General features: G+C 39.1%; 3 protein-coding genes and 1 long non-coding RNA gene across 5 annotated transcripts; 2 read left to right on the top strand and 2 right to left on the bottom strand.

Moving 5' to 3' along the window:
- Positions 1 to 10,388: 10,388 nt before the first annotated feature.
- On the bottom strand, positions 10,389 to 13,185 carry LOC117296138. Its single transcript, XR_004519717.1, has 3 exons — positions 13,147 to 13,185; positions 12,233 to 12,340; positions 10,389 to 10,425 (listed from the first exon to the last, which is right to left on the bottom strand). It is a non-coding gene; the product is annotated as an uncharacterized LOC117296138 (long non-coding RNA).
- Positions 13,186 to 30,861: 17,676 nt separating this feature from the next.
- Positions 30,862 to 43,210, top strand: LOC117301238. Its single transcript, XM_033785112.1, has 8 exons — positions 30,862 to 31,066; positions 34,100 to 34,199; positions 34,587 to 34,662; positions 37,188 to 37,248; positions 37,803 to 37,846; positions 39,333 to 39,391; positions 40,833 to 40,907; positions 42,377 to 43,210. The coding sequence occupies exons 1-8, from the start codon at positions 30,981 to 30,983 to the stop codon at positions 42,425 to 42,427; spliced, it is 552 nt and encodes a 183-aa protein (XP_033641003.1). The 5' UTR covers positions 30,862 to 30,980; the 3' UTR covers positions 42,428 to 43,210.
- A 1,836-nt stretch (positions 43,211 to 45,046) lies between these two features.
- Positions 45,047 to 53,527, bottom strand: LOC117293937 (probable inactive tRNA-specific adenosine deaminase-like protein 3). Its single transcript, XM_033776436.1, has 9 exons — positions 53,369 to 53,527; positions 52,680 to 52,775; positions 50,112 to 50,166; positions 49,917 to 50,005; positions 48,666 to 48,885; positions 48,054 to 48,165; positions 47,123 to 47,282; positions 46,197 to 46,653; positions 45,047 to 45,508 (listed from the first exon to the last, which is right to left on the bottom strand). Exons 1-9 carry the CDS (start codon positions 53,409 to 53,411, stop codon positions 45,325 to 45,327), a joined length of 1,416 nt encoding a protein of 471 aa, XP_033632327.1. The 5' UTR covers positions 53,412 to 53,527; the 3' UTR covers positions 45,047 to 45,324.
- Positions 53,528 to 53,727: 200 nt separating this feature from the next.
- LOC117288359 (lysosomal-trafficking regulator-like) lies at positions 53,728 to 122,957 on the top strand. Of its 2 annotated transcripts, none has more exons than XM_033769203.1 (52): positions 53,728 to 53,790; positions 58,316 to 58,501; positions 62,029 to 62,120; positions 65,528 to 65,717; positions 66,236 to 66,323; positions 66,921 to 69,829; positions 70,579 to 70,743; positions 71,465 to 71,615; positions 72,449 to 72,709; positions 73,606 to 73,715; positions 74,559 to 74,985; positions 75,425 to 75,572; positions 76,268 to 76,406; positions 77,606 to 77,801; positions 78,653 to 78,846; positions 79,877 to 80,131; positions 80,622 to 80,795; positions 81,707 to 81,988; positions 82,807 to 83,005; positions 83,449 to 83,583; positions 85,217 to 85,488; positions 86,731 to 86,900; positions 87,861 to 87,990; positions 88,621 to 89,267; positions 90,727 to 90,806; positions 92,043 to 92,198; positions 93,003 to 93,062; positions 93,909 to 94,040; positions 94,824 to 94,982; positions 95,611 to 95,750; positions 96,730 to 96,930; positions 97,743 to 97,925; positions 98,301 to 98,441; positions 99,758 to 99,882; positions 101,097 to 101,345; positions 102,419 to 102,480; positions 103,427 to 103,482; positions 104,946 to 105,098; positions 105,544 to 105,788; positions 106,414 to 106,480; positions 107,091 to 107,253; positions 107,705 to 107,845; positions 109,061 to 109,278; positions 109,875 to 110,114; positions 110,717 to 110,906; positions 111,488 to 111,771; positions 112,642 to 112,740; positions 114,738 to 114,880; positions 116,181 to 116,293; positions 116,818 to 116,974; positions 119,042 to 119,110; positions 122,192 to 122,957. In XM_033769203.1, the coding sequence occupies exons 2-52, from the start codon at positions 58,376 to 58,378 to the stop codon at positions 122,358 to 122,360; spliced, it is 11,655 nt and encodes a 3,884-aa protein (XP_033625094.1). In that variant the 5' UTR covers positions 53,728 to 53,790; positions 58,316 to 58,375; the 3' UTR covers positions 122,361 to 122,957. The 2 variants fall into 2 exon arrangements, with proteins under 2 accessions (XP_033625094.1, XP_033625085.1); XM_033769194.1 differs by having other exon boundaries at positions 96,730 to 96,942.
- Positions 122,958 to 123,619: the final 662 nt, after the last annotated feature.

Raw genomic sequence — 123,619 nt, 5'->3', positions numbered from 1 at the left:
GAAGAGAAAAGGGTCATGTATGTACATATGAACCTCAACATTTAGTTTGCTATGACCCAATCCCTAGCAGAAAGGGATGAAAGTCACGTGTGGTGGTAGTGGTACAACAGTAAGCCACTAATATAAAACGTTACTAAGTTTGCTGCGACACAATCCCTAGCAGAAAGGGATGCAAGTCACGTGTGATGGTAGTGGTACAACAGTAAGCCACTGATGTAAAACGTTACTAAGTTTGCTGCGACACAATCCCTAGCAGAAAGGGATGAAAGTCATGTGTGGTGGTAGTGGTACAACAGTAATCCACTAAACTAGTACTTTACTAAATTTGCTGTGACCCAATCCCTAGCAGAAAGGGATGAAAGTCATGTGTGATGGTAGTGGTACAACAGTAAGCCACTAATGTAAAACGTTACTAAGTTTGCTGCAACCCAATCCCTAGCAGAAAGGGATGAAAGTCATGTGTGATGGTAGTGGTACAACAGTAAGCCACTAATGTAAAACTTTTTCAAGTTTGCTGTGACCCAATCCCTAGCAGAAAGGGATGAAAGTCATGTGTGATGGTAGTGGTACAACAGTAAGCCACTAATGTAAAACGTTACTAAGTTTGCTGTGACCCAATCCCTAGCAGAAAGGGATGAAAGTCATGTGTGATGGTAGTGGTACAACAGTAAGCCACTAATGTAAAACTTGTTTAAGTTTGCTGTGACCCAATCCCTAGCAGAAAGGGATGAAAGTCATGTGTGATGGTAGTGGTACAACAGTAAGCCACTAATGTAAAACTTTTTTAAGTTTGCTGTGACCCAATCCCTTGCAGAAAGGGATGAAAGTCATGTGTGATGGTAGTGGTACAACAGTAAGCCACTAATGTAAAACGTTACTAAGTTTGCTGTGACCCAATCCCTAGCAGAAAGGGATGAAAGTCATGTGTGATGGTAGTGGTACAACAGTAAGCCACTAATGTAAAACTTGTTTAAGTTTGCTATGACCCAATCCCTAATAGAAAGGGATGAAAGTCATGTATGATGGTAATGGTACAACAGTAAGCCACTAATGTAAAACGTTACTAAGTTTGCTGCGACCCAATCCCTAGCAGAAAGGGATGAAAGTCATGTGTGATGGTAGTGGTACAACAGTAAGCCACTAATGTAAAACGTTACTAAGTTTGCTGTGATCCAATCCCTAGCAGAAAGGGATGAAAGTCATGTTTGATGGTAGTGGTACAACAGTAAGCCAATAATGCAAAACGTTACTAAGTTTGCTGTGACCCAATCCCTAGCAGAAAGGGATGAAAGTCATGTGTGATGGTAGTGGTACAACAGTAAGCCACTAATATAAAACGTTACTAAGTTTGCTGTGACCCAATCCCTAGCAGAAAGGGATGAAAGTCATGTATGATGGTAGTGGTACAACAGTAAGCCACTAATATAAAACGTTACTAAGTTTGCTGTGACCCAATCCCTAGCAGAAAGGGATGAAAGTCATGTGTGATGGTAGTGGTACAACAGTAAGCCACTAATATAAAACGTTACTAAGTTTGCTGTGACCCAATCCCTAGCAGAAAGGGATGAAAGTCATGTGTGATGGTAGTGGTACAACAGTAAGCCACTAATATAAAACGTTACTAAGTTTGCTGTGACCCAATCCCTAGCAGAAAGGGATGAAAGTCATGTGTGATGGTAGTGGTACAACAGTAAGCCACTAATATAAAACGTTACTAAGTTTGCTGTGACCCAATCCCTAGCAGAAAGGGATGAAAGTCATGTGTGATGGTAGTGGTACAACAGTAAGCCACTGATGTAAAACGTTACTAAGTTTGCTGTGACCCAATCCCTTGCAGAAAGGGATGAAAGTCATGTTTGATGGTAGTGGTACAACAGTAAGCCACTAATGTAAAACTTGTTTAAGTTTGCTGTGACCCAATCCCTAGCAGAAAGGGATGAAAGTCATGTTTGATGGTAGTGGTACAACAGTAAGCCAATAATGCAAAACGTTACTAAGTTTGCTGTGACCCAATCCCTTGCAGAAAGGGATGAAAGTCATGTGTGATGGTAGTGGTACAACAGTAAAGCCACTGCTAGAGAACATGTTGATAGGTTCCTAGTTTGCTATGACGCAAACCCCTAGCAGAAAAGGACAGCTCAGTCATTTAAACAGGGCAAGTGCACCAAGGTGGTTTTTCTTGGTAAAGGGCACCTCTAGGGAATAATTGCAAGAACATTTCAAGGGGCACCCAGGCAATGACCAGTGGCAACGTTGCCTCCGTAATGCATCAGGCGTGTCGTAGTAACAGTATCGAGGATGACATTTGTGCAATGACCAACTCTCAGGAGAAAGGGAGTTTTAGTCTTGTCATGACCCATAAGTTACTAAGTATGCCATAATCCTAACCAGAGCTAGAAGGCTTTTATCATAAACGGTGTGCACTCAAGTTTCTTGTTCATTCTTTCAATCGATTAACCCACCCCAGGGGTTAGGGGAGGATCGATCAAAACAACAATTGATGATGGTAAACAATTCAATTTCAGATACTCATTTTTTGAAACAAGCTATAAAGCACGAGTTATCGCAAACTAATGTAAGCAACACTGACAGTTTAAAAACACCTTTACCACAGTTCGGCCATTTTGTCTGGTTCCCGTGTACCGATCAAAACCCGCTCGAAACACTCAAAGTTTAACAAAAAGGAACCAGACTTAATTTTGTTGTCAAGCCTCATTTTGTTTCTTGAGACAATCCTGATGGCACTGTCAGTGATAAAGGATCCTTATCTTATTTAAGTACCCATACTGGGATGGATGCTCGGCCTCCTCATCAGTAACACATCTCTCTGGCATCAGGTGGTGGTCGTCGTTGTCGTCGGTGGTGATTTCATCTCCTTGTTCCCGTGCGCTCTTGCCTCGAGTTCCTCTCAGTGTAGACCGATCCGAAGATGTTGATTCTCTTCAGGAGTACTCAATCTCTTGATGCCTGTAAATAAAAAATTAAAAAATTTAAAAATTACTTTTACATAAAAAATGAACCTTTGACCCTAACCATCTTGGGGTCGATTTCACAAATGGTTAGAAAGATGAAATTAAACAGTGAAAGTTTCAGCAAAGGAGGGTAATTGGTTCTACTTGCTGAGAAAACAGAAAGAAGAAAACCCTGTCACAGTAGCGATGAATTCAGCCGAGGTAAAGAATTCGATACATCAACAAATTATGTTTGCTTATTTTCCCAAACATTTAAAAAAAAAAAATTGCCAAGGGTTTCCATACGGACACGAACCCTTTGTCACTGATTTTTGCTCCTCTGTTTTCACAGGTAAAATATAAAACCTCAAAATATTTGGAGGGGTTTACGTTATTTTTCAAAATTTAAATGTCAACTTTCAATTTGAAGTAGCGCAATTTTCAATCAAACACAGTTAAAAAATCGGCCAGGGGTTTCCTTACGGGTGGCGAACCCTTTGTCACTGAATTTTTGCTCTTCTGTTTTCAGAGTTCAAAATATAAAACCAAATAGTTGGGGGCTTGTTTTTCAAAACTTAAAAATCACCTTATATGAAGTGGCACATTTTTCAATGAATAAACCAGTCAAAAAATCGGCCTCCTCATCAGTAAGACATCTCTGTGGCATCAGGTCGTCATCGTTGTCGTCGTCGCCGGTGGTGATTTCATCTCCTTGTTCCAGTGAGCTCTTGTCTTGAGATCTCTAAGATGAAATCAAACAGTGAAAGTTTCAGCAAAATAGGTTTATTGGTTCTACTTGCTTAGAAAACAGAAAGAAGCAAAACCCTGTCACAGTAGCGATGAATCCATCCAAGGTAAAGACTTCGATACATCAACAAACTATGTTTGCTTTTTCCCCAAACATTTAAAAATAATTGGCCAGGGGTTTCCTTACAGACTGTCACTGATTTTTGCTCTCTGCTTTCACAGGTAAAATATAAAACCTCAGAAATAAAACGAACCTATTTGTATATCGAAATATTTGGAGGGGTTTCCTGTTATTTTTCGAAATTTACCAAATGTCAACTTTCAATTTGAAGTGGTGCAATTTTCAATCAACACAGTTAAAAAATCGGCCAGGGGTTTCCTTACGGGTGGCGAACCCTTTGTCACTGAATTTTTGCTCTTCTGTTTTCAGAGTTCAAAATATAAAACCAAATAGTAGGGGGCTTGTTTTTCAAAACTTATAAATCACCTTATATGAAGTGGCGCATTTTTCAATGAATAAACCAGTCAAAAAATCGGCCTCCTCGTCTGTAAGACATCTTTGTGGCATCAGGTTGTCATCGTTGTCCTCGTCGCCGGTGGTGATTTCATCTCCTTGTTCCAGTGAGCTCTTGTCTTGAGATCTATAAGTGTAGACTGATCCGAAGATGTTGATTATCTTCAGGAGTACTCAATCCCTTGATGCCTGTAAATATACAAAAAATATATAAAAAAAACTACTTTTACATAAAAAAATGAACCTTTGACCCTAACCATCCTGGGGTCGATTTCACAAATGGTTAGAAAGATGAAATCAAACAGTGAAAAGTTCAGCAAAATAGGTTAATTGGTTCTACTTGCTTAGAAAACAAAAAGAAGCAAAACCCTGTCACAGTAGCGATGAATCCATCCAAGGTAAAGATTTCGATACATCAACAAACTATGTTTGCTTTTTCCCCAAACATTTAAAAAATAATTGGCCAGGGGTTTCCTTACAGACTGTCACTGATTTTTGCTCTCTGTTTTCACAGGTAAAATATAAAACCTCTGAAATAAAACGAACCTATTTGTATATCAAAATATTTGGAGGGGTTTCCTGTTATTTTTCAAAATTTACCAAATGTCAACTTTCAATTTGAAGTGTTGCAATTTTCAATCAAACACAGTTAAAAATTCGGCCAGGGGTTTCCTTACGGGTGGCGAACCCTTTGTCACTGAATTTTTGCTCTTCTGTTTTCAGAGTTCAAAATATAAAACCAAATAGTAGGGGGCTTGTTTTTCAAAACTTATAAATCACCTTATATGAAGTGGCGCATTTTTCAATGAATAAACCAGTCAAAAAATCGGCCTCCTCATCAGTAAGACATCTCTGTGGCATCAGGTCGTCATCGTTGTCCTCGTCGCCGGTGGTGATTTCATCTCCTTGTTCCAGTGAGCTCTTGTCTTGAGATCTATAAGTGTAGACTGATCCGAAGATGTTGATTATCTTCAGGAGTACTCAATTTCTTGATGGCTGTAAATATAAAAAAATATATAAAAAAATTACTTTTACATAAAAAAATTAACCTTTGACCCTAACCATCCTGGGGTCGATTTCACAAATGGTTAGAAAGATGAAATAAAACAGTGAAAGTTTCAGCAAAATAGGTTTATTGGTTCTACTTGCTTAGAAAACAGAAAGAAGCAAACCCTGTCACAGTAGCGATGAATCCATCCAAGGTAAAGATTTTGATACATCAACAAACTATGTTTGCTTTTTTCCCAAACATTTAAAAATAATTGGCCAGGGATGTCCTTACAGACTGTCACTGATTTTTGCTCTGTTTTCACAGGTAAAATATAAAACCTCTGAAATAAAACGAACCTATTTGTATATCAAAATATTTGGAGGGATCTCCTGTTATTTTTCAAAATTTACCAAATGTCAACTTTCAATTTGAATTGGCGCAATTTTCAATCAAACACAGTTAAAAAATCGGCCAGGGGTTTCCTTACGGGTGGCGAACCCTTTGTCACTGAATTTTTGCTCTTCTGTTTTCAGAGTTCAAAATATAAAAATATTCAAATATTTGGGGGCTTGTTTTTCAAAACTTTTAAATCACCTTTTATGTAATGGTGCATTTTTCAATGAATAAACACAGCCAAAAAATTGCCTCCTCATCAGTAAGACCTCTCTCTGGCAACGGGTCGTCGTCGTCGCCGGTGGTGATTTCATCTCCTTGTTCCAGTGAGCTCTTGCCTTGAGTTCCTCTCAGTGTAGACTGATCCGAAGATGTTGATTCTCTTCAGGAGTACTCAATCTCTTGATGCCTGTAAATATAAAAAAATATATAAAAAAATTACTTAACCATCCTGGGGTCGATTTCACAAAGAGTTAGGACTGGTCCTAACTTAAGGCTAGTCGTAAGTTAGACGAGTAACTTGTCCTAACAAGATAAGACTACTCTTAACTCTTTGTAAAGTTCACCGCAGATCCTTCGCAAGATCCAATTGCATGTTTTGTTGGTTTCTGTTTTGCTGATGGATGCACTTGTAACCATATTGTGCTTTAATAATAAGAATATTAAAAATTATAATAATAAACGTATTTATAACGCGCCTTTTCCAAAGGATACAAAGCGCAAAATATTTTTACTGCAAGGTGAGTGGGATGAAGATTTTGAAATTATGAGACCTAATCCTTAGAACACCATGTAATGGCATGGTGCTACGGCGCATACAGCAGCCAAAGCCAGGAACACCAGGGCGAACCCCTTCTCTTTTTCGATAAGTAAATGCACTGCGTTCTTTTAAATGGGACCTGCGGCTTTACATCCAATCCGAAGGGCGAAGCAATGGTTAAGTGTCTCGCTTAAGGACAAAAGTGTCATGGCTGGGGATTCGAACCCACACTCTGCTGATTAGAAACACCAGAGTTTGAACTTGATGCTCTTAACCGCTCGGCCATGACACTTCCAACAAGGGTTTACACACATGTCATAATATGAACAGTGAATTTCTGCTTGTACTAATCCGCATGTAGCACTGAAATCCGTCATTCAGTGACGCTCGTGGCTCTTCAACAATGTTACCCCTGATCAATGGACCATTTATTTCATTCATCAAACCAACTCAGAAATTGCCTGTGCAGCCAAATATGTAGTGATAAATAAATCACAAGAACCATCTCTGCCCTCACAGGTACCTACTTACCCCTGTGCAATCTATGGAAACTGTATGATAAACCTAAAAGGATCTACAAGCCTAAAGCCCGGTTCATACTGCCTGCAAATGCGAACAAATTTTGTTGTCACAAACTTGCAATGAATCACTCGCAACAGTTGAACTGTGTTCAACCTCTTTGAAACATTCGTTAACTAAACAGGGCTGGGTCGCCAAAATTCACTTTGCATTTGCAGCAAGTATGAACCAGGTTTAAAGTCACCTGGAAGTGGTATTTTTTCAAAATAAAGCTTTTGTCACTAATATGTGTTTTGATGAGTGGAATGTGAATAAACAGTTAACTAAGGTTTTAAAAAAATCAGTTCTTATGTTATTTACAAATTTAAGAGTAGACCCGACCCGAGAGGGCGCTGTTCGCGACGTCAATCGAGGCAGACTTTGCCTGTAATGCGTAGAGTAAACACAATTGCAAAGTACATGTACGGACCAAGTCGTGAGTTTGTACGTTTCAAAACAAAACAAAATTGGTTTTTTCCGGCAATGCCGACCAGGTGTATTGTAGTCTAGGTTCCTAGACCATTGGTGTTGCGTGGTCACACACAACCAACGTTCCGATTATGCACGGCAAAAACTGTACACGCTTGTAATGAACGAACGCTAGCGGGCGCTCTGTTTCTCTGATTTCCTGTGCTCACCAAGGTCTAGGACATTTGCAACGACGGGTCTTAACTTTTTTATTGTTTTTCGGCAAATCTCCCCCGACTTTCCGGTGGAGCCAATCAGAGGCTGCGTTGCGGTTGGCTCATGAATAATTCATCAGTGTTGTGCATGCAGTGTAAATGCATGCAGTAATGCGTTGCATGACTGTTGCTATACTACTCTGCATGTGTGTGTGGGTATATGTTTTTATCGGAGTATAATAATGTCCAGATCAGTAGGATTTGAAACTTTGCCACATGGTGGAAATACCACAAACCTTTCTATGTATAATATCCAGATCCAGACTACTGCATTGCCATGATGCAGCTTGAAATGCGATCGTGGCAGGGCCCACACTGATGAAGCCTGTATTGGCTAAACAATTTGCTTATAGTTAGCACAAAATAGTATTGCTTAGCAGAAACTGGTTACCAGCCAATTTTTAATTAAATTTGAAATGTTGTAGACTTATGCCTAGTGCCCACCTAAATTTTTGGATAGTAAAGAAATTTTGTACAGTATTTTCTGCCAAACAGATATTAACTGGTGGGCCCTGTAGTGTTATTCACAGTGAAAGTTTTTTAATCTTGTGGGAAGGAAATCTTGAGGGATTCAAAAGCGTCTTTGTGAGAATGTATTTTGAAACGTAACCGTAGCTGCAGATCTTGGAATGTAAGCGTAGCATGACTCGGGATTGAAAGCGTACTTTTTGATATTGTAGCGTAACCTAAACGTATCTTGGAGTGTATAAGCGTAGCTGAGTAGCCGCGTAGCTTAAAACGTAACAGTATGTTTTGGAGCGTAAGCATATCTTGGAACGTAATTCGTAGCTGCGTATCTTGGAACGTAAGCGTAACTTGACATGGGATTGAAAGCGTACCTTTTGATATTATAGCGTAACTTGAAGGAACATAAGCAGATCTGTAAGCGCAGCTGAGTAGCTGTGTAGCTTGGAACGTTGACATCTTTTGGAACGTAAGCATATCTTGGACTGAAACGTAGCATCTTGGAACATAAACATAGCTGCGTATCTTTGAACGTAAGCATAGCTTGACTCGGGCTTGAAAGCGTACCTTTTGATATTATAGTGTAACTTGAAGGAAGCGTATCTTGGAACGTAAACGTAGCTGCGTATCTTTGAACGTAAGCATACACTGTAGCTTGACTTGGGCTTGAAAGCGTACCTTTTGATATTATAGTGTAACTTGAAGGAACGTAGACCTAAGCGTATCTTGGAACGTAAACGTAGCTGCGTATCTTGGAATGTAAGCGTAGCTTGATTCGGGCTTGAAAACATACCTTTTGATATTATAGTGTAACTTGAAGGAATGTAGACCTAAGCGTATCTTTGAACGTAAACATAGCCGAGTAGCTGCGCAGCTTGGAACGTAACCATATAATATTTTTTGGAATGTAGTGTTAACAATATGTTTTGGAACAACTCATGAGAAATTGCAAATTTTGATTGCTTGTCGGGTGGCGACTACTGCTATTCAACTCCCAGTTATTTGAGGCGAATAGTCAGGTCATAAATTCCACTAGTTGCCCAGTTTAATCATTACCTCAAAAATAACTCTTCATTCACAGAATTAAAAAATAATACTTTGTTTGGCAAAATTATGCTTTGAGGGAATTTTGTTTTAGCATTATTTTTATTTCAACCTTTTATAAAACATTCTCATAATATTTTTAAGCTACTCACACAATAACACTGTCAATATAACCATGATATAACCATGGAGGTAGATGCGATATTCCTACGTTTTGACATCATCAAAATTACCTGAAACTCATAACAAAAAGAAATTAGGGGGCCATGAATCAAAATGGAGCATATTGGAACGTTGCGATCATAAGAAACAACGGAGTCGACACCCGCAAGCTGGGAGTTCATAGCGCCCGGGATTTAACACCTCCAACCCCGGCCCACGAGACACGGCATGGGCGGTACGTGATATTCCACAAGGCTTATTTCACGTTCCGATTGCTCCACGCCGTGGGGCCATACAAGCGTCCGTTACACGGACTCTCTGAATGCTAATCTTACGTTCGATTTTTGACCATTATTTACGATTTCAAATCGTCACGTATCCGTAATCTGAATAGGTAGTCTATACTTAAAATTTCACTGTTTTCATTTTAATAGGCCTATAATGACCACGGATTTACTCTTTAAGCAAAGATTATTAAAAATAGCGCGCCGATCACTAGTTTGAATAGTCATCTTCAACCCGTCACGTGATATGAATAATCGAGTCATTTGCATAGTCTGGCCACGCCTTCAATTTGCAAATGTCCTAGACCTTGGTGAGCACAGGACATGGGGAGATCCGGAAATCAGAGAAACAGAGCGCCCGCTAGCGTTCGTTCATTACAAGCGTGTACAGTTTTTGCCGTGCATAATCGGAACGTTGGTTGTGTGTGACCACGCAACACCAATGGTCTAGGAACCTAGACTAGGTGTATTGCTGATGAATGCAGAAAAACACTTTTTGAAATGTACCAACTTTTGACTTGGACGTACATGTACTTTGCACGTGTGTTTACTATACGCATTGCAGGCAAAGTCTGCCTCGATTGACGTCACAAAAGGGGTAGGCGGAGTCAGCCCCCCAAACAACTTTATATATTTTTTAAACATATAAATCGTGATAAACAATTACTAAAAAAAATTGTTTTATTGTTCGTAAGCATATACTCTTATGTTTGAAAGAAAACAAATTCTATTTCCAGGTGACTTTAAGTAGTGATTAACTTACTTGCATGATGGGCAGAAATAGATGACGGTTTGTCCTTCATCAGCTGATCGTGTTTGCCTGGTGTGGCAATGAAGTCCATCGTGACGGCACTTGGCACATGCCCTGTCAATCTGAAACCAGACCAGATACAAAAATGAAATTAAGAAGTGATGAAAAATAACCAAGCATTGATAATACGCCTAAAAGGTAGGGCCATAAGTTTTTTTGTTTTGTTTTTCAATGATTAATGGACAAAACATAGAAAGATGAAGTAAAACTGTGAAAGTTTCAGCAAAACAGATCTACTGGTTCTGCTTGCTGAGAAAACAGAAAGAAGCAAAACCCTGGCACAGTAGCGATCAATCAATAAGAGGTAAAGATTTCGATACATCAACATATAAGGTTTGCTTTTTTTCCAAACTTTTCAAAAAAATTGGCTAGGGGTGTCCTTCCGGGTGGCGAACCCGATTTTCGCTCCTGTTTTCACAGGTAAAATATAAAACCTCTGAAACAAAACAAACCTATTTGTATATCAAAATATTTGCGGCTTCCGTTAGTTTTCAAATTTTACCTAATTTCAATCAAACACCGATAAAAAATTTACCAGAGGTTTCCTTACGGGTGGCGAACCCTTTGTTACTGAATTTCTGCTCTTCTGGTTTCAGAGTTAAAAATATAAAACCAAATATTGTGGGGCTTATTTTTCAAGACTTGCCAAATAAATCACCTAATATGAAGTGGCAAATTTTTCAATTAATAAACAGCAGTTAAAAAATTGGCTAGAGGTTTCCCTATGGGTGGCGAACCCATATCACTTAAGTTTGCTCTTCTAAAGAGTTAAATAAAAAACCTCCGATATAAAACTGCTTCTAACCAAATATTTTTTTTTGGGGGGGGGGTAATTTTCCAAAATTACCATATTATAAAAAAAATTACCGTTTAAAATAGGTGGTACTTTTTTCAATTAAACACAGTTAAAAAAATTACCAGCGGTTTCCCTACGGGTGGCGAACCCATATCACTGATTGTTGCTCTTCTTAAAGGTTAAATATAAACCTTCTGAAATAAAACAAATATTTCTAACCAAATATTTGGGGAGGGGAGAGGGTAATTTTCAAAAATTACCAAATTATAAAAAAAAAAGAAGTGGTACCAAACACAGTTAAACAATTGGCCAGAAGTTTCCCTACGGGTGGCGAACCCATATCACTGAATGTTGCTCTTCTTAAGCATTAAATATAAATAAAAAAAATATTTCTGACCAAATATTTGGGGAGGGGGAGGGTAATTTTCAAAAATTACCAAATTACCAAGCCTTTTAAAACAAAGTGGTACATTTTTCAACTAAAACAGTTAAAACATTGGCCAGAGGTTTCCTTATGGTTGGCGAACCTTTATCACTGAATTTTGCTGTTTTCAGAGGGATAAAACCTCTGAAATAAAATAAACAAGTACCAACAAAGAACTTTGGGGTTGCTTTTTTTTCAAAATTTACAAAATGATAAACCACCTTTTATTCAAAACGAAATTGTGCCTTTTTCTTTCAAACCATTTCATAATTGACCAGAGGTCCCCCTACAGGTGGCAAACCCATTACACTGATTCGTTTTTGTGTCTTTCCTGAAGAAAAACAAAATGGTGTACCTAAATATTTTGGGAGTTATATTCTTCAAAAGAAACCATATGCAATAAATCACCTAATAAATTTCATCTATTGTGCATCTTTTTTTTCATAAACCAATTTTTTAAATTCAGAGTAATATAAATGTTGAAACCTCTGCAAGAAAAAATAAAAACAAAATGCTTTGATGGTTCTAGCAGGGGCAACTAAACAACAATAATGTACAAACATTTCTGTATGTAAACATCAAGATATAAACCTAAACAATTTGGACAATTCCTAAGACAAGTAAGATAAAACTCCAGTGTTTCACTCACCAGTGGTCCTAGGTCTTTCTGGTCGACGACCTACTGATGACCTTCAACATTCTTGTGAGAGTTGAGACGCAGGTCTGAATGATAGACCAAACCATGTATGTAATGCAGCTGTAATGAGAAGGAAGACAATAAGTGACTTTTCATTCATTCAAAAAATGCTGTCTGTGCTATTAATTGGTAGTGATATACAAAGGAAAAAAAAACAACTTTACACATATGTTACATTTTGTTGAAAATCTGTGAAAGGAATGTAATTTTTATATCCTAAAAAAAAAAAAAAGGAAAAGATTTCGTATGGCGCCACCACTTTTTCATTCGAAATAAAATAATATAGTATCTAATTTACCTGATTGATATATCCCTTTTTGTAAAAATGAGTGAAAAAGTGGTGGCGCCATACGGAAAGTTATCAAAAAAAAATAGTCAATATTTTTTGTCAACTACAAATTATCAGTCACAGGTCATTTAGGAAAAGTTTCCGTATGGCGCCACCACTTTTTCACTCGATATGAAATAATGGAAAAGTTTCCGTATGGCGCCACCACTTTTTCATTCGATATAAAATAATATAAAAAATAGGAACTTATTTACCTGATTGATATATCCCTTTTTGTAAAAATGAGTGAAAAAGTGGTGGCGCCATACGGAAAGTTATCCGAAATAATATAGTATCTAATTTACCTCAATGAGATATCCCTTTTTGTAAAAATGAGTGAAAAAGTGGTGGCGCCATACGGAAAGTTATCCGTCATTTACATCAAAGTCTGAGTGTTGCGATCATGCATCAGCCTTCTCCCCACCGCCTCCTTGACCCCGCCTACCCCTTTTATAAATAACGCACAAGTCAAGAGGGTTATCACACACAACTTTACAAGCTCCGGTTTCCACAATAAATATATATATTCCAAACTTACTTTTTGCATTTACTTTGTGAGTACATGTCTTGCACTTCATAACTACCGTTTCTTTTTCAGGAAACGGTAAAATGGAGCCAAATGCGGGCAAAATTCTCTCGAAGAAGCAAGTCACTCCTCTCCGTCCATGTTTTTGAGAAATTTTGATACCGCATGCGTTTCTGAATGGGACACACGTGATTTATCAAGCTCGACTTCATCTATACGTTCAGCGTTGAATTTGGTTTAGGGTATCTGACTAAGGCCGTGTCCGAAACGGCGACTTCGGCTACAGCTACGGCTAGATCGCGCGCGTCTGCTATTCTTCAACACTGGTAGACGCGCTGATCTAGACGTAGCTGTAGCTGAAGTCGTCGTTTCGGACACGGCCTAAGTATTTAAATAGGAATCGCGCCCTCTGTCGGCAGATTGCAGAGTCTCCCGCGTAAAGTTAATGAGCCTGCATTAGATGGTTAATTGATGCACTTGCTAGATGATTTTGATTAAATGATTTTGATTCTGGTTAAAAATACCACTCTATGAAAATACCAAGCGCAACAGGATAAAAAAATGAAATTAAACAAACAATATCCCCAAATACGAACCACACCACGAGAAATCCCTTCCAAATACTACAAATAATCATTATAGAACCGTTACAAAAGTTGTCACTCACAAAGATGCAAAAAAAAAAAATAATAATAATATTATTATATGATTTTGTTTAACCATGATAATGCTGGAAAATTGCCCCTCGCTATGTTTATGTTGAAATATGTTTATGTTGAAGTTGTCTTACCATGTGTGTCCTCAAATGCATTTTGTTATTTTTAACCACTCGGGTAATTTTACATAACAATAAAAAACAGTTATTTTAGTAAGTTGCTGCTGGGGGATTAGCGAATTGTTTTTGGTTTGAAGTTTCTAATTCTAGATTCGCTTGCAATTCTTTTACCTGGCATTCGGCGAGAGCAGACAAGTGAAGGAGACCGTTGCAAATACGCCTAAAATAAAGCAATAACGTTTTGTCACAAACTTCCATCCTGCCTGCGCCTCTTGAATTTCACCGACTCATGATTGTGTGTAGCAAATTTTCCCCAAATTTGAAAGGCAGTCGACACTATTGGTACATACTCAAAATAATTATTAACATAAAACCTTACTTGGTAACGAGTAATGGGGAGCTGTTGATAGTTTAAAACATTGTGAGAAACGGCTCCCCTCTGACGACGTAGTTTTCAAGAAAGAAGTAATTTTCCACGAAGTAGATTTCGAGACCTCGGATTTAAAGAACTTGAGTTCTTGAAATCAAGCATCTGAAAGCACACAACTTCGTGTGACAGGGGTGTTTTTTCTGTCATTATTATCTCGCAACTTCGATGACCGATTGAGTTCAAATTTTCACAGGTTTGTTATTATTATGCATAATGTTGAGATACACCCAAGTGAGCAGACTGGTCTGTGACAATCACCAATAGTGTCCACTGCCTTTAACAGCCAAAGCAACAAACGTATTACCTTTCTCCAGACATAAACATTTTCTCAAGAAAAATCCGCACTTACCATGTGTTTTTTGCAGTTTAACAAGTAGGTTTTATGATTATAATTATTTTGAGTATAATTACCAAACTGCTATAAGAAGAAATACCAGTCACAAATAATTGTAATTTGCCTGATCAAGAAAGGTTTTATGACGAAAATTATTTGGAGTAATTACCAATAGTGTCCACTGCCTTAAAGGCAGTGGACACTATTGGTAATTACTCAAAATAGTTATAAGCATAAAACCTTTCTTGAATACAAGTAATGGGGAGAGGTTGATAGTATAAAACATCGTGACAAACAGCACCCTCTGAAGTGACGTAGTTTTCGAGAAAGAAGTAATTTTCGACGAATTTGATTTCGAGACCTCAGATTTAGAATTTGAGGTCTCGAAATCAAGCATCTGAAAGCACACAACTTCGTGTGATAAGGGCATTTTTTCGTTCATTATTATCTCGCAACTCGGCTGACCAATTGAGTTAAAAATAATACAGGTTTGTTATTTTATGCATAATGTGCAGATACACCAGGTGAGAAGACTGGTCTTTGACATGTTACCAAACTAGTGTCCAGTGTCTTTAAATAACAGGTTGATGACTTTAATACTTCTTTTGTGCCTTGTTGTGTTCCAAAGGTCATGGCTGACTCAACAATGCATCCCGTTGTAATTACCTGGCTTGTAATAAATCCAAAGATTCCTTTAATTTGAGCTTAATTGCAAGCATATGAAAACCGGTGAACAAGGGCAGTGCATGTGAATTAGTCTCGATTCGAGGCGTTCATTTTGTTGGCGTAGTCGCCGATATCGCAACACGATTTACTGGATAAGAGATATCTCTCACACACACACATCTGGTTTCTTTCACTCCAGAGTTGTGTGTGCACCCACTTAATAAGCTCACACAGCATACAGTGAAAAATGCGACAGTCAAAAACAGACGAAAATATATTTAGAAGTCTCAAAGTTTGTACAGTATAAAGAACATTATTCATTGACACTTGAACTTTAATCCTCTGCTCAATTTTATAAAGGGAGTCCTTGGCCCCCGTAGGGTTCCTCCAAGCATCAATCTGGAAAAGTATATCCCTACACCTCTCAGCAAATAGGACCATTTTTAGGGCCAAATGTCATCCAAAATACATCAAGTTGGAAGTCAACAGGTCACAATGGGAGACTTTGGGACGCTAGGTGGCAGCAGACTTTTCAGGTAAATTCCAGGGTTACGTAGTTCTGAGCATGTGCACATTACCGAAAACAGTGGATTTTACCTGGTAAGTCTGCTGCCACCTAGCGTCCCAAAAGTCCCCTGTTGGGATTTGTCTCTGGAACCCTATTGGGGGCTCTCAAATAATGTTTAATGTAGAATAGTTTAAAGGGTGTATACAATTATAATGGGCTCGACGCTCTGTTTTCTTCTCCTAAATAGTGGGGTGCACCCTTATAGACTCGCCCAGTCCCTCGGAGTCAGCCTCCCAAATAAGTCGACGGTGCGCCTTCTGCCGGTGACTGGTACAAAAAATAGCGACTGATATCAAGACAATTCAATCATCATCGTTGATAAAACGCATCATATTCTCAAATCGGGTGAACAGATCACTCTGCTGGTGCAATATGAGATTTATGGAAACCTTAAAAAACAAACAAACAAACAAACAAACAAACAAACAAACAAACAAACAAACAAACAAACAAACAAACAAACAAACAAACAAACAAACAAACAAACAAGCAAGCAAGCAAGCAAGCAAGCAAGCAAGCAAGCAAGCAAGCAAGCAAGCAAGCAAGCAAGCAAGCAAGCAAGCAAGCAAGCAAGCAAGCAAGCAAGCAAGCAAGCAAGCAAGCAAGCAAGCAAGCAAGCAAGCAAGCAAGCAAGCAAGCAAGCAAACAAGCAAACAAGCAAACAAGCAAACAAACAAACAAACAAACAAACAAACAAATAATAAAAGACTTTATTATGCATCTGAAAGCACACAAAGTCATGCAACAAGGACAGTTTTGTCTTATATTCTCTTGCAAATTCGATGACAAATTGAGCCTAAATTTTCACATGTTTGTTAATATGCATTAAGGCCTATGTTGGAATACACCAATTGGGAATAGGGGTCTTTACCAAACGGGTCCAGTGCCTTTTAAACCAACACCCGGTTAAAAGAAAAAGAAAATAAAAGAAGGAAAAAAAACCGATAACTCTCAAGCAACAATATAGAAGAACGATTTGTAGCTTTTTACGATGGAAATAAACACAACAATATGCTCAGAATCAGAGATCGGCACTGTGGTATTTTGCAGGTTGTCTTTTATCTCATTTTTATGCATCTCTGAAGTACAACTAAGGCTGTTTAATATCGCCATCAAAAGAAGACGATTTTAAAGAAACCATACAACCTTAATTTTTCAACCTCGGCCTCGTGTTTTTTAATTTTGAAGATAAGTATTTACAAAATTTCAGGTATTTAGGCGTTTTTGCCTCCTACAAAGAAGTAAGTATAATGAACGAAGAAAACACAAACTATGTAGACAAGTCTTAAATTCTAAACGAGCTTTCTTCACCAAAGCTGTATTTTCTGAAATCATTTTCAGGTGTCATGTTTATTTAAGGTGTTTTGCTTTTAACCTACAAGGAAGGAAGTGATCAAAAATAAAAAGGAAAACTAAGAAACATCTGGGGAGAAAACAAGCTTTCGTTATCAACGCTGTACTTTCTGAAGTCATGCATGTTTGAGGTTGTATGAAGCTGGTTGTCATTTGCAAGTTTAGTTTAAAGTTGACGAGTGAGTCGTAAAGATCTCTGGTTTTTCATATCAATGTGAAGACAGTAGCTTGCTGTTATTTTATCGCTCATTCTACACATATCAACAGCTACAATGTTTCTGCTCATTCTTGTTATGACTTTGATCTGTGAGTCACGTGGGATGTCGTATTTCAGCAGTCACCCACAACGCCTGTATTGGCTTTAAATAACAATAGCTGTCATAAAAACTCCTGGATCTACGGCCGACAGGACTGACATTATGATTCCATACCGACCACCAACGATACTGTCCGAATGTGGACGGCAACACGTTCGGATCATTTCGGATAACTTCGAGAAGAAGGAATTCCTCCTTTTTGGTTACGTGATTTTGGGTGATACCGGACCCTAAATTCGACAGAGCCTAGTCGGAGATTTTTGGGTCTGGGAACCAGACTACTTGATTTCGAGACCTAAAATTCAAAATCTAATTTTGAGGTCTCTTAAAGGAAAAGTACACGTTTGGTAATTACTCAAAACAAATATTAACTTAAAAACTGACTCGGTAACGAGCATTGGAGAGCTGTTGACAGTGTAAAACATTGTGGGAAACGACTTCGTCTGAAATAACGTAGTTTTTGAGAAAGAGGTAATTTCTCACTAAAATAATAAAAGACTTCTAGCTAGTAGTCTTTTATTCCAATCTGAAAGCACCAAAAATCGTCCAACAAGGGTGTTTTTTCTTTCATCATTTTCTAGCAACTTCGATGACCGATTGAGCCCAAATTTTCACAGGCTTGTTATTGTATGCTTATGATGGGATAAACCAATTGAGAACACGGGTCTTTGACAATTACCAAACGTGTACAGTGCCATTTAATCAAATTCGTGGAAAATTATTTTTTTCTTGAAAACTACGTTACTTCTGAGGGAGCTGTTTCTCAAATTGTGTTATACTATCAACCTCTCCCCATAACTCATTACCAAGAAAGTTTTTATGCTAATAATTATTTTGAGTAATTACCAACAGTGTTCATTGCCTTTAATTTCAGCACTATTAATTACCAACAGTGTTCATTGCCATTAGATTCAGCACTTATAACGAGTTCTTAATTTTGTCTGCCACCCACAGGTCACAAACAGGTACAATTATTACATTTCATTCATGCCTTTATTTGTTCATCTACTTTCCCGATGACTTTTGACGAGTTGTGCTCATCTTGATTAAACAGAGTATGCTTGAAATGTTTCAGGTCATAAACACATGAATCTCAACACCCCGGTGCAAGGCGTGTCATTCCACAAGCGGCCATAACGCATCTCCACACAAGACCCTTTTACCGCTTCAATTATTTTGACCATGAAGTCTTGGCTCATACGCCAGTTGGGAGTGGTCTGCCAAGGCGTGACAAACTCTGACAGTATACAGTTCAGCTTCATCAAAGGTCTTATCATCCGTCACAAGAAGGTAGCAATGATCACCAAAATTTGTCTATGGACTGATGCAGGACATGCATGGACATACAATCAGGAAATGCGTCTGAAGGAGAGCTCAAACAGTGAAGTTTGCCGCCATTTTGAGCGCCGAGTGATAGCGTCTGAACACGGCAGGACGTGTCGAACTCAGCAAGTGGTAAGCTGTTGTACGCCGTACCCCCACCTGTCTATAATGGGTGCGTTCGTTTAGCTTCCCCGGGTTGACCCCGGTGTGTGGCGTTTTATTTTGGTCCAGGACGAACGTGTGCAGATAACTACCCACGGTTGTCCTGAAAAAAAAAAAAACGCCACACACCGGGGTCTACCCAGGGGTAAGCTAAACGAACGCACATATATACTATAAGTTAATTGAATTGTAATGTATTTGATTTTTTTCCGAAACGGGGAGGGTAAAATTGTAATAATGGAAAAATTTTACGTCGTCGCCACCAACTTCCGGCACTTTTTTTTTTTCAGTGGTTTTGGAGTTAATTAACGGCGGATAAATTGGTGGCGACGACCGGAAGATTACCCGTAATAATAAATAACAATTAGTGAAGAAGTCATAAGGAAAGGAATGTGAAAGGAACACGTTGCCTTGGATCGGTCGAGTTGGTCTTTGAAAAGCGTTTGTAACAGTTTGTTATAAAATGCATATATGGTTTAGAAAGATGTTTTAAAAGTAGAATACAGTGATCCACACACATTTGCCTCAAAATTGCCTGGTTTTCCTTATACTTTAAGAACTGACACGGTCGGCCATTAAATGGGAGTCAATTATTTGTTTACTCCCAAAAACGGCCGGCCGTGTTTGTCGACAAGGTAAAAGGAAAACCACGCAATTTCGAGTAATACTTGTGTGGATCATTATATTCTATTTTTAAAATATCTTTCTAATCATATGCATTTTCTTTAAAAACGGATACAAATGCTTTTCAAAGACCTACTCGGCCGATCCAAGGCAACGTGTTCCTCTAAATTATAACAAAAACATACATTGGTAAAGCCTTGTTCACACAGTTAGATTTTTTAAACGGTAAATAAAAAGACATACTTTGCGACGCAATGAACTAATAATAATAATAATAATAACAACATAACATTTATAAGGCGCGCAGTATCTGGAATAGATCGATTCAAAGGCGCCGGAAGCTAGTCAGCTGACAAATTAAACAGATGAGACTTGAGATTGTGTTTGAGAGTAGAAAGATCAGGTGAGGCCCTCAGCTCGTCTGGCAAGGAATTCCAGAGACGCGGTGCGCAGCTGGAAAAGGCACGGTCTCCGTAACTTGCCAGACGAGTTTTGGGAACAATAGAGTATGTGTGATGATGATGATGATCTATTGTTACGTTGTTGTAAAAGATGTGTAATGTAGCAATTATAGCTTCATCAGGAGTGTCCATCAAAAACTTAAATCTATCTTCCCCACCAAGAATTTAAAAGTCTTATTATTTATTAATAACATAAACCAACATAATATTCATAAGGTCGTTGTTTAATGGGCAATTTAAAGCAGAAAATGGATTTCTGTTTCAACATCAGTGTGACAATGCGGGCAAAATGTTTGGCTTGACTCTAATAAACTTGTGTGAAGAGCATCTGAATTGGGCCAAAGAATGGCGATATTAACACAACGTAAATGTAACTCAAACTCAAACTGGGTTTGAAGATACGGTATGTCCTGAGCTTATTCTTTTGGCCAGAATTAGTTCTATAGCCATTATGCAATCTATTGTACCAGTTAGATTTAAACACTGAACGTTCTACATTCCTTTGGCTATATAGATGGTACTGTACCTTTTAAACATGAGAAATACCGATGTTTTGTGGCTAAGCCCTTGCGTTTGATCACAAAGGACCTTTCTCTGTGGTTGTACAGCATTGTTACACCCAATCCAAGCATATGTACAAAGGAAAACGACAAAATTCGTCCCGGAATAAATCGGGTGTACGTATAGTCTTGGTTCAAGACTCTCCTGGTTTTGTAACAAGAGAGCGCGCTATCACCCCCAACGCGCTATCAACCACGAACCGCTATCACAGGAGAGTCTTGGCACATTCGTTAAATCTCCCCCAAAATCGGGGGGAAACATAATGCGCGTGCGTAGGTTTCCCGCAGAGTCCGCCCCCTTTTTTTTTGGGGGGGGGGGGAGATTTAACGAATGTGCCAAGACTCTCCTGTGATAGTGGTTCTCGGGTGATAGCGGTTCGTGGTTGACAGCGCGTTGGGGGTGATAGCGCGCCCTGTTGTGACAAATCCTGGAGAGTCTTGAACCAAGACTAGTGTACGTATTGCTAACCAATGACGCGGTAAACTTGTGAAGATTGGGCATTAGTCTGGAGTCGAAAATGACCTTAATAAATCTGTGATCTTTTCCTTGACAGCTCTGTGCCAACAAATCCCTTTTGGAAGGCTGTTGAGCACAGTTCTGAGCTTCTCCACTTACTTGTTTTTTTTCCCGCTACCAACTAATTGTCCAAGCCGCCCTAAAAGTTTTAAAATTCGGATGCAGGGATATGCCAGGTAGAGTCGGGTACAATGACTCCGTGTCTCTAGCATGTATAATTTCAGAGTTATTGAAGAGTTCGGCTCAGATTTATTTTAAAACCATTCAACAAAACAATTCGTCGGCTTTTTGTGTATAGCCCATATGCATACAACTTTGGTATGGTATAGGTCTACTTCCTGGCCGCTGGCTTAGCTTAGAAAAATTTCATATCATTAAAATTAGTACAAGTAGAAATACCTTGGTAATTATACCTAAGAAAGTGTCCACTGCCTTTAAATGGGCGTGATACGCGGGCTGGCACCTGTGCTAATTCGGGTATTGAATGTGACACAACCTGAATGAGACGTTATTTTCATTTTCGGTATCAAGAATTCTGGAAGCCGCCATAAAACTTTGAAATTCGTGTTCAGGGACATTCCAGGATGATTCAGGTACAAATTCCGTCTTTCTGGCAATTTTAGTTCCAGAATGAATCAAGAGTATAGCTGAGGGTTTTTATAAGTTCGGGCTTTTTTTTCAATGAATATTTTTTTCTCTCCAATGTTCACCATGTGCCGTGTGTATCATGCATTAAATGCCCTGAATTTTGGGGGTGTGTCGGTTCCACTACAGTAACTCTAGCCTCGCTTTGAAAATCACCATAGCATTAGGTTTAGTACGAGAGGAAAGCCCTTGAAATTGTCCATCCAATGGTGCTAAACTTGTTTAGATTGAGCAATGATTTTGGGTCAAATTTACCCGTTGTACTTTTGATTTTCTCTGTGCACAAAAATCCCGTAGGGAGGCTTGTTGAGTTCGTTTCGGAGCATAGCCGCCTACTTTCAATTTTCGGTGTCAAGAAGTCTGGAAGCCGCTCTAAAACTTTGAAATTTGAATTCAGGGACATGCCAGGATGACGCAGGTACAAACTGCGTCTCTCTATCGTTTTTAGTTCCAGAATGATTCAAAAGCATAGCTGACAGTTTTTATGAGTCCGGGCTTTTTTTTCAAGGCATATAATTATTTGTTTTCTCCAATAATCACCACATGCCGTGTGTTTCATGCATTAAATGTCCCAAATTTATGGGGTGTGTCGGGTCTACTCCCTGGCCTCTAGCGTCGCTTTGAAAATCCCCATAGCCCTAATTTTTGTACGAGAGGAAAGCCCTTGAAATTGTCCATCCATTGGTGCTAAACTTGTTGAGATTGGGCAATGATTTTGGGTGAAATTGACCCGTTGTACTTTTGATATTCTCTGTGCACAAAAATTCCGTAGGGAGGCTTGTTGAGTTCGTTTCGGAGCACAGCCGCCTACTTTTAATTTTCGGTATCAAGAAGTCTGGAAGCCGCTCTAAAACTTTGAAATTTGAATTCAGGGACATGCCAGGATGACGCAAGTACAAACTGCGTCTCTCTTGATGCGAGCGAGCAATTTCAGAATAAGCGTTGCCATGGCCAAACTAGTAATACCAGAAAACCCAAGGCCTTTTTTCTCTTCGCTATTAAATTAAAAAAAAATTAAAAATTAAACCCCTTAAAACATAATTGAATGGACTAAACACACAAAGAGTGCCCATCGGTGTGTTCTTACGGTTTAAAGGCGAAAGTACCCTTTGATTTTGGAACTTTTCGATTGTAAATAAAGTTATGTGTAGATATGCCTAATAAAAACTAACATCTGACAAATTTCAGTTTAAAAAGGTGGTCGCGTTTTTGAAATTCCGGAGCGAATTCTGTCCACAAAAAAATAATAATCCCAAGTGCGCTCTAATGAAGTGGATTTACACCACCCTACTGATTCATGATCAACATGTCTAACCGCACATTTTCATGTGAAAATATTGAGGGGAGCAAATAGTGTAAGGTAAAAAATGTTTTAAAGCATTTTTGGCACTGTTGAGCTTAGACTAGTAGTGGTGACATGTCAATTAGAATCACTCGAGCAATCACACATAAATAAACAATGTTTCCAAGTGTTGATTAAAACTCATCTTGATAAAACAATTTCACAACTAATTGTGGAGAGAAGTGTGTACATCAAAGTAAAAACCACGTCTAAAGTGGTCTTGCGAGAGCGATCACGAAATCATTTTTGGCACTGTGGATCTTTGACTAGTAATGGTGACATGTCAACTAGAATCACTCATGTAATCTCACATAAATAAACAACGTTTCCGAGTGTTGATTAAAACTCATCTTGATAAAAAAATAATTACAACTAATTTGGGAGAGAAGTTTGTGCATCAAAGTGAATACCACGTCTAGAATTGAAGCGCGTCTTGCGAGAGTGATACCTTTACCTGCAACATGGAACCTTAAGACAAGTGAACCATTGTGTCACTATGAAGGGCCCCCTTTTCATCTTTAGACAAGAAAGATACTATTCTGTACACAAACAAGAAACGAGTTGCCAATGTTGTAACCGACTCTTAATACGAAAACAATGTTTTTTCACTAAGTGCAGTAGCCCCCTCCTCTAAAACTGACTCCACCTTCGTATTGTGATTACCAATAGTGTCCAGTGCCTTTGAACGTTTTCTCCCCATTTAGTTGGGTGCGCCCCCTTGGTATGTGGAATAGACCGATTGCGCTACCAATGTTTACATGTGATCACGTGACCTATAGTGGTATAGAAAAACACAGCTACACAGTATTAAGACATCTCATACTCGTAGCGATGGACCAGAATCGGCTGTATTTTCGATAAATAACATTTTAAACTAAAAACGGAGCCCTTTTTATAAAGTTGAATATTGTGAAATTGATTTAAATTACATTTGCTGTTTGATGTCCCCAGTATTCTACTACAAAGGAGGTTTCTTTTGAATATATGGTTAGATTACGTAAAATTACTGAGGTTTGAGCGAGCTCGCGCGCCGTGAATTTTGCGTTGTGCACGGTGTGAAGTGTGGGCTGCTATTAGGGAGATCGCGAAGTTGTCCGACTCATAGCTGACAGACCCCTTCTAATCAAATATGTTGAGGGTGAAAATAAAGGGATTTGCAGCTTCTTGTTTTTATTGAAAATATTGGCAGCAAAACCATTGCAATGAGGGCAGTGTAAAACCACACTTTCCGTGCTCAAACACATGACATCGTGTGAACATTCTCGTGGAATTTCCTACTTGGTGGAACTATGTTTACCCATAACTGCCATTAATCAGCCAGGTAAGGTTTCATGTTACAAACTCCGGAATATTCTTCAGTGATTACGAGAATTTAGTCATTTTTGAGCCAAAAATTGCAACAGTAATCATGTCTTTTTAACGCACGTTCATATGCAGTACGCCGTGTTTGTTTACATTCAATACCCACTATAGGTCATCATAACCGGTATTACCGGTATGTTTCTGGTGTTTGTGTAAAACAGCGTTTACATTAATTAACTAGGTCAGACTTGTTCTCTCTCAAAATAGTTGTTAGTACAACAAATTACTTAGTAATGAACAATGGAGAGCTGATGATAGTATAAAACATTGTGAGAAACGGCTCCCTCTGAAGTAACGCGTTTTTTTTTTTTGTTTTTTTTTAGAAAGAAGTAATTTCTCAGTAAAATATTTGACTTTATTTCGAGACCTCACACGTAAAAACCACATCGAGAATTGTAGAGCGTCTTGCAAGAGCGATAGATTGAATTTAATTTTCCCAATCTGAGTTTTATTCCCGTCTTCATTAACAAAAACATTCAAAAGTGAAACACAACAAATGTTGGAACATGCATCCAGTTAAAACAACATCTTAGTGTTTTCCATAACATATCGGATTTACTTTTTGCTTGTCTAGTGTATTGATCCGTGAAACTTTGCACAGTTCAGCTACATTTTCCCTGAAAGTATCCCATTCCGTTTGCATTATATATTTGCGCAGGGAAACCTATAACACAACCTTCAAGGAAAAACGTATTTTAGGACTCAAAATGGCGGCCATATTGAATTTTGCCAATCATTTTAAACATCTGGGATGTGATTTTTCACCCGTTATCTCTTTAACCAAGCAAGATTCTTAATTTTATTTCTAACCTTTGCCTGAAAACTTGCCCCATTTTTCTCCCCCTTATGTTTATGAAAAAGGGCCATATTGAATTTTGAAATGATTTTAAATGTAAAAAGTACCAACCTAATATTTTTAGCAAAATTTGGGCTGAATCGGCTTATATTTTGAAGTTATTTCAATGGGCGATTTTTTTATTGTTTCATGGAGGAAACGGCGGCCATTTTTCCCCATATTCATTAAAGTTTACTCTAAACTGTGTTTCTGAGCAAATTTGCCTTAAAGGCAGTGGACACTATTGGTAATAACTCAAAATAATTATTAGCACAAAACCTTACTTGGTAAACCTGGTCGACTGTTTGCCCTAAAATTAGCAGTAAGACCTATAATTGGCAATAATCTGAAGTTTTACCATTACCAACCCCCCAGAGAGATCGTTTCGTCTGAATTACTTTAAAAGTAAAATCACAGCCTTGATATCATTACGGACTTTATTGAACGCTATTGTGATATGAAAAGCAGCACCTATTATTGTATCGATCAAATTAAGCGCGCATGACGCCATACAATAATTAACCTTCATAACCTTCTATACAAAACCAAGCCTTACTAAACGAACACATTCGATTCCTGGCAAAACGTATATAGGTCAACAATTATGTGTTTCTATGTTTTCTCATAAATGTGACCCAACATATTGATGCGGCGGTATTTCATTCAAAACTACAGAATTTGACGGATTTTGTTCTTCAATTCCCCACCTCCATGGATCTCCTACATAAAAAGCAATATACCTTAAAAAAAAACTTTACAAATAAATATGCAATCGTATTTGTGTGTTTTTTTAATGTTTGTTGGGGTGTTTGTTTGTTTGTTTGTTTTTCGTTTTTGTGCTAACAACTATTTTGAGTAATTACTAATAGCGTCCAGTGCCTTTAAACGTTTTCTCCCCATTTACTTGGGCGCTTCACCTCAATATGTGGGATAGACCGATTGCGCTATCAATGTTCACATGTGTTCAAGTGACCTATATAGTGGGTATTGAAAATCACAGCTACAAAATAAAGACATGAGAAAACTTGTACTAAAAACGAAGCCCTTTTTCTAAAGTTGAATGTTGTTATATTGATTTAAATCCCATTTTGCTGTTTGATATTTTAAGTATTTTACTACAAAAAAAAAAGGTTTATTTTGAGAGTATTGTTAGACTACGTAATGAGGTTTGAGCGAGCTCACGCGCCGTGGAATTTACGCTGTGTGCACGGAGTGAAGTCGGGCTGGGCCAAGGGAGACCGCACTCTAGCTGACAGCTATACCCCTTCTAATCAAATAATTTGAGGGTGAAAATATATCGAATTTGCAGCTTCTTCAGGAGTTTTATTTTTTAATATGGCAACAAAATCATCGCAATGAGGGCTATGTAAAACCACACTTTCCGTGCACAAACACATGACATCTTGTGAACATTCTCGTGGAATTTCCTAGTTGGTGGACTGTTGGTTTTACCCAATACTGGCATTGTTCAGCCACGGGTAAGGTCTCATCTTACAAACTCAGGAATACTCTCAAGTGATTTCGAGAATTGAGGGTTTTTTTAACAAAAAATTGAGAGTAAGTAGTAAACAGAAACACAAAGCAACCGCAGCTTAATCACCTTATAACAGTAACCATGTCTTCTTAACGCACGTTTATATGCAGTACGCCGTGTTTGTTTACATTTTACCCACTATGGTCACGTGAGGCACGGGGCGCAATCGGTCTATTGATTATGACCATGAAAACACCAGTTTTTAAGCACCAACCCCCATAGCACAAAAACACAAAGCAACCGCAGCTTAATCACCTTATAACAGTAACCATGTCTTCCTAACGCACGTTTATATGCAGTACGCCGTGTTTGTGTACATTTTACCCACTATTGGTCACCTGAGGCACGGGGCGCAATCGGTCTATTGATTATGACCATGAAAACACCAGTTTTTAAGCACCAACACATTAGCGCAGTGCGTTAAGGGTGCTGGGACTGTCTCAGTAACTCGGATCATCCGGTCCGGGTTCGAATACCGTCTGTCTCTAATATAGATTCAAGGCTTTTTGCTGCCCCTGATGGGACAGTGTGATTGGGATCTGCCTTGTTTTCTCCCCTAAAGGGACAGGGCCCGCGCAGTGGCTAGGGTTCGAGGCAGGGGGGGATGTGCTCTGGGTCGGATGCAAGTCCTGAAGGGTCCTATATGGCAATGGGGAGGGGCCAGTGTGTGCCATTAACTGAACCGGCGCCTGAATGCCTGACACTTCCGGAGCGTAACCTTTTATGACTTTCCACCAGATTAAATTTACATTGTTTTAATAAATGGCTTTATTTGTTTATTCGTTTCGCTTCTCTTATATATCGCGGTACCCGCTGCCAAAACATAGGATTCGAACTGCCTCAAGCTCCCGGGCAACCTCGGTAGTCTAGTTGGTAAGACCTTGCTCAAGAATTGCAAGGGTCCTGGGTTCGAATACCACCCGAGTAACATGCATGTGTTTTTTTTTTTCACAGGACTCGGGAAAGTACTTAGTATACAGTGCTAACACACATCGGTGTATGGGTAAAAAACAAAATAAATTTTCTCTTTATTTTTATTTTTATTTATTTATTTATAGTCTAAGCTCCACAGTGCCAAAAATGCTTTAAAACATTTTTGGGTCAAACTGGAAAATGGCCGCCGTTTTTTCCCCTGGAACCGTATAACAAAACTCCCATTGACATAACTAGAAGATTAAGAGACCGATTCAGCCCAAATCTGGCTGAAAGTTAAAGGTTTGTACATTTCACATTTTAATATTTAAAAATTCAATATGGCCGCCATTTTGCTTAAACAAATTTGGAAAAAGACAATTTTCTGGGAAAATTCTAAGGTAAATTTGGTCAGGATCAAAATTAAATTAAGTTTTGGCTGAACAGAATAATGTGGTGAAAAATACACTTCCGAATATTTGTTCATAACAATGTGTGGTAAGACATGAATCAAGATGGGGTAGAAAATTTTGACCAAGCGAAAGTGCATGTTTGGGTCAAAAAACAAAATGGCCGCCATTTTCCCCTGAATTTATTTAAAAACTCCAATATTGTCATTAACTACAAATTTATGGGTCCGATTCAGCCAAAATTTAGCTGAAAGTATTAGGTTTGAACATTTAATCTTTTAAATACTTCAAAATTCAATTGCGTAAATCCGAACATAATGAGTAATGACGTCATACAAACAGTCACTTGATGCGAGCATGTGCGAGCGAGCAATTTAAGAAGAAGCGTTGCCATGGCAGGAAACCCCAAGGACTTTTTTCTCTTCGCTAATTAACAAAAATTAAAAATTAAACCCCTTAAAGGCAGTGGACACTATTGGTAATTACTCAAAATATTTATTAACATAAAACCTTTCTTGGTGACGAGTAATGGTGAGAGGTTGATAATATAAAACATTGTGAGAAACGGCTCCCTCTGAAGTGCCATAGTTTTCGAGAAAGAAGTAATTTTCCACGAATTTGATTTCGAGACCTCAGGTTTAGAACTTGAGGTCTCGAAATCAACCATCTAAACGCACACAACTTCGTGTGACAAGGGTGTTTTTTCTTTCATTATTATCTTGCAAGTTCGATACATAAACTGTGAAGGCTAGTCTTTCACAATTACCAATAGTGTCCACTGCCTTTAAAACATAATCGGATGGACTAAACACACAAAGAGTGCCAATCGGTAGGTTTTACGGTTTAAAGGCAGAGAGTACCCTTTGGTTTTGGAAGGGCTCGATTGTAAATAAAGTTATGTGTAGATATGCCTAATAAAAACTAACATCTGACAAATTTCAGTTTAAAATGTGGTTTTTTAAATTCCGGTTCGAATAATGTCCACACAAAAATAATAATCCCAAGTGCGTTCTAATAATGTGGATTAACACCACCCTGAATAATGATCAACATGTCTAACCGCACATTTTGAGGGGAGCAAATAGTGTAAGGTAAAAATGTTTTATAACATTTTTGGCACTGTTGAGCTTGGACTAGTAGTGGTGACATGTCAATTAGGATCACTCAAGTAATCCCACATAAATAAACATCGTTTCCAAGTGTTGATTAAAACTCATCTTGATAAAACAATTTCACAACTAATTAGTGGGGAGAGAAGTGTGTACATCAAAGTAAAAACCACGTCTAAAGCGCGTCTTGCGAGAGCGATCACGAAATCAAGCATCTGAAAGTACATAACTTCGTGTATTTTTTTTTAAATTTTTTTTATTTAGTTTTTATTTAATAACCTTTGTGGGCCGATTTATTTGTTCTCCATAGAATATCGGGTATACTTAACTGCATGTAATAATAAATCTATCATGATGCGTAAAACCTTTACATTACAACAATTACCGATGAAATAACCTCCTCGAAATCAGACGGGTGTTTGTACACACCTTAGCATGTGCAACATGGGAGGGATCTTAGAACAACAATTTCGTCATCTTCAAAACCTTTTATTTTATAGAAGGGAAAACTATAATTCAATTTGAATAAAATAATTTACTTTACCCTCGATTTCTGCAAGCTACCTGCGCACCTAACTGCGTACCCGAAATACCACATTGCCAAATTTCGGTAAATGTCAATAATTTTACAACAAAATAATATTGTGACCAACGGCCCAGAGAAAGACACCTTGATAAGAAATTGCTGAAAATATATCAGCCCCGGGGAGCCATGAAACATAAAGTGGGTCTCTACAAAAGCTAAAAACAGGTGAACAACGCTGATAACAACATGATGTTACTATGGAAACGTTGTCTCTTTTGCTTGTCAAGACGCCCGCCTTCATAATAACACAGAAAAAGCATAATGCATAAACGCTCTTTTTTCCTTTGGTGCTTCACTACAGCAAAACGAAATAATTTTGGAACTTGGGGCACTCGGCAGTAATTGAAGTATATAATTTCCTTCTTTGTATTCAAGTTTAATTGAATTCTGACATGAAACTTCACCGATCATCACTTAATAAGATTACCTCTCACTCAGTCTTGTAAAACGGTCGTTTTGCTCTCCGTTGCACACAGATTATGCCTATAGATCATGAATAAGTCAACAAACGAATTGTGATAATATTGACAGGCGAATATTTATGCGCTTACTGCCAAACATTTTCTCCCAACCAAAGGGATTTATAACAACATTTATGAATAGACCTTCTACCGCAACTTCACAACACCAGCAGTGTGGAAAGCCAAAAATGCACAATAACAGATTGCCACTGAATTTGTAACCATGCTATACAAAAATAGTGAGAATTTGTTGAAAACAAGGCAACTCATGTGAGCTATCTTAAATAGGTTTGCACAAAATTATGTACAATTTCGTCAGAATATTCTGACAAGTAGCCTTCAGCAGCGTAATACATTCACAGGCCCCACCCATAGGCTAAGCCCCGCCCACCCACATTATTTATGTGGGTTATCAACTCTTGAGGGCGGTACATACGGCTCTTGAAAATCGGTGGTGTTGTTTGAAATTCGTGATGGTGGTTTCGTTGTTTGTTGAATAAAACTCATCGTTGTAGAACTGTGTGAACCACCTGGGTAGGGGTAGGCAGAAGATCGAGAAAATGAGTCGATTGGCGAAAGGACCAAGCACAGTGTGCCGAACTAAAACTCTTCCAGGCAGAAATTTTGATAAACCGAAAACTTTGAGGTAAATTGCTCCATGACAAAACTCATTAGTCATTCTCCTAATCTAATCCTATCTAAGAATAAGAATAAGAAAGATTGTTCTGTCCTGCTTTTGAAATTAACCATAAACCTAACCCTGAGTCTTCCATATGAAAGCTTAATTCCTTAAACTAAAACTTAGTCAAGCACATTGAAACAAAATATAAACAAATGTTTTGTTGCAAATTAATTATAAATTACCAAAACTGTAGACGCATGGTGGGCTGGCAGTGGTAGACGTCTCACACGTCAGCCTGTACTCAAACCTTACCTACAAGTACAACTGCACTGCAGTCTTACTCTAGCCTAGTTCTAGAAACTACAAGGCTCCCCCGTGAGCTTAGTTTCTACAACTTAAAAGTAACTCTAGCACACCAACAACAATGCAATGTTCATACAGAGGAGAGCTAAGCTAAGTGGGGAATACACCAGTCCTAGAACTATGGGTCGATATCATCTCTATAGCGGAACGAACCTCATGAATTGTTCTAGGAGTAGGTGTGGACTGAATGTTGGTCTGGCATTATATCATATGAGTATTTTGAGCAGAAGTTACATAATTTTTAGTGTTGAGTGAGCACTATTTCTGGGGGCGGGCGGAACAACAATTGTTGATCCGCCCCAACTTGATCATCCTCATACTTACACTTATGTACACTTACAATTTGATGGGAAATGGTAGGCTATCTATGCCTTTAAATACCCCATATCTAGCCATTCATGGCTTTCTGTGCAGCTTTGGTGCATTGGATCAGGCCTGGAATTTCATCTTTGAGAGGGCAAGGCCATTTTCAGTTTGAAAGGGGCACTTCCATTGGAAAATCTTAAAGTCTATGGGAATTTTTGAAAGGGCACCAAGGCCAAGACAAGGGCAACGGAGGCCGTGGCCTCCGTGAAATTCCAGGCCTGTTGGATGCAGACTTGCAGACCTTAGTAATAAAAACACCCAAGTCCTTCTCCTGGTCAATCTTCTGTAGGTTTATTTGTCTTCCATGTTGTACACTCCATAATAATTGCTGGTATCACAATGCATAGTTTTGCATTATCTGCATTGAAGCGTAACAGTCATTTCTCTGACCACTTTTGAAGTGCTGAAATCTTCTTGGACTCTTTTGGAGTATGGACAAATCTTGTGTGGTGTTAACAGTGAAGATTTATGGTCATCTGCAAACATCTGTATACTAGATTTGACATGATTGGGTACAAATGTAGGTCGTTGATGTTTATAGGATTTATATCAGAGGCCCCAAGACTGATCCCTGAGGGACATCGTTCACTATCTGCCTTAGCGGAGGATGAATTTCTGACCGAAACTGTCTGTGTTCTTCCTATAAAGAACCCCTTTATCCAGGCTAGAACTTTCTCTTCACTACGCACTGCCTTGATCAAGGCTGTGTAGACAATTACTCTAGCTAAAACCATAGAGCAAGGATAACCCTCAGCCGCCCGAATGCGATACAACCAGTCCCCCGACTGAAAGAATAGCACACCGCACTCTCACGCACACACACAGCGCCTGTACATGCCGTTAGGCTCACGGGCTAGGATTGTGGGCGATAGCGGTGTGTGGGACTGTGGAAACGAGCGTTTGTGTGCTTCCTTGGGTGAGAGCGAGCTGTGCTGTTTAAAGACAGTCGGGGGGGACCAGAACAGGAGTTGCATTGCATTCGGTCATTGCATTCGGGCATTGCATTCGTGCGGCTGTGGTTATGCACTTTTTTTGTCTTTAAGTAAGCAAACTATTACACAGCCTTGATCAAGGCTACCGTACGCTTTTAGCTTATTGAGGAGTCTCAGGTGTGGGACCAGTCCCAAACAAAGTTAAAGTTGGGGCGTTCCAACTACATAGTTGAGACAGTCATGACAGTAAGGCAGGGTACCAGCGCGCTGCCATTGAGCCAGTAACGAAGCCTTGTGCGTGTATCTTGTGCTATTTTTGAATCTGCTTGTTGTTACATTTTCATATTTGGTGTGTTTTTAAAAACTTGTGTGAGCAATGCATTTTCTTCTTTTGAAGATCAATAGGGCCTAAGGTTTTCTTATGTCTTATGTCTTAAGCATGATACAGCTCTATGGGGAACCAACTTAAACATTCAATCAAGTTGGGACCAGTCCCAACTATAGTTGGGACGTACAATGTATATCATTGTTATTTTCAGTTGCACAAATCGTAAGGGTTTTCCTGCAGCTATTTGTGAAATGCTTTCAAGATTGAAGCCTTTCATTAAAGGCACTGGACACTATTGGTAATTGTCAAAAAACCAGTCTTCTCACTTGGTACATCTCAACATATGCATAAAATTAACAAAAACTTGTGAAAATTCGAGCTCAATTGGTCGTCAAAGTTGCGAGATAACTATGAAAGAAAAAACACCCTTGTCACTCAAATTCTAAATCTGAGGTCTTGAAATAAACTTCTTGGAAAATTACTTCTTTCTCAAAAACTACATTTCTTCAGAGGGAGTCGTTTCTCACAACGTTTTATACTATCAACCTCTCCCCATTACTTTTGAGTAATACCAATAGTGTCCAGTCCACTACCTTTAAAGCCATTATACACTTTCGGCACAGAAAAAGAAGGAAAAAAAGTTCACAGATTTACAAATAACTTACAGGGTTTACAAAAGGTAATGGTGAAAGACTTCTCTTGAAATATTATTCCATGAAATACTTCACTTTTCGAGAAAACATTAAAACAATTATCAATTCTCAGTGTTATGAATTACGGATTTATTTTAAACACATGTCATGACACGGCGAAACGTGTGGAAACAAGGGTGGGTTTTCCCCGTTATTTTCTCCCGACTCCGATGACCGATTGAGCCTAAATTTTCACAGGTTTGTTATTTTATATAGAAGTTGTGATACACGAAGTATGGGCCTTTGGACAATACTGTTTACAGAAAGTGTCCAATGGCTTTAATTAGTTTATCATGACCATGCCAGCCACTGAACAAGAACTAAATTGCTCATTTCTTTTAATCATCTTATAATTCTTTTATTTTTTTCCCTACAGTTACACACAGCTGAAAGAAGAAAACTCCTCACTTCAAAAACGAAATTCGGAGCTGGAGCATAAATTCTCCAAGTTGAACAATGCGTTGAATGTATCACAGGTAATTCAGATAACCAGCCTCTTTCCCACATAGCGTTTATGATTTACCTTAATTTTCTGCAAGCAAATTAACGTGACATCATTAATAATCATGTAGACCTACCTTGAAGTTCTTACCCTCTGATCAGTCAAAGATGTGATGATGACGGAGAAGGAATTTGCCCCAATGTTTCTGCCGTGTTGTTTGACTGCAGATTGGACAACACCACCATTAACAGTTTTAGTTCTGCATACTTGTCTTAAAAATAATGAGCATTTGTCTTAATGAGCGTTTTTAGAACTCACAGAAGCCTGTCGAATGTGATAGCGCACTTTACAAACTGTGTTTTATTATCATTTAAAGTTCAAAATCTGACAGCTAGTTTTTTTTTGTCATCTATTTCAACAGAGGAATGCTAAGGAGTTTGACAAGGAGAATACCTCCCTTAGAGAAGAGCTTAAAGATGAACAAGTGAAGCACACAGGTGAGTGTGTACTTTGAACACAGTAATGGAACTGTACACAGCCGATGACTTCACCAAACTCTTCCTAACTTAGGAAAACAATCTTAAGACTTTAGGACGAGTTGAGTTCCTTATCCATAGATGTTTATAATGTATTGAATCCAGCCTAAGTTTAGGACGAGTTTAGGACGAGTTACTCGTCCTAACTCGAGAAAGGATCTACTCTAGCGTTTCGTGAAATCGGCTGCTCGACTCTTAAAGACAGTGGACACTATTGGTAATTGTCAAAGACCAGTCTTCTCACTTGGTGTATCTCAATGCATAAAATAACATGTCTGTGAAAATTTGAACACAATTGGTGGTCGAAGTTACGAGATAATAATGGAAATAATCGAAATCAAATTCATAGAAAATTACTTCTTTCTCGAAAACTACGTTACTTCAGAGGAAGCCGTTTCTCACAATGTTTTATACTACCAACCTCTCCCCATTACTCGTCACCAACAAGTAAGGTTATATGCTAATAATTATTTTGAGTAATTACCAATAGTGTCCACTGCCTTTAAGTGGAACTGTACAATAGAACTGCAGCCTACTTGCAGAACTGTAAAACAGCTGTAAAGAGAACTGGTAAACAAACTTACTACAAAATAACTGTACAAAATAAACTGTACAACAGAACTGTATAATAGAACTGTAAACAGATATGTAAACAGATCTGTTTAATGGAACTGTAACAGTATAAAACAAAACTGTACAACAGATCTGCAAACTTTTCAACTGACGTGTACGATAGAAACAGAAAGGTACAACAGAAGGTACAACAGAAATGTACAACATAAATGTACAACAGAAAGGTACAACAGAAATGTACAACAGAAATGTACAACAGAAATGTACAACAGAAATGTACAACAGAAAGGTACAACAGAAATGTACAACAGAAAGGTACAACAGAAATGTACAACAGAAATGTACAACAGAAATGAACAACAGAAATGTACAACAGAAATGTACAACAGAAATGTACAACAGAAATGTACAACAGAAAGGTACAACAGAAATGTACAACAGAAATGTACAACAGAAATGTACAACAGAAAGGTACAACAGAAATGTACAACAGAAAGGTACAACAGAAATGTACAACAGAAAGGTACAACAGAAATGTACAACAGAAAGGTACAACAGAAATGTACAACAGAAATGTACAACAGAAAGGTACAACAGAAATGTACAACAGAAATGTACAACAGAAATGTACAACAGAAATGTACAACAGAAAGGTACAACAGAAATGTACAACAGAAATGTACAACAGAAAGGTACAACAGAAAGGTACAACAGAAAGGTACAACAGAAATGTACAACAGAAATGTACAACAGAAATGTACAACAGAAAGGTACAACAGAAAGGTACAACAGAAAGGTACAACAGAAATGTACAACAGAAATGTACAACAGAAATGTACAACAGAAATGTACAACAGAAATGTACAACAGAAATGTACAACAGAAATGTACAACAGAAAGGTACAACAGAAAGGTACAACAGAAAGGTACAACAGAAAGGTACAATAGAAATGTACAACAGAAATGTCGACATAATTGTACAGCAGAACTTTAAACCAAACAGTAAAACATAACTGTGGAACAGAACCCAACAGAAATGCTTAAAGACCTGCTTGAACGAAAATGTCAGGTCGTGAACTTTGCTGAATTCCACTTTAAATGTTTTCGAGTCATATGATTATAAATAGGTTTCAATTGTGTAAAAAAACAATCATTTTGTATGCCCTTATCCAGAGCTTTTCTGCGAGATTTGCGAAAAGCCCCGTTACGTAATCACTCTCAAAATGTCATAACTAGATAAAGCAGCTTTGTTGCAGCTTGGATGTATAACAAAGCAAACTCCCACAAATGACGTCAGCGGCATTGTCCTTTGAAGCCCGCTCTCAACGGCAGAAGTGTTTTTAGTTTTCAAAAAAACCTCTAGGTAGGCGCCTGATTTTTTAATCGATAATTACGAAAAGTTCAGAAGTGTACACATATCAAAATTACATTAAAATGGTTAACAAGTGCATTATAAACAAGTAAAAATACCATTTCTGTTGAAAACATTCCGCTCAGGTAGGTGTTTAATAGAACTGTGCAAAAGAACTGTAAACCAAACAGTATAACAGAACTGAATCACTGAACTGAATCACTGAACCGTACAAGAGAATTTCACTACACAGAACTGTGGAAGAGAAATGTGGAACCGAAGTGTACAGCAGATATGTGGAACAGAAGTAAACAGAACTGTACAAAAGAACTGTACACTGAACTGTAAAACAGAACTGTACCTGTCTGTACTACAACAGAACCGAACAACAGAACTGTTGAACAGAACTACGTGTACATAACAAACTGTACAACAGAGCAGTGGAACAGAACTTTGGAACAAAATTGCACTGTTCCACAGTTGTACAGTTAGGTCTATATTCCAAAGTTTGTAACTTACTGCCCCATGAAACTTGTGTCAATATTTCATTCTATTGTTACAGACTATGTAGACAGTGTGACCAGAGAGTGGACCTCCCAGAAACAGATGCTAAATGACAAGCTGTAAGTTTATAATTATAAGTTCAATCAATTTGCCACCAGCAGCTCTTGAACAGTTTTCATGACTACACTCATAGTTGCGGCTACTCGGTCCGAATGTGGCTCGAGATGTTGTGACCACAGGTTTTTGCAATGTTAGAAATTGTTGGCGCCATCCTTCCAGGCCGATCTTGGGCAGCTTGAACAGATTGATCGTGTTGTAGGCAGATGGCGTTGAGGTCGTCTATAACCTGTGATATGTAGGTGCAGCGGAGGCTTCCACCCTGTTGAAAGGGTTCAGATGGTCAGTTTTGTGGATTTAAGAAGGCAATGACAGGTACCTCGGGTCTTTGAAAAGCATGGCCAACTTAAACTCATGACAGCAATTATCGCATAAAAATGGTACTGGACAAATTTGCATGGTTCTTCTTTTCTTTTTTGTTCAATTTTGTTGTCGATTGCGAGGCGCTGTTTTCTTTCTAGAGCACCATATAAATGCTCTGTATCATAAAATAAGTCCAGCCTTATTTTATGTTCATCAAATTTATTGCTAATTGCTATTCTTTTTGTTTTCATAGATCACGATGTGAAGTTAAGCTTGAAGATCTAGGGGTAGACCCAGGTAAGCAAAGTTGATTGATTAAATACATACAATCTGTGTGCATGTTGTGGTCAATGCCCAAAATTAAGGGATAATTTTAGGAGGGGGGTACAAGGGGGTCTATCTTTTTTTCTTTTTTTTCTCTCTGGGGGAGAATTTTACTTCAGGTAAACTAAAAAACAAGCTTTTTAGCGCACTCACTTTAAAAGATAGTCTAACGTGGATGTAAAAACAAATATATTGTCTTGTAAATGTTAATCTCCAAAGTCCTGATTTCAAATGGGGGGGGGGGATGCGCCATTGGTTGTGGTTGGCGTGTAAACCAACTTGGAATTACGCTTTATATGGATTAGTGAAAGGCTGGCGTCAAGTGATATTGCATGATAACTGGTCCTACTGACAAGCCACTGACAAAGTTTAGAAATGCCACCCATACCAAAGTTGAACGGCCATGCTTAATATGATGACCTACTTTGAGCAGACAACTGCCTTGGTTCAGGGCTAGAATTTGGGGAAAATATCCACCACACTACAGGACTTGTAGCTCAGAATCTTTACTGGACCGGGATTTAATTTTATTTACAACCAGAATCAAAACGAAAAGAGACTAGAATCCAAATGAGAACATGCTCATACGAACTGGTTTATTTGAAAAGTGAAGACTTGTCTCTTCTGTTTTTGGGAGTGATACTCTTCAGGATTGAAAGCTATTTGTGAGACTCAAACGTGACATTTGATGTTAAATAGAAAAATAAGAAGAAAAAAAACAAAGACCACCAGACTTTTCCTGTCTTGAGTTTACTGGCCCGACACTGAAATCAGCCTAGAGCCAATGGTCCAGTGTAAAATTCGAGCCCAGTGGTTTTAATGCGTTGTGTACCATATATAATAGAATAATGTTTTATTGTCACTTGTAAAAAGCAAATATATGTACAGTGAAATTCGTTTTGGTTTGGCGTGTCTAAAAAGATGTTATATAAAAGTTACCCTAAAAATTTACCATTATATATATGCACTTAACAAATTATTGTGGAAGTGTTGTGGCCGAGCGGTTAAGAGCACCGAATTCAAACTTTGGTGTTTCTGATCAGCAGAGTGTGGGTTCGAATCCCCAGCCGTGACACTTGTGTCTTTAAGCAAGACACTTAACCATTGCTTCGTCCTTCGGATGGGACGTAAAGCCGTTGGTCCCATGTGTTGTATAATGCATGTAAAAGAACCTAGTGCACTTTTTCTCAAAAATAGAAGGGATTCGCCCCGGTTTTCCTGGCTGTGGCTGCTGAATGCTCCCGTTGCACCTTGCAAACCCTTATAAAGTGCTACATAATTGGGTCTCAGAATTCATCACTCCAATAACGTATCTTTCTGAAAGTTTGTATAAACTCAGTGCCTTAAGTGCCTTGTTGGTAGGTACGTGCACTACACAAGATTTCAATATTATTAATTATTATATTAAAAAGTATTAGAATAGTCTTCATTATGAACTCATTGTATATTTATTATTCAGTGGCATTGAATGACTTCCCCATTACTGATTATGATGATGCAACACGGCGAGAGACATTGGTGAGTAGCTAGGTTTTGTTTTTATCCATTTAATAACTGCATGAGGCTTATGCTACCTAAGGATCTGAACAAGTTTGAGGAATGTTCTAAAAAATTTGAGTACAAAACTCTCTCTAAAGAAAAAACTGTTTGCTACGCGAAAACCTAAAAGTTTCACACAAAGTCCCCAAGCTTCTAGGAATTTAAGTAGCACTGTGGGTGGTGTCACACTAAGGACTCGATCTAAACAACTAGATAACGGAGAATGTATAAATAGCGATGAAGATAAACTTTTAGTTACCCAGTGTGGTGTAATGGTTTTCTGAGAATTGAGTTCCTTCGCAAATGATGCGGCTAGCCGGCCAGAGATGGCTTTTATACTCGCTCCGGCATGCGCGCAGACGGCCATTTTCTAAGTTGACAAAACTGGCATCCCACAGCGTGTGTTTGTGCGGCCATTTCGTAAGTTGAACAAAACAGCATCGCGTAGCGTTCAATAAACACGAACTCCAAGGTGTGTTTCATATTCAACGCGCGTACAGAATGACGCGCGCGTGTCTCCTTGCGGTCCCGTCGCGTTTGTGCAAGAAGCATCACCCATGCGCCCTCTAGTTCTTATATATAACTCCATGGGTTGTACCCTCTGTCACCTCGCTAAACGTGGTTGGATTCAACAGTTGTTTGCTATTTATCAACAAGTAGACAGACACTGTATTCAGCTGAAACTTTACACCATGTGACTGTTATTGTACATCGTTGATATGGGTGGCATGGTTGGCTTGTTTGTAAAGCGCTCGCCTCTCACCAAGGTGACCCTGGTTTGATTCCCGGCCAGGGCCATATATGTGAGTTGAGTTGTGCGTTGGTTCTCTATTGTGCCACGAGCGTTGTTCCAGACCATCTGGTTGTCCTCCCTCAGGAAAAAACAAGCACTTTCGATCTTGGCTGTGCTCTGTGGTAATAATGGGTTGATGTGGCTAGCAGCCGAAGGCACCCTTGCATGCCTGCTTCTCGAACTCATTGTAGCCACATCCTTCGCAATTTAGCTCTTAGCTGCAAGTAATGATGATTAGCCCCCCAAATTATTATTATTATTGATCAGCCTTGTATGCTTCGTATTTGAAAGGGCAATGGCACTAAGGCATGTTCTCTTTGGTAAAGGGCACCCTGTAGGAAAAATGTAAAATTCTACTGGAGCATTTCAAGGGCACAAAGGCAAAGACTAGGGGCATGCAGGCATTGCCTTCGTTGCCTCCATGAAGTAACAGGCCTGTTTGATAATTCTGCAAATAAATCAGCATTTCTTTGACAAAAACATATCTATAACCTTACCTTGAACGCACTAGACCACCAACCTGGCCTGGCAACACGACCCTAATTCAAATCTTGCATTTCTCATATCATTACGGGATTGGTATTCCAATTGTAATCATGTTGTTTTATTGTCTGTCTTTGTCTTTAGGCCAGAGTAGAGATTCTGCAGGAGAGGTTAACAGAGAATATTACAACAAATCAGGAGTTCCTAAATAGAATCAAAGTGAGTTTTCATTTATACTACGTATGACATATCCAGGCCTGGAACTACACAAGTTGCCCTGGTCATGGCCTTGGTGCCCCTTTACAAGTGTCCCATAGACTTTAAGATTTTCCAATGGAAGTGCCCTTTGCAAAATTAAAATGGCCTTGCCCTCTCAAAGATCGAATTTCAGGCTTGCACATTCAATTAGTGCCAAGAACAGGATAAATAGGAAACAAGAAGTGGCCCCTATGATTGTACCACAGTGTGTGAATTGAATAGTGGAATATGAAAAGTACGCACACACAACTTAAAGTGCTGGAGATGATTGCTTGCGGATTTCCAACACCCAAGAGTTGGTCACTCACTGTCGGCCGCCCAGTGAATGTTGAAGTTGAATTGACTAAAATAACAAGAATCATGCACGTTTCCAAGGAATTTGTCACTTTTAAAAACCAGGCATGCATGGAACTTTCAGCAAGGCCCAATTTCATGGCTCTGTTTACTGTAAACAAGGAACTGGTGATTGCTGAAGCAGGGAATTCTGCACTTACGTCAAGCCTATCTCATGGGTTAGCAGGGAACTTTTGCTTGTGTGCTTGTGACCATGTTACATTTACAAGGCATTCTTCGCTTACACAGCTAGCAGAGAAATTCGGCACTTGCAAAGTAAGCGCAGAATGGTGATCGTAAGTGTAGAATTTGGCAGTTTTAGCAGGGCCCATCTGATTACTTCATATTGGGTTTCTCAACTGCCATTAAAAATGTACCCATAACAGTTCACCAGGCCTGGTACTTCACATACATGTATGCCCCCTGGGCCCAATTTCATAGCGCTGCTTAGCGGCCGATTTTTTGCTTACTGTGCGATTTCTATTTCGTAGCGCTGCTTACCGTAAGCACATGAAAAGGCATGCTAACCTTCCAGTGCTTACCGCACGAAAATAAAGGACGTCATAATGCAAATCCACGGTAAACACGCAATATGGCCGCAAGCAAATTTTTCTGCTACAGTAAGCACGCAAATTTGCTTACCGTTAAGCAGCGCTATGAAATTGGGCCCAGGTCATTACCTTGGTGCCCTTGAAATGCTCCAGTAGAAATTTACAATTTCCTCAAAGGGTGCCCTTTACCAAGGAGAAAATACCTTGGTGCTCTTTCAAAATCGAAGCATACAGACCCGAGTTCACTGTCATGCCGTGTGCTTGGCACTTTCCTCAATTTTTCTGACAAAGCTGCAATAGACCGTTTCCATTAGTTCTTGTGAGCAAGAACACGTGAGCCTCTCCAATGCCTTTCTGCACAACTCTGCCCCGCGCCAAGCATACGCGCACCCATGTCCGACTTTATTTGTTGAACCTTCGTTGTGTTGTGATTGGTCAATACGCAATGGGGGCGGAGCTTAATGGATCGGTCTATTGCAAGCCTGGAAACAGGATCAGAAAGTGCAAGGTATCCATTTCTTATCATGTTTAATCTTTTTTCCTCAGGATATCTCATCACAAAGCATACAGGCGCTGGAACAGTTGGATGCAGAATGAGTCCCTGCGTGTGTATTAGAATGGAGGAATGAAACTCATCAGAAGCTCATATCACTGCTTTGCCAGGACCTCACCCCTTCTTCAATATGTGCTTGGATGAAAGACCTGACATAGCTTGCCAAGCATCACTGGGCCCAATGTCATGGAGCTGCTTACAAAAACACAAAAATACCGAAGCACATCACAATTAGGCTTACCAGAATAGGGTTAATATAAATTTGGTTTGCGGTAACACCATGTGTGTATCTACTTGCCAGGTAAAGTTTATTCTTGGAGAACTGTCTTTCTTTATTCTACTACCACGGAGTAGATTGTCCAGGTGTTCGAGATACTTCTCATTTCTATTACCCGGGCGGATGGTATAGAAAATAGGCTGGGACTGTACTACCGCTGAGTCAGTGCTTAAATTGGTCTCAACGTAGGGTTACCATCCAAAATTCCATGTCACGTGAACAAATTGTGACTAGTATCTTGCTCATCTAATGTTTTTTTTTTTGCTCTATGAAATTGACTCCAGGTTACACGCAAGTTTTTTTTTCTACCAGAATTTGTACATAAGGAGGTCCAGACTTGTTGTGGATTGAAATTAGCGCATCCAATTTGCACTTTACTTTTATTTATTTAAATGAATGACAAAGTGAGGGATCAGCAATTGAAGTAATTATCAAGATTACCTATCAAGATTACCTTATACCTTTAAAGTCGTTGGACACGTTTGATAATTGTCAAAGACCAGTATTCTCACTTGGTGTATCCCAAAATAACAAATCTGTGAAAATTCAGACCCAATTGTGGTCATCGAAGTTTCAAGAAGATAGTGAAAGAAAAAAAACTTTGTTTGCTTTCAGATGCCTGAGAAAGGCTTCAGGCCTGAAGTCTTTCTCATATTGAAATCACCCCTTTTGCAGAATCTATGTTACTTCAGTGGGAGCTGTTTCTCACAACGTTTTATACACTATCAACAGCTCTGCCTCTCCATTGCTTGTTACCAAGTTAGGTTTTTATGCTCACATGTATTGTGAGTGATTACCAAACGTCCTCAAGTCAACGACTCACAGGAATTTTGTGTGAGTTAAAATCAATGTCAATTACAATTAATATCATCGTAATTCAGATGCTTGAATTCGGGACCTCTAAATCTAATTCTGAGGTCTCGTAATCAAATTCAAATATTTTAGTGGAAAATTACGTTACTTCAGAGGGAGCCGTTTCTCACAATGTTTTAACAGCTGTCCAGTGCCTTTAACTCAAATATATTTATTTGTGACTTTTGTTTTATTTTAAATTGTAAGGCACTAGCGCTGCCCTAGGCCAGCATACAGCTTAAAGGCATCAATATTAAAAAAAATATATACAATAATATTAATCACTTGAATAATGCTTGTGAACTTGTTTACTTTCTCCAAAACTGTCTCCAGGGATCAGACTGTATGAGTGCATACAATCCTGAAATTTGATAACAGTTCCTCCCAGTGTTCTAGGATGTTATATCAGAGAAGTTTATAGTGGCTTCTTATAAATAACACTTATATCCAGGCTCCTATTGGAAGCAGTGACAGCACCATTAGTCAATAAGTTTTTTAGGCAGTGGCCCTTCCGGATGTGAGAGACATGCGTCCCACCACCACCCATCAACAGCTTTAAAGGCAGTGGACACTATTGGTAATTACTCAAAAGAATTATTATCATAAAGCCTTACTTGGTGACGAGTAATGGGGAGAGGTTGACAGTATAAAACATTGTGAGAAACGGCGCCCTCTGAGGTAATGTAGTTTTCGAGAAAGAAGTAATTTTCCACGAATTTGATTTCGAGACCTCAGATTTAGAACTTCTCAAAATCAACCATCTAAACGCACACAACTTCGTGTGACAAGGGAGTTTTTTCTTTCATTATTATCTCGCAACTTCAACGACCGATTGAGCTCAAATTTTCACAGGTTTGTTATTTTATGCATATAATGTTGAGATACATCAACTGTGAAGGCTTGTCTTCGACAATTACCAATAGTGTCTAGTGTCTTTAAGATGATGAGGTTGTTGTTACTCGCACCTTGTAAAATACTGCACTTTCACGACCGCACAACACGAGCACCCCTATACCACACCTTGGACAAGCAGTTAGCTTTCTAGGTGGTTATTCATCAAGCATCAAGCACTCGGTGATGCTCAAGGCGCTTCAATATTCAGTATTTTCATGCAAGGTATGTGGGATTACAGGTTTGGATTATGAGACCAACTCCTTTTACACAGCACCATGTAATGGTTTACAAGGAGCTGTGGTCTAATATGCAGCGATGAACACAGTGGACCAAAGAATTTGTTACAACACTGAATGAAAATGAAGAGAACATGGTCCCATGTGTTGTGTAACGCATGTAAAAGAACCCAGTGCACTTATCAAAAAGAGAAGGGGTTCGCCCCGGTGTTCCTGGCTGTGGCTGCTGTATGCGCCGCATCACCTTGTAAAACCCTTATAAGGTGCTACATAATTGGGTCTCTGAATGCATCACTGCAATAACCTATCTTTCTGAAAGTTTGTATATACTCAGCGCCTTGAGTACCTTGTTTGGTAGATACATGCGCTACATAAGACTGATATTATTATTATTATTTTATCTACACAGTTTCACATTTAAGCTGTTTTTGGAACAAGCACTAGTTGAAAACTTATCTCATAATCTCTTATGGGTATAACCTACTCAATGGAATTGAAAGATATTTTGTATTTATCAGTTCATTCAAAAACACAAGGCTACTGGACTTGTACGATCCTAAGTTTACTGGCCCAACACTGAAATCACTTGCCATGGGCTTGCGGTTCCAGTGCTAATTTTGAGCCCTGCAAACACACTACTACCGATTGGTCAATTTGTAAATGAAATGGGAATGATTTGGTGTCAGCTTCGGTCGTCGTTCATTAAAGTTTGGCATTCCTGCTGAAGAACGCCTTTGAATACGTCAAAATGATGATTAAGACCCTTTTGTTCGTGGATCATATACTTGGAACCCAACGCTCCATCTGGGTGTCCGGTACCGTAGAATACACGCCGGATCCTACTATGCACCAAGGCCATAGCGCACCTGAAAAATATTTGAGAGGAAAAAAACTAGTTGTAAGAGAAATTTGTGCATTTCAAACAACGGAGTACACAAAGAAATTTAAATGGTTATAGGTATCAAATAATGTAGTTTTTAAAATGTGCTCTAATTTGAACGTAGGTTTTCAAAACGGCATGTAAAATAAAACTGTGATTAGACTCTAAAAAAAGGATACACAGTGTTCCTGTATGTAGTCAGGATTTTTTTCCCAATTTCAAGTCTTCCCCCTCTGCTTCTTAATTTCCATGGAAGAGGTGCAGTTGCAACCAAGGTGAGAGACCTTATGGATTGTCCACTTCATATGTTTGCAAGTTTTGATGGAGGCATTATGTTAATATTAAGCGGGGCAAAATCTAGGTCAAAGGGGACACCCAATTTCACAACCAATTTGCAGGACATCAGGAATAGAATTACATGGAGGCCACATATGCCACTGCCTCCATTGCCCTGGTCTTGGCCTCGGTGCCCCTTCAAAAGTTTCCCATAGACTTTGAGACTTTCCCATGAAATTGCCCTTTGCAAAATGAAAATGGCCTCGCCCTCTCAAAGTTGAAGTTCCAGGCCCTGGGACATTTGTTGTTTAATGGCATACTTGCAATGGCACCCTTGCATACGGGCCTTCCTAATTTGCTGACAATGAGCAGAGGAGCAATTATGGTTATTCACTTACATAACACAGGGTTCCTGAGTGACGTAGAGATCATACCCTGTGCATAGATAAGGCCCCTGTGGCTTCGCCGACCCTCCATCCTGATTGCCAGTCTCCAATGCCTTGGATGTTGTAACGCCGAGTGTGACATTACTATCCTCTGATGTAACAATGTCACTATCCTCTGATGTAACAATGTCACACGCACTTGACTGTTGACGCTTATCAGAGCATTGAAAGTCAGACTGTTTGCACTCCAGACATCTATCACAATCAGTCTTTGTAGCTTTGAGAGATTCTGATTCTTTATCTGAAGTGTTTGTTGGCGATGGACTTGTTGCGGCTACCCCCTCAGTCCTGAGAAGGTGAGTACATAAATCATTGCTGTCCTTACACAACTCGGAAGATGTCTGTAAGATGCTGTGTTGATCCTCATTATTTGTCTTGGGTTGTGTCCATGCATGCTCAAGATCACTCCCTAAAGTTGATTAATGACATAGCATGAATATTCTGATATAAAGATACAACCAATGATGTCTTAAACAAAGATTTTAACCAAGATATTAACAAAATAGGGATACCGCCAAAATAGGGCTAGATGGCTCAGTCATTCAATTGGTAGAGCACCGGCACGTTAATCTGGAGGTTGTAGGTTTAAATCCTTCTCTAGCAAATCTGTCTTTAATTAACCCCAAATCATTTAAAATTCCATTTCCCCCATGTCCATTATTGGTTCAACATATGACCGGTAATATGCTTTTATTTACGCTTTACACCAAAGCTAGGAGCTTTGTCATGTACAAACAATTGTGCACGTCACATGTATTTTTGTAAAGTTGTTTATTGCATAAGCACGTTCGTTTGAGGCGGCATGTCAACATTCAATCAGTGAGTTTCTTTTTTTCTTAAGGTGAAATTATAGCCATGCAATTTATCAATCTGCTGACCTTTGAACTGCCATGCTCCTCCACCTTGACCTTTGGCTACGAAGTCAATACACACCATGACAGCATGCTGCAGAGGGTTGGTTCCAAGATTACGAAGATCATGACATGATGCCAACACCTTCTCATTTGCAGGATCGATTATTACTGCGCCAATTGGTACCTGGGGGTACATGTTAATAATAATGGAAGTAATAATTACTATAATACAAGCATTTATAAAGTGCGTTTTTCCAATGGTTACAATGCAATGAGGCAGTAAGTGCACAGAGGAAACAATCTGACCAGTAAGATACAATTTGAGTTTATGTTTGAATTGATGAATAGAGCTGCAAGTGTGAATGTTGAAAGGTAGAATCTGGGTCCAGCTATGAATCATTCAGTAACTCGCCGAGTGGAGTCCACTTCGGGTGGGCATGCTCAGATCAAGTGACTGAGTCTGTTATGTCTCCTGACGATGACTAGAGCAAACTTAAGTTGCAATTCCTTCATAGATGTGCCTTTTACCAGCTGGGTCGTAGATGTGCCTTTTACCAGCTGGGTCGTAGATGTGCCTTTTACCAGCTGGGTCGTAGATGTGCCTTTTACCAGGTGGAGGTGTGACTCCCTTTCAATATAACGTCCAATCATAGAAATAGAACCCGGAAAACGCTGAGCTCGGCCGCCCTCTGTGTCGTCTGTGGATGCGGCGTATCGTTACCACGTGATAGGCGTGTATGGCAAAATGATCATCATGTGACACACGTGTTTGGCAAAATGGCAAGATGTCAGCGCACATAGACCGTTTCTAGTGTGTTCATTGGTCAATGATGACGTCAATGTAAAAATGGCGTACGTGCGTCCATAAAAATAGTCTCATAACGAAACCACACGCACAATGAGACACTCACCGTTCTGTGGGTTCTATTTTTATGCTTCCAATAGATTAGCTTACCATTCCTTTATGATGTCCAGCTCTCGCTGCCTGTACAGCAAGCATCATGTAGCTGGCGATTCTCTCTCGGTCTCTGTCAGTAAAGAGTTGACCACTAGCAACCTGGTTCAGTCTGGAGTTAAAGTAACAAGACGATTTGTTTTTTTAAAATATACCTTTAGTTTTTGGGAAAAGTTTTAAAGACACTCGACACTATTGGTAATTTTCAAAGACCAGTCTTCTCACTTAGTGTATCTCATCATACATGTACGCATAAAATAGCAAACCTGTGAAAATTTGAGCTCAATTGGTCGTCGAAGTTGCGAGATAATAATAAAAGAAAAAATACCCTTGTCACACGAAGGTGTGCTTCCAGATGCTTGATTTCGAGACCTTAAATTCTCAATCTGAGGCCTTGAAATCAAATTCGTGGAAAATTACAATGTTTTATACTATCGACCTCTTCTCATTACTCGTTACCAAGTAAGGTTTTATGCTAATAATTATTTTGAGTAATTACCAATAGTGTCCACTGCCTTCAACAGGAAAATCATCTAAACAAACAAACGAGACAAAAATACCCAACATTCCTTCCCTGAACACTTTTTAAAAAAACTGATATCGCTTCCTTACTGTATATTTTGATGAAATATCACCGGCCAGTGCTCCATGGCTTTCTCAAACTGTTGTCTAGTGATGGGAGCCATCTTGGATACCATAGCAACAAAGGGCGCCCCCAACATCCCATGGCAGAGGTTGGGTTTGTCCTTGAAGATTTCCAACAACGATGGAGAGGAGGACACTGAATTTACCTCCTCATCAACTAGGCACAATATAATATCAAGGCCACATCCTGAAAAACACAATACAATCAATGAAACTTTTAAGGGAAGGTAAACATTTGGTAATCTCTGTCAAAGGCACTGGTCACTATTGGCAACTACTCAAAATAATTGTTAACGTTAAACTAACTTGGTAATGAGCAATGGAGAGCTGTTGATAGTATAAAACATTGTGAGAAACGGCTCCCTCTGAAGTATGGTTGTCTTTGGGAAAAGTTTAATTTCTCACTCAAATATTAAAAGACTTCAGACCTGAAGACCTTTTATTATGCATCTAAATGCACACAAATTTATGCAACAAGGGTGTTTTTTCTTTCATTATTCTCTTGCAACTTTGATGACCAAATGAGTCCAAGTTTTCACAGGTTTGTTATTTTATGCATATGTTGGGATACACCGCGTGAGAAAACTGGTCTTTGAGAATTACCAATAGTGTCCAGTGTCTTCGGTTAGAAGCCTACAGTAGCTTTTGATAGTATAAAGCATTTTGATGTTCATTTCACTAAGAAGTAATGGGGTTATGTAAAATATGCTTAAAGGCAGTGGACACTATTAATATTGGTAATTGTCGAAGACAAGCCTTCACAGTTAATGTATCTCAACATATGCATAAAATAACAAACCTGTGAAAATTTGAGCTCAATCCGTCATCGAACTTAATAGTGAAAGAAAAAAACACCCGTCACACGAAGTTGTGTGCGTTTAGATGGTTGATTTCTAGACCTCAAGTTCTAAATCTGAGGTCTTGAAATCAAATTTGTGGAAAATTATTTCTTTCTCGAAAACTACGTCACTTCAGAGGGAGCCACAATGTTTTATACTATCAACAGCTCCCCATTACTCGTTACCAAGTAAGGTTTTATGCTAATAATTATTTTGAGTAATTACCAATAGTGTCCACTGCCTTTAAATTTGCTGATTCAAAATATTATGTCCTATTAAAAATGATCTTTCTCAGGTGCTCATTGTGCCATCTTTGTTCCCCCCCCCCAAAAAAATGCCAGTTTTACATACTTTTTTTCTGAGATTAAGCTGTTGTTACCTCTTTCTTTGTCGTCGAAGTTTTTGGTGTTTCTCCGAACCCGTTTGACATGTGACAAGGTTGTCAATGGAAGAGCATTCTGAAGTTCTCTTTGTAAAAAACATGAATAAAAGAAACAAGAAAATATTAACTTCAATAAAAAAAAATGTTTTTTCCTAAAATAACTTAAAATTTGAGATGCCAACCTGTACTTACTTGATGACTTTAGAGGTAGTCTTGGCATGTAGTATTGGTGCTGCATAAACCTGCACTGGAAACACAAAATAAAAACAAACAATACATACATTGATGTTACTTTTGATTTCAGAACAATATAAAGAACAATATAAACATTTGTGTAAAATTAGTTGTAATTGAATTATAATTGTTATATTTGTTTCTTTTTATTGATTTATTTATGGGTGTCTGCAGGATTTCAGGCCTGTATATGATCCCAGCATAAATGAGCAAACCAAAATAAATGTCAAATAGGGCCTAATGTACCGGGCCAAATTTCATAGAGCTGCTAAGCACCACAAATTTGCTTAGCATGAAATTTCTTCCTTGATAAAAAAACAGGATTACCAACCAAATGTCCACGTGATTTTCAGGACAAGCAAACAACGGCTGAATACAAGTAACAAGCAATATACAACAAATGAAAATTTGGTGAGTCAACCTGCTTTTATCAAGGAAGAAGTTTCATGCTAAGCAAATTATTTTTGCTTAGCAGCTCTATGAAACTGGGCCCTGATGACAAAATTGATTTACCAAGCAAACAAACATGAAGTCTGAACCGCAAATAACTATATCTGGTTTGCTCACCTCTATAGGCCCTAATTAGTTCCCAGAAATAAATACTCCATCCAACAAAACCAATGAGTCAGTTTTGTTCCCTATCTGGTTTGTCACCAGATGACATACAATGTAGAATGCATACATAATGGGTCTCACTGCCCTCATGGGCTCATACATTCTTATTGTTGTTCACTTTAGAGGAGTTGAATAGGGGGGGGGCTGCTCCATTCTTTACAAAAAAGCACAGTTGCTATTTTATCAAAAGAACATTCAAGCAGCCATGCATATGGAGTACCAGAAAGTATGCAGTGTCTTTATACTGTCGCTGTGACATTTACATGTTTGGCAAAGTTATTTAAATGGGAATGAGGAGTATTGTGTATAGTTAGTAAGAAGTGGTTAGAGTGTAAGGCAGAGTTTGGTTTGCACCATTGATCTTCCACACACTCATTCTGAACATCAGTGTCATGGATGAGGTTGACTGCATCTGCTCTGATTAGCTGATTCATTCATTCATTCATTCATAATTGGTTTATTATTTTAAAAACAAATTCCCATGGCGACCGGAGGTCGAATTACAGGAAAATATACAGATGATTCTATATAGGGCTAGTAAGACCCCGAGGCCCTCCTAGCAAGACTCACTCACACTGGATTCTTAATTTGTCAAGGGACATGACAACTTTATAATTGCTGCTGTGGACGAAGTGCTCATGCAAGAAAATAAGGTATTTGTTCTATTCAGTAACTGTTTCATAAAAAAGTCATTTGTTTTCACATTACTTCAATTGTTAACTTACTGGTTGTACACATGTGTTGGTTAATAAAATTCTGCTTCAGTTTAATGTTTGTGCTTTAAAAAAAAACTTCTAGTTCTGGGTTATATCCAGCGCCACAATTAATTCACAATCAACATTATGTCATAGGGTCATATGTTTGTCGTAATGACCCTTATATGTTTTTCGACCCCCAACTTTTATTCCTGTTTATCGCGAGCAGGCTCCACCTGTGACAGAAGCTCTGCCGTTTACTCACGGTCTGTATTTTCGTCAGGTTAAATCATGCTGAGAACAAAGTTTCCTGTCAAAGGTTATGCTCAAACATTTACAAAATGATTAACTTTTGGTATAAATCACTAGTAGTGCATTATTATGCCAACAATCAAATGAGTCAAAGAAACATCATTCAACCTCGAAAGTTCAAAACAAAATTACCATCTGCTCCAGTCACTAGATAGATCGCGTAATGTGGTAGCTATTTAGGATTCTATGGCGTGCCAAAATGGGGAAAAATTAATATTTTAAGAGGAAAAAAAAATCTATTTGATCAGAATTTAAATAATATGTTTACATTAAAGAGAAAATATAAAAGATTGGTTGCTTATCTCCTGAAACCACCCATTGCCGGTCTGAAATGGAGGAAAACAGATCGTTATGAAGTGTTTGTGCTTCAAGGGGGATGGGGTGTTTTACTATCATGCATTGTGATATCTCAGGATTCTAATTTAGTATAATAATAATAATAATAATAATAATAATAATAATAATAATAATAATAATAATAATAATAATAATAATAATAATAACAATAAGACTTGAAATGCGAATATATCCACCCTGCTGGGTGTTCAAGGCGCAGTAGTAGCCACATATAGTAGCCACATGTCTTAGAACAAAAATGTAATTAAAATTGTTTAATATTAATTGAATGAGATTTATTATTTATTTTTATGCCATATTAGTTTCTGAATACTCAATAAGTTACCAACCAATGAAAGTGTTGAAAACATATGACATCACTCCAATGTCGTGCATGCATTAGCACTTTAAATGGCAGACTATCTTTCGCAAAGTAAGATTTCAACACACGATGAAGTGCAAGTGTCATTGTAAAAAAGTTGGATAGATGATTTTTAAAAAAAAAATCATTTGGCCTGTTATCCTACTGAAAACCCATGACACCAGGATATATATGTTTTCTTCATACCCAATTTGACTTCTTTGAGGTCCCTTGATAAAACTGGTACCGGAGAGCACATCAGTGGATCATCAAAGCTTGAACTACCACTCGTAGCTGTAGGATCTGTAGCAGATACGAATTTCACATATTGGATTTCAGTTCTGATTATTAATATATGTGCTACACTGCTTTAATTAAAATCACACCCTATAGTATTAAAAACATTACAAGGCCTTATCAATATTTGTCTTGTTTCACAACAAAAATATATGACTAATATATCTGACTGAGAGATTAAACGATAATTGTCAATGTCAGGTTAAAAAGATTTGGAGGCCAAAATCAAACAAACAATTAATAACAATTACTTGTAATAAAAAAAAATCGAAAGTATGTGACACATGAGTTAACACAGTTTATAATTTTCTTCCTCCATGGACCATGGATTTTGACCCTTTGATTTATTATTTGTTTAATGTTTACAATAATGATTTCATTATTAACAGCATGGAAATCAATGTGCGATTTCACAACATACAATTGTCCATGAACTGTAAAAGTTATACAATCGATAAATTTCAAAATCAATCAAGCAACTTTTCGGGTCAGCTGTCTCTGTCCTTACTCTATGGTCTAACTAATGGTGGTGCACCAGACCATGAAATAGCAAACAACATCACCAATGATTCAATGAAGAAGCCCCCAATAATACTTACAACTTTGATGGTCATCAACTTTGAGCTTTTTAAAAACCTCCATAACAAAGGCAGGAAAGTTTACAATCCTTTTGCTTTGATCATTTCGTGATTTTTTTTCAACTTTTCCTGAGAAACCACGGCAGAGAAACGGACACCACGGGGGAACTACCTTGACCACTCAAGCGGAAAACGCAAACAAAGGGGGCATAGTCTGGTGCTCTATATTGGGGTAATTTGTAAAATGTGCGTTACGTCTGGTTTTCAGACATAATCTGGTTCCCAGTTTCTTCCTATTAAAACTAATGTTTTCTTGTTCCTTGGTCTGGTAGCTATTGCGGAGCTAGCTATGACGGGTTCATTATTGCATTATCGTGGTGGTGGGAACGGTCACCAGATTTGAGGTCTTCATTTGTGGTGCGAAAAGTCCAGTCAAATTAAGGGTAATGTTCACATTATTTCTTTTTAATGATACAACACACTTAAGGTTTCATTTGTAGTTGTTATTGAGGTCTGAACACTGATGACACACGTGTTTGTGTGCCAAAAAGTGACCACAAAAACTGTTCACCCTTTTTTCTAGTTTTCTGTGTAGAGAAGAGGGTAGAACAGCGCAACGTACACACTAAAATTAAAAACACTGTCCCGCGCGCTGCAGCCTGCTTGGAAGTTGGAATCCTCAAAATATGATTAAAAGTTTTTAATTAATAATTTTGTTATTTAATTATTATATTAAAGAAACACTAACAGTAACACTAACAGCAGTTAAATAAAAACATTTCAAACAAGTAAAATTGTAACTTGAAAGTAAACTTTTAATTTATTTTAGGCCTAATGTCAATGAATAAACTTAACTAAACTAAAGTTTTTTAATTATTCACTACTTAGTGAAAACTACCCTGACAATGAAATTGTATGATTAAGGTGGGCGTAATCTTTCAAGTTTTGGGTTTTTTTTTTTTACGACACAAACATTGTTTCTTTGCCCGATTTTAAATTTGCGCAGGGCAGCTTAGGCGCAAACCTTGAACTCTGCACGATGTTTGTCATTCAACCATCAATTCACTTACTTATCAATTATACTCTAAAGGAACTTAACATCTGAGGTTATAAAGGCCAGGGTGGTGTTTCTGCTGGATCTTAACTTCTGTCTTGGAAGTGATACTTTTGTTTAAAAGCTTTGGAAGAAGAAATGGGTCTGCTCACAAACTTTAAGTTCAAAGCCTGGGACAACTAAGCTAACAGTGTCCTTTGTGTCAAATAAACTGCGGTACAACTTATTATTAAACTTTCTGTTAAAATATATAAAAATATTGAAAATATATCCTCTTTTTTCTTCAGTCTGGCGATGACACCAACTTGCCAACAATCTTAAACTACCTCTGTTTGTCTAAGAAAGTAGTTTGTGTAAACTTTGTGCCTCGGCTGCGCAATTTTATCTCGTGTGGGCAGACTTCAGTCTGGCTTGCACAAATTTAAGCGTTTAAGGGATTCTCCCATTAATCTTTATAATTGTTTATTGATGATTATGTAAAGGGCGCCTTCAATATTGACTTTTAAATAAAACTTATTGCCAATGCAGGCATACTTTCAAACTAAAATGGAGTGCAGTTTTAGTGTCTTCAATTTTTTTGGGTATTCGGTTATTAAATGCCTAAAAGCTTAAATTGCTACAAATTTCAAGACAGCACAGTTGTCCCAAAACAAGAAGCTTATCAAAAGCCAAAATGAGAGATAGACCTACATAAAGTTTTTTTTTTTTAAATTCCAAAACAAAACTAATGGTTTGTGCCAAAATTCAAGGATTTAGGAAATTCAACAATACAAGTTTCTTCCAATCAAAGTTAAAAGAGCAGGGATGAAATCAATTAATGGTTTCACACTTTAAAGCCAGTGGACACTATTGGTAATTGTCAAAGACTAGTCTTCTCACTTGGTGTATCTCAGCATCTAATGCATAAAATAACAAACCTGTGAAATTTGAGCTCAATTCGTGGTCGAAGTTGCAAGATAATAATGAAAGAAAAAAAACACCCTTTTCACATGAAGTTGTGTGCTTTCAGATGTTTGGTTTTGAGACCTCAAAATCTAATTCTGAGGTCTCAAAATAAAGTTTGTGGAAAATTACTTCTTTCTCTAAAACTATGTCACTACAGAGGGAGCTGTTTCTCACAAAGTTTGTACTATCAACCTCTCATTACCCGTTACCAAGTTAAGGTTTTATAAGTAAGGTTTATGCTAATTATTATTTTGAGTAATTACCAATAGTGTCCACTGCCTTTTAATAGCACAATCATAATAAAAAGGTTGTTGGGAGGAGGGAGCATCTCTAAGACGCTAAATATTGCAATTTGGTTTGAAACAGATACATGTGGCCTTTAAGAATTAATTCAACAACAATCTCAAACAAAATGACAAGTCTTTATTATTATTACATAGACATGGAGAGCCATCTCCAATTTAATTTGTTTTCTTCTTTTTTTTCTGCACTGTATAGCCTACCATGTCCCAACTTGAAATTTAGGTTAATCCAAAATCCTTATTTAAAAAAAATGTGTTCGTATCATTTTTATTTTCTTGAATCAATGGAATGTTTCAAACTTTGGTTAATTTTTACATTTTTAGGGCAAAAAAGGTCATTCATGACTTAACAAATTTGTTTTATTTCACCGGTTTTCTTATGCACAGCTAGTAGGGGCTGTTAAAAGTAACCCCTGCAAGTATGAACTTTTAATCATTATTTAAATCTAATCAGGTACTGTCAAAAATGCTGGCCTTCGATACTCCAAATATTCTACCTTGATTTAGGTGAAAGGCGCCAGCGGTCAATATTGTGTTTGATGACATGTCAGGTTCGGCCTTGTACGCATGTAGTTCATTTTATAAATAAACTAACTTTATGTAGCCATCACTAATAAAAACATCTGGGTCTGAGTTTTAGGCTTTCGAATGAACTTCTAATCTGTCGAGTGCGAGGCAGATTTGTTCTTGATCAAGGTTACAATGCTCCATAGGTTATCGAATGGTGTTTGTCAACAAAATGCCGATTTATAATAAGCAAAATTTTCAAGAAAGACCGAAAAAGTCACATGTGAAAGTTTCATTTGAATACAATTTTTTCAACCATTTACAATGTACTTGTTGAAAAAAAAAAAATTATTGAAATTTGTTGCATGTTTACTACATCATTTTATTACCTCCTTTTCATTATGCTTTAAAACAACAAGCTTTAAAATAAAAATTACACAGTTTCTCTTCATGGACATTGCGAGAGTATCACCCTATTGGATCTTTAAAGGAGTACCTCTTTGATAAAAACTTAGATTTCAAGAGGCACTTTCAAAGGCCCATGGAGGTAATGACCAGGTCTTTGTGGTCTCAAAGTACCAGGCCTGAGTGTAACATTGTTCTTGCAGTTTTCATTTTTTTATTTTTTATTTTTATTTTTATGTTTCATTAATTTCCCCCCTTTATTTTACAGTACAAAATGTCACTTTAATGCTGATGATCATAACCAATTCAGTATCATGCCCTTTAAAATGAAAACGCAAGCAATTATTCCTAATGTTTGTTCACCGTTTTGTACCCATGATGGCTTTTTACATACAGCTTTCCTTTGGTTTGACTTTGTCCTTCTTTTGTTACTGACACCCAATGCTTTGTATTGATAATGTGTGGAGCACAGTGAAAATAATCTGACACATCACGTACACACGTATATTTATTCCCACAGTGTGTCCACACTTTGCTGGTGGACTGATAATACAGTAAATACTTTTAAAACGATAGGCCTACGGCAGCATTTGTGCATATCTTGTGTACACTGTATGCTGTACTATGAACTCTATCTGTTACAAAATCTACAACTTGTACAAGAGGTCATGACAAAAAGGCAAACAAACATGATTTGGTAATGATCAAAAGTCAAGGTTTATTTTTAATGTCGGTTAAATTGCGCTAATGGGTCATTCATTAAAAGTTTGGGCTCCTGTATTACAAGGTGTGGTACACAGTTCAGATGAAAACCTGCATGGTTTGTGTGTATAGTGTTTCTGGTGTTTATTTCACCAAATGTAGTAAAGTATTTCTAACCACAAGATATTTGGGCTGGTAAGCAGTTTCTTACAGATATTTCTTTTCCTTTTTATTTCCTTCTCTATTTCATTTGTAATTTAATATCAGGCATGCAACTTTTCACCTGATTAGTTTTAAACTTTGCAGGGTCGCAGCTCTTTTCTTTGCCACTCTTTTAAACTTTGTTAAAAAACACACATGTAAACTTTGAAGCTTGTTCCAGTTGACGGCACCAAAGCACTGGGTTTGTGTGTATGTGTCCGGGGGTGGATTTCACAAAGTTGGGACCAGTCCTTCAAGATATTAGAAACTTAAGGCTAGTCCTAAGCTCGGGGTTAGACTAGTCTTAACTCTTTGTGAAATCCACCCCTGATTTAATGTTTAGGTAGATTAATGTTTATTGCAGTTCTAATTTAACAGCCATAAATGTTGTGATTTTAAATTTAAAGAAGCGTTTGGAAGTGTGTGGGAAGTCGTTGATTGAAGAATTTGTACTAGGGCAATTTAACACTAGTTGACGAAAAAGATAGTTTGACCAGAAAGACAACTTTTTGGCATTTGTGCGAGTGAGACAAAAGTAACTATGTTATGACTCAATCTTTTCCTGTACATTCCAAAGCTGTCCACTTCAAACTGCATTAACCATTTCCCTTACCTTCCAATCCTGTAGTCACGGAAGTTGTATTCACAGACAATACATATGTACATTGTTAGTTTTTTCTTTACACCTCTGCCTCTTTCAGGAAAATCCCCCCTACTGTGTCTCTACAAGCACCAAGTGTAGTTCATGAAGGTGTGTCATACATGTAGGTGTAGTGTAACAAAAGTCATTTCGTTATAAATATAAATGTGCATGGAAGTCATGTTCTATATTTTTCATGGTTTTTTGTGAAGGTCGTTGGATTCAGATGTGATCGAACTGTTGAGTGGAAGATGTTGCGTCACTAGTATTGTATGAAACGCCCTGCGTGTATTGGAGCAGTAATGGAGGAGTGTAGCCAGATGGGGCGGAACCTGCGGGGCAGGTGGGAGGCGTTTATTTGCCTCCCTCAAGGAGAGATGACAGAGGCACTTCAGAGGGTAAAAAATTTGTCCAGTCATAACACCTCATAATGTAGTATGTCCTCAAATTAACCCACGGCACTGCCAGCAATTGCCGTGGTGCCCTATGCTTTTGCTATGGTGCCCTAAATGCAAGGTTTCAGTGCAAATTTACATTTTCCTCATAGACCATGTAGAGGTGCCCCTCCATAGGAAAATTGCTTTGCCCCTTCAATAAGTTTAAGGCCTGCATAGTTTTGATTTTCGATGCTGAGCGCAGGTCCAGGATGCATTTGTCCAACCAGCAATTCAGGAAGAGTAAGACTATGGCCCTTTTCAAAACCAAGGCTTTGGATTCGGCTCAGGCTAGCCATGCTAGCGGTTGTTTTGACAACTGAGCATGCTTTGCGTATACGCTCTGGGGCTTCAGACGAGAGAACAGAGCCTGAAGCCGAATCCAAAGCCGTGGTTTCCAAAAGGGCCATACTCAAAGTGCATTTACATGTATGCGCAGGGCCCAATTTCATAGAGCTGCTTCTTAAAGTGCAGAAAGTAGCCAAGCACAAACAGAATAATGCGTACCAGAGTAAGGTTACTGGCAAAACTACCATGTCACAAGTACAATATGTGACTTGTACCCTGCTCATGTCTGCTTCGCAGAAAATTGTCTGCCTATCATATTTCTTTGCAAAATTCTCTGCTTTAAAAGCATGATGAAATTTGGCCCAGGTCACACGATGCATTGGTCCAATCAGCAATTCTGGCAGAAAAAGACTATCCTCATCTATAGAAGTTTCTGTAGATTAGCAGATTACAGCTTTCCGATATTGGCACGCATGGAAAACTTAATCATGCGATGCACTAGTCTGTGCCTTTGTTAATCTTGTTGGTTTGAGTCATTAGAGAGGGGTTGAGCATTCAGAGATTTAAGCATACCATGGCAGATTAGAAATGAATTGCCAGTTTTGGTATGAAAGGATTCACAAGTTATTTTCACATAAGGCCTAACTAGAAAAGTTACATGTTTGAAAACAAAAATTTGATTTCTGATGGGAGGAATAGACTTGTGTTTAATTAAGTGTTTGTGTTCATACCAGGGTTCTCGCTGGTAGTCATGGTAAGATTGTGTGCACTTTCTGTGCGATATGCGCGCAGATCATGTTATGGTTTCCGACTGACGTCAGAGGTCACATCGTCTATTGTATCTGATCTTCTGTATCTCGTTGTTCTCCTCCTGGCCTTACTGACGCAATCCTTACTGACGCAAACTACAGTTTCCACTAAATTGTATGGTCAACGAGCCTTCATCTTCATTTGCACCTTTAAAGGCAGTGGACACTATTGGTAATTGTCAAAGACTAGCCTTCACAGTTGGTGTATCTCAACATATGCATAAAATAACTAACCTGTGAAAATTTGAACTCAATCGGTCATCGAAGTTGCGAGATAATAATGAAAGAAGAAAACGCCCTTGTCACACGAAGTTGTGTGCGTTTAGATGGTTGATTTCGAGACCTCAAGTTCTAAATTACTTCTTTCTCGAAAACTATGTATGGCACTCAGCGGGAGCTGTTTCTCACAATGTTTTATACCATCAACCTCTCCCCGTTACTCGTCACCAAGACAGGTTTTATGCTAATAATTATTTTTAGTAATTACCAATAGTGTCCACTGCCTTTAAAGAAACACAAACTAATGAAACCAAAAAGCTTGCAAAGCAATGTTCAAGAAATTGACACTACATGTACAGCACATAGTTTAATAAGTGTCCTTCTGGCCACCTGGCATGTGACCCTGAAGTGAAGGGCAATAATGAGCAGTAGCCAGACATGCCAGAAGACACTCCCAGGATCTAATTGACTTTTAATAAAGAGGAGTTGATGGTTCCTCAAAAGCAATATTACATTTGATTCTTTTCATGACATGCATGCAAGATTCACCAAGCTGACTCTGTTCTGATTTTCTGTGGACTTTTAAAGACTCACTTGATTAAAATCTACATTGCTTTACAAATTGCTAGGGTTGAAAAATCAGGCCATTAACTATTACAAATTGTTTCATATAACTTGTCGTTGTTTTATGTTTTTTGTTGCATATTAGGGGCCTCTAGATTTGTATTTTAGTATATAGTATTGTAAATACACCTAACCTTTGACCCAGTCAGACACAAACCAACCTGTCACCAAGTTGAATGCATTTGAATGGGTGATTTACATTACATATTAAATTGAAAATCACAGGACAAGTCAGTTTTGTATTACCCTGAACCTAATTGCAAAAACATATGATACATACGTACATTTGTTCGTTACTTATGTAGGCCTATACATTTAACATAATGTATTATAACCACCTTGACATACATGTACATTTGTAAATGCTAAAAAGGATTTGGGTACTTTTTGTTACACAAAACACAATGTCCACAGATTTATACTAAACTTACACCGTTTGAAGATAATGATAGTAGAAAGCGTACCTTAAAATATTAGTTGCTGGGGTGCTGTAGTTTTTGAGAAATGAGTAAAACAATGTAATGAAAATACGTTTTTACATGCTAAAATAATTTTCGTCTCATGATCACTGAGACGAAAATTATTTTCATGACATTGTTTTACTCATTTCTCAAAAACTACAGCACCTCAGCAACTAATATTTTCAGGGAAGCTTTCTACAATCATTATCTTCCAACGGTGTAAGTTTAGTGTAAATCTGTAGACATTGTGTTTTTTTGTCCTACAAAAAGTACAAAGACCCTTTAAAGGCAAAGTATCCTTAATTGGTTTTTGAAACTTATCATTTAAAAAAAAAATCTTATATCAATTTAGATGTAATTCAATCAAACTAATAGAATCACAGAATCTGAGAAGCGTTACTGTATAGCAAGTGATATCTTCTAACATGACCACATTACTTCAAAGTAAAAGTTTTTTTCACAAACCTTTGTACCATCGGAAGCTGCTGTAGGCGTCTAACCAAAAGTTTTTATTTGCATTAATTTTAATCTGAGTGATAAAACATTTAGCTATTCCTTTGAAGGGAAAGTGTTTGGATTTGAAAGAGTAAATTAACACGCATCCAGTGTAGCTTTAAATAACGTCACCATTCCTGCCAGCTATAATATTGGATCCACTTCGTTTGTCGCTGGTCAAAACATTGAAAAGCGGTTAACTGGATTATGTGCAGGACGGGCATATCATATTTAATTTGATTGAGGTAATCTATGTATTATTAATGGGTTTTTCAGATTAATGGGTTTTTCAGATTAATTTTAGAGACATACATTAAGAAATGTTACTACATGTATGATGTACATGTACATGTATGATAATCGGTGAGCTGTTGTACTTGCTAAAAGATTTTTTGGGAAATTGTTTAACTCGTCTTTCAAAAACTAATACCTCTGTAACTAATATTTCCAGGTAAACTTTCTACTATTATTATCTTTAAGCCGTGGAAGTTTAATTTAAAGCTGTGGACGTTTGTGTTTTGTGTCGTACAAAAAGTATGCAAACATTTTAAAGAAGAGAATATGGCTGTAAATTTACTTTTTTTTTTCAATACAGGAAAAACATTTGCTGCTGGAGGATTTCCTTCGCGCCTTTCTAGTCATGTCAGCAAATCCTGCCATCGACAAAGAAGATCTGGTGAACTTCTGGTGAGTCTGGGTTTGTTTTGTTTTCATGAATCAGGAAATGTTGTGGAAAGTGTTACCATGGAGTGAAACTAAATGGAAATCAAACATAGAAAGCGGAGGGTAATGAGCACGAGTTGAACTATCCCTTTCCTGTTTACAAATTAGGTTTGTGAAGGACAGGGGTGTTTCTTTTTCATCATTGACTGGTTTGGCTTTCAAAGGATTACTTTACAATTGGAATAATAATATTAAAGTGCTTAAAGACACTGGACACTATTGGTAATTGTCAAAGACCAATCTTCCCACTTGGTGTATCTCAAAAAATGCTTAAAATAACAAACCTGTGAAAATTTTTAGCTTGACTGGTAGTCGGAGTTGCGAGATAACTGTAAAAGAAAAAAAAACACCCTTGTCACACAAAGTTGTGTGCTTTCAGATGCTTGATTTCGAGACCTCAAATTCTAAATCTGAGGTCTCGAAATCAAATTCGTGGAAAATTACTTCTTTCTCGTAAAACTACATCCCTTCAGAGGCAGCCGTTTCTCACAATGTTTTATACTATCAACCTCTCCCCATTACTCGTTACCAAGTGAGGTTTTATGCTGATAATTATTTTGAGTAATTACCAATAGTGTCCACTGCTTTTAAGCCTGTTAAAAAACCCTTTACTAATAGTAGAGCCCATATTGGGCACAAGCTGTTTGTACCGAAGGACTAGCGACCACAAAACTAGAAGGTGGAGGGTATATAATTTAATAAGCATGAAATGTGTGGAATTTAGCTATCCCTTTCCTGTTGACAAATTAGGTGTGTGAAGGACAATGGAAGTGTCTTTTCCATCATTGATGGGCTTGGCTTCCAAAGGGTAACTACATTAGGTCAGCACAAAGAAATTTGAAATAAATAAATCAAATTCAACAAATGTTTTACTTGGAAAATTAATGTTTCTTTTTAGACCACTCTTGATCAGTTCACCCATTTACCGAAAATTAATGCAAAGCAATTTTTTGAAATCCATGCATATTAAACTCATGACCTTATAGTCCTAAGCAGATGATTTGTAATATTAATATTAACAGTGCTTTCCTACTTCCTTCTGAAAGTGCTTATACATGTAGTGTTTAGAGACTGTATAGGCCTAAGTCACAAGCGGCTTTTACTCGAATGCCTGTACCGACCGCAAACAACCGCAAGATTTGACCTACTTTCATTCACACCCAGAAACATGTAGAGAAGTTGTGGCCGAGAGGTTAAGAGCACCGAATTCAAACTCTGATGTTCCTGATCAGCAGAGTGTGGGTTCGAATCCCCAGCCGTGACACTTGTGTCCTTGAGCAAGACACTTAACCATTGCTTCGTCCTTCGGATGGGACGTAAAGCCGTTGGTCCCATGTGTTGTGTAACGCATGTAAAAGAACCCAGTGCACTCGTGGAAGTGTCGTGGCCGAGCGGTTAAGAGCACCGAATTCAAACTTTGGTGTTTCTGATCAGCAGAGTGTGGGTTCGAATCCCCAGCCGTGACACTGTGTCCTTGAGCAAGATACTTAACCATTGCTTCATCCTTCGGATGGGACGTAAAGCCGTTGGTCCCATGTGTTGTGTAACGCATGTAAAAGAACCCAGAGCACTTATCGAAAAGAGAAGGGGTTCGCCCGGTGTTCCTGGTTGTGGCTGCTTAATGCGCCGTAGCACCTTGTACATGTAAAACCCTTATAAGGTGCTAAATAATTGGGTCTCAGAATTCATCACTGCAATAGCCTATCTTTCTGAAAGTTTGTATATACTCAGCGCCTTGAGTACCTTGTTTGGTAGATACGTGTGCTATATAAGACTTCTATATTATTATTATATATTAAAATAATGAATAGGGTAGATGGCCTTAGCTTTCGATCCAATCCGGACCTTCTTCAGAGGCATAAGACAAGTACAAACAAATACATATCCATTTATAGAAAAAGAGAGGGGGAAAGGGATTAAGGAAAGGATCCAGAAAGAAGCGGGAAAATAACAGCCAATCAAAGTTCCTATTTCAGAAACAATATTGGGGGCTATGAACCAATAGGAGTGAAGTGGCGAGGACAAAGGATGTTTAGAATGAAAGGAAGGGTTACTGGACCATAAAAGTGGTAAATGTATTGTTCGACAACAATGGAGGGAGACATGAAAGGGTAGGATTAGAGAGCAAGTTGCATCATGATGCAACTAACAATGGTCAATTAGGGCGAAAAATAATGATTTATTAATAATCTGTAGAGGAAGGAAAAATGTTAAAAGTGTTCTGAGAAGAACAGGTGGGAAGTGGGAAAAGATGAAAAGGATATGGTTATGACAATTAAAAACAAAATACAAGCAATTCAAGGGGATCACCCCGAAGGGATACAACAACAGAGAAATAAAAGTTTCTTACTACGACTTGTGGAGGGTCTGTTGAAACCGTTGAGTTGCAGACAGGAAAATCCTGGTGACCGGGAATATATATAATGAATAGGGTAGATGGCCTTAGCTTTCGATCCAATCCGGACCTTCTTCAGAGGCATAAGACAAGTACAAACAAATACATATCCATTTATAGAAAAAGAGAGGGGGAAAGGGATTAAGGAAAGGATCCAGAAAGAAGCGGGAAAATAATTATTATATATTATATATATTATCGAAAAGAGAAGGGGTTCGCCCCGGTGTTCCTGTATGTTGCTGCTGTCCTTGTAAAGAATTCATCACTGCATTATAACCTATCTTTCTAGAAAGTTTGTATATACATGTACTCAGCGCCTTGAGTACCTTGTTTGCTAGATATGTGCGCTATAAAAGACTTTGATAATAATAATATTAATAATAATAATAATAATAATAACATAAGACATAATTATTTGGGGGGAGGCTGGGTTTTTAATATGCACTCATTTGTGTACTCTTTGATCTCATGGTGAGAACCCATTGGGTTTCCCCCCTCACTGCCTCGCTGGTAAAGTCGCAATGCAGTGTACATTATTTGTACAATGCCGTTTTAAATGAATAGAGTTGTGTTTCACAATTCAGTTGGATCTTCGTTGAGAATATTTCATTGGTTGTTTTTTATGTTTTCTTTGATTGTCAACAAGGTGGAAAAAAAAAACACTTTCGCATATTTGCATGATTCTCAAAACATATCTTTTTTGGAAACAATAGCCTTTCAAACTTTTGGTTGTCTTGTATTGCAGAGTTCGTGTTTTTGTGCGAGAATTGTCATCATTGGCAGACATGGCGCAGTAGATATGTTCAATGTTATAATGGTTTGTTAAAGAAAAAAAAAAAAACTTTTTGCTGAATCAAGACTTGATGAAACAAACTATGAATCATGCGGTAGTTTTTGTGGGGTTTTTTCATTTTTTGTCAGTATTTTGTTAACATTATTTCGTTTTCTTTTCTTCCATTTCCATTTATAATTCCAGCAATGACATTCACAGCGTCTTCAACATACTTGTGCGGCAATTTATGTCAGACGTTCAAGAGCTGGCCCCCAGCCACCAGAACCCTCCCGCCCTCCAGGAGCCACCCCTAGCCAAGAGCCCCTTAATGGAGTTCCTGATGCATGGAAGAGGCTGGCTAATACTTAATGCTTTGTGTAATCTCTCCAGCCAGGTACGTGTATATCCTTTATTCAATTCAATTAAACTCAATAATGGTTGATAAAAAAGAAATACTCGCAGTTAAAGATGAATTGCACACGTGAACAGGAATTAATATTACTGTTTTTATGCTTATATACGCCACTCATTGACACTCAAGGTGCTTCAACATTCAGTATTTTCCTGTAAGGTATTGTGGAACTACGATTATTGAAGTTTGAGACCTAACATAGCACCATGTAATAATTTGCTGCCGTTCAAACTAGAAACAAACCAGTGGTCAAACACATTGGTTTTTCTGATGAGCAGAGTGTAGGTTCGGGCCAAGTCCTGACACTTGTGTCCTTGTTAAACAAGAGACTTAACCATAAACCACATTGCTTGAAGTAACATTTGTTCCCATATACTTTGTTCTATCAAAAACTACTGTGACTTCTAACAAAAAATTGTTTTTGCCATTAATTTCAAGAGTGATTACCAAACATGCACTTCCCCTTCAACAACTTTCTGCACTTGTTTTTTCTTGTACAGGCCCTTGACTTCAGTCCTGACTTTGTATGCCTCCTTGTGCAGTTTATTGAGGAAGCTCTAAATTTACCCATCGGTGATAAGGATAAAGGTGAGATCTCTTTTCATATTTTTTGAAAATTGTGTTTTTTTGCGCTTAGACGTTATTTTGTTCCCCAAGACATGCATGTGCTTACCAGAGCTGTGTATATAGAGAGAGTTGCGACATGGAGGGACCAGTTTTCTTTGGTCACGTGGTTGCTGGACTCCATGTTGTCTCCAAATGCAGCACAACCCAATGGGTAGACTAGTCTGGCACCCCATGTTCGCCGATCAATTCTTGGGGAACAAAATGTCGCTAAGCGCAAGTTGTCGTAACTCTCCCAATATACCGCTCTGGTGCTTACCATCTGATAGCGCCCTCTTTTGAATCAATTTTCTTAGGTTATGTTTATTCTCTTTACTGCGCCGTGTGTATATCCCAAGTTTAAACATAGCCACATCCTATCAGAATAGATAAACTATTTCAGGTGTCTGTGAATGATACATTAAACAGATAAAACATTTAATGATGCATTAGAGGTATTGTCCTGATGTGAGCATTTTATATAAAAAAAACTTATCAATTATCAGTAGCAGTTATCTGAAAAAAACAAATAGTGTTCTTTTCTGTTCAGTTCACTTTCATTTTCCCTCTCCTCTGATACAGACCGGACTGTTAAGATCCCCAAGCTGGAATCTTGCCTTCAGAAGAAGAAGTTCTCCAAGAAGACCCTGATGTCGATAGGGTTCGCCAATTCCCGCCGGCCCGTCCTGAGGAGTCACCCAGCCTCTAACCCACCTTCCCCATCAAGGCTCCCCTCCATGGGAAATAGTCCCCACTTCTGGCGTAAGACCGGTGGCAGTAGAGACAACATGTCTAACCATTCCTCGGATTCCGACACAGGGGAACGGAGATCGTCCAGGAGTTCACTGAAGGAACCCAAGCATGTGTATCCCAGACAAGCCCCTCTGCCAAAAGTAGCTATTCTAGGGGAGGTCCCCATTGTGGACTGGAAACCTAGCGTCGACTACCATCAGTGTAAAGGCCAGGGAGAGGTTGTGGATGCCTTTGATCTTTGCCTGGTTCTGTTGTCCTTGTTGGAAAGACTCTGCGGCAGTGAGGTCATGCAGTCGATCAAGAGGAATGCTCTGGCTCTCTTCCTGGCCCCGAAACTCACCGATGTACTGACCTATTTGAACAATCGGACCACTGGAATCACAACTTCGAGTGACGACGAATCCACTTCAGCGCACATCAGCAACCGCTGGACCCTGGATTTGATTGGAACATTACAGAAGCTTGTACTACGCATAGTCGTCAGCCTGTGTATGTACAGCTGCACTCAGCATTACGAAGCACCCAAACTAGCTTCCAGTGGAATCCTCTTCACATTGTTACAGATTGCCAAGTGTGTTGGACAGAACCTCAACACACAACCAGAAACAGTTTCCTTAAGACACAAAGACACATTAAGCACAGATGCGGTGAACGATCGTAACGTACCAACTGAAGGTGGCGAGGCCAAGCTCCAACAGGAGGTTAAAGAATCCTCTGCTCGTGACTCTTGGAAGGACGTACCACACTGCCATGTGCATTACATCAACGAGATACTCCATGGAGTTATCCTGTTACTCATGGGCGTGATGCACAGTTGTTGTGACAACCAGATTGTGGTCACACATGCCATGGCCCTACTGAACGAGTTTGCAATGAACGGTGGCTACACCTTCACAGAGTCTCTCCTGGAGTTCTTGGACCAGGAGATCAGATGTCTAGGGGAGGACTCGCCCAAATCGCAGATTCTCAAGGAGTGTATCGTGAACCTTTTGAGTAGTATGTCAAAACTTCTCATCGCAACCAAAAGAGCTAAGCTAGAGTATGTACATAAGTTTCAGTGTCTGAAGCGGACTCACAACACCTGTGATTATACTCATTACACACATCACCACCACAGCATGTTTGGCATTGCGTACAGCACCTATGAGGACTTGAAACAGACACGTGTGAAAAGCCTTCCCCTGGAAGGAACCAACAACCCCCTGTTCAGAGCACGGCAATCCAAATGCTGCATTGCCGTCATCATTGAGATGATGTTGGGCCTTCTGATGAAGGTACAGTACAAAGGTTTGACAATAAGAATCCTCTTTGCCCTTGAGCAAGGAGGCATCTGCTGCTGCCTCCCGCCAAAACTCATCGTCTCTGTCTTCTTGAGAAGCCTCCAGAGGCAACCAGCAGCCATGAGGAGTTACCTTCTCAGCGTCCTCGGCAAGCTGATCCTTGAACAGCTCGGTGGCAGTGAGCGCTCCGAAGGAGCCATCCGTGGAATCTGTGAGGAGTGTGCAAACCTAGATGTCCAGCATTCACATGTTACGGCAAAGGATATGAAACACATGGACCATTACATGTCTAGCGATAGTGCGATCTGTAGTGATGGGAGCCAGCATGAGGAAGATGAACGCTCTAGCAGATGGAAGGTGCTCGATCTCTACACTCCGATACTAATGAGTGAGGATGACGTTCTCAGCCAACAAATATCCGTCCACTTACTAAACCTCGTAAGACACAGTAACAAAGTTATCAAGGAGGAACTGTACTTCAATGTCTTCTTATCGTGCTTCAGATATGGAAGCTGCGATACCATAGACGGACCCCCTAAACTTCCTTGTGTTACTTCACCCACAGTGCTTGGACATATCTTCTGTTCTCTGCCTCTGCTTCTGAATACGTTGTCTGCACAGATGCAGTTCCTTGTCGAAGGAGGATTGACGCAGCTGGTGAAACTCTTGGATCTTCCATCGACACGATTGCATGTCCTCAGGGTGTTCGAGGTTCTTATCCTATCCGAGGAGAGCCAGGGTGCCTTAATTGAGAATCATGCTCGATCGGACACTACGGATAGTGGTGGTTCCAAAGACGAGAACAGGGATACATTCAGCGTTGTCCAAGCTTTCATAGAGGTTCTCTGCAATGTGCTTCCGTGTAAACCGCAAACGCAAAAAAAGATCATAAGCCATCCAAAGGAAAAAGAGTCCCATGAAGATTGGTTTTTATCCTGCGAAGTAATTGAGGATCCTGTTGAACCAGACGTATACAGAGCCACACAAAATAGCACCCTTCTTGAAGAAGGTAAAGTTGCCTTTGCTGCAAGTTTAAACACACTGCAGGAAGTTGAGGATGGCAAAGAGTTGGACGACTCCTTTGAGGCGTTGCTGGGGAAGCCAGATCATCTGAGTAAGATGAGCGAGGCGACGCTCTCCAAAGCCGCTGATGTGTGGCGAGTCGCCGGGAACATCCTCCTTCACAGCAGCAGCTTCCAAGACCAGTTCGTCCTCCAAGGCGTGGACGTCTTGGCCAGTGACCTCTTCCTGGAGGCCCTGGTGAGCATGACCAGGATGTGGAAGATGTGCGAGGACCTCCCGGTGACCTGGTCACCATACGTCGTTGATAAAGCAAGGCTGAGGACGATATCTGAGTTTAGACCTATCCCGCTTAACCTCTTCCAGATCTTACTGGATATCGTCGGATCACTGCTCAGGATCTGCCTTACGCTGCAAGGACATGCAGAAAATGAACAGGTAAACTTACAGACTTACTTATTAAAAACCATGTAGTAACCCCATTCTGCAGCTTATGTTAATTTATTTACATTTCTCGCGTTTTATTTTGCTTTTCTTATTGCATTATTTTGTCAATTTGTATCTTTGAATTTTGGAGTTTTTGTTCCGGTTTTACTATAGTCTTCTAGGCCACCAGCACCATAGCGCTTTAGAAACATAGTACATGTATCAAGCGCGGTATAAATAAATGTTATTATTATTATTAAATTTAGGGTAAGGCCCAATTTCGAAAAGCTGTTTAGCAGAAGATACTGTTTAGCAAATTAATTGGCTAAGCAAAATATTAGTGGGGCACCAGTCGCAAGAATGTAAACTTATGGAATGTTTTGTTTCAAATAAAATTATACCTTAGATATTGTTTATGTTTTTAAATGTTGAATTTATCATGCAAGTCTGACGGGTGGGTGTATTGTGAACCTTGGGTTTCTGCGTACATTGATTTAATTAGTCAAGAAAACTCAGTATGCACTCTTTCATTAAAATACGCTCAGTTTATTGCATTGCTGATAGAAACTGAAAACTGAATGTTATTTTTTTCGTTTTGAGTGTGACTGTTTTTCATCACTTCAAAGAGGCTATCAAAACCCACTTTTTCACTGCCGCTTTACACTAGATACTGTACATGAGCATCACTTGTAATAGATACTGGCGCATTACATGTATAAGTGCTCTTTTTAGTTATTGTTGTTATTATTATTTTCTTTTAGAAATGGTCACTCCTTCAGGTACTTACAAACTGCAAGGGAATCTTGAAGCAGTCTAAGGTATTGCATTCAGCCCTGGGCAGACTTGTGGCTGAAATGCTCCTTAAAGTTGCCCAAATGCAGATATACGTCCATCCCGGAACCTTCTGTGGCAGTACAACTGAATGTGTAAGTTAGCCTTAAAAAAACAATACAAACATGTTGAATAGCTCTGCCTTATTTGTAAAGCTGTTTAAAGGCACTGCATCAGGTTTCACAAAACGTTAGGATTAACCCTATCCCGAGTTAGGACGAGCAAGATGCCCTAACTTAGGATGGGTTCAATGCGTCCTACCGTCTATGGTTACGGAGCTTAACTCGTCCTAAGTCCTTAGATTAACTCTTAGTTAGGAAGAGTTTGTTGAAATGGGCGGCTGTCAAAAATTGTCAAAGACCAGTATTCTCATTTAGTGGTACTCCAACATTATGCTTAAAATATTAAAATCTGTGAAAATTTGGACTCAAATGTTCATCAAGGTTGCAAGAGGATATGAAAGAAAAACAAACTTGTTGCACAAAGTTGTGTGCTTTCAGATGCCTAATAAAAGACTTCAGGCCTAAAGGCTTTTATTATTTGTGTAAGAAATAATAACCTTTTTCTCCAAAGCTACATTATACGTTACTTGCGAGGGAGCCGTTTCTTACAATGTTTTATACTAACAACAGCTCTCCCTTGCTTGTTACCACGTGAGTTTTTATGCTAACAATTATTGTAATTACCAATACTAATTACCAAGTATCAAGTAAGTTTTTATGCTTACAATTGTTTTGAGTAATTACAATAATGTCAGGTGCCTTTAATTGTGTTCATTGTTTGAGTTCCTTATTTGCATTTTTTTTTTCTAAGCAGGATGTGAATGGGGATGGCATGCTACACTGGGATCTGGATGAATTACAGGAGGCCATATCCAGTGATAGCCAGAGTGACGTCGGGGAATCGTTGAGTGCTGAGGAGGGCTATGAAGCCGATAGTGAGAGGGAGAAAGAAGGAACTATCTCAGGTGGGTTGACTTAAGAGTTTGCGTTTCCAGTTTCAACTGGAACAAAAGAACAATTACAGTTGAGGTCACAATCAGGACCCTAACACATATTTAGCGAACAAAACCAGAGTTACGGTCCAGTGCACTTGACCGCCTGGGGCTAATTGTATAGCGCTGCTTATGATAAGAAAATTTTCATGCTTACTATAGCAGACAAATTTGCTTAATCGTACAGGTTAGCACGAAAAATAGGTGACCAGCTTGCGCTTTCATCATGGATTTTCACCAGAAGGTTAGCGTACCTTTTTGTGTGTGTACGGTTAGTAGCGCTATGAAATATAAACCCACTCAGGAAGCACAAAATCTGCCGTCAAAGACACTGGACACTATTGGTAATTGTCAAAGACCAGTCTTCTCACTTGATGTATCTCAACATATGCATAAAATGAAAAACCTGTGAAAATTTGAGCTAAATTGGTCGTCGAAGTTGTGAGATAATAACAAAAGAAAAAACACACTTGTCACACGAAGTTGTGTGCTTTTAGATGGTTGATTTCGAGACTTCAAATTCTAAATCTGAGGTCTCTAAATCAAATTCATGGAAAATTACTTCTTTCTGGAAAACAATGTCACTTCAGAGGGAGCCATTTCACGCAATGTTTTTATACAATCGACATCTCCCCATTACTAGTTACCAAGTAAGGTTTTATGCTAATATTTATTTTGAATAATTACCAATAGTGTCCACTGCCTTTAAGCACCTCTATGAAATTAGGCCCTGTTTGTTGATGAGACAAAAATCAACATGTGTTATACCTCATGTTTTATTTCATCATGTCCTGTATTTCTCACAGGAGATTGTCGAGGAGCAGTCAACATGGACAAGGTAGAGGTGGTTCTCAGTCAGCGCACCCTGCTACATCCCCAGGTGTGCCTCCTCCTTCTAGACCTCGTGGAGAGCTCTGAAAGGGTCGTCCTTCCTGCTGAGGTAGCTTGTTATACGATCAAGCAGATTACTGCCATCGCTAGGAGCTGTCAGACCAGCCAGGATAGTCTGTACCAGTCTGGTCTGCCCAAGACTGTCTTACGGAACTATCGGAGTACAACATCATTAAGTAAGTTTGGTTTTGTGTGCATTAAGCCCGGTTCATACTTCTGAGAATGCAACTTGAATTTTAACGTCACAAATTATCAGTGACTAATTCGCATCAGTTGACTAGTGCTCATCTCCTGCGAAACATTCGCTGCGAAAACAGCCCTGTGATGTAAATATTCACTTTGCATTCGCATTGGCAGGACATATTCACCAGGCTATAGGGTTGGGATGTTTAACGGGAAAATTTTTTAAAAGCAAAGTACACCTTTGGTTTTCAGAACAGTTTGATTGTTTTCAACCTACATAAATAAAGATGTGTACAATAAAAGTAACATGCGAAAATGTAATGGGCCACATTTTTGACCGCGTGAGGGCGCTCTCAATCACTTCCGGGGTATATTCATTCGTACCCAAAACAAATATGAAAAACCGGAACACATTAACAACACAGACATCTAATCCATCACGGACAATAAGACGTTTGAAGGAGTCGATTCAACCCACCTCGAAAGCAACTTAAAACTACGGTGCAACAAAAGTGACAGAACGCCTATTGAAACTGTGCACGACAAATCGCATATACCCCCGAAAGTGATAAAAATACTCTTGAGGGCGCCCACACGCGACCAAAAATACGGCGCATTTCAAGTGGTGGTTGTGTTTTTTTTGCATGTTAACCCCTCTCAGATCAGGTATTCCTTTTAGGGATTATTCTTCCTGCGTGGACATGCTCTGGATTGTATACATTTACATTTAATAGGATAAAAACAATCAAACGGTTCCAGAAACCAAAGGTATACTTTGCCTTCAATGTCAGAATCATGGTTGCGATCGACAAATCATGCCTCTGTGTGTGCTCAGTGTTATTGTGTTCTTATAATTTCTCATCTCATTGTTTATTAATTTTGTTCATAGCTGAACAAGTTTTGCTGTTGGAGCTGTTTGCTGTGCTAGTGCAGCAGAGTTTGTCAACAGAAGAGCTCAGAGACTTCCTGCAACTTTTCCAGACCGACACACAGGTTGTGGTATGTACTTTGTGTCTTCGCATTTCACTTATTTTTGTGTTAGATACGATGATCCATTAATCTTTGAGAAATGCGCACCCATAGTTGAAAATAACTGGGTAGCTATGTATATAAAATTTGGACAAAGAAATTTGACTAGAGCTGGATTTGAACCTGGGACCTTCGGATTTAGGTGCTAGTGTCCGACAAACTTAGGTATTTTGCTGAATGTTTTCAATATCTTCATTGGGGTAACATTATAACAAATGCTGTCTCTGTTTGTGTATGTCCCATTCATTGTAAAGCACAGTTTACATCCACATGAAGTATAAACAGGCTCTAACTGCATTATGTATCTTTCTAGAATAATTGTGTGGCTGGAAAAACTGTGTCTGTCCCTGTGGGCACTGCTACTGTACTTTGTTCATGGCCACGTTTAATGTTGCTGCTTAAAGTGAAAGAAAGAGTTTACACAAAAAGGCTGCACTGATACATTAAAGGGTCATATCACACAAGGAATGTTCAGACAACCAGTTACAAGCAAAAGCACCTTAAAGAAACACGTTCATTGTTAAATTGTCAGGTAATCTTCTTGGAGAAAGTTTTGCTTTGCATACAGTGCATTTTGTTGCCTTCAAGTTGCCTGTAAAAAAAGGTCGTGTGCATTTCAGAGTTGGCAGTACAAATGTTAGTGTTAGTTTTCCATCGGAGATAAAGAATGATTTTTTTCACACAATGTGTATTAAGCACTGTGTGCTCAGTACTTTCCTAAGTTCAGTAAAAAAAAAAGTAAGGATTCCAAGCCCAGCACTACAGTAGGTCAGAATTAAAGTCATTAACTGAAAACTTATCTCTTTGTTTCAGAATGAGGCCCTTCTTTCCACGTTACTCACCATCGTTAGGAATACAACCTCTCAGCCTTCCCACGTTCTCAGATTTCCTGCCGTGAAACCATTCTCAGGAACCCCTCTCAGAAGTCGTTCTAACTCAAGCGGTTCTCCGGGCTTTGTTGATATAAACGTCCCCCCTGATGATTCAACGGCAGAGGAAACATCCTCAGGGCCGCTCCAAATCCAGCAGGGTTTCAATAAATCACCATGGAATATTGCACCAGTCCAGCTGCCGATAAGTAGCAACTTTCCCTGGCCACCAACTGGAAAGGGATTTTTTATAACGGCTTGGGTGAAAGTGGATGAGCTGAGAATATTGGGTCGGCTCGGTGGTTCGCCTGGGATGAGACGGAAAGTGAAGGTTTTTCGGCAGACGTCAGTGAAGATGAATGAGACTCCAAGTAAGTTTAAAACCCTCTGTGAGGCCATGGTTTTGTTTTTAACAGTCTGTTTGTATAAATATTTTATTTGCCAAATAGCAGATAAAAAAGTTTATCCTTTTTTTCTCTTCAATATTCCATGAATGACCTTCCGTTTACAAATTGTAACATATCTTTTAGTATTGGGCTAACGTCACAGCCACTCCTGGTTTTAATCAACCATACCTTTGTCAAATGGCTTTCAGATGGCTTGGTAAGTTGGAATTTGTTTTATTGAGTCAAATGGCTCTTATCTGATGTCTTAGACCATTTGAAAAGAATTATGCTAACCCAAAATCAGGAAATGCAATCATAAGACAAAGCACTGACTTTTGGTAGTGATGAAACCATACAGACAATCTTAGGTGTATATTGATGTAGACATTGCCATCCATTGTGTTTTTGCATTTCTCATTTCCAGCAAGTGAGAAGAGAACCGTCCAACGGAAAGAATCATCCTCTAAAACAGCCTCCCTCCTTCGCAATGGGCTTCATTTCTTCTCTGTTGGGAACCAAGACTTAATGGTACAGGTCTGGGTTGAGGCTAGGACGTGCAGACTGACAATAAGGTATGTACAATTTAATTTATGTCTTAAATGCATTGGTACAAAGAAGTTTTATCCGTGAAACCATTACATAAACCATTGAAACACTACTTCATGTAATTGTATGCATAGCATAGCGAAAGGCACTCTAACTTGGCACCAGTTTCTTCCAAGAATCCAAATCCATTGTGAATTTGCACACATGCTGCCATTTCTTCTTGATTGTTTATAAAATACATTTTTGCTTACACTTGTTAAAAGTTCAGCTTTATAAACAGCTTTATGAAACAGTGCCTGTCTTTATGGATAAACATAATGAAGACAGAAAACATTTCCACAATTGTTTTACCTCTTTTAACCCAGATCCACTTTGTATTGTTTTGTTCACCCTGTAGTTTGTAATGTTCTTTTGTTTATGCCGAATAAACAATAATGATAACTGTCTTCAAGTACGCGCTAATCCTTTAATCAGATTTGCAGAATGGAATGGTGATATAAACCTATATTGCACGGCTTATATCACTACCTGCGTCTTGTGTGTTCTATTTTACGCGTCAAGCTTGCTTGAAGATGAATGCGTTATCACATGCGCGCTTGTGGAAATACAGAAAAATATAGCGGAGTATACAGCATATACAACAAATATGCGCTACTAAGCAAATCAAGGATCAAAATCAATATTTAACAATAATAATGAATACCTTGTTTTGAATTGACAGACTATCACGCTTCACATCGCGGGATGACCAGGTCGTCCTCATAGAGAAGTCATGCTCCAACTTACTGACTCTGAGTACGTGGCAGCATCTTGCATTGGGTTATGCAGAGAAAGCTGAAGGATTGACACGCACTGGGACGGTAAGTTTCACTCAATTCAAATCAATTCAATTCAGTCATTATTGATTTCCATGTTGGTGAAAAAAAGGAGAATAAAGACCAAATAAAGTACAATTATTTAAAGGGTCTATGTACTTTTTGTAGGACAAAAAACTCAATGTCCACAGATTTACCTTAAACTTACACAGTCTGAAGATAATGATAGTAGAAAGCTTCCCTGAAAGTATTACTTGCTGAGGTGCTGTAGTTTTTGAGAAATGAGTAAAACAATGTCATGAAAATTATTTCCCTCTTAGTGATCATGACATGAACATTATTTTAGCATGTAAAAACATATTTTTATGACATTGTTTTACTCATTTCTCAAAAACTACAGCACCTTAGCAACTAATAATTTAATGTTAGCTTTCTACTATCATTATCTTCAAACGGTGTAAGTTTAATGTAAATTTGTGGACATTGTGTTTTGTGTTCCAAAAAAGATCCAAATCCTTTAAGTCAAAGACAGGCAAGAACAGGACAAGAAAAAAGTTAATGAAACTGAAATGAAAAAAATGTAATGTAATGGATACGGAGCAATTCATTGTTGTAGTCTCGTATGGCATCATAAGAATTCATTAAAATCCAAGATGCCTCAAAGAGAATCTTAGCTGGTTGGACTGAAGACCAGTGGAGACTCTGATCTTTATCAGACGCCATTGCCTGATTGAAACATACTCAATACATGATCTCAAATTGCAGGCTGGCATAGCTCATCTCTATTTTCGCAAAATAAGAGTTTTTTTCTCATTTCAAGAATACAATTTTTAGCAGTGCAGTGGATGAGTTTGAACAGTCCGACAGTAGTCCGACTTGTGTCTCTGAGCAAGACTCTTAACTATAATTGCTTCTCTCCACCCAGGGGTAAATGGGTACCTGTGAGGGCAGAGATGGTTCTTGTGATTGATTTAGCCGAGTAGCGCAAATTAATGTTGCACAAGGCTGTATACTCCCCATAGAGCTGAGATGGTTTAAGGAGTGATTTAAGGCCCAGTGACCAGGGGTAATAATGTGAAGCGCTTTGGGACGCCATAGCGCTATATAAAAACGGGTTGTTATTATTATTATTATTATTATTATTATTATTATTATTATTCTATGGCGAGGTGTATTCCTAGAAAAGCACTTTCTAAATGACTTGGATTATAAATATTATGAATATCATATCTTCCCCATTCCAGATTTCTGTGATTATCAATGGTCATATCCAGAGAGAGATCGTAACGGAGTACGCCGCATCACCAAGCAGTAACAGTCAGCCCAAGGCTGCCCAGCCCCGAATACCACACTGCCTGCTTGGACACTGTGTGCAAGAAGGCTCAGAGGATACTTTACCTAATGGGTCGTGGCAGCTCGGGAACGTACTACTGTTCAATGGTGAGAGGTTCCAGTCTTATTGATTCATAATCTATGAACCAATTTCATAGAGCTCCTTAAGTAGAAAATTTTTTTTTTTTAATTCTGCTCAGCGGAAATGAGAAGGATGCCAGTCACAAATTGTACATGTGACATGGTATTTTGGCTGGTAACCTTATTCTGGTAAGCATAAGTTTGTTGTGCTTAGTTATTGTTTTTGCGCCTAAGCGGCTCTATGAAATTGAGCCCCATCGCATATCCACTGTAAGCCATGCACACTTTGCACAAAATGGCTCCTACGATTCCCAGAAACCTATTGGGGAATGCCTTGAGCTAGTCTTTCTTTTGGGGGTTTACATGTTTGTATAAAAACATTGAATTTCCATCTAAATTTTAGGTTTTCTAAATACTGAAGGGCTTTTACCAGAGACTCCATATGGAATATGTTTCTATTTGCTTTCATCGAGATTGCTTCAATGTTCCACTAGTGTATGGAGAAACTGTTTCTCTAAAAAGGCTTTAAAGTTTCATTGATCTGACTGCTGCCTGTGGGAAGAGCCTGATCATTTTACTCTCACAAAATCCTGAAAAAATGTTTGAATATTGTATAAGAGAAATAATTGCTGGTCATCAAGACCTACCTAATTAATGTGTTGACAAAGGAAACACAGCATTCATTTGGCCTTAGGAAAAAGTCTGTACTTTTTCATGTAACTGAAACAACTTTAGCTTAGTAATTTTTTCTTTGGTGTTACAGCAAATATTTCCATATCGTATTTCCACCATGCAAAGTTTCAAGTCCTACTAATTATTTCTTTGTTCAACCCCAAATAATTTGAAATGACTTTTTATTGGGATATTTTACTCTTCAGATGCGCACGTCTTGAATCAGGAAGTTGCATTCCACCTGTACACCATGGGCACTGACTGCGTAACGATTAGCTCCTGCGAGGGCAGCAAACAGAGTACACTGTACAGCCAGTACATCTCACAGGACATCCTCAACTCTGCGCTGAGTGTGGAGATCCTGACGGGAAATAGAGAAGTTGACCTGAAACCGGCAAGGGTAAGTGGCTACAGCTATGTAGACTCTTGCATCACAATTTGCCAGATCCTGCCTTTCATCTGAAAAACACTTCCCTAAACTAGACAAACAGCATCAGGGGCCAAATTATAAAGCACGAAAACTTGCTAAGTACAGAGAAGTGTTGCTAAGCGGTTGAGAGCACCGAATTGAAACTCTGGTGTTTCTGATTAGCAGAGTGTGGGTTCGAATCCCCAGCCGTGACACTTGTGTCCTTAGGCAAGACACTTCACCATTGCTTCGTCCTTCGGATGGGATGTAAAGCCGTTGGTCCCATGTGTTATGTAACGCATGTAAAAGAACCCAATGCACTTATCGCCCCAGTGTTCCTGGTCCGTTTGGCAGCAAATAGCACCACAGCACCTTGTAAAACATCACATGGTGCTATTAGAACTAGGTCTCATAATTCAAATGAAATCCCACATCTTGCAGGAATTACTGTATGCTACAGCACCAGCAGCGTCACTGAGTGACGGATATGTGCGCTATAGAAGAAGCCACAATTATTATTATTAAACAGAAACAGGTTACCAGCCAAGGTCACATGAAGTTTAAATTGATGTTGGATGTGTAATCAAATTAGTAAACTGCTGTCCGTGGACCATTCAAGTATTTTTACAAAAGGTTTCTTCTTTCCCATTATATAGCATGGCTCTCTTTTATAGCCAGTCCAGCTCCTATGCCATCAGCCATTTGCTTTAGCCTCGCTAGTTTAAACATTTTTCTCTCTTAGCTACCCAGTCTTTTTTTGTTTGTAGTTTGTCTGTCTAGGTTGTCTTTTACAAGCCTTGGGATTAATCTGACAGCCATTCTCTCTTCATTTGGTTTACAAAGACTAACTTATTGCCCTCCATCCTCTGTTCTTATTATTTTGCTTATCTACATGTATGTAATATTTTGTACACGATATATCTTTAAAAAAAGAGTAGTATGAAATAAGTGTTGCCTTGAATTGAATTCAACAAATAATTTAAATATATGTTTCTTTTGCTTGGTTGAAAATTTCACGTAGGAGTCATTGGTTGTAAGCTACTCACCAAGCAATACGGACATCTTCAGTCACTACGAGGCAATAACACAGTCCAGTAGTACCCTCGGACGGGTGCTCGGAGGCTCCTTGCGGAGCGTCAGTAATGCCCTCTTGCAGACTCCTTCCTCGATGGAGTCGATTCTACTCTGCCCAGTGACAACCCATGCACACAGGGGGCTGCAGAATGCAATCTATGAGAGTGGAGGTATAGGGGTTTTTGTCTTCCTGTTTGCAAAGGTAAGGGCTGGACTGAAGATTCGTTGAGCTGAAAAAAATTATTTATTATCCTTATTCAATGCTTGTCATCCTAGATTGACCCAATTCACTGTAGCTGTATACAAAAAAAAACAAATTTCTGAAAAAAAATGCATTTTTAGATGTCGCTGATAATCCGGAGCGAATATGTCCATGCAGGAAGAGTAATCCCTAATAGACCTACACAATCTGAATATAAAAACTATGTGTACATAACCGCATTAAGCCCGGTTCATACTTCCTGCGAATGCGAATGTGATACGAATGTTGACGTCACAAATTCGCAACGAAAAATTGGCAGCAGCTCAACTCTGCTCAACTCACTTATGAATATCGCTGCGAAAGGAGGGTTATGGCGTCAAATTCACATCAAATTCGCTTCGCATGAAGTATGAAGTATGAACCAGGCTTTACTTCGGAGTGAAGTATGCTTAATGATTCTTAATCATTTATTGCTTCCTCCCACCATTAGGTCTTTGAGAACTGCAACAGCAAATCAATGCAAGCCAAAGCCCTAAAACTGCTGACAAACCTACAGGGCTGCAGCCGGACCCTAGCAGCAGAGTTCAACGACATGATGGCAGCTTCCATGATCGCTAAGGTCTTAGTTACTGCTAGAAGTATCGTTGGCTTTGAGATGCTCAAGGTATATACAGCAGTTTCTGCTTATCAAATCCTTCTGGAATCATTGATCTCTTTTGAGTAGTGTTAGTTCTAAAAAGAACCGTTGGTTGACAACTCAACGCTTCGATCAGTTTTATACGCTGAAGACGATCAGAGCATACAGAGCATACAAAACAATAAGGTGTCAACCACCTTATTTCATAAAGCCTGTAAGCACAAAAATTGCTAAGCATGAAATTTCTTCCTTAATAAAAACAGGATACCAACCAAATTTCCACATGATTTTCAGGACAAGCAATCAACAGCTGAATGCCAGTAACAAGCAATAATGCAACAAATGGAAATTTGGTTGGTAATCTTGTTTTTATCAAGGAAGAACTTTTCATGCTAAGCAAATTTTTGTGCTTACAGGCTTTATGAAATTGGGCCCAGTTCTTTTCAGAACTAACACTACTCAAAACGGTTTTTCGCATGTTGCTAAAAATGTTGCTTAGTGTAGTTATGTATTTCTGGTGAGTCTGTAAACCTCCTGAATTGTAATTTGTTGAAGATCATCCGTCGAGAATAAGGGAACCCATGCACACAAGCCATTTTTCAGGAATTTTCATAGTCTTCCGATCTCATTCAAAAGCAAAATTAATGTTCTTTATCCCCGATGCAAATTTAACATCTATTATTTCGTTGCGGTACCCGCTGCCAAAACATAGGATTCGAACTGCCTCTAGCTACCGGGCAATCTCGCTAGTCTAGTTGGTAAGACACTGCTCTAGAATTGCAATGGTTTTGGGTTTGAATCCCTGAGTAATATGCCTGTGATATTTTTTTCACAGGACTCAGGAGTATACAGTTCTAACACACATTGGCGATAGGTAAAAAAAACAAAGTTAGTAATCTCATTCCTATTAAATGGCAGTATTTGTTTTCCCTCTATAGGTGATGTTGGACGCCTGTCTTAGCAAACCCATCATCTACCACTGCTGTCTGTCCAAGCTCTACCGAGTCCATAGCGATACCCATGCCATCATACAAGACACACGTCTGGTATCTGGCCTCCTGCTAGATTGGCGTGTGTGGGAGAAGGCTGAGCCTGGTGTCCTGCAGATGCTGTTCCAGTGCATTGAGACGCTCATAGAGGCCGAGAATCCTTTCCAGGCTTTTAACATCACGCAACTGCTGAGTATCCGCTGTGTGAATAGACTGCTGATGATCTGCAAGGTAAAGATGCTTATTAGTTCAAATGCAAATCACAACCATTTTCAAAGATACATACAGAGTTTATGACATCTGTTAAGGGAAAAGCAAACAAACCCAGAAACATGACGGCTCTAACAGAGCCTCCACTGAGCTTGAACTTTTCCTGAACTGACTTCAAATCGGTAGTCTAGTTGGTAAGACACTGCTCTAGAATTGCAAGGGTCGTGGGTTCGAATCCAAACCGAGTAATATGCCTGTGTTATTTTTTCACAGGACTCGGGGGGAAAAGTACTGAGTATACAGTGCTAACACACATCGGTGTATGGGTAAAAACAAACAAAATTAAAGGAAGACCTGTTATTGGCTGAAGGGTTTGAGCGGCAAATCTATGTAGGGTGTGTTCGATTAGCTTCTCTGTGTGTGTATCGGGGGTTTACACTTGTGGTAGCCACAAAACGCGGCTAGTTCAAATGCTACAGTGTTTTTGCTTGCTAATTGGCGTGATAATTGGCGTGTACACAGACTGCTAAATTGGAGAAGGGTTATTTATCATTAAAAAACATTAGGGCAAGATCAAGAACACTTTGGAAAAAAAAAAATAGAAACCAAAGCAGTAAGTACAGTGAAGGTGTCACTTTACTGCACTAAACAAGCCACAGGTAAAACAGAAAAAGATCCAATAAAATGTAGAAGACATGATCCTCACCTGAATCCTTATATTAAATAAACCATGTACATGTAGATTTGTTTATATTCAATTGTGTCCAATCGGATTACTCATACATCATCACATGACTTAGACAGCTAATATGATTGGCTCATCCATTATTTTTCCTTAGGAGCGTCACCATGAAGACCTGCCCTGTATGGCGCCCCATACCTGCAGCTCCATTGTGTCCATCATTAAGGGTTTAATGGGGCAGCCACCGGACGTAAACCTCTTAGCCGAAGTCTGTGACTTTCTTCTGGCCATCCATCCGGCCGTCAACACTTTTGTCTGTCATGCTCAGTCCAGCTTCTACTTCTCGCACCATTCATGTAAGTGGGAGGTCTTTCATTCCTCTCCTAAACTCACCCCCCCCCCCCCCCCCCACTTTTTGGCGTGTCCTGACCATGTAGTTTACTTCACTGAACCCAAGCTGTGGTGTTGTCAGCGATAGTGTGGGTTTGAATCTCGGTCAGTACACATGTACCCTTGAGCAAGGCACTTTAACCATAGTTGCTTCATAAAAAGTTGGGAAGGTAGAGCCTTCTGCTTTACCAGCCAGGCTCCTAGTGGATGATACCCTTGCCCATACCTACATCCTTACAGACTACATCCTTGCAGTAGGTGGCAAGTCGCCTCTGTTGACAGTTGATTTGGTCGACAGCCCAAATAAATTAAGTTAGCACTCACCTCCGGCTTTGTGGTGTTAGGTGATATCTCTATATTTTATTTTATTGTGTTGTATGTTATGATTCATTCTTTGTTATAAACGCAGTTGTCCAGCAAGACTACAAGCAGGAATTAATGAGGAAAATATCTCGGACTGTTAGCTCTGAGGGATCATTGGAGAGATTGAGAGCTGAATCTGCATTGACGGCACTCTACGTATCGGATGAAGAGTGTAGTACAGGTAAGGTTCATACCAAAAAGAATCCTTTGAGCCATTGCATACGACAAGCTCAAACAGTATTACTGAGGGCAAAGGAGAATGGGGAGGCTTGTACCTATGTTTCCAAGGTGTGATCTCACCATTGGGGGGCTGTGCAGAGGGTTTAAAGAGAATCCAGAGGTGACATTTGAAACGTCCGTAGGAACTATTGTTTCTAGTTCATCATACATGTCATATTCAAAGAACCAAATTACCTTATAACAATACAACAGTGTGTGGGGATACTCCTTAATCATAAATATCACCAAAAATACATCCGTAGGAACTATTGTTTCTAGTTCATCATACATGTCATATTCGAAGAACCAAATTACCTTATAACAATACAACAGTGTGTGGGGATATTCCTTAATCATAAATGTCACCAAAAACACATCTTTTCTGTACTCGTTTTTCTAGTTAAAGGCAGTGAACACTATTGGTAATTACTCAAAATAATTATCAGCATAAAACCTTACTTGGTAATGAGTGATGGGGAGAGGTTGATAATATAAAACTTTGTCAGAAACGGCTCCCTCTAAAGTGACATAGTTTTCGAGACAGAAGTAATTTTCCACGAATTTGATTTCGAGACCTCAAGTTTAGAAATTGAGGTCTCAAAGTCAAGCATCTAAACGCACACAACGACGTGTGACAAGGGTGTTTTTTCTTTCATTATTATCTCGCAACTTCGACGACCGATTGAGCTCAAATTTTCACAGGTATGTTATTTTATGTATGTATTGAGATACACCAAGTGAGAAGACTGGTCTTTGACAATTACCAATAGTGCCCAGTGTCTTTAAATGTTCTTATTGTTTAATGCACCATGAGTGTCATGCCTGACGAATATTGGCACTTTATGGTTTGTCGTGACCGAGTGGATAAGAGCACTGAACTCAAGCTCTGATGCTTCTGTTCAGCATAGTGTGGGTTCAAGTCCCGGTCGTGACACTTGTGTCCCTGAGCGAGACACTTAACTATAATTGCCACCCAGGGGTAAATGGGTACCTGTGAGGGCAGAGATGGTTCTTGTGATTGGTTTAGCCGAATAGCGCATATATAATGTCGGAAGCGCTTTGAGACACCCCTCGGGCGTGAATAGCGCTATATAAAAACGGTCTATTATTATTATTATTTTTATTATTATTTCCAAGTGTTCATTATTATTATTAAATTAGGTAATTTTACGTGTCTTGGACACTGTTTTGTGACAACAGTCAAGCAAAGGGAAGTAAATTGTCAAGTTCCAAAGTGAAGGGTACATTACAGTTTTATAGGACCTAATATGCTTAAAAGGTGTCATTAAAGTGTACAATAAGGTAGCATCATCGTGCACTGCTGAGCCAAGCCCAACTACCAACAAGGCAGTAACTTAAGCAGCATCGAGCAACATAGTCCATCATTCTCCTGAAGACGATCAGAGCATACTGATTGAAACATCAAGTTATTAGCGATTGGTTTCTTTTCAGAACCACTACTCAATGGAGGTTTTCACATGGTGCTACCGCAAAACTCACCGAATTATACTTCCACCATCCAAAGTTTCAATTCCTATGTGAACAATAAGGTTAGGGATATTTTAAACTGAAACATGTTTGTATTTTTCTTGCAGACCCTACCCATACTTCAGACACTGATAGCTCATCCAACCTTTCAAAGTCAGCTAACCCCGAAAAGAGCTCATCAGCTTCCTTAAACACTGAAGAAGCCAAGGTGTTAGACATGAGCGGTCTTTGTTCTGGACTTCTCAATCTGCTGGCAGAGGCTTTAGTAGTGCTCCCGGACTCTAGCTTGTCTAAAGTCCTGGGTATCGTACTAAAGCCTGATACCTTAATTGTGCTGTCCCACCATGAGTCACCGCTTATCCGTACGAGAGTCATTCAAGTAAGTCATATTTAGTGTTGTGTCGTGGCCGAGCGGTTAAGATCACCAAATTCAAGCTCTGGTGTATCTGATCAGCAGAGTGTGGGTTCAAGTCCCAGCCGTGACACTTGTGTCCTTTAAGCAAGACACTTACATGTAACCATTGCTTCATCCTTCGGATGGGATGTAAGGCCGTTGGTCCAGTGTGTTGTTTAACGCGTGTAAAAGAACCCAGTGCACTTATCAAAAATAGAAGGGGTATGCCCCGGTGTTCCTGGCTGGATTGGCAGCATATTGCATCACAGCACCTTGTAAACCGTTACATGGTGCTAAGGATTAGGTCTCATAATTCAAACTTCGTCCCACTCACCTTGTAGTAAATACCTGGGGCTTTGTATCCTTTGGAAAAAGGCGCATTATAAATACGATTACTATATGGACCTAATTATATGGCACCGCTTACCACAGATTTCGCCACTAATAGTGCCCTAAAAAGTGTGTGATTATATGAGATAGGGCTTGGAAAATGCTTTGTGTAAAGGTTATCTGCTTTGAGGCTATTTGTTCCAATGCCATTTAGCTGTACGGCAATTTTCAGCTTTCTCTTTCAATAATTTTCCATTGAGGCATGTCATGAAAGACTAAGATGACAGCTGAGCTCAGCATTTTCCAAGTTCCATTCCTGTATTATGTTCCTGTATTATGTTATGTATGATGTTCAATTTCTGGTTCATGCATTTTTGAAATATGGCAAAGTTATAAACAGAAAATAGAAAGTATTACCAAAGTGAACAAACAATATTGACATGGTACTTACATGGTGTATTGTGAGGAATTCATTTTTGAATCTCAGTGTAACTAATTTAGAAATCTCAAACTGAAGGAAAAGATTGTAGTTGACATGACTGCTGTCAGAAATCTTATAGATATTTTCAGTTGTTTTCTCTCTGTGTGATTCACTGTGAAGTACATCCCAATACTCATAGCATGTTACCCCTTTAATGGGTGCGTTCGTTTAGCTTCCCTGGGTTGACCCCGGTCTGCCCCAGTACGTTCGAATAGCTTTGCTAGGGCTCACCCAAGTCAGCCCCCAGTGCCCTGCTTGTTGAGTGGGTCACTTGGGGGTGACCTGAGGTACATGCCGCGAGTGTGATCGTTCGATTAGCTCTTGTCAGGGGCTCATCCGAGTGAACACTGCGGGGTCGACCCAGGGAAGCTTATCGAACGCACCCTTATAAAACTGATTCTTTTTTCTACCAACAGCTTTTGGACGTGTTCTTCCACCGAGCCACAATGTCCCAGGTCGATGCGTTCTTAAAGCGGAGGAGTTTCCACCTGTTGGCCAATCAGCTTCATCAGTACCCAGCCACCAGAGACCTTATGGAGGCGTGTCTTACCATCACTCTGGGCAAGCCAGTTGATATGACTCTCGGGTAACTATTTGCTTTGCTGTCTTATTAAAAAAAGCTAAAGAAATGTGTGTGTGCGGACCAGCAATGACAATGCTCTTTGTAGTTGTAGCTAGTGCACCAACGATGATTATTACTCTTTTTAGCTTAATGTTTATAATATGTAAAAAATACTGTACAGCGTTTTTTATGTAAGACGCTATATTAAAAATACAAAATAAATAAATAAAAATTATTATTATTATTGCAATTTTGGGGGAATAACCGCTTTTTCCCAAGCATGCACAGACCGGGTAAATTCTTCAGTCAAGGTTTTTGAAACTTGTTTTCTTTGCTATCCCATAATTCCACCATTTGACCCCTTGCACGCGCGTCACATGAGGCGTCTGATGCCACGCTCACCATGTTGGTGGGCAGTTAGGGTTACGTGTATTAACGCCGCGTCGCCCCAAAATGCGCACTTCACTGCATAACGCACAGCATACTCTATGCATAGAGTGATATATGAAAACGCACAGTGAAATTGCCCACCAGTATGGCGCATTCAAGATTTTTCTGATGATGACGTCAGGTGAAATGGGTCAATAGAAGGTGCTTACTCCCATGTTGTACTATCGCATTGTTGCAAAACGCCCTCTTTCAATGTTGCTTGCATTTTTTGTCGCATACAAAGTAACGAGATAACTGAGACTGCAAGTCTGTAAATTAAAATTGATGCGTTGTACGGGATCACGCGTTATGTAGTACTGTGATCGCAATGTCTGGTAAGCGTTCGCAGCACTTTCTACTAAATTTGTTTGCATTTATCCAAACCGTAAAACTGGAACCGGATGATCACTTCGCTAATCATAAAACTTTGTAACCGTCACAGGCTTGTAGTTCTTGGATAAACTCTCGACTCGTTTAACTTTTATGCGAATCCTGGTCTTGACAACAAGAACAAATAAGTATAAATAACATTGGTTTTGTTTTTGTTTCTCTTAGGTTGGAGTTAATGCTGCTGCAGGAATCTGACAAATTCCAGCACATGTCTTCAGTACTTCTGATGTCTCTACTTGAGAACTCAGTGCATGATTTCAGTCTATGCCATGATGGAATATGCATGGCCAATCAGGTAGCTTTAAAGTTCACTGTCAAAAGGATAATGCATCATGGGTTTATGGAAGAGTACATTTGTTCCAACCCTCTACTAAAAAGAAAAATGCTTAACACTTGTAAACAACCAACCTTATAAAATTTAATGAATTTAGGTGAATAAAGGAAGGTGATGGTACATGTAGCATTAAAAATTTAACTAATTACATACAAAAACTACAAGAGCTTTTGCGGCAACAACTACCTCATCAGATGCAAATAGATGAATGTTGTAGTTGTTGCTATGAAGGCTCATGCAGTTTTTTTATGTAGTTAGTTCGTCTCTAAGTGCTACTACTACCTTCCTCTACCACTACCTTCCTCGTTTTATCTATCAGACTAACCCGGCTAGCTTCTAGTATTGAAACAAGGTGATAACTTTTAGTGCAATCCGTGAAACAACAGTCCATGTTCTGTCCCCTTTTATTTTATCTGTTTTATTATTGTTTATTTCTTTGTGTTGGTCGTTAAATGTTTTGACTTTATCTCTAACGAAAATATTTCTCCGGAGGATTGGCACTGGTTTGCGCTTTATAATCGGTTAGCTTCCAGATTAAAGGAAAAAGTTGTTGTGCTCACAAACCATGTATCTTATCTTTGATTTTGGCAGTTATTTGAGGGTGTGGATCAGATTGCTGACGTGATGCTTGCCAACGGCCTGGTGGAGACACTGTGTAACGTCCTCTCAGCCATCTGCAGCAACTTGCCCAAGGACGACGACGACGCTCGGACCATGAGTAGGCATTCATCCACATCGTCCGACACCAGCCAGGAACTCAAAGACGATCAGAATAATGACTCGAAGATTGGTAGAACTGAGATTGCCGATGAGAAAACTGAAGTGGTCACCAGGGATATTCCATCTGGCGGGAGTTTACATTCGGAAGCTGAAGAAGAGGGAGCCCTTTGTGAGGACGCTTCAGGAAGCAGCAGGCCTGATGATTCGGATGAGAAAAATCTTGAAAATGTCAGAACGCTGGGTGAGATAAATTCAAACTCACCAAAATTAGACTCGCTGCACCCCCTGAGAGCTTCCATCGAACTCAACGGATTGACGGAAGACCAAACTGCGGGACTCAAAACTCACGATGAGGAGTCAGACTTGAGTGTGTCTAAGAGACAGGAGGCACAAGAGAAGAGTTCTCCTGGGTCTTCTTTGCACCTGCCAGGGGAAGATACTCGAATCTCGGCTGCTATGCTTATACTCATCAAAGATGTCCAGCATTTTATGGCGTGCATTGCCAATCGTGTCTTCAGGTATTAAAGTTGTTTTTTTCTTCATTAACCATGTTAACCGATTGTGTGAGATTAGGTGAATCCCTTCGAACACTGGGTTTGACATTTAAGAATCTGCTCTAGGATGCAGTTGTCCGGGGCTAGAATCTCACCAGAGTAGTTTAACTGTGAAGGGTTTTTTTCAGCAGGGCTCAGGAAGCACTGAGCAAACACGTTGTGGCTGAGCAGATAGAACACAGGACTCGAGCTCTGGTGTTTCTGATCAGCAGATTGTGGGTTTGAGTCCCACTGGTGTTTCTGATCAGCAGATTGTGGGTTCGAGTCCCACTGGTGTTTCTGATCAGCAGATTGTGGGTTCGAGTCCCACTGGTGTTTCTGATCAGCAGATTGTGGGTTCGAGTCCCACTGGTGTTTCTGATCAGCAGATTGTTGGTTCGAGTCTCACTGGTGTTTCTGATCAGCAGATTGTGGGTTCGAGTCCCACTGGTGTTTCTGATCATCAGATTGTGGGTTCGAGTCCCACTGGTGTTTCTGATCAGCAGATTGTAGGTTCGAGTCCCACTGGTGTTTCTGATCAGCAGATTGTGGGTTCGAGTCCCACTGGTGTTTCTGATCAGCAAATTGTGGGTTCGAGTCTCACTGGTGTTTCTGATCAGCAGATTGTGGGTTCGAGTCCCACTGGTGTTTCTGATCAGCAGATTGTGGGTTCGAGTCCCACTGGTGTTTCTGATCAGCAGATTGTGGGTTCGAGTCCCACTGGTGTTTCTGATCAGCAGATTGTGGGTTCGAGTCCCACTGGTGTTTCTGATCAGCAGATTGTGGGTTCGAGTCCCACTGGTGTTTCTGATCAGCAGATTGTGGGTTCGAGTCCCACTGGTGTTTCTGATCAGCAGATTGTGGGTTCGAGTCCCACTGGTGTTTCTGATCAGCAGATTGTGGGTTCGAGTCCCACTGGTGTTTCTGATCAGCAGATTGTGGGTTCGAGTCCCACTGGTGTTTCTGATCAGCAGATTGTGGGTTCGAGTCCCACTGGTGTTTCTGATCAGCAGATTGTGGGTTCGAGTCCCACTGGTGTTTCTGATCAGCAGATTGTGGGTTCGAGTCCCACTGGTGTTTCTGATCAGCAAGTTGTGGGTTCGAGTCCTAATCGTGACACTTGGAGGGGCAGGACATTGTTGTATTTATTGTAATTTTAAGGTTTTTAACCTCGCAAACCAAAGTGAATTTCACTGTATACATGTATGTGTATGTGTATGTGTGTGGCAATAAAGCAGACTATTGTCAATTGACATATTGACCAAACTCTGCCAGCATCCTTTGTGTACAAAATCAATGGTAGATGATAACAAACCGTAAAAGTTAATTAGTTTTAAAAGAAACAATAAGCCTATTAATTTTTGTTATACCTGGTGTTCAGGTTTGCAAGTAACTTCTCAAGACTTACCAATACTCTCGCAATTGTTTTGATCTTTTTGTCCAGTTCCAGTAGTCAGTTTGACTCTATTGAAAGCATGCTGCATTTACTGGGAGACATGGAGGAGAGACACAGAGCAAAATATGGTGAGTTAAAAAGAAATTATTATCCTCCTTCTCTTTGTAACATTTTCCAGTGAGTTGGCCAACTGTTAAAGGCAGTGGACGCTACTGTAATTAATCCAAATAATTATCAGTACAAAACCTTACTTGGTAACGCATAATGGGGAGAGGTTGACGGTACAAAACATTGTGAGAAACAGCTCCCTCTGAAGTGAAGTAGTTTTCGAGAAAGAAGTAATTTAGACACCTCAGATTTAGAATTTGTGGTCTCGAAATCAAGCATCCGAAAGCGCACAACTTTGTGTAACAAGGGTGTTTTTTCTTTCATTATTATCATATGACCATGTAACCACACATAATTAGCTGTACACACAACTGACTATGTTCAGTTGTATTCATTGTGGCGTTACCCTTGCATCAGGATGCAAATTTTACATCTATTCAAAGCTCAGTTATGTGCTGTATAGATAGATGATGCTAAAATGGTGTGAACAAAAAATCAAATATAGCTGTTGCAAACTGAACAAAATGAGCCATGATATTAATGCAAAAAAAGTGTTAGGCTCAGTTCATGTGGTCAGATTTTGGTTGCAATGTGAAAAAGTGAAACCAATACATAACTTTCATTTTTGAAAGTTTGTTCAAGAAAAAACTTTTGTTTCAATATTTATGACATTTGGAAGTGGATGTTACAATTTTGTTCATGGTTTAGTGGTTGTGACACGCCCCAACCCTTTATTAAACCATGACACTGAGCAATAGCAATAATTATAATTTTGGGGGGCTAATCATACTTACTCGCAGGTAAGAACTGAATTGCGAAGGACGCGGCTACAATGTGTTGGAGAAGCAGGCATGCAAGGGCGCCTTTGGCTGCCAGCCACATCAACCCATTATGACCAAAGAGCACAGCCAAAGATAGAAAGTGTTTTATATGTTTCCCGTGGGAGGAAAACCGGATGGGCTGGAAAACTCTCGTGGCACAGCAGAGAACCAACTCACAACTCAGCTCACATATGGCCCCGGCCTGGAATCGAACCGGGGTCACCTTGGTGAGAGGCGAGCGCTTTACGCACAAGCCAACCATGCCACCCTGAATCCTTACCATTGGGTCACCTTGGTGAGAGGCGAGCGCTTTACGCACAAGCCAACCATGCCACCCTGAATCCTAACCATTGGGTCACCTTGGTGAGAGGCGAGTGCTTTACGCACAAGCCAACCATGCCACCCTGAATCCTAACCATTGTATTATTTCTGCAGGTCCAGCGTCTGCAGTAACGGATGTAGTGTACGAGACCCAGTCTTACATCATTAAGGAGCTACTAGATCACTTCAAGGCTACCTCCATGGCCATCGACGCCGCTGCCACTAAAGGAAAGAAATCCTTGAGCTTCCAACGAAGCGCAACCTACTCCGGTAGGCTTTGTAGTCCTTGACCAACTCAGGCCTTGCTCTTAAGCTTTTTTGTTAAGTAGCCAACCGGGCTAATGGTTAACTCTGGGTTTAACTTGCCCCCAGGAAGTTTTACTAGCCCTGATTTTAAGTTGTTGTCATAAGTGTTTCTTTCTGATGCGTTAATGGTAGCTATCTCAACCAGTTTATTGGGCAAATAAAGTTACAATCAAACACTCAAAAATAAATAAACATATGTAAACAAAATGTATTATTCACAGGTGAATGGAAGAAACAATGAGCATTTTACACAAGTACATGTAGTTTGCACATTTTTTAGCATTTATTTGTAGGCTTTTTTTCTGCATTCTTATATATTTTTTTTTCTTCTTTTAAACGGTTAGTTTGGCTGCATCATTTTGCACTGCAAATATTTATGACTGACTCTGGCAAAAACCCTAACTTTTGGTCAAGCAAAGTGGGAAAACATTAAGCACCTAAAGACAGTGGTAATTATTGGTAAACTATTGGTAATTGTCTTCTCACTTGGTGTATCTCAACATATACATGAGCTAACAAACCTGTGAAAATTTTAGCTTGATTGGTCCCCTGAGTTGGGAGATAACAATGAAAGAAAAAAACACCCTTGTCACACGAAGTTGTGTGCTTTCAGATGTTTGATTTCGAAACCTCAAATTCTAAATCTTTGCTGTTAACGCATTTGCTGTTAACCCATTTGCGGTAAGTGTTGAGAAGTTTAGGGTTTTGCCAGAGCACGTCTTATTTGAAGACATCATCTTATTTCTTTAACTTGATTGCGTTTCGCAGAACGGAAGTACGAGGAGCACAAATGGCAGAGAAACGCATTTTATTCCATTGGATCCAGAGGTGACTTTTAAGTATACATGTAGATCTGTTGTAACAAATTCAATAGCAAAATCCTTTCGATATCTCAGATTATTTTTCTTCCTAAATTTCATCATATTACCTTTTGCAATTTTTCTTGCTTAACCGTGTAGAACTTTTTGCATGTATTTGGAAGTAGGAATAGACTTTGATAAGTGGTGGTTGGAGTTTTATGATTTTGGCACAAACTCTAAGAGCTGTTCATGAAGACAAAAGTACTAAACAATTTTATGCAAAGTTAAAAAATAAGTAGGAAACCAGTGTAAATGTAATGTTATGACAAGGTATTTTGGCTAATATATATTAGTTACATTTTCGAAGCTAAAAAAAGAAAAACACAAAATTCCACGATTCAAATAGCTTTTTGGACGTTAAAAATGCTACATTGTTAAATAGAAATGCTTTTTAGATATAAAATTATTGATGAGACATACCAAATAATGAATTAAAACATCGAAAAGCTTAGCCAAATGACGTATTCTGCTTCCGATTGAATGATGTTTTTGCTTCAAGTTTTGGGCTGGTCTAGCATCCGGCCACAAAACCCACCAGCCAAACATACTAATACTAATACTAATACTAATACTAATACTAATACTAATACTAATACTAATACTAATACTAATACTAATACTAATACTAATACTAATACTAATACTAATACTAATACTAATACTAATACTAATACTAGTACTAGTACTAGTACTAGTACTAATACTAATACTAATACTAATACTAATACTAATACTAATACTAATACTAGTACTAAGTACTAGTACTAGTACTAGTACTAGTACTAATACTAATAATAGTATTAATCACACACAGGTTCAGTATCAAGTTCAAGGAGGATGTTTGCATCAACCAGCAGCTTGTCCAGTGAACTAAGCCCCACCTTAGAGGACTCCATGTCTATCATCTCAGGAGATCAGATGAAAGAGTTTGGTTTTCTAGCAGAAGGTGAGATTGGCAAATAAATAACTAAAACAGCACCTCCAGTTGTCTCCTGGGCCCAAATTCACGGTTCTGCTTCCTACCGAATTCTGCGCTTGTGATCACCATTCTCCAATTACTGTGCGAGCACTGAAATTCTGCCCTAGCTGTGCAAGCGAAAAATGCGAAGTAACGTAGAGTACGCATCAAAAACTCTGCTAACCTAGGAAATATGCTTATCGTAAGCGTGAAACTTCCTGCTTCCGTAACCGTCAACAATTCGCTTGTGGTAAGCAGAGCCATGAGATTTGGCCCTGGTGAATAAAATATCCACAGCGACAACATTTCACTGTCAGGAGCCCATTTCATTTTAAAACTGTTGGTCAGGAAAACACTTTTATTCGCTGAGCAAAAATATAGCTGGGAACCAATGATCATGTACTATAACATTGTATTTTGGCTGGTAACATGCTTCTGATAAGTATACTATAAGTAAGCTTAGCATCATTATAAAAAAATAGCTATATGCACTCTTCAGGTAACGATATTTGTTGGAAGAAAAAAAATCGTACAGATCTTGACATTCAATTGCTTCACATGATGTTAAGACTAAATGCTTTGTCACACAGGCAACTTGGAGACACCAAGTGTACTGTATACACTTTGGCAGCACAAGAGACAATCTTCTACCTTTAAATAACTATCCCCAAGAAAATAATTAGAACACTGAAATGTGAACGAATTTTCTTATTATAGATTGCTTGTAACTGGTTGCCCGTAAAATTGCCATTTAAATTCTTTTTGGCACAGATCGTCGATACTCCACGGAGCTGGACACCTTACTGAGAATGCAGAGGTCACATTCCAATAAGAAGAAAGTACCGATCAAGAAGCTGGCTGATGAGGAGCTACTCGCTAAACGCTTCCAGAGAATCTGCCTTCTGACTGTCAATCTAGTGGTTCAGAGAGGTAGGCGTGATCATCTTTTATCAGTTGGGTTTATTTCTAACCGATTATTTTCTCAACAAACAGCAGTTTATTTGGACCTGCCTAGGTAGTAGTTAATAAGCAGGGCAAAAAAAGTAGTCTCCTGAATTGCAAAATCTGCTCCGCAGCCAGAGAATAAATAGCAAGAAATATTCAACAAGTTCAGAACACTGTCGCTTGCCTCGTTTCACATACATCTCGTTCCAACGTTTTACACCTATCTTGCAAGAGCTCAACTGGCCTCTTGATCAAATTGCATAATTTGTATACGTTCAATCTCACCACTTTCAAAGCTCTGTTTGGCCTCATTTGTTCTGCTGGCAAATCTCTACTGACACAGACTACTTTTTCCACTCAAAGAGCCTTCCACTTTATTGCGCCTTTGTGATAGACAGTTTACCTCTTCAGATTTGCCAATCTGACTCTCTTCAGATTTTCAAGGAACTTTTATTTAAAGACTCATTTGTGTGAATCTTTATTTTTCTGACTATTGCTTTATATCTTTTATGTCCTTGTTTTATGTTACGTCTTGCCCATAGAGGCTCCTGCATTATGCACTATGTAAATGTCTCATATTAATAATAACCCCATAACCAAAAACTACTTGCAGATCCCAGCCTGACCTGCCAGTCTAAACCAGCTACATCAGTGATTCCTGACGAGAGTTATCTCCAGCCACCAGAATCCACCTACAAGCAGCTGTGCAAATATCTCTTCCACCTCCTGACTGATGCGTTTCTTGCTACCATGGTGAGCGAGCAAGCATTACAAACAAAGTGTACACCCAAGATCAAACACTGTCCACACAGTGTAGAATCTTGCAATGTTTAATGGACACACTTCCCCACAACTTTTTTTATTGAATCCATAATTAGGTGATGTTTGCGGTAGAAATCTCGTTTGAATAGTGGTGGTTCTGAAAAAAAAAAGTTTTGATCAGTATGCTCTAATGATCTTCAGGAACCAACACTACTCAAAATAGATTAACACATGGTGCTATTGCAAAACTAATTTTACTTCCGCCGTGCTAAGTTGCAAATTCTATTTAAAGACACTGGACACTATTGGTAATTGTCAAAGACCAGTCTTCTCACTTGGTGTATCTCAACATATGCATAGAATAACAAATCTGTCAATATTTGAGCTCATTTGGTCGTCGAATTTGCGAGATGATAATGAATGAAAAAACGCACTTGTGAAACGGAGTTGTGTGCTTTCAGATGCTTGATTTCGAGACCTCAAATTCTAAATCTGAGGTCTCAATATCAAATTCGTGGAAAATTATTTCTTTCTCGAAAACTACGTTACTTCAGAGGGAGCTGTTTCTCACAATGTTGTATACTACCAACCTCTCCCCATTACTCGTTACCAAGTAAGGTTTTATGCTAATAATTATTTTGAGTAATTACCAATAGTGTCCACTGCCTTTAAATTTTAAAAAATGTTTCTCAGAAAGGACACATTTTGTTACATGTCGTTGAGATATTTGCCGAAACTCCAGAGCGGAAAGAAAAAAGGGAATACACAACCTGAGAAAGATTACTGAAAGTAACGCTTCTCAGAATAAATTTTGGGGCCTAAAAACTGTTTGCATAAACACATTACCTGTGTAGTGTAGTGTAGTGTAGTGTAGAACCTATGGTTCCTTACTGGCTAATTATCCTGCTACTTTAAGTTTTGAGGAAACCTTGATTTCATATATCAGTATTGTCATTAATCCTTTTCCCAGGAGAGGAAGCTCGGTCAGCGTAAGCAGTGGGAGACCATCGTCTGGTCATCCCGAGAGACACTCCGCCTCCAGCTTCACCGTCTCCTAGTCCACATGATGTCCCCCAAGCAAGCCACAACGATCAGAGTCTACCTGCTCAGGATAGCACGTATGCCCAGCTCCAATCGGATACTTCAGGCTGTACTCAACTCCAATTTGCAGGTAGGCTCCAAAGTGAGTTCCCTGCTGTATTTGTTTTGGATTATCTAAGTTAAGAAATGTAGTGAGCCCAAGTGTTGAAATGTCCAATTCATCTTTGTGATTTACATATTTATAACAAAAAGGTTAAGTGTGGGGTCGCAACCTTTAGCCTCACCTTCTTTTCCTTTTTAGCTGTGAGCAAAAGAGAGCATATTTATCTACCGATACCTTCTCTCTAATTTGTAGACACTAGTCGTGACTAATTTTTGATTCCCAAGATGCATTGGGGCATATTGTTTGCCCCAGCGCAATCAATTGTCGCGACTTTGACACTAGTCGCACTAGTCGCCCAGGCTTACTATTTGTTATTACTAAATCAAAGAACTAGGATCTACACTACAACCCCTTTCTCACTGGAGGTCTGTAGCCAGCCCCTGTCTGTTTTTCAGATATTTTCATAGTAAATGTTCCACCAGTCTATCCAACCTTGTTGCTCCTGTCAGGGTGTTTGAGCGTGAGACCAGGCTTTCTGCTTGTTCTCATCCTTATTCTGTGGCTGTGCGGAGATGTAGAGCAAAGAGCTACTCCAGTAGCTTTTCCCTCGTACTGCATCTCTTTGGAACTCCTTGCCTGGTGCATGTTTCCCTTCATCCTATGATCTGCCATCTTTAAAGAGGAATATCAATTCCTACCTTCAGCTCCACTGAGTTTCAGCATTTCTGTATGTTTTCTTCCTTGTAGCCCTTTACCTAGAGTGGCTTTTAGCCTTGTTTTGGGCGAACTTGCAAAGACAAAAACAAATAAACAAAAACTATTTGTCCATTGGTATTCAGTCACAGCACCACCTTGGTAAGTTTGAGTTATACCTCTTTGACCTGCTGCATCACCACGCCTCAGAGATCACCAAAGCAGACAAGAAACTTTGCCAGAAGCTGATGGACATTCTAGAGCAATATGGTTTCCATCCACTCTACCCTGAAGATATGGACAATACATCAAGAGACAGGGTTGCAAAGGTGAGTTTCTTTATCCCTTTTCACACTGCTCTATTCCTCGGGGGGGGGGGGGGAAACCCCAGGAAATAACAGCCGGCCTGTCACACTGACCCCTGATCCAACCCACCATATGAGCATACCCTGGGCGCTAGCCACCCCTTCGTTAAAAGTGCATTTTCAATGAAGATGTCTTCTGTAGGCTCAATGGCAGATCTCTGATGTCAAAGTTTGATGTCAGATGTTCAGGCTAATGATTTCATTGCACCTGTGATACATCAATTGGGGGCCACATGTTGCATTTTTAGCCTGTTTGTTCTGATGTGGGGAAATACAGAACACTGTGGGTGTGCAGAGGTCTATATAGTACTCATATTATTAACTGTTTGCTGTGCACAGGAACTTGAGAAGTTGGTATCTGATGAGCAGTCTGTACAGGAAACCAACATGAAACAGCGGTTGGATGGTGGTGCCAGTGCTTGGGCTAAGCTTGGCACATTGTCTGGGGAGGTCGCTAATTCAGCCATGGAGGTCACACAGGTAAGCTCACCCCGCCAAATTCCAAAATTATAAAAATATTATTCATGATAATTATTATTATAAATAGAAATGGTACCTTTGGGGAAAGCTCCCACCCTAACCAATATGTATTACAAGAATTAAAGGGTGCGATAGATGGGCTTCCCAGGGTCTGCCCCCCAGTACTTTCAAGTAGCTTTGACGTCATTCCAGGGGCTCATCTGGGTCAGCCCCAAATGCCCTGCTTGTGGAGTGGGTCACTTGGGGCTGGCCCAAGATGCATGATGTCACCATGAAAGGGTGAGTGATCGTTCGATTAGCTCTAGTCAGGGGCTTACCCAAATAAGCACCGCAGGGTCGACGCAGAAGCTACTCGAACGCACACATAACTTGCAACAAACATGCATGTCGTGGCTGAGCGGGTAAGCACACCAGACTTATGCTCTGGTGACTCTGGCCAACAGAGTGTGGGTTTGAATCTCAGTCGTGACAGCTGTGTCCTTAAGCAAGACATTAAACCATTATTGCTGCGTCCTTCGGATGGTACACAAAGCCGTTGGTCCCATGTTTGTTTAATGCACGTAAAAGAACTTATCGAAAAGAGAAGGAGTTTGCCCCGGTATCCCTGGTTTGAGCAGCAGCATATTGCCCCACAGCACCTCGTAAACGATACATGGTGCTATATGAAGGAATTGGTCCCGTACATGTATGTACTTAAAAAATGTAGAGTAACCTTGCAGGGAAATGCTGAATGTTGAATCATCTTGAGCATAACTGAGTGACAGATGAGCTTTACATGAGAAGCCACTATTATTATTAATAAGTTTTAGATGCTCAGCACATAAATTACAAGTTGAGGTTGGGAGATATACTGGTGTAGATATTAAGGACTGTATATGTATGCACTGCTTGGAGGATGTTAAAACAGAAATTCATTTCATTTTTTTTGGCCCAATGTTTAACTGTATTAAGAAAGAAATTGTATGATACCATTGGTCAAAGTTACACAGGTTTTAGTATCTTATCTGAGAATGACAAATTGTATTTTACTTATGAGCTCTCAGGATAAAGCCATTATGAATTGTGTTGCGAAGTGCGTATTCTCTGCTTTTATGTTAAGGGGACCCAAACATAATTTAACATTTTGTTCTTGCTTACATCTCCTTCTTTGTTGTTTTATATAAGTTTAAATTTTGTTATTGTTGTAACCCTTCCCCAGGGTATGGGGTTTGTTCGGTCTTTGGAACAACATTTGATACAAGACAATACAATTGATACAGATTTTGAAATGAATATTTGGTTGTCGGATTAGTCAGTCTTGTTTGTATTTGTTACAGTTGGTTGCTGCCTATCAGAACGGCCAGAGATTACGATTCTTGGAGTTTCTGAAGAGTACGATAGCCAGCTCCTTAGATGTCCAATCATCATGGCAGGATCTCATACAAAGCTTGACACATGAAAGGTACTTTTTTTTTGTACATGTGTTGCCAATGAAAATTGTACCCAGCTTTTTGCAATTTTGAATGGTAAAAATAGTTCTATTCATAACCATTTTAATAAAGGTGTAGACAACTGGTCTTACGTCTTCCCAGCACTAGGTGGCATGTCGTTGCTGAGCAGACAAGTACACCGCACTCGAGCTCTGCTGTATGTGATCAGTAGAGTGTGGGTTCAAGTCCCAGTCTTGACACTTGTTTCCTTACAGATACTAGACACTATTGGTAATTGTCAAAGACCATTCTTCTCACTTGCTGTATCTAAACATATGCATAAAATAACAAACCTGTGAAAATTTGAACTCAATTGGTCGTCAAATTTGCAAGATAATAATGAAACAAAACACACCCTTGTCACACGAAGTTGTGTGCTTTCAGATGCTTGATTTCGAGACCTCACATTATAATTGTGAGGTCTCGAAATCAAATTTGTGGAAAATTATTTCTTTCTCAAAAACTACGTTTCTTCAGAGAGAGCCGTTTCTCACAATGTTTTATACTATCAACCTCTCCCCATTATTTGTATACCAAGAAAGGTTTTATGCTAATAATTATTTTGAGTAATTACCAATAGTGTCCACTGCCTTTAAGCAAGACACTTAAACTCTGTTAGCCTTTTTGAGCCTTTTTTGACACTATAAAAGTGCACTGTAGGGGGTTTGGGTGTATACAGACAAGTGTTACCCAAACCTAACAGTGCTAGAGTATAGTGTCCACCATACCTCAAAATGGCTTATTGTGTCGTCCACCAGATGGGACTTAAAGCAGTATCTCCTGTACATTGTGTCATGCACGTAAAACAAACAAAACAAGTACACTGTATACACAGATGCCACGTTTGCCTGCATTAATTTTGCACCACAACATCTTCTAAAATGTAACAATGTACAACATGTATAAATATACATGTTATTGGATCTAATAAGCTCTGCATACCTGGAAAAGAATATATATAAAGTCTGAGTGCTTTCAGATGCCTCTCATGTGTTAAAAGCAGTATACATACATATGTCCTATTTGACTGGATGTGCGATAAGGCCCTTGCCTTCGGCTTAGTCCTTTACAAAGCCCTTTAAGACCTTGACGCTAACTCTTTTACCCCCTTAATTAAGAATAAAAATAGCATATTATTATTATTATTATTATTATTATTATTATTCAACCATAATATTTGTGACAGGGCCATTTGGTACGATGCCAAGTCCTACCCATCCTCCTGGAGCCTAGACCCCACCGAGGGACCAGGGCGTGTCCGTCGACGCCTTCAGAGATCCCATCTTCACATTCCAGCTAAGTTCTTCATTCCCCAACTCCGTGAAGCCCACGAATCGGAGCCCACGCTGCCCTTGAAGTACCTTTTTGAAGACTCATTGCAGTCGTCGGATTCCTCCGAGTTCAAAAGGAGATTGCAGAAGAATGAAAAAATAAGGTGAGTTAGATAAATAGTTTTTTTTATCCAATAATAAACCTATTATTTTTTGATATCTGAAATAAAAAAAGTTGCATCCCCTGAAGATGATCCCCTGGATGCCGCCTCCCAGGTTGTATCGTAAACTTGGGTGTGATCCATGGCTCAATCAATCAATCTTGCACCATATCACGCACGACGTTGGCTCCACGAATTTTCACTCTTCATTCTTGCCCGTCTTGGGCTTTTCGGTGTTCCATGTAGAGGGTGCTGTAAATAGTTGTATGGCTTCTGACTGGCAGCCCCAAGCAAACATATTGAAAATAAAAAGAAACTCTGCCAACATAGGGTTGGATAGCTCAGTTGATAGAGCGCCGGCATGTTAATCCAGAGTTTGTTGGTACAATTCCAGCTCTAGTAAATTGTTCTTTGTTCCAACCCCAAATCAATAAGTTTTTTGTTTGTTTTAGAAACTCAGATGAAATCTATTTGCTAAGCCAAAACAGTATCAAAATAGTCTGATTATAAATATGGCTAATTGATTGGAAAAATACCTGGCTTTAAAGCAAAAATAGCTGTGATACAAGTTTAGCCATGCCCATGAAAGGACAAGTTCCCAAAAGTGTTCAAATGCATGTCAGACCTGTACAATCTTCTGGCCCTCATCAAAAGTTTCTACCCAACAATGTATGCTGGGCTAGCTTAAAGACACTGGACACTATTGGTAATTGTGTAAGACCAGTCTTCTCACTTGCTGTATCTCAACATATGCATAAAGTAACAAACCTGTGAAAATTTGAGCTCAATCGGTCGTCGAAGTTGCGAGATAATAATGAAAGAAACAACACCCTTGTCACACAAAGGTGTGTGCTTTCAGACGCTTGATTTCGAGACCTCAAATTCTATATCTGAGATCTCAAAACCAAATTCGTGGAAATTTACTTCTTTCTCGAAAACTATGTTACTTCAGAGGGAGCCGTCTCTCACAATGTTTTATACTATCAACAGCCCTCCGTTACCAATTAAGGTTTTATGACTTTAAAGGTCGAGCCCTGGGTCTATTGTAAATGTTGTATCTATCTTATTTGTTTTAGCTGTGCCTTCTTCTGTAAGATGGTGTCACCTGCCTTGGAGACTAAGGGAGACTTGCTTCAAGGTAAGGGAATAAACCTAAAGGCCGGTTTATGGTCGCGGTAATGGAAATCTTGATGTGCGACACAGTTTATAGTCATCGCTGAGGGCCTCAAAACTGTGTCTTTTTATGATCGCGCGTCAAGACTTCCATCGCCCGACCATCGCGTGACCGACTATAAACTGGCCTTAAAGGCAGTGGACACTATTGGTAATTGTCAACGACTAGCTTTCACAGTTAGTGTATCTCAACATATGCATAAAATAACTAACCTGTGAAAATTTGAGCTCAATCGGTCATCGAAGTTGCGAGATAATAATGAAAGAAAAAAAACACCCTTGTCACACGAAGTTGTGTGCGTTTAGATGCCTGATTTCGAGACCTCAAGTTCTAAACCTGAGGTCTCGAAATCAAATTCGTGGAAAATTACTTCTTTCTCGAAAACTATGGCACTTCAGAGGGAGCGGTTTTTCACAATGTTTATTATCACCAACCTCTCCCCATTACTCGTTACCAAGTAAGGTTTTGTGCTAATAAATATTTTGAGTAATTACCAATAGTGTCCACTGCCTTTAAGAGGAAGCTAGCCAATTTTTGTTGTGGTTCAAGTTTGTATAGATGTTAAACTTTTTCATCGGGTTGGAGAATCTACTTTTGTTTTTTACCCTTACACTGATATACTCCGTACTTTCCCAAGTTCTGTAAAAAATCCACATATAGCTCGGGTGGGATTCGAACCCACAACCTTTGCATTGCTAGAGAAGATGTCTTAATGCCAGACCACCCAGCTAGCCTGGTGGCTAGAGGCAGTTTAAATCATTAGCAGCGGGTACCGCACATTTTAAAGTAAAATTTTGCATTTGGGATCAAGGATATCATTTTTTTCAAGTGAGTTATTGCAGTAAGTAATTTCCATCATTCATGTTTCAAATCCAACTTTATTAACATTTGTGATTGTGTGTTTGTACAGGAGTCAACAGCATGTACTTTGTGAGTGAAGAGCTCCCAGACAACCAATCAATACAGGTAGGATTCCATAACAACTTATGGCCACATTTATTTTATTTGTATACTTGTTCATTCTGGTTGTGTAGCCAAAGGTTCTGAGAAAAGGCGAGCGTAATCACTATACTAGCCAAGACTCCCATGGAGAAAAGAAAAGGAAGGAAGTTTTTTCAGTTTCAGCCTTGAGTATACCTGCGTAAAGGAGGCTTTAAAAACATGCCCATTAGTGAATGTAGTGCTGTAGACGATGCCTTCGTGAACTCGTCCTCAAGTTAAGATTATTGACCCAATATTCACCTGCTGCCATCATCACAATAATGCACCATTTTGGGAGTTATTGTTACTGTTTGTTCTGAATCTGAATTATACAGTTGGCAAAAGCATCCTAATAGAAACATCCGCCAATTTGTTGTAGAGAAGACAATGAAGAAAAAAAATCAGTTTTAGACAAGTGAGGAAGACCCTTATAGGATAACCCATGCATTTAGGTAGGGACTGAACAACCCAATCCATATGCAAGGCTTTGGTCCGGGCTTGAACCGAAGTCCACAGAGCTGAAAGGCATGGTGAGAAACCACTGAGCCAACCTGGAGCAAGTTGGAGTGTGCACCATGGTTAACTAAAGGCTATTTTGACTCAAACCCAGGTCGATCGACCATTGGTTGACTACTGTGGTTGACCATTTAGTACAAGCCCATGGTTTATTCACTGGTCCCAATAGCTGGTTGCATTCTAACATGTGTAAAGCGCAGAGAGGAACCAGTGACACTAAAGCGAAAACGTGGAAGGCAATAGAATGTTGAAAACAGCCGATGGTTGACTAGACTTTCAAGCAAGTCATTCAAGTAAGTACTTCACTGAAACATGTCTGTTGCTGATCAATGGTCAATCAGGGGTCGACTAAATGTGCCCACTTTAACATGCTCCTGGCTGACCTGAATGTAGTGTGAATTTAAGGGTAAATGGCATTTACATGTATGCGCTTACCTGTTGACTTGCCGCTTATGACGTGCATGCCAAGGGGTCTATAGTAATATAATAATTTCAAAGTCTTATATAGCGCAGGTATCTACCAAACAAGGTACTCAAGGTGCTGGGTATATACAAGTTTCAAAAAGATAAGTTATTGCAGTGATGAATTCTGAGACCCAATTATGTAGCACCTTATAACAGTTTACAAGGTGCTATGGCGCATACAGCTGCCACAGCCAGGAACACCGGGGCGAACCCCTTCTCTTTTTGATAAGTGCACTGGATTCTTTTACATGCGTTGCACAACACACGGGACCAACGGCTTTGCGTCCCATCTGAAGGACTAAGCAATGGTTACGGTGTCTTGCTTAAGGACACAAGTGTCATGGCTGGGGATTCAAACCCACACTCTGCTGATCAGAAACACCAGAGTCTGAATTCGGTGCTCTTAACCGCTCGGCCACGACACTTCCATCTATACTTAAAGGTGTTTTGATCCCAATCTATTGCAGGTGAACCCTTTTGACCATGATATGTTGACCATCTCGTGGCTCTATGAAGACATCAAAGAACTTCATCTTCGATGGTATCAACTCAGAGACAACGCACTGGAGATCTTCCTGACTAATGGCCAGACATTGCTCCTGGCGTTTGAGAACACAAAGGTACAATTTAAGACTCTAATTTTGGCAAATGAAATAACCAGTGTTGATTATAGCGGGTCTACAAATACTTTTATTTTATAAGTCACTTTCATCGTATTTGAAATGAAGATATTGCTCTGGAGAATTGTTAATAGTTTTAGCTTTATAATCAAAGCCCAATTTCATGGATCTGCTTACCGCAAGCAAAGAAACGGTGCTTACAGAAACAGGGAATTATGTGCTTTTGGCAAGCGTATTTCATGGGTTAGCGGCGAATGTTGGCTTCTGCTCATGCGTACTCCGCGTTACTAGGCATTCTATACGCTTACAAGGCTAGCGCAGAAATTTGGCGCTTGCACAGTAAGTAGAGAATGGTGATTGTAAGTGTCGGCTGTAAGCAAAGCCGTCAGATTGTTAAGAGTGTGAGTTACCCAAAAGATTGTCTTTTACCCTTGTTTTTATATAGGAGCGAGACACACTGTACCAGCAGATCAAATCCTGCGACCTTCCCAATCTGGTGGAGGTTGATGACATCTCGGCCATCACCCAGGCGTGGCGTATGGGCCAATCGACCAACTACGAGTACCTGACCCAGCTCAACAAACTATCCGGCCGATCATTCAATGATCTCATGCAGTATCCAGTGTTCCCGTTCATACTGTGTGACTACACAAGTAATGTGTTGGATCTAATGGACCCCAAATCATACAGGTGTGTACCTAGGGTGCTTGTGGAGGGGTGCACTAGGGGGCATGTTTAGGAGAAGGGTGTAGAAATAATGCTAACCCTACCCCAATTGTTCATTCAATGATCTGATGCAGTGTCTAGTGTTCCCGTTCATACTGTGTGACTACACAAGTAATGTGTTGGATCTAATGGACCCCAAATCATACAGGTGTGTACCTAGGGTGCTTGTGGAGGGGCGCACTAGGGGGGCATGTTTAGGAGAAGGGTGTAGAAATAATGCTAACCCTACCCCAATTGTTCATTCAATGATCTCATGCAGTGTCTAGTGTTCCCGTTCATACTGTGTGACTATACCAGCAATGTGTTGGATCTAATGGACCCAAAGTCATGTACCTTAGGGGCTTGGGGGATTGGGCTTCTTAAGGGAAAATGGGCGTGTTTGGGAGAGGGGTGTAGGCATGCTGATATGAGTAGAGAAGTCTCCCTAATTCCAAAAAGATCTACTTCACGGTAGTAGAATATAAAGCAAGACAAGCTCTCAAAAGAATATAATCTACCCAGCAAGTAGATATACCCATGATGTTACCGCAAACCAAATACTACAATGATAATGTGTTGTTACAATTTTGATTTTCCATTTTGGTTGCAGGGACTTGACTAGACCAGTTGCTGTCCAAACTCAGGCTATGGAGATAAAGTACAAGGAGAACTACAAGGTAAGTTAAGTTTCATTTCAAATGTCATTCTCAAATATTACTGGGCTTGAGTTCTGATGGCTTAGTTTATCAAAATGCTCGTTCAAATCCTGGGCCAAGTTTCTAAAGCTGTGTAAGCAGAAGAATATTGCTCAACAAAGTTCTTTGCCCAATTTCATGAAGCTGTTGAGCATTATTTTGCTTACCAGTCGCAGCAACTGTATGGAATTTTTCTTTGTTCAACACCCAATCGCGGTTTTTTTTCGTTTTTTTTTTTTTTTTTACAAACAAGGCCTGAAGGCCACTTCAAGGTGTGGGCTACATTTTTTTTTTTTTTTCAGAGGCCGTTGCCACCTACTCCTAGGGCTGAAATAGGGTTACACCCTTATACAGTCCATACGGATGTAGGCTTGGGTATCATCAATCCAAAGTCTGGCCGGTAGAGCAGAAAAAAACTACCTCCCCAGTTTTACGTAGCAAGTGTCACGACCGGGACTCGAACCCACACCCCGCTGATCAAACACCAGAGCTTGAATCCGGCGCTCTTAACCGCTCGGCCGTATACTTAACCCTGTCATTTTCCCTTGTGGTTTATAAGTTAATATTTTATAATTATCACGACATGATTCAGTTCCTGCATGAAGAGTACCAGAAACTGAGGGGTTTCCGAATGGGCTCGACGATGTTCTGGACCAAGCCCTACCACTATGGTTCCCACTACTCCAACAGTGGCACAGTCCTGCAGTACTTGGTTCGCTTGCCTCCATTCACGAAGATGTTTCTTCAGTATCAAGGTGAGTTTATTCATTTCATCTTTGACAGCAGCATTACTGGCTTGTTCATTATCCATTTAAAAGAATGAAGTCCACTGTCAATTAAAAGAATGAAGTATTCCTGTCAAATTTTATGCTTTTTCTTGGGTGTATTTTTGTAAGTATTTTTATACAGAGGACCACAATGGAAATTAGCTTTTTAGTTTTGTGTGTTATCCTCGACAATTCCGCAGATTCCACTGTCTTTTATGATTTGTGTACATATTTTACTTGTTCTTGTCCACTTGCTGTCTTATAAAGAATTCTGTTGAGACTGTCCAATAAAAACAAACAAACAAACAAACAAGCACTGTTTTGAATTACATGAAAATAACAGGGGTGAGTTGGTAAAGAGAAGAGGATGTAATATTCTGGCTTCTTTAATTAATGGAGCATTCCCATAATAAGATTTAAACTATGATTATTGTTTCAGACAACCATTTTGACCTTCCGGATCGTACTTTCCACTCAGTGGATACCTCTTGGAGACTTTCTTCCTTCCAGTCCTCCACCGACGTTAAGGAACTCATCCCAGAGTTCTTCTTCCTGCCTGAATTCTTCCTCAACAACGAGGGTAAGTTTGGGAGATTTATGACCACTTTAGTCCTTTCCACATTGTGTCTCTCATCCCGTGGAATACAGCCCTGGGGAGGCCCTGGGATCTTTCTTACCACCACAGTTACCCCGGTGAACTTTCACACTAGTGTCCTTATTCCATGGTGTTCCGGTTTACTGCTTACCCCTACTTTGAAGCTGGGTGGGTATTCCAAAAGGTAAAGCGATCATATTGTGAAAAGTTTGGGGCAATCTCAGGGGATTAATTAGTGTGAAATAGGGCTTGTGTGAAGGTTTTTTCATTTTCCTTTTACACACAGCGCGGCCAACTCACCAACAGCGCAAATCACCCGTATCGAAAAGCGTCTTGCACCAAGACTAGCGCGTAGTATGCATCTAAACTTATCCCAAAACAGCCGGTTATAAACAGCTCCAGCTGGTCATAATCAACCGTTTAAACACCCCCGTGTGATGCGCTCTCCACCAATAGGAGCAGCGAACCTGTCTGAGGTATTTATGAATACTACATAAATAGGTACCTGCAAGGATACACAGGTTGATATTGAGTTTGAAAAAGCCTTCAGAGCGACACGGCAGCCAGGGGCCTTCCTAGGGACCTCAGAAAGAGTACAGTAAATGTTATTGGCCCAATGACCATGGCACTAATGTAAAGTGCATTGTCAGTTATTGTAAAATGCGCTTTTAATAACTAGTTTTTATTATATTTGGTTTGCGGTAACACCATGTGTGTATGCACTTGCCAGGTAGATGTTCTTAGAGAACTGTCTTTCTTTATTCTACTACCGCGGAGTAGATTGTTCGGGTGTTCGGGAGACTTCTCAGTACTGAAAAGAACTGTCCTGCTTTTTAACTATTATTCGGGCAGATGGTAAAGAAAATAGGCTGGTACTACTACTTTAGCTTATAGGATCGTGCATAACTGTACTACCGCGGAGTCAGTTCTTAAATTGGTCTCAACGTTTCGATTAGCTTGCTCTAGAATAAAGAAAGATAGCTCTCTAAGAACAAGGTCTACCTGGCAAGTAGATACACACATGGTGTTACCGCAAACCAAATATATATTGATACCCCACCATGCAATGCCTCAAATCCTGTATAGTTTTTATTTATTCTTTTGGCAGGACTAGCAGGTTTCAATGAAGGTACAGTCTTCCTCCCTTTTCAACCTTTCCCAGATTTGGATTTGATAACAGTTTTTCTGTCTTTATTTCAGGATTCCATTTTGGTGTGCGCCAGTCCGGCTTGGTTGTCAACCATGTGAATCTACCCCCTTGGGCTAAGGGAAGCGCCCGCTTATTCACCCAGATCCATCGGCAGGCTTTGGAGTCGGTCTGCGTCTCGGAGTACCTCCACGCTTGGTTGGATCTGGTCTTTGGGGTCAAACAGCAGGGGTCGCTAGCGGTGGAGGCTGTCAATGTCTTTCACCCTGCTGTAAGTTAGATCATCTTTATTTGACACATTTCCCTTTTGTGCTTGTGTATTTTCATGAAGACACAAGTTGCTTTGAAGGGGGGTATATGGGAAGGGGGTATCTGTGTATTTGTGGCCCATGTTTGTTTGTTTAGATATTATTCCCATCAAGGGAACTCGGCAAACTCCTGCATGGGGACATAAGCGCCAAGCCTATATGATTATGAAAGCACAAATCAAGAAATTGTGATTCGGTTTTCTAGAAAATAGTTGTTTTAGTCTTTTACATCCCATCCGAAGGACGAAGCAATGGTTAAGTGTCTTGCTTAAGGACACAAGTGTCACGGCTGGGGATGGGGTATTTTTGTGGTAGGACGGTGCTGGTCAACTGTAGGGGTATTTTTGTGGTAGGACGGTGGTGGTCAACTGTTCCTCCGTGCAACTCACTGGCTTGATATTTCATACAATCTTGGATATTTGTTTTTATTTTCTCAGTCTTAGTTCTTTTTTAGGATAGTATCTTTTGTTTTCATATAATGCTTTTCCAGTGTGAAGTGTAATACAATAAAATCAAAAAAATGTAAAAAAAATAATATTTTCTTGGGATTTCCTTCCAGACATACTTTGGTATAGACACGACAGCCATTAAAGATCCGGTGAAGCAGAGAGCAGTAGAGACAATGATTAAGACCTACGGGCAGACGCCCAAGCAGCTGTTTGTCAACTACCATCCGCCCCGTATCGAAGCAGACATCTTCCCTGATAACTTCGGTATGGGGACTGTGGGTATACTCGTCGGTCTCAGCCAGAGACAACAAACGATGAAGGCTAACGCAAGTCCAGATGCAAGTGTATGGGTACGTTAGTTTGGATTTACACTGAAAAAACTACTGATTTCTTAAATTATCTAAGATGAAAACTCCTGAAATGTCTTATGTTCGCATGATTACAATCCAACTTATTATGTCTTATATCCAATTACTTATTCTCCCCAGCTTCATGAGTTTTTGTACAAATCCTTTCTGTAAAAATAGTTCTTTTTGAGAACTTTAAAACTGCATGCATTACTTTTTGTTTTCAGCGTGGCCTTGTGGCTTCTTATGTGTTCTGTACTTTGAAGTGTATGTGTTTTAGTTTGTCTGGGTGTGTATGTATTTTATTCTCAAATCCTGTTGCATTGTTTCTTGTGTAGCATTAATGTAACTTGTTGACTTTTTGATGTTTGTGGTGCTTTTAAACTTGAGTGAGCAATGTATTTTTATCTTTTTGGAGAGTATTTAAGTTCCTAATGTCTTTTGTCCATAAACTGAAGCTATATAACTATTATGATTCTTTTAATGTTACTAATTTTTTTCTGATTTTCTTGAATTTCTTGTAAAAACTTACGATTGCTTTTATAATGTACGGTTCAATTTTAGTTCTGCGGAAGTTGCAAATAAACTCTTGATTGTTATTACAGGGGCCGGTAAACACAGTGAAGGGAATGAAATGGGGTAACTATCTAGGTTCAGCCTCGTCCCAAGATCCCGTTATCCGTTTCCAGAAGCAGTACCCGGTACCCCTGGATTACCTCAACCCGTTACCCACGGGTGATGTCTGCGCAGTGGCCCAACACCTCTGCCTTCTGCTGATGTACAGCAAAGAGAAAGGTAATAATAATAATAATAATAATAATAATAAAATTGCGCCATTATATCTAGTGTACAATACCCTAATCCGAGGCGCAGAACAAAAAACAAAACATATACAACAAAATCTGCTTATTTGTAATGTATCATTACTCTTTGTATATTTTATTGTACTCATTATGCGTTAGAGGCTTTTGTATTGGGGGCCTTACAAATGTCTTTATTATTATTAGTATGCTTACTCACTAAGCAGAAAGCACTCTTATTATTATGCTTAGTGTTATTGCTTTGTACTTTTGATCTTGTAGGAGTGAGTAGCATGAATGCAGTGGACATCAAATGGTCAGGGATCATCAGTTGGGGTCATGCTGATGGTGTGCTTAGAGTACACACTAAGCGGAAAGCACTCTTATTATTATGCTTAGTGTTATTGCTTCTTTCTTTTGATCTTGTAGGAGTGAGTAGCATGAATGCAGTGGACATCAAATGGTCAGGGATCATCAGTTGGGGTCATGCTGATGGTGTGCTTAGAGTACACACTAAGCGGAAAGCGCTCTTATTATTATGCTTAGTGTTATTGCTTTGTTCTTTTGATCTTGTAGGAGTGAGTAGCATGAACGCAGTGGACATCAAATGGTCAGGGATCATCAGTTGGGGTCATGCTGATGGTGTGCTTAGAGTACACACTAAGCGGAAAGCGCTCTTATTATTATGCTTAGTGTTATTGCTTTGTTCTTTTGATCTTGTAGGAGTGAGTAGCATGAACGCAGTGGACATCAAATGGTCAGGGATCATCAGTTGGGGTCATGCTGATGGTGTGCTTAGAGTACACACTAAGCGGAAAGCACTCCCTATCAATCTCCTACATACCACACCAACAGACAAGGTATGAGTCAAACTAGAGTCCAACACATGAAATCAAACTTTAAACAAACATTTTGATGAGGTATCACCACACTCACAAGGCCACTTGAAGGTGAGGGCTACTTTTAACTGATTTGCTTGCATTACCTCTTTTATTAACTGTGTCGTTGTATCACTAGTATAATGTTGCGATGTCCGTCTGATGTCTACTACAGTTTACATCCACTTCGTTTGTTTGTCTGTTTTTGTTTTATTGTTTTGTTTTGTTTTGTCTTTTGTAGTTTGTCTTCCTTGTTCAATATTGTTATAAGCTTCGGCTTCCTGTGTAATGCCTCCACGTATTAGTTTAATTGTATCAATTGTTTTGTTTTTTTCTAAAGTGATTATCCTTGGTGGAAATAAATGTTGATGGATTGCATTTAATTTAATTTAATTGATTTGGGCTATCCATCCTTACCCCTCTCTTGGTAATGGTAGGTGTAATTTACCCCTCGGTTTTGGAAGGGGGTTAGCAGGTTTGGTTGCAAAGCAATAGTTGCTGATTTGCAGTGCTGTGAAATTGAATTCTAGGCAGTTGTGGACATGACTTGAAAAAATAAATCTAGTGAGACTGACATGGTCCAACACATCACTGACTATGCCTAATGCCCCCCTAGATATACTGAGGGGGACATGTACATTGCAATAGACCTTGTCATTCCAGCCACCTGGCGAGTGGCAACATTTTCATTTACCAGTTGTTTGTTTTTCATTGCATTTTAACCTTGACATACATGTCGTGGCCATAATTCTCCCAAATCTTACCCTCATTGTACTGATGGGGGCCAGTGAAGTTTCCTATAGATTTTGATATATACGCATCCTGCAAAAATTTCTTTCTTGATATTTACAGATCTCGTGCTGTAGCTCCATCTCCGACTGTAGACTGCTGTTCACTGGATCTGTATCCGGGGTCATAGCGGCTTACCCTACTCGCTATAACCCAGACAAGGTAAGATTCACTCCTGCAGGCCCTTCACATCCCTAGATGTACCCCCTTGCCTCCAAGTCATATTCATTTTGGTTTGACCCTTACACAGATGTGTATAAGCAATGTTTACTCAGTACTTTCTCAAGTTCTGTGAGAAAATAAATCGCATGCACCAAAAATGTTAAGACATCTGCTCTAGAATTGCAAAGGTCGTGGGTTTGAATCCCACCCAAGAAATACACCTGTGATTTTATCTTATTTTATACTTGTAAGTATACAGTGCTTACACATATCGGTACAAGGTTAAAACCAAAATGAATATTCTTATACTCGATGCAAGAATAACATCTACTAAATACCTGAAATCGTATACCCTGTTCTTATCTTTTGCTATCCAGAAATGTTCTTATGTTTTCACATTTTGCATTAATGACTTCTGATTATTTTATTTGTACATGGTGCTTTCCTCTTATTGTGTCTTTTGCCTGATACCCCCTTGCCTCAAATCATACCCCTCTTCCTATCTTTTGCTATCTAGAAATGTTCTTATATTTTCACATTTTGCATAAATAACTTCTGATTATTATATTTGACTACCATATAATGTGTCTCTTGCCTTATTTATATTTTGCCATTTTTTTATTTTTTTGAGTGATCTAAATATTGCTTTATTGTGTGCATTTATATGTTTTTGTCCTTGCTTTGAAGTGCATATAATGCTCATAAATCTGTTTTAAATTGATGTACCCTTGCTTCAAATCACTCTTGTTCTTATCTTTTGCTATCCAGAAATGTTCTTATATTTTCACACTTTGCATAAATGACTTCTGATTTGTATATATTGGCTGATTTTTATTGTTCCTCTTGCCTGATTTATACTTTGCCATTTTAAAAATATTTGAGTGATCTAAACATTGCTTTATTGAGTGCATTTATGTTTGTTTGTCTATAATTAGATGTGCAAAATTAATGATGATCCGTTTTTAATTGTTAACCATTTGTATAATTCCATTGCATATATTTGATTGTTTGCATCTTTATCTGGATGTAAAATTCTGACTATTTTATGTGTATATTTTCTCGTCTTTAAATGCTCGAACTAAAATCAGTGATTGTATTTTTTTTTACTGTTTAGCATTTGAATTGTATTTGTGCATGCTGATGCTTTTTCAAAACTAAAATCATTGCATTGTTTATTTTTGGTTGTGTTAAGAATTTGAATAGAATTTGTGCGTTTTCTATTGCTAATGAATTTACACTTTTGAATAACGGTTATTAGGTAGATCTAGGGACACTTTTCTTGTGACATTGTAATAGGCCTAGTGACATAAATGTAGGCCTAAGACATCACTCGCCATAAGAACAATCTTTATACTGTTTAATCAGCAATCTTTATTCTGCCATCTTTTTGTAGCAATGTAACATTGAGGTAGTTGGAGCAGGTGTAGGTCTTTTCTTGAGACATTGTAGGCCTAGGACACCACTCAACAAAAGAAGAACAATAGTTTAACCTCTATACCGCTTTCTTTTTGCAGCAATGTAACATTGAGGTAGTTGGAGCAGCTGTAGGTCTTTTCTTGAGACATTATAGGCCTAGCATACCACTCAACATAAGAAGAACAATAGTTTAACCTCTACACCGCTTTCTTTTTGTAGCAATGTAACATTGAGGTAGTTGGAGCAGCTGTAGGTCTTTTCTTGAGACATTGTAGGCCTAGCATACCACTCAACATAAGAAGAACAATAGTTTAACTCTATACCGCTTTCTTTTTGCAGCAATGTAACATTGAGGTAGTTGGAGCAGCTGTAGGTCTTTTCTTGAGACATTATAGGCCTAGCATACCACTCAACATAAGAAGAACAATAGTTTAACCTCTATACCGCTTTCTTTTTGTAGCAATGTAACATTGAGGTAGTTGGAGCAGCTGTAGGTCTTTTCTTGAGACATTGTAGGCCTAGCATACCACTCAACATAAGAAGAACAATAGTTTAACCACCATACCGCTTTCTTTTTGCAGCAATGTAACATTGAGGTAGTTGGTGCAGCTGTACGTCTGTTTGGTCATACAGCACGTATCATTAGTCTGTGCGTGTGTCGTCCGTATAGCATCATGGTTAGCGCTGGGGAGGATGGGCTGTGCATCATATGGGATCTCAACAGGTATAATACTGCCCTGTTTGAACAGGATTTTTTAAATGATTTTGCTCTTGAGTATTTTTAATTCTTAATTTTGCTAAAGGATGCCTATTTTATCTAGTCTCTAGGTGTAATTTTGTAACTTTTAAATACTTTTTCTGCTACTGTCTTTGCCTTTAAAACCATTGGACACTTTCAGAACAGACACAAAAAATTAGAAGTTCACAGATTTACAAATTACTTACAGGGTTTACAGAGGGTAATGGTGAAAGACTTCTCTTGAAATATTATTCCATGAAATGCTTTACTTTTTGAGAAAACATTAAAACAATATCAATTCTTGATATCAAGAATTACGGATTTATTTTACACATGTCATGACACGGCGAAACGTGCGGCAACAAGGGTGGGTTTTCCCGTTATTTTCTCCCGACTCCGATGACCAATTGAGCCTAAATTTTCACAGGTTTGTTATTTTATATATAAGTTGTGTTACACAAAGTGTGGGCCTTGGACAATACTGTTTACCGAAAGTGTCCAATGGCTTTAACTGTTTTCCAGTATAAATGGTTACCCCCCTTATATTGCCTAAGAGTGTACTGTGAAAAACATGTATGTATTATTGTCTATTCTCCTGTAATGTGTAATGTTATCATTTGAAAACAAAGTTCTGCTATTGGCTTTTTGTTTATTTTCCTGCTGTTTTGTACACACACCGCTTTGATGCTGTTTTGCGGCAACACTGTGCCTTTATGCATGTTATCGTGACTATTATTATAATGTTAATATCTTCCTCTAAAACACTGCCTGGCAAATGTTTGCATTCCTTACCTACACGTATATCACAGATTATATTGATTACATTTGAATCCCTCATTGAATACATGAATGGCTCCTGGTATGATCAAAGCAGTGGTCAACTGTAAACATTAAAGGCACCAGACTGTTTCCCTTGCACCTGGAATAACTTAATTGAATGTGTGGGGTTTGAGGCATCGCATGGTGAAGTATCAATGTATATCTTGTTTGTGGTAACACCATGTGTATTTCTACTCTGGAACTCACTTCCGGAATACCTCAGACAAATACACAACATCACTCTCTTCCAGCAGAAACTCAAAACGCACTTGTTCTTGCTTTCCAACATCTTGACAAAACTTGACCGGCGCCTTTGAATGTTTTTCTTTTTCAGTAAAGTGCGCCTTATAAATACTGTAGTTAATTATATTATTATTATTTTTTAAAGAGAACTGTCGTACTATATTCTACCGCTGCTGAGGAGATATTCCAGAAATTGAAAGTGCTCTCTTTTTATCTTGAATAGACTGTGCTATGTAAGATCCTTGTGTGATGACACTGGGACTGGTCACCTTGACAGTATAACTGCTGTGACGGTCAGCGATGTTTCTGGTGATATTGCAACAGCTTCTAACTCGGGTAAAACTCACACTAATGGCTGTTCAATTGTCATGGACTATAGTCTTCAATATTGTCAACTATATTTGATGTTTTCTTCAAAATTGGTTAGACCTCACTTAGGGTGTCTGGCCGAGTGGTTTAGAGCAACGAATTCAAGTCCTGGTGGTTTAGTCATCAGGGTGTGGGTTCGAATCCCAGTCATTACAATAGACCGATCCAGTAGGCTCCGCCCACAAGAAAACGTGATTAATGCCTTTCTGCACAACTTTGCATGTCAGACTTTATTTGTCGGACCATCGGTGCGTTGTGATCGGTCAATACGCAATGGGGTGGAGCTTAATGGATCGGTCTATTGTATCCTTGAGCAAGATACTTTTTTTTGATTGTTTCTTTTCACCCAGTGGTGTAAATGGATACCTGCCACGGTAGACGTTGATATTGTGTTTGAAAAAGCCACTGGAGCGCCAAGGCAGCTCAGGGCTGTATGGACACAGTATACCACAGCTTGAAACAAAATTGTTATATTTGTATCGTTGTTTCAGATGATCGAGGTAGCGAGGTCCGTTTGTGGACGGTCAATGCCAGCCTGGTAACCAAACGAGTCTGTGATAGCAGCGTACACTGTTTAACATTCTCAAATGCGCCAGAAGGGATTGCTGTCAACTCGCTGGTGGCTGGCTGTGAAGATGGCGTCATAAGGTATGTACAACGTACTATTTCAACAGGTTCAATTTTCTCTTGACGGGAATGCTATTTAAGCTTGTTTATAATGTGTTTGATTATCCTTTAAATATAACTTTTATATTTGCATGTAAAATCAAGTGTACATTTAAACTGACCTAATTCATTTGTGCCCAATTTCACAAAGCTGCTTGAACTTAAAAAGTAGCTAAACACAACAATACTGGGCATACAGAACAGGGTTATCGGCCCAAAAAACAGTTTTGACAAGTATTTTTTTTTCCAAATTATTGCTTGGCAGACAGTTGTATACCATGCCAAATATTGCCTGAAATTGTATTTTATCACTTTAAATTATTGCTGTTTTGTTGGTTTCGTGTTCATGCTTAATTTATAATATTTTAAAGCGCTCAGTGACTGGTTTGATGTCGGGCACTGTGTATAAATTCTGCATAATATTTTAATTGTTACATATTTGATTTTTATGTGGAAAATGGAAATTTGTTAAAGCACTCTTTGCTGCTTAAGAATCTCTATGAATGTGAGCCCTTTAAACGTTACACATGATAACTTTTGGTTGCATCATTTAGGAGTTGTTTTCCCCTCTGTGTGTGTGCAGTGTCAATAATAACCTGGTTGCATAGACTTAAGACTTGCATGATCTATACAGCTGTTTCTTTTTGTCATAACTATATACCAAATAGAAATTTGTTAAAGGCAGTGGACACTATTGGTAATTACTCAAAATTTTTTACGAAACTGATATTGAGACCTCAGATTTAGAATGTGAGGTCTCGAAATCAACCATCTGAAAGCACACATCTCTGTGTGACAAGGGTGTTTTTTCTTTTCATGATTGAGCTCAAATTTTCACAGGTTTGTTATTGTATGCATATGTTGAGATACAGCAAGTGAGAAGCCTGGTCTTTGACAACTACCAATAGTGGCCGGTGTCTTTAAGACATGCATGATCTATACAGCTGGGTTTTTTTTTCTTCTTCTTACATGTCTTAACTGATGCTTCTTGCCACATTCGTAAAGGGCTACATGTATTTAACGCTTAAGCAGCTCTATAAAATTGGGCTAAGATAACATCACACATGATACATTTTTGTTGCATCATTTACATGGTTCAGGTGTATGATTGTGCAGTGTGAATGCTAACCTGTTAGTGTTTTAAAATAGGCCTAAGACTCGCATGGTCTACACAGTTGTTTCTATATGTTTTAACTTAAGTATTTTCCCCTGTGTGATACATGTATGTTAATTTTGTCATGTCAATTTTAACAGCCAATAGGTCCTCCCAAGTGTAGGACTGGGCGATACAGGAATAGTTGCATTCCATCCCTTGTTGAGACACTCCAAATATTAAGCTCATAATATCGTTAATTAATGTTGTAAGCCTACATGTACGCCTTTTTGTCCTGTCTCTTTGCCTTGTTCTTTTGTATACTGTTCTTTTGTATACTGTGCTAGCTGAACAATTTGTTATGTTTGGTCATTGGCCCAAGTGAATATACTTAATTATTTGTTCATTAATTTATTTATTAATATTTAATTGTAGTGATATTATAATTGTATTTTGTATTGCTTATCAACTGTTTTTGTTTATTTAAAGGCAGTGGACACTATTGGTAATTACTCAAAATAGTTATTAGCATACAACCTTACTTGGTAACTAGTAATGGGGAGAGGTTGATAGGAAAAAACATTGTGAGAAACCGCTCCCTTTGAAGTAACGTAGTTTTCGAGAAAGAAGTAATTTTCCACAAATTTGATTTCGAGACCTCAGATTTAGAATTTGAGGTCTCGAAATCAAACATCTAAAAGCACACAACATTGGTGACAAGGGTGTTTTCACAGGTTTGTTATTTTATGCATATGTTGAGACACACCAAGTGGGAAGACTGGTCTTTGACAATCACCAAAAGTGTCCAGTGTCGATAAGTTAATAAAAGTCTGATTGTATTTAAAACACAATTTAGCCTTATGGCTGCGATGTTTCAATGATTATAATAAATCAATAATAGTAAATCAATAGCTTTTATTAATAATCTAACTTGACATTTACTCTTCTGTTTGTAGATTTTGGAGCAGCATTGATCTAACCCCAGTGAGAGTCATCGTTACTAAGTCACACACTCCCATTATCAGGTAATTAGCACAATTTATATGTAAATTAAAGGGAAGGTACACGTTTTGTAATTACTCAAAACAAATGTTAACTTAAAAACTGACTTGGTAACGAGCATTGGAGAGCTGTTGTTAGTATCAAACATTGTGGGGAACGACTCCCTCTGGAGTAACATAGTTTTGAGTAAGAGGTAATTTCTCACTAAAATATTAAAAGACTTCTTCTAGCTAGAAGTCTTTTATTCCTATCTGAAAGCACACAATTTCGTCCAACAAGTGTGTTTGTCTTTCATCATTTTTTCGCTACTTCGATGACCAATTGAACCCAACTTTTCACAGGCTTGTTTTTTTATGCTTATGATGAGATAAACCAAGTGTGAACACTGGTCTTTGACAATTACCAAAATGTGCACTGCCTTTAAGCAATAATTTAATGCTAACAGCTTGAAGTATACCTTTGGTTTTTGGAACCGTTCTATTGTTTTAGTCATATCTAAGTGTAGATATGTACATCAGAAAATTTCATTTCAAAAGGTGGATGCATTTTTGAGATAGTGTTGAAATACGGAGCGGATATGTCCATGCGGGAAGAATAATCCCTGATGGGAGTACACAATCCGAGAAATGTTCAGATTCAAATTTTTGGGCTTAAAATCCCGTTATCTTTTTATACAAACCACATAACTTGAAATGAAATGTTTCTCCAAATGTTTTATACTATCAAACACTGCTGTAGGGTTTCTAACCAAATGCTTTTAATGCCATTCATTTAAAGGGATGCTGCAGTGAATTCAAATAAAAACAGTTAATTTCGCTGTCATTTACTTCCGAAATATGTTTTGAACATCAACAAAATGTGTTTTGTTTATTCCCGATTTATCTAACTTGTGTACTTAGCGAATAAGTTTTGTGGATTGTTTTGCGGACCCCCCCCCCCCCCTACCATGACGTCATGTCGGGAATACAAACAAAATCATCGGCAAAAAAAGTCTGGTCCCTAAAAAACTACACGCGCCTAGGTACCAGGCCACACACTGCACACGTGTGTACATGTACTATGCACACGGACGTACAGCTCGGGTTACCGACATGACGTCACGTTTATGCAAGTGAAGGCTCCCTTTTAAGGGGTGGGGCGGATTCCCCTAATATCTTTAAAACCGTTTTTAAAATTAATAAAAAATTTAATAAAAAATATGTTAGGTTTAAAAAGTCCTGTTTAATCGTTTAAATGAAATAAAAAAGCATTGCAGCCACCCTTTAAAGAGTCATTACCGAAAGTGTCCAATGGCTTTAAGAGTCCCTGCCTGTAAGAATGTACCAAATTAGGGAGGGGGGTGTGACTCATGGGTTCGCAGATCTTCTTCTTAATTAGAGTGATGCACCATCATACCAAACGAATAAATCCAAAATTTTAGTTTGCTGACGCTTTCGGTTTTGGAGTTACCAGTTATCAAAGTTTGGGCCAAAAGACCCTCGAGAAACGAATAGTACATTCCCTGTAAACAAAAAAATGTGTGCCAAGCTTGTCCCAACAAAAGTAAAACATTTTTTTGAAACCTCCAGTTGGGCTTATAACAAAAGTGTAAAAAAAAAAATTGGGATCTCGTTGGCGCGTCATGTTACGCGCACCTGAACCTTTGACAAACAGTGCCCTCGTGCCATTTTCAACGCCTCATAACTCAACGCGCCTATAAGATCCCATGAATTAAACAAGTTCACATGAAAGAGCTTACATCCCTCAAACAAATTTAAGTGCAAAGTGCGTGGGATCTCGTTGGCGCAGTGAGATAATAGAGGTCAAAGTTCAAATTTTACCAATATATTGCGTTTTCGCACCTCCGTAACCTCGTGCGCCAACATGAATTCTTTTTTTTTAATGACAACCGGGTGTTGGAACAGTTTTCATCTAATGACAAATGAAAAAAGAATCTTGGGAGCTCTGCAACTTGCATGTCAAAAGATTTTTTGAAAGTTTTCTAAAGTATTGCCATTCCACACATTTTGGCCTAAATTGGCCCAACATTCGCTTTTCTCATCACTGTAAGTATCTGTGCCAACAAGATCCCATCAATGTTTTCTTGTATTTGGTTAAGTTAAGTGTTCCTTAACAGATTTCAATTGAAAAATAATTGGGATCATGTTGGCCCACCAATATAACAAAGGTCAAAGGTCATATGAAACTACACTACTGCCTATTTCGGGTGATTTTGCGTCGTCTAGAAATCCACGCGCCAATATGATCCCATTAAATTGTCTGCGTTTTATGATTATTTAGATACTCAGAAACACATAAAAAGCAAAAACCAAATGGGATTTGAGTGGCGCTAACAAATATTACAGATCAAAAGTTGACAAGACATGCCTATACTTACGCATTGCTGTGGCAACAGAAAGTGAGAAGTATCCGCCAATTTCAAAATGTTGGCAAACCATTAAGGGGATGGGTCTCCAAAACAAATTTGGTCCAGATATGGATTGGACTTGCTTTTACAAATGGTGTTGGATGTTGGATATTCACATAGGTTTCTACAGTGAATGTCTATGCCAATATAGGGCTAGATAGCTCAGTTGGTAGAGCGCCGGCACGTTAATCCGGAGGTCGTTGGTTCGAATCCCACTCTAGTCAATTCTTTGTTCAACCCCAAAAATCATTTCAAAATTTACCCAGTCAGTTTCCCTTGTGGTTTATATTGATATCTGAAACAAAAAGTCGCATCCCCTTAAGGTGATCCCCTAGCTGCCGCTTCCCAGGTTGTATCGTAATTTGGGTGTGATCCCTGGCTACACGGCAGTTAACGGTTGTATGGCTTCTGACTGGCACCCCTGAACAAAGATATTGACAAAATAGGGACACCGCCAATATAGGGCTAGATAGCTCAGTTGGTAGAGCGCCGGCACGTTAATCCGGAGGTCGTTGGTTCGAATCCCACTCTAGTCAATTCTTTGTTCAACCCCAAAAATCACTCTAATTTTTTAGAAGAAGATCTGAGAACCCATGAATCACCACTTGGTACATTCTTACAGGCAGGGACTCTTAAAGCTGCCCAATATTCAAGTGTGATATTTTTTACAATTTATTTTTATTTGTTTCTTCTGCAGCCTCTCCTTCACCAATGACTCCCAGTTCCTTGCAGCGAGTGATGAAAATGGTCTGCTGACCATGTGGGGGAACAAGGAGACCAACCGAAAAGTACCCAAAGTAGAAGCCTTTCTGGGTATCGGAAACATCTCAAAAGGTTCCAAAGGTCGACTAGGGTCAAACTCGTAATCCACAAAGGGTAATTTTAATCCCCTTTCCTAAAATCTTCCCTCACACCATGGATCAAGTGTGGGCGTTGTGTTCTTGAATGCTCAAGAACACGTAGGCTTGCTCTTCATGTATTTTCCACGGACGATGATGATATAGCACCATTTTGTTTTCTGGACTGATCCCTGCTGAAAGGTGGTGTGTGATCTTGTTCTGAGTGTATTGTTCTCGGGTCGTGTTCTCATCATTCGGGCGTGTGAACAGCGCACTAGGGCCAAGAACACGCGGCCAGAACATGGCCAAGGAGTCTAGCCAGGAGGTAGTCGAATACCTCATTTTGAATCAGGACTTCCTCGTTTATCAATACATTATTTGTCTAACTAACAACAAACTATTATTGCCAATTTGTACAGCAACTTTTGACAGAAATGCTACCTCTGAACTTGTTTGTCCTAAGATCCTAGCCATAGGTAAAATTAATTATAACACCCCTTACAAATATTCTGCCTTTTCATTGGTTTAGCGCACACCACATGATATGTCTGAGTTTTACTAGACGGCGGCCGTGTGATAGTGCATTGTTTGCCGTGTGATAGTCCGACGACTATCACACTAACATGTTTTTACCCACCTCGAACCCAATCAGTTGTGCATCTGTGTATCTGAAACGCGCGTATGAACGTTACGTGTACGAAGATGATAAATAGTCTGTTGGGGTGTTATAAAATAAATATTGACTGCTTTAACTCGTGCTATGGTTAAAACTCCGACTCCCTTGGTGATCCCCGGACCTGCCGTTTTAGAAATAGAACGCTTCGAAGATCACCTTGGGAGTTGTAGTTTTAACCATACATGTAGCACTCGAAGCAGTCAATATTTGTATACAACCACGCTGAGCAGTTATTGTGCAGTAATAGTGTGTCAAACAAAAATCAGGATCACTTACAAGATGGTGACCAAATAATTGTGCAGTGAGTACATGTAGCCCTAACTGTCTTCTAAAGATTGCAAAACTGGTTTAAGAAGTAACCTTAGAATGTGGTGCACAAACAGATCACAACCGTTCCCGAAAACGTTTGTGATCCTTGAAACAATTAGTTGCGCACTTTGTGATGTCAATGTGGCAGCAAACTGTAATGAAGGTGGTGCAACCGTAAATGTTCATGTTGTGAGGATGGTTTTTGCTGTATTTGTAGGTATGTTTTAGTTCTTATTTTTACAAGTGACATCAGCTTTATTAAGTTATTTCAACTCCACCTGATTGCCTTATCGACCAACAA

The sequence above is a fragment of the Asterias rubens genome, chromosome 1, assembly GCF_902459465.1.
Source record: "Asterias rubens chromosome 1, eAstRub1.3, whole genome shotgun sequence".
Taxonomy (NCBI): domain Eukaryota; kingdom Metazoa; phylum Echinodermata; class Asteroidea; order Forcipulatida; family Asteriidae; genus Asterias; species Asterias rubens.
Note: the sequence above shows the minus strand (reverse complement) of the source record. Positions and strands in the feature narration are given on the sequence as shown.

Coding starts and splice junctions, on each gene's coding strand:
- LOC117288359 (XM_033769194.1), top strand. CDS start 58,376: ATGAAACGCCCTGCGTGTATTGGAGCAGTAATGGAGGAGTGTAGCCAG. Junction 75,573..76,267: donor ACGTGCAGACTGACAATAAG/GTATGTACAATT, acceptor TTGAATTGACAG/ACTATCACGCTTCACATCGC. Junction 93,063..93,908: donor TTATTCCATTGGATCCAGAG/GTGACTTTTAAG, acceptor AATCACACACAG/GTTCAGTATCAAGTTCAAGG.
- LOC117301238 (XM_033785112.1), top strand. CDS start 30,981: ATGAGTCGATTGGCGAAAGGACCAAGCACAGTGTGCCGAACTAAAACT. Junction 31,067..34,099: donor GATAAACCGAAAACTTTGAG/GTAAATTGCTCC, acceptor TTTTCCCTACAG/TTACACACAGCTGAAAGAAG. Junction 40,908..42,376: donor AGTTCCTAAATAGAATCAAA/GTGAGTTTTCAT, acceptor TTTTTTCCTCAG/GATATCTCATCACAAAGCAT.
- LOC117293937 (XM_033776436.1), bottom strand. CDS start 53,411: ATGGAGGTTTTTAAAAAGCTCAAAGTTGATGACCATCAAAGTT. Junction 50,167..52,679: donor CCTCAAAGAAGTCAAATTGG/GTATGAAGAAAA, acceptor TTGTGTTTCCAG/TGCAGGTTTATGCAGCACCA. Junction 48,166..48,665: donor ATATTTCATCAAAATATACA/GTAAGGAAGCGA, acceptor CTTTAACTCCAG/ACTGAACCAGGTTGCTAGTG.